Source organism: Chanodichthys erythropterus, chromosome 16 (genome assembly GCF_024489055.1).
Source record: "Chanodichthys erythropterus isolate Z2021 chromosome 16, ASM2448905v1, whole genome shotgun sequence".
Classification (NCBI taxonomy): Eukaryota; Metazoa; Chordata; class Actinopteri; order Cypriniformes; family Xenocyprididae; genus Chanodichthys; species Chanodichthys erythropterus.
The window spans coordinates 4,794,090-4,938,268 of NC_090236.1; the positions used below are offsets into that span (position 1 = coordinate 4,794,090).

Genomic DNA, 144,179 nt, shown 5'->3' on the forward strand with positions numbered 1-144,179 from the left:
ATCTCTTGAAAAGAAAAAACTTAATGTCCTCTTGCTTCCAGAGAATGTTCCAGTATCAGAGGTATTGATATCTGAACAGATTGTTCCTTTGTTTTTTTCTCTGTGCTTTCTGTTTAACAGAGTATTATAAAATAAAAACTCACATTGAGCATATTTGTGTATATACATTATTACAGCTTTTGTATATTGACATTATCATTATTGCTTTCCGTGATGATGTTATTGTATATATGTAGTTAACACCTGGTTGAACTAGAGTGCATTTGGTGATTTGAATATGATGCAGGTTTGTGCTGAAATACTGTGTGAAAGTAGCAGAAATGTTGAAGTAAATTCATCCCCGTTTTTGTTTTGTCTTTCCCTCTGCACAATTTCCTCAAGGTCCAGAGCAGACACCGGGATAAAATATACATTGAGACAAGTTCAAAATGTCAAAAGTTAAACACAGGGCTCTCAAGTTTTGGAGACAGCCCCCCCCCCCCCCCCCAAAAAAAAAAAATAAAATAAATAAATACATAAAAAAAAAAAAAAAACTTTTGCCACCTTCTCTGGGCTAGCATCCTGTAACCTGGCCTCAGGGTGAATGAGATGATGCTTATTAGTTGCTTTTTACCTGACACCATTGAAAGACAGATGCAATGATTAATGCATCCACAGTGTTTCCCACAGGATTTTGTGAGACTGTAGTGAGTGGACATCGGTTCCTTTAGGGGGGGACACACTTTTTAGGGGGAAAATTTTGTACATTTTAAATTTAAATGCATGAATCTAGTGCATTCTAAGAGCAAAACTAAGTTTTTTTGTTCTCTTGTAAACAATTTTGTGCTCTAAAAGTAATTTATTTATTGCTGATGGTTGGGCACATTAGTCATGTAGGCCTACACAACATATAGTAGGCTAAATGAGAGTTCATAAGTGGTCAAACATGTAGAGTACACATTTAAACCATTAAAAATATGTAGCAAAAGAGGTTACCTTTGTTGAATTAATTTATTAGTGGGAGCCTGTGACTGTATTTGTGGAACTGGTCACTCTTTGATTTGTTAACCAATCCAGGAGAACTTGGGTAAAGTTGGTTTTATATTCGCACATTCGGACTTCTGATAAATTCAGACTTTCCAATAAATGTGCAATAAATTAATGTTTGCGAATTTTAAGCAGCAACATGATATTGACAACCAACGATTGTCAACTTACAACATTTTTCACAGTCAATCGAAATAGGCAAGTATTGTTTTAATGGCATATTTACTTGTGAATGTCCACTGAATGTCCAATATAGTGTGATTAACAAGGCTATTGAATACGGATGTCCGAATGTGCGAATATAAAACCAACTTTACTGAAGTTCCAGAATGCACTAAACACACATTATAGATAAAAATAAAAAATGGATAAAAATATATAATCATAAGCTGACCAATAAATAAATAAGTAAACTATAATTCAGCAGCAAAAAGTATTCTAGCCTAATTCTTGGAAGAAAAAAAAAGCTATGGAATGGCTTCAGATGACTTTGAATATAGTGCACGAAAACTTAATTGGTGCTAGTCTACTTATTTTGCTCTATGACTCCCACTTTTGCCATATAAACGAGCGCAATTATCAGACGGTAATTTAAATATCGGTCATATCCGTATTCATATTTTGAGACTGTGGCGGGACCAATTAGAATGTGGCGGGCCGCCACAGTCTAGTCAGTGTATGGGAAACACTGATCCATGGCCAGGATATAAAATGTGACATGATTTTAAAAGTGACCTATAACATCGACGATGCAATACACTTTAATTTATTTAGTGCTAATAAAATTATTAAAACTATTTGGAGAGAGAGATGTTTAATGTAACAAAATGTCAGTCATCGTGTCATCGTGTGATAGCAAAATATAACTAGGCCTAGACTACTTGTTCTGAGCAGGTGTCAATGAACAGGCTTGTAAAACTGTTGTCTAAGTTCACACTCATGAAAAACTGAAGCTGATTCTGATCTGATTATCTAACAGCAGTCAAATTGTCATTGTTTGTGTCAAACAAGTTGTGAATTTGTTGTAACATTACAACAGGAGATCATGACTTACTCTGTGCTCAAAGTGATGCTCAGAGCTCCAGTGGTTTCCTCTGTGGGTGAACGAGGATGATGGTGAACAATTCCAGGATATGCTTTTTTTCATTGGTTGTTGCGTTAAATCTTACACAGATACAATAGTGCTATTTTCTGATTGGCTATTGTGTAGCCTCTTTCTTTTTTTTTTGATTGGCTGATAAGTGGCAGGTTCGAGACGTGCTTGATTCCTGCCCGATTCCATCAGAGAGAGCGGCGCGGCCAGATACATTTTGGGCGCTGCGGCATATTAAATATATGATAAATAGTTTTTCTGCATGAGAAATACAATGTGTGGCGGGAGTGCGTGACAAAAGACCGAAATGAGTGACTGTCACGCTCAATGCGTGACACTTGAGAGCCCTGTAAACATTCTTTGACCTTGAGCACTGTGTTTTTAGAATGCCGTTTCCTACGCGAGACACTGTAAAGATGCAAGCACAATGGTCAAACACATCCGTCTAGGACATTTACATAGAAAAGCAGTGGAAATGTAGATCAGTGGAATGGAAAAACACATTCTGTGATCATTGATACAGCCAGCAGAAGAACATTTAGATTGTTTATCATGTAGCTGAGTCATTCATGTGTTTCCACTAGCTACTCTAACAAGGAGATAAACATGGCAGATTATGTACAGCTCACTCGAGAGCGATATCACGCACAAACACAGGCGTGTGAACTCCGGACGGCATACTCCAGATGCCGATGGCTGAACCTGAGAACACGACTAAGAAAATATAAGTGACTGGACAAGACAACGACTGTGACAAACCAAGACAATGAGCGCGCAACAAGGGACAGGACAGCGTGCTACATAAAGAGAAACAACTAATGAGACACAACAGGTGAACACTTACCGAAACGAGTGGGAGGGGCCAGTGCACACGCGAGGGACCGCCACCAACAGGTAAGTAAATAAACATACACACACACGCACCATCAATCACCCAGGAGTCGTGACAGTACCCCTCCCCCCAGGACCGGCACCAGACGGGCTCGAAGAAGACTCACCCTGTCGCGACGGAAGTCCTCGATCAGACCAGGGTCCAGTATATCCCGGGCCGGAACCCAGCACCTCTCCTCCGGACCGTAACCCTCCCAGTCCACTAGATACTGAAAACCTCTGCCCCTGCGACGAGAATCTAGTAATCTCCTAACTGTATAGGCAGGAGCACCATCCACTAGACGAGGAGCGGGGGGGTGAGCGAGCGAGAGACAGCGAAATTATTAGGGGCAAAAATCACAGGTTTAACCCTGGATACATGAAAAACAGGGTGAACCCGACCAAGAGTAAGAGGTAACTTAAGCTTTACCGTTACCGGACTGATGACCTTAGATATACTGTATGGCCCAATGAAACGAGGAGCCAGCTTACGAGAAGGCTCACGGAGAGGCAAATCCTTGGTGGAAAGCCATACCTTTTGTCCACACACATAATGGGGTGGAGGTCGCCGGTGACGGTCAGCCGCAGCTTTGGTTCGTCTGGAGTTCTGTAATAAATGTGATTTAGCTCTCCGCCAAGTGCGTCTGCACCTGCGCACGAAAGCTAAAGCAGACGGAACCACTGCATCGTGCTCCTGTGATGGGAAAAGGGGAGGTTGATAACCGATAGATAATTCAAACGGGGACAAATTAGTAGACGCGACGGGGAGAGAATTATGAGAATACTCGACCCACGGAAGCTGTTGGCACCAAGAGTTCGGATATTGTGACAACAGACAGCGAAGCATTCGACCAAGATCCTGATTAGCCCGTTTGCATTGCCCATTGGTCTGAGACCAGGGGCGGGAGGGCACGGGCAAAGATTTAAGCAGACCAGCGGGAGGTTGATTGGAAGCTTTGTTACGAGCACAGACTGAACAGGCTAATACAAACTGTCTGACGTCCGCAGCCATGGAAGGCCACCAGAAACGTTGACGGATGGCAGCCAACGTTCTCCGAATTCCCGGATGGCCGACAAACCTGAATTCATTACCCCACCGGATGACATCGGAACGTAAACACTCAGGAACCCATAGACCACCCGCCGGACACCCCTCCGGAACCTCCCCCTCTCGGCTGGCCTCTCTCACCCGCTGCTAGATTCCCCATACGAGGGCACCGACCACTCTCCCCTCCGGGAGAATGGTTTCGGTCCGCTCAGAGTCAGAACCTTCGAACAGACGGGAGAGAGCGTCAGGTTTAGTGTTTTAAGAACCTGGCCGGTACGAGAGGGTGAAGTTAAAACGGTCGAAGAAAAGTGCCCAGCGAGCCTGTCTAGATGTTAACCTTCTGGCTGAACGGACATATTCCAAATTCTAATGATCCGTCCAGACCAGAAAGGCCTCCGAGGTTCCCTCCAACCAGTGACGCCACTCACCCAACGCGAGTCTAACCGCCAGCAGCTCCCGATTACCTATGTCATAATTTCGTTCAGCTGGGTTTAACCGGTGAGAGAAAAAAGCGCACGGATGCACTTTCCCGTCAATGGAAGATCGCTGAGATAAAACTGCGCCAACCCCGACATCAGATGCGTCCACTTCCACTATGAATTGCATACCCGGATTAGGAATAGAAAGAACAGGCGCAGAGATGAAACGGGACTTTAATTCATCAAAGGCTACCTGAGCTTCATTATTCCAACGGAAACACACTTTAGAAGAAGTGAGAGCGGTAACAGGTTTAGCGATCTGACCAAAGTTCCTGATGAAACGCCGGTAAAAGTTGGCAAAACCCAGAAATCGCTGAAGCTCCTTACGAGTGTCGGGTACTGGCCATTCGGCGACCGCTTTAACTTTAGCGGGATCGGGACGAATTTCTCCCTCGGCTATGACGAAACCCAGAAACGAAACTGACTCCTTGTGGAACTCGCACTTCTCCGCCTTAACAAAGAGCTGATTCTCTAAAAGCTGTTGTAAAACCTGGCGAACATGCTGGGTGTGTATCTGCATAGAGGGAGAGAAGATGAGAATGTCATCGAGATACACAAAGACAAACTTGTTAATCATGTCCCCCAGCACTTTGTTGACCATGGTTTGGAAGACAGCTGGTGCGTTACAAAGGCCGAACGGTGAAACGCAGTATTCCCAGTGCCCTGAAGGTGTATTAAAAGCTGTCTTCCACTCATCGCCCTCTTTGATGCGTACCAAGTGATAAGCGTTACGCAGATCCAACTTGGTGAACACGTGCGCTTCCTGTAATAACTCGAACGCTGACGACATTAATGGCAAGGGGTACTTATTCTTAACAGTAATGTCATTCAGCCCTCTATAGTCAATGCACGGACGAAGGGACCTGTCTTTCTTTTTGACAAAGAAAAATCCAGCACCAGCTGGAGACGAGGAGCGGCGAATGAGACCGGCATTTAAAGCTTCATTGATATATTTATCCATAGCCTCTCTTTCTGGATTAGAAAGGGAAAATATACGACCCTTAGGCGGAGAAGTACCTGAGAGAAGTTTGATTTCACAATCATACGACCGGTGAGGAGGTAGGGAAGTAGCCCGAGCCTTACTGAACACCTGATACAGATCGGAGTACTCCGCCGGAACCCCCGAGAGATCAGCCGCCGGAACCTGAGAAGAACAAACAACAGGAGAAGGAGCAGGACCAAGACATGAAACATGACACGAAGACTTCCAAGACAACACAACACCGTTCTGCCAATCAACGTGAGGATTATGTTTGGTCAACCAGTCATGCCCTAAAATGACTGGCGATTGTGAATCTTCTAATAAATAAAATTCAATCTCCTCACGATGATTGCCAGAGACAAACAAACTCACAGGGGGTGTGCAATGAGTGATAACAGCCATATGCTGACCCTTTAAGGTCCAAGCGGAGAGAGAGGAAGATAAAGGGATAAAAGGAACATCCCACGATGAGGCCAAAGCGGCATCTAGAAAGCTTGCCTCTGCACCAGAGTCCAGCAACGCCTGTGAATGAAAAGATGTCATTTTATAGTTCAAAATTACAGGTAGTGTAGTGCAGCTTACGGGAGATTTTAATGACCACACGCCCACCGAAACTCCCGAAGTCATCGGCGGGCAGTACCTTTTACTGGACACGCAGCAGCGATGTGCCCCGCCTTACTGCAATACAGGCATAATCCAGAAGACAGACGACGCTGCTTCTCAGTGGCGGTAAGTCGAAGCTTGCCCAGTTGCATGGGTTCCTCCGTTTGGAGTGGTGATGACGTGATGGATTCTTCCGTCTCAGAGACGGCGAGATGACGAAACGATCGGCGGAGGTCTCGTTGACGGTGTCAGGTCGATCGCCGTCTCGAGAGAAGTGGGAGGGTCCCGTGCAGCAACTTCGTCCTGTATAGCAGGATTGAGACCCTCGAGAAACTGAGCCCGAAGTGCCGCGTCATTCCAGCCGCTTGAAATGGCTAGAGTCTTCAACGCGATGGCGTAGTCTGTGACGGAAGAGGTTCGTTGCTGCAGCCTAACCAGCTCTGCGGTTGCCATGTCCCCGCGAAGTGATCGATCAAACAGGCTCAGCATCTCTGCCTCGAGAGCCTCAAACGACATCGTGCACGGAGCTTTAGCCCCCCATGCAGCCATTCCCCACTGTCTCGCCCTTCCGGTGAGTAGTGTCAAAACGTATGCCACCCTAGTTGTTGAAGCGGCGAAACGCCGAGGCTGAAGAGCGAAAATAAGGGAACACTGCTGCAGAAAGTCCCGACAGGTGTTAGGGTCGCCATCGAAAGTCGGAGGTGTCGCCGCGCGTGGCTCGCGGTCTGCGGATGCAGTCTCAGAGGAAGCGGGAGAGAAATGCTCACCGAGCGGAGAAACAACCTGGTCCATCCGGGTACTGAGCTCCGTAAATTGTTCCGACAGGAGACGAAAGTCTCTGGCAGCTGCATTCAACATTGACGAATGCTGTTCAATTGCCGCTCCCTTCTGATGATGTGCGGCCTGCACAGAATCCGAACCCTCCGAACTCACTGACTCCATCTCTAGCACGCTCATTCTGTCAGAAGAAGTCTCGGAGTCAAATGCAAGTTCACAATGTTTATTTAGAAGAGATAGAGAGAGGGTCAGGCAAAGCACAACAGTCACAGTTCTGAAGAGAGTCCACCCGCGGCGTCCAGCGATGTAATCCACTCTGGTCGGTGACCGGAGAGAAATCCTCTCACGATAGATGACTGAAGATATAATCCACAAAGAAAAGCGAGAGCTCACCGGAACCCGGGGGAAACTGGATCTCGCCTAAAGACAAAGCGCACCAGCTTTACAGGGAAAACAGGGCAGGGTCACTCGAGAGCGATATCACGCACAAACACAGGTGTGTGAACTCCGGACAAAGACAATACTCCAGATGCCGACGACTGAACCTGAGAACACGACTAAGAAAATATAAGTGACTGGACAAGACAACGACTGTGACAAACCAAGACAATGAGCGCGCAACGAGGGACAGGACAGCGTGCTACATAAAGAGAAACAACTAATGAGACACAACAGGTGAACACTTACCAAAACGAGTGGGAGGGGCCAGTGCACACGCGAGGGACCGCCACCAACAGGTAAGTAAATAAACATACACACACACGCACCATCAATCACCCAGGAGTCGTGACACCTAGCTGTGAGACAACATAATTAAAATGGGATGCCCTCATTGGTCTAACATCATGTAGGTGGGCGGGGCATGCATCAAACAGGAAGTTGACCGTGAAATGCATGAACTGAGGAAAATTACATAAGCTTTTGGTAGTTTTAATAATAAGGTCCTAAAATTGTCATAGCTACTATATTGTTCAAACTTTTGATAGAAACATGAATATGATGCACTACTGCTACAAAATCAGTTGTTTTTATTTTGTCCCATCCACCCAAACACAATTTGGGTGGATGGGACAGTATAATTTTGGGTGATTGGGACAGTCCTTAAATGCTTTGCTAATTAAGAAAATTATTAGCCTTGCAATAGAGAACCATTGTATATGCTCTAAATGCTCTAAATCAGTGTTCCCAACCATGTGCAAGCCCTAATCAACCACTAAAATATTCATAAACAAGCTAGATTTTAGTAAAAGTAAAACAACCAAATTCTGAAAATATAAACATTATTAAACTCTTTTTATTTATTTTATTTTTTTTTTTTACTGATTGCAGTAATAATTTTACTGTTACAGTAATAAAAGGTTTGTGCAGGTTAAATGTGTTTGTCAAACAGTTAATTGGTGATGGGCTCACCCAACATCTCATCTAAATGTTGCCAAAAAAAAAAAGAAAAGGTTTTGGATCGGTTTACTTATTTTAAAAAAGAAAAAAAAACTGCAGTTTTGCTGGTTTCCACTATTCTTTTCCACCCCTTAAATTTAAAATGTTGTGGATTTAAAATATCTTTCTGGCTAAACAAATCCAGGCATAATCATGATGTCACATATGGGCTGAGAAACTGTAAAATCAAATGCATTGAAGGTGTTATTTTTACATTGAAAAATGACCACCAGTTTGCAGGTTAATTGTGTAACTTCCTGTTAAATAAATTTACAGGCCTCACATTCTCACTTGATATCCTACTCAACTTGATTGAACTCAAATATCATCGCCGTTAAGCTGGTTATAGATTTACATTTTTCACTGCTGTTTTCAGCTGACCTGTTTTTTGTTGTTGTTGTTGTTGTTGTTTTGTTGGTTTGTTTGTTTGTTTGTTTCAGAGGAAACCAAACCGACTTTTATTTATAGATTTACCAATGACCCTTCAAAACATGGATGGATGAAAATAAGAACGAAAATCCGTAAGACACGAGATACTCTTTTCTGTGCCTTCTCCTTTACTTTTTCTACCCTCTTTCTGTCTTTCAGCTCATCAAAACGGAGAAATATCATTTATGTTTATCAATTAAAAAATGTCAAAAGCCAAATGTCAGCAGTCAAAAAAAGCAGGACAAACCCAAAACCAGTCTGCTTGTAATTTCCTATTTTTTGGTCAAAATAACATTTTCTAGTTCACTGCCATAATCATTATATTGAAACTTCTTTACATTTATTTATCAGTTCAGTTACACATTTGATTGGATGCTCATGTGAAATTCTGCCTTCTGTTTGTACTAGTGTTAATTTTGTTAACGAAATCTATGACAAGAAATGTTCATCAACAAGTTTTTCCCCCTAAGATGAGATGATGACAGATGATAAGGCCATTAACTGATAACAATAACTGTGACTATATCAATATGCAATATTGTTGACAAAAAAGACCAGACTAAAATGTTGTTAAAAGAACAAAAACTTTACAAAAACTTTTTTAATTAAAAAATAAAGAAATTCCAATCTCGTCTGATCTCGGAAGCTAAGCAGGGTCGGGTATTGGTTAGTACTTGGATGGGAGACCGCCTGGGAATACCAGGTGCTGTAAAGTGTGTGCAGAGCCAATACTTAAAAAAAGTTATTATACTTATTACTTACACTTATTAAAAAAAGAGGAGCCAATACATTTCATACTTCTGTACAAGACAGTACGACACGCATGCACTGAATGTCTCTGAAGTAAACTAACCCTGGAACAGAACCTGCTCCGGAGCAGGTTAGGTTCAGAGAATAAGTTGCTATGGCTATACATACCCTTAAAGATACCTCCATTTTTGGAACCAAATTTGAGGTTATCTGCTCGCTCCCACCCCTAAACATACCCAGGTATTCACAAAACCTGCTTTCTGGAATACCCCCCTGGACGTAGTCTTTGACAAAAACATGATTTTCTCAGCTTTTTGTTCAAAATGTTGTTGTTTTTTATGAAACTTACCCACAAGATAGCACATTATTATTATTATTATTATTATTATTATTATTATTATTATTATTATTATTATTATTATTATTATTATTATTATTTTAGGTAGAGGCTCTGTTCTTTATTTTGATATATTGCATGTTCAGATATTCATACAACAGAATATTCTGGGTGCCATAAAAGTTTTACACAACTGTAAGACAATACATATAAATTTATGTCATTTATTAAAAATATGATAATATTCCATAGAGGAAAGCATATACTTCTGTCAAATCTTAAAATATGTCAGTGCCATTGTTTTGTTTCAAGATTCACATCAGTAATGTTAGTGTACATTTAAAAAAGCTACTTGAATATCCTAATTGAACCAATCCTGGGTTAGGTTAAGCTCTGTCTGTAAAACCAGGCCAATATCTCACATAAGTGAGAGGCATTTAACTCTTTTCCTTGACAGAATTTTCCAGCAATCTATTATACAGAAGGGGGCAACATTACACATCTTCTAAAAGAGTACACAGACGAAGAAGCAGAAACAAGCTGTAGACGCATTGCTTAGATAACGTGATCATCAAATATTAAACAACATGTAAAACAAAACTGCCTAACGTTACTGAATTAAATGTCATCCCAGGAAGTATTATAGGACTGTGCAAGCTTTGGGAGTGTTGATGGAAGTGATCTACTCCATCTATGTTTTGAACATTGTTCTGAATCCAATCCGGATTTTTTTTGAGGCTACCCACATTCAATTGTTGATTAAAAAAAAAAAAAAAAAATGAAGCTGGAATATTTTTTAAATAGAGGCTGTGTTCATTGAAATATTGACAGCAATGACAGCCCCCTATAGCCCTCTTAAATGTCCTCATCAAGCTTGTTATGCTGTAACTTCAGTTCAGCTGACCTGTGTGTGTGTCTTGAACATTCTTCTTTTCAGAAAATATCATGCTGTCATCAGATTCAGACGATGAGCCCACTGACCTTTCAGAACTTGTGTGGAAGCCAAAAGCAAAAGACTACATGAGCTCAAAGTCAGAGGGTAAGTTTAAGAGGGTATGGATTATTTACCTTACACAACTGTAAGACAATAAACATAAATTTATGTCATTTATTAAAAATGTCAATATGATATTAATATTCCAGAGGAAAGCATGTGCTTCTGTTTCACAAAGAAATAATATATATATCATAATAATATACATAATAATACATATCATACCATAATATACATACCATAACATTATAGATAGAAATATCATATCATAACAGAGTAAATTATTGCAGACTTTTCCTTTTTGGGTGACCTGTCCCTTTAAGCTCATGTCAAACTTTCTGCAAAAATCCATAATTAATTGTCTTCATACTGCTTTATAATTCATCATTAGTCCATCTGACATGAACTCTAATTCTTTTCAAGCATGGCAAGTCAGAATGAGGTCATCTGAGGACCCCTTGTATGTAAGTAAAAAGGGATTTTCTGTCGTGAGTTTGACGCTTTAATACACTGAGGTCATGGGGCATCTTCGTGTTTTGTGTGTATCTGTGTCTTTTGAAACTATCACAAATGTGAGCATATCAATACTGGAATTTTATTTGGACAGTACTGAATTTACTATAATTTAACGAATAACTATAAAAATCTGCAATTTTTTAATCAACACAAATTCTTTTGTCTTCTGTGGAAAAAAGTATCCTCCTACTTGTATTTCTCCCTTTGACATTTCATAAAGTCTCTTAAATCTGATTGGAGGCATTCTTTTTTTGCCCATTCTTTCATACAGAAAATTTTTTTTAACAGTGTGATATTGGAGAGTTTCTTACATTACATTCCTGTATATGACACTCCCACTGCATTTCAGTTGGATTGAGATGTGGACTTTTTCATTGGAGCCATTCCTTTTTTTTTTTTTTTTTTTAATGCATGCATTCACACATTTTTTTTTTTTTTTGCATGCATTTCATGTAGACTTCATCCTTAATTGTTAATTTTGTTAAATGGTGCTCCCAAATCTTTTAGTCACATCAATTATTAAATTATTCAATTATAATGCATTCAATCTGTTCAAAAATGTCAGTGTATAATCTATAAATGGAAATTAACTTAATATAAATATTTAATTTATAATATTTTTGCAATAATTATGATGCAATATTTTGTTATTTTCTGTTTATTCAGTGTGATGAGCTTTTATATTTTTTCATTTGATCAAATGGTTTTCCTGTAGAATCCCCTGAATTTGGTTATGGAAACTCAAGACTCATCAACAGTTAGAGGGACTCCACGCAGATATTTTGGGATGACAGGTATGCCCATATGTCAATTTAAAAATTAGAACTCTGCCAAAAATAGTAAAACAAAAATAGTACTATTGGAACACTAGTTGAAGAGCACTGAACACCCAAAGGCTTTGTTCACATTCGTGACTGTTGTGTATTGGGAGAGATTATGCTTCATTATGTCTTCAGGTAGTGGTATAATTTGGATCATGAGTTGTCAGTTTATACAGTGACACTGAACCCTTATAGCATATAGAGCTTGTTGATCTACGTTATTGACAGTAATCTTTAGAGTTTACAGAATATCACTAAAACACAAGATTATATAGTTTATAGTTTTTTTGTTTATTTTTAATAATGATATTTTAATAATTACACAATATTTTTGAAAAACAGTAGGTTTAATGCAATAGTAAGTTGTTTTGTTACTGTATATGCTCTAACTTTGGCATGTCAGTTAATCAACAGGTTTTACTTTAGAATTTCAGGAGAATGTACATGGATATAAGCTGTCAATCATACAGAAGTATGAGAGTGAGTGGAACGTCCTGTCTGGTGAAAAAGAGTCATTGTCTGCCCTGTATACTGAACCACTGATCATTCAGAAAAATGAAAATGGCAGCTTTAGGAACATCAGTGTGGATGGGCTCTTTCAGCTATGTGGTTCAATGACTGTTATTCTCCAAGGCGACTCTAGCAGTGGCAAATCCTTCATAGCACAGAAGATCATGTTGGACTGGGCATCTGAACAGTTTACTTCTAGACATTTATTTGTAGTTTTCTATCTGAGGTGTGAAGAGCTGATGTGTATTTCTGAGGAGATTAACTTAACTGAGCTCTTGAGTTACAACTGCAGTTTAACATCAGATCAGATCACACAGATGTTACTGTATTTACCAGAGAATGTGCTTTTCATCATTGATGGATTTGATGAGCTGAAACTCACACAGGACATTTATGAAATGTCAGCACACACTCATCCACTTCAAAAAGCCCCACCTGAAGTCATTCTTTGTGGCCTAATTAGGGGATACCTCATCCCTGAGTCCAACCTGTTGGTCACCACCAGAACTAAGAACACTGTGAACAAGCTGCTGAAAGGTCGACAGAGATTCACTAAGATCATGTTCACTGAGATCATGGGCTTTTCTGTGAGTCAGGTAGAGAAGTACTTCCAGAAGTACTTCAGGAAAGAGTATGACTGTGTGAGAGCAAATGAAATCCTCTTCACTGCCTGTTCCATTCCTGTTATCTGCTGGATCATCAGTGAGATGTTCAGAGTTGGTGCAGATGTAACAAGAGTACTGGAAACCACCACCTCCATCTATGTTGATTTTGTGTCCAATCTACTGGAGCATCACTGCCAGGGTTTGAATCAGTCCGTCCCGACCCTGCTGAGGAGTCTGGGTCAGCTGGCAGAGAGAGGGATGCTGGAGCAGCAAGTCTTGTTTGATGAGAAAAGTGTTAATGAAACAGTTTCAGAGCCTTCTGGCAGTCAATTCTACCAGAAAGACTCAGGAGGCAAAATGACGTAACACTGATATTTATTACCGAACGGTAAGCAGAATATATAGAAAGTTTATGATCTTTGGCGTAGGCCCCGTCTGTAGCTCACGATACTGAGGGTTGCAGACGTTGCGTATCCTGCCTGAAGCTGAAGGCAGGGGCGTAGCCAACCCCCGAGGAGTATGGACAGGGACCATCCTGGTGGTGGTGGGGAGGATGGAGGTGAAAGTTTCCGTCAGCATCTGCGAACTCAGACAAGCGTAAGTGCTGATCTTTTATACTCCAAGTGTTAGATAATGATTGGTTAGATCTGAATTGATAAGTGACGTAACATTTGAGTCTTCCCAGCAGAACTTGCGCTAGAGCTTCATTTCTACCAGAAAGACTCAGGAGGCAAAATGACGTAACACTGATATTTATTACCGAACGGTAAGCAGAATATATAGAAAGTTTATGATCTTTGGCGTAGGCCCCGTCCGTAGCTCACGATACTGAGGGTTGCAGACGTTGCGTATCCTGCCTGAAGCTGAAGGCAGGGGCGTAGCCAACCCCCAAAAATGGTGGTGAGACGTGACTGCCGGGACGGAGCCCACTTCCCCTCAAAACTGTGAGGGGGAATGAATACCCACCCGAGAAGAATCTTGCAGTTCCTGAAACAGAGAAAAACATATTAAAACGTAAAAGGAAGAGAGCGACAAGGAAAACAAGCAACACGGAGAGGAGGCCGCAGTCGGCCACGCAGCCACGATAGGCTACACAGAGACAAGGCCGCGATCGGCCACACGGCCACGATGGGCCACACAGAGACAAGGCCGCGATCGGCCACACAGCCACGATAGGCCACACAGAGACAAGGCCGCGATCGGCCACACAGCCACGATAGGCCACACAGAGACAAGGCCGCGATCGGCCACGCGCCACGATAGGCACATAGAGACAAGGCCGCGATCGGCCGCACAGCCACGATAGGCCACACAGAGACGAGGCCGCGATCGGCCACACAGCCACGATAGGCCACACAGAGACAAGGCCGTGATCGGCCACGCAGCCACGATAGGCCACACGGAGACAAGGCCACGATCGGCCGCACAGCCACGATAGGCCACACAGAGACGAGGCCGCGATCGGCCACACAGCCACGATAGGCCACACAGAGACAAGGCCGTGATCGGCCACGCAGCCACGATAGGCCACACGGAGACAAGGCCACGATCGGCCACGCAGAGACAAGGCCGCAATGGGCCACACAGCCACAATAGGCCACACAGAGACGAGGCCGCGATCGGCCACACAGAGACAAAGCCGCAATGGGTCACACGGCCACGATAGGCCACACAGAGATGAGGCCGCACGAGCCCCCAAAAATTGAACAGCTATAGAAGCTGGAAATGATTAAATGAAATACGAAAACACCACCACCAGTATTTGCATGATTTTACCTTAAACTTGACTTGAGAGAGCTTGTTGAGCTTCGAGGATGGTTTTAGAATCTGGTCTAATATAGGATTCGAATGCAGAGGAGGACCATCTGCCCAGGAGCTTGATGGCTGAAGATGAAACTCCTCGTTGGGCTGCTGTGGTGGCAGCCCCGATCCTAAAAGAGTGACCAGTATATAGCGAGGGGGAAAGGCTGCAGCTTTCTATGGTGGTAGCTAAATGAGTCCTGAACCAAGCTTTAGTGAGGGGTGTTCCATCAGGTAAGAGGAAAAGGGGAAAATGATCGAGAGTTTTAGGCCGGACTTTGAGATATTTGATCATGGAATTGAAAGGACAGAAGCTGTTATTAAGTTTAGAAAAGGTTAGAGTGACACCAGATCCTTGAGAATCATTCTTAGAATGCTTCAGAAAAAGAGTAAAGAAATTGGGTGAAAAACCTAAATCAGAAAAAGACAGACCAAGGGCAGGATTGAAATGTTTAGAATCTGAAGTAAATTCCCCTGGGCGCATGAAACCGTAGAAGGCTGATAGAAACACTGCTTCCAGCAAAATGTTAATATAAGGGGAAAAGAGACCATTGCGGATGGAAAGAATTAATCTTTGTAAAATAGACAAAGTAATTGGAAGGCGGTGATCTGGAGGTTTGCTGGACGAGTTAGCCATCCCTTTGAGTAATAAGCGAATGGATGGCACGGAGAAAAGACTTGGGTAATTAGGATTAAAATATCTTGCATAAAATTGAATGCCTGCGAGCGACCTACGGATGGAAGAAATTTTAAGTTTGCGATTTTCAAAATTGTGAACTAGAAAAGCACAGACGGTCGATATTAGAATGGGAAATAAAGAAATCTGAAGGGAAAAACAAAACATAAGAAATGAAGACCATGCTGAAGTATAAGCTTTAAGTGTGGAAGGAGCCACGCCTTTGGAGATATAGTGACTAGCCGATTTGAGCAATTGGTCTAATTTAATATGATCCTTGCTAGTGGAGGGCATGGTGTTGGATCCTGATTGGCTGAAGGGCAGAGCCGTCTGAAAGCCTGGAAACGAAAGCGAGAAAGAGAGTCAGCAATGATATTACGGTGACCAGGAATGTGCGCGGCCAAAATAATAAAATTATGAACGACGGATTGCCAAATTAAACGTCTTAGAACTGGCATGATCAACAGAGAGGAAGATCTACCTTTGTTGATGATAGCGACCGTGGCTTCGTTATCGCAAAACATCATAATACGTTTGCGAGACCACTCGGAGCCCCAGAGAACACTGGCTACCGCCAAAGGGTAGATTTCATGAAGAGCGGAAGAGACGGAACCTGATTCAGGCTTGGGAAATGCTTTTGGCCATTCCTCGGCAAACCATTGCCCTTTAAAAAACCCCCCGAAACCGATAGAGGGGGCAGCGTCAGTGAACAATTGCAAATCTATGGATGATTCAGGAACATCATTATAGAAAAAGGAAATACCGTTCCAATGATTTATTAAGCGAGACCAAAAGCTGAGATCAGACAAACACCCTTCGTCTACCTGAATTGGGTCGCTTAATTTTGGCACGGAGTGCGCGAGAGTTAACAGCCGAGAAATAAATGTCCTGCCTTGAGGAATAATACTCATAGCGAAATTTAAGTGACCGAGCAGAGAAAGCATGTCGCGCTTAGATACGGAAGGTAACGAAGAAAAAGTTTCCAGAAACTCCCTACCCAGCTAACACACGACGTAACAGTTACGTAATGTATTCGTACTTTTTGGTAATGTCATGACTTACTAACTGACAACGTAACTACGACGTCGCATGCCAGTAATTTCATTACCTTCAGATTACCATCTCACAACGTCGTCAGTACGTTCTCCTAACGTTATAAGATTACCCAGAACGTTCCAGATACGTCCTCTATTCGTGATATATTGGTAATTCCATGACTTACTGGCAACGTAGCAGCAACGTCATGTGCTCGTAATTTCATTACCATCATTTACACATTCTTTATATGTTATTATTACCAGAATTTGCAATATAAAACGTGTAATTAAATGTCAGACACAAGACTGAAATGTCCCCTTAAGAAAAAAAAATGTTTCTTTTCACCAAATCAGAGTATGGATGACTGTTTTTTATATATAGTGACGTGACATACAGCGCGCGCCTCCACAAATGTAGTGCGCGCGTGCCCACAGTGTTAATAAGAGTGTAAAGTTAATTTTTCTGAGAGAAGAATTTATTTTTCCGAGGTGACAACGAATAAATGGCTTTTATAAAAATGTATAAAGTTAACTTTGGAAAGACGCAAAACCTTTTTTTATTATGTTTACGTTAGTGCAGGTGGCCGTTAGAGTTGCCATGGCAACCGGGAAAACATTCAAGCTGCTGGAGAGGACAGCGTCGACGTTTCTCCGTGTTTCTCGTCAGTTTTATAGCAATAAAGTTCAACAACTGCGTCAGATTGGTTAAGTAACATTACCCACAGTCTACTTTAAGTACTTTTGTTAATATTTTTACCTCTGTGATTTCCTTGATCGTCTGAAATATATGTTAGCAAAATGTTACGTTAGCATAGCATATGTTTTTAATGATACTGAGAGCAAAACGTCTTGAATGCTTTTATTTTATGTTTCGTTGTAGGCTATATGTTTTTATTTATAGTTTGAGTGTATTTCATTATTTTTATTTGGAGTTTTGTTCATGTTCTGTGTGTTTTTCAAAATAAATGAATTGAATTCATTTCGAGTCTGCATTCATCGTTCACAGCTGTTGGAATAGCCTTTACATTAGTTTGGGCAAATGAGGACATAAATTAGGTTAAACTACTGCATGTCCGCCCATAGAAAAATAAATAAATATAAGAATTACCAACTGATGACCAACACAACTATTGATACACAACGTTGCCACGACGTCGCAGTTACTAACTGGCAACGTCACAAAGTTACGTTGTGGCGACGTATAGGCACCTTTCACTTTTCCGGTTGCCACGACGTAACTAGTTACGTCGCCACGACGAAAGTTTGGTCACCAAATTACGTTGCAGTTACGTAACAGTCACGTATTTTGGTTAGCTGGGTAATTCGTAAAAGCTTCTCGTTTGGAAGAGAGGCTTGCATGGTGACAGTATCGAGTAAGATGCCGAGAAATTCTAGCGAAGTTGAGGGGCCCATGGTTTTTTCCTCTGAAAGGGGAACGCCGATATCACTAAAAACTTGCTTAAGCGTGTCGAGAATTGAAGATTGGGAAGAAGGAAAATCGATCAGCAGAAAATCGTCGAGCAAATGTAAAACGAATGGAAGTTTACAGGCGTTTAGCAGGATCCAACACAGGGCTTCAGAAAGAGAATTAAAAATATGGGGACTACTTCTACACCCGAACGTGAGCCTCACTGCAAAGTAAAATTTTGATTCCCATCTAACGCCGAATAATGGCCAGACGGAGGGGTGAATGGGCATAGTCTTGAAAGCATCAGTAATGTCGGCTTTAGCCAGCCAAGCGCCTTGACCGGCTATCTTGATTAAATGAATGGCATGGTCGACTGAAGCATAATGCAGAGAAAACGGAGCTAAAGGGATTAGTTCGTTAACACTTGCGGTATGAATAGAATGAGGAGAAGACATGTCGAAGATGAGACGTTTTTTACCAGAATATTTACGAGTAGCAACGCCGATAGAATTGATCCGAAAAGGAGAAAAGGGAGGAGAAGCAAAAGGGCCAATAACGTAACCTTTATTTACTTCCTTCTCTAACAGAGCTGAAACCACAACAGGCTCTGATAAAGCGGATCGAAGGTTTTTTGTCACAAAAGAAGATGTAAGATGGGAAAGGATGCCCACCCGAAACCCTTGAGACAGACCGGTGATTAAGTAATCAACGAAAGTTGGATCGGGGTGAGAAGAGAGGTAGCTAGAGAGGACTGGAATATTAATAGGTGTTGATGGGTGTCTGTTCAGAATTTTTTCTGAATTTGGGTCTTCCCTCGGGTTGCTGGCCTGTACCGGTGAGGGCAGACTGATTTCGGGTGTGGATCCTTGCAAAAGCTACAAATATGAGCAAATTTACATTGAGAAAAGGAACACACAGACTCATTGAAATTATTACATAGGCTAATGCCGTTAAACTCCACAATAGGGCGACCTTTACGGTCGAGAGGAGCGCTTACGTTTTCAGCACTATGGACAGCGGCCGGGTCTTTAGTAGCGAATGCTTTAGGGCAGAATGAAGCCGAGTGTCCGTGAGCGCTACATATAGTGCATGTTAAGATCTTTTGACCGCCAAAATGACGGACGAGCAGTTCGGTGTCGGTAACTGACCAGTTCAGTTTTGTGTTGTACAGGCAAATGTAAGAAGCGGATTTGGCAGAAAAAGATTTGTGATATTCGTAAAATAGAGTTCCTCCATATCTTTGATTAAAATCCGCCATCATGGTTAGGTAAAGATCGAGCTCTTCCCTTCGATCTGGGAACACTTGGCACAGAATGTCTCGGTAGATGCTGAAAGCAACGAATTCGCCAAATGAGAGATTTCGTTGTAATCTGGGATCGGACGTTTTGAGAAAGACTGCCACGTCACCACAGTCAACCATTTGTCTGTCAGCTGCAGGTGAAGGAAGCAATAAGGTTGCCAGGTTTATGTTCTTACCTTGGATGATGTTAGCTCTTATTTGGGGTGACACCGTTACTGCAGCAGGTGAAACAAAACTCCTACCAAACTCTTGAGCTGGAACAGCCGTGGAGAGACTGAAGTTTGGCGTAGCGGGCACGGCCGAAGCATGTTGGAATGGCGTCTGGATCGTAAGAGAAGCTGGCAAGGCAGAAGAGGTCGAAGGCACACACGATGAAAAGTTTAATCCGGCAGGTGGAGGAAAATCCGTTGGAGTTGCTAGAGCGCTTGGAAAAGAATTTGCTGAAAGGTTAGAGGACGCAAAGGAATTTTCAAATTTCGAAACCTTTGATTCTAAGCCTTTAACGGTGTCAGAAAGGCTTTGAACAACCTGAATGAGCTGCGAATTAATATCCACAGGTCCGGAAACGGTCGGAGGAGATGTTATCCGTGCAGACTGCGAGGATCTTTTGGCTGAATGTGGAGAAGACGACTTGGCGGCCCTCTTCTTTCCGACTTGTTTGGTGTGGCCTGACGGCGCTGAAGTTGAAGCAGCGGTGTCGGCCGTGATAGGTGGACTGCCTAGGGTATTTTGGGCCATGAGAAGCAAGTCTTCTCTGGATAATCCTTGGCTGACCGGGATTCCGACAGCCTCGAGAGTGTTGATTATTTTGTCCGAGGGCCACTGAACCCATGAGGTGTCGCGGCACTGAATGCGCGTACTACGACGCAGGGGAAGAGGAGATGGTGGAACGAAATCCTCCTCGGAATCTGAATAATCGCACACGGTATATCTGTTAGAAGACATAGCAAATTGGTTTGCGACTGACGCTCCGTTAACTGAAAGTTTCCGTCAGCATCTGCGAACTCAGACAAGCGTAAGTGCTGATCTTTTATACTCCAAGTGTTAGATAATGATTGGTTAGATCTGAATTGATAAGTGACGTAACATTTGAGTCTTCCCAGCAGAACTTGCGCTAGAGCTTCATTTCCTGTGCAATTTCCTCTCTAAGAGTAGAATTCACCAGAAGATGATGTTCAGATTCATGCATCTCAGTTTTCAGGAGTTCTTCACTGCTCTGCACTATGTCCTTCTGGATGAAGAAGAGTCCCAGAGGAAAGTGAGAGAGCTGCTTCAAACTGTAGAGAGAGGATGGGCTTTGTCCTGTTGGTCTGATAGAGACTTTTCAATAACAGATGTAGAAATAAGACATTCAAAGCTTCTGCAGCCTGTGATTCTGTTCCTCTGTGGTCTCTGTAAGAAAGAATGGATCCCCTCATTCTTCAAAAAGCACAACTTGGCCATCTCTAGCAACACAGAATCCCAGCTTAAGGAATGGCTCAATCAGTGTTCACAGAGATATCAAAATGAACACATGTTGTTCATTCTCCATTGTCTCTATGAACTCCATGACAAGAGCTTTGCTGAGAAAGTCTTGGAAGGTTTGAATTTCATAGATCTGTGTAATATTGCCCTGAAAAGGACAGACTGTTGGGTTTTGAAGTACTGTTTACAGTGCTGTGAACACATCAGAAACCTGAATCTCTGTGTAACATCTGAATATCTGGAGATCCTTCAACCTGAACTGTACCGCTGTAAAGTGCTGTGGTGAGTGAAATTTAGACTTTGTATCTTTTGTGACACATCAACACATAACATTATACATTATTACACTTGGCAACTGTACATTTTGGTTACACTTTATTTTATGGTGACGTAGTTACTTTATTTTTACTTAAATATAAGTACTGAGTACATGTAGCCTACTTACTATAGAGTTACGTTAGGGTTTGGTTTAGGGTTAATTACTTGTAATTATGCATAATTTACTGATATTACTATAGTAAGGACATGTAGTAAAATATAAGGGGCCATTCACACAGAACGCGTTTTCCCATTCCAATGCGCTACTTTTCCATTCTTTTTCTATGTAAACTCGTGCTAGATGGACGTGGAAAACTGTTACGCTCGAGTCTTGCGTCTTTTGCAGAGTCTCGCTCATGACATGGCATTCTACAAACGCGGCGCTCACGTTAAAATCAGTTCAACTTTTAAAAAATGCATATCAAGACTTACGTTTTTTTACCCATTCCACTGCCCGCGTCTATTATTTTTCAAAGCAAAAACGCATTCTGTGTGAACAAGCCATAACTATGTCACCTTAAAATAAAGTTTACCTAAATTTTATCTGTTTCAATACTTATGCATTGTCACACAAGCAAGAGTGCAGAAGCCCTAAACGTGTAGTCAAAAATATTCTAAAATGTAAAAAAAGAGCTTCAGGCAAAATTTCACATCTCTGTTTAAAACTGCTCCTATACTTTAGTCTGAAACACTGAAAACACACAAAAGCCCAGAATTGACTGTTTGTATAATGATAATAAAATCTGATAGGCTGTATTGTGTTTTTTTTACTTTCAAAGGTTGATGATGGATCAAATTTCAGATGATGTTGATGGTTTGATCTCAGCTTCTGGTAAAGGAAAGATTCTGAAAAAACTCAAGTAAAGCATAATTAATTTTAGAATAAAATTGTCGGCTACTCATTGCCATATTTATTTATTCAGTATACTTAATAAATTGTTTGTAATATCTAATAATGAAATGCACTCATTAAATACTATAACTATTTTAATTGCCAGTTTAAAGCAGCCTGAAAATCGTGGAAGTGGATTTTACACTGTGTCAGTAAGAGATGAAGACATCACGTATGAAACTCTTATCACTTGTCACATACAAAATTGCAGTCTCATCCTAACACCTGATGCTTATTATAAACCTATACTGATGTTTATGTCTGTGAATGCTTCAGGTTGTCTTTCAGCAGATTACTGATCACATCATTAACTTTAACCTGCCCGAGCTCAGTCGTTTCCACCATCAACTGGGTGAAATTACACGAAGAGACACTGCTGTACAGATATCGACATATGTGAGTGGAAGATTCATTCTTTATTTTTTTCAGATATACCCCCTTAAGAATTGCCAGAATTTGACATCAAAAATATCATTAAAGTATTAGTACATCAGAAATTATTATTTATTCACCCTTGTGTTGTTCTAAACCAATAAAATGTGTTTGCAGTGAAATAAGGGTGAGTAAATGATAAAAGAATTAAATGTTTTTAGTAAACTATCTTTTTAAGGATTTTACATCATGATCAGTGGGTAGATTTATTAGGTGTTTATTAAAGAAAAATCAGTTAATTTATTTTTTTATTCTTATAAAATCAAAGCATGTATATCTTTACACATGTCACATTTACTACTTCATGTGGATTTTGTGTTGTTTAGGGATCCTGAGGGATTGTTTACATTCCTGCAATCACTGTATGGTTTGAAGAAAGTCTCTCTGCAGGATTTAGATCAGACTGACAGCACATTGACCGCTGAAATCCTGTCCCTCATTCAGGCCTGTCCCAGCCTGACTGAACTCATGTAACTACCGCAATATCTGAGCATTTATAGGTTTTGTGTTGTTTATTTCTATAGTGAAAATACAAAAACAACAACAACAACAACAACAACAAAATCTTATAAAATATCTTAATAGTTTATCAAAATTAACTTTAGGTTTTACCAGCAATTGAGCACAGTAAACCAGAAGTGCTTATAGTTTTAGAATGAATGTAGTTAATTATAAAATCTTTTTCAGGATAAATTTCAAAATTAAACTCAACTTGGAGTCCCTGAAGGAACCATTGAAGCAGATTGGTTGGACTCTGACTGTGTAAGAGTTATTTATTAGACATTTCATTTAGACATTAGACATTTTCTTTCTTTTCTGTAGACATAGAGAAAATAATCATTTTTCATTTATCATGAGTGTTGAATGTTATTCTCATTAGCTGGAGAAATTCAGTGTTGATCGAGCCAGATGGGAAGAAATTCACAGTGGAGAAGAAAATAAAGAGTGAGAGCAGAAGTAAGCAAATAGTTTATTTATTTATTTATTTTTTAAATAATAATAATAATCATCAAGACTCCTGCCATAGAGCTGGATCTTTGCCTTCATTACGTACCTTATTATAAATCATATTCCTGATAAAAATCTACAGAATTGACAACAGCCAGAAACATCTGATAGTAAAGTGTTCAATGTTGTATACATTACAAAACCCACAGATGATGACAGATGTTTTCTTTTGTAGATTTTATTTGATTCTGACTGTTCTTGCAGTTTTGTATATTTCTGACAAATGCTAGATGTTTTTTTTTTCTTAATGGTTCTTCATGGTGTTCAAATGTTTGAATTGTTTTTTGTCTGACAGAAGGAGAGAGTTCAGATTCTGTCTCTTGCTCATCATTTAAAGCTGAATCATCTTCAGCACAATCAGTGAGTAGCAGCGGTCATGAAGAGGATTCTTAGTTTTTCTCAAAAACAATTCTAATTTTTTGTTCTGTGATATTTCTGTGTGATTAATTACGGTGAATCTGGAGATGGTTTTGAAGCTATAAAACATTTCACTAAAAACAGTGGTAGAGTATTGCATCTAATGAAAATATTTTGTATTGAGGTTTCTGTGTAAGATCAATTATTAAAATCCTATTATTCAAAATGTTTACAAAAACTTAAAATGTAATCTTTTAAACAACAAAATTTTGGAGGATAAATTAATCTCTTTATTCTTTTCTTTACTTCAGTCCTCAGGAAATGCAGAAGTGTTCACACCTGATCTACTTCAGACAGGAGATGAAGACAAACATGAACAGAACACATACAGGTATTGAACACTTTGTTTTATTTTTGAACATTGTTAGAATATAAACATTATATTCTATCTGTCATTAGATACAATACTCTACTGTTATGATTTAATACAGTGTAAATTAATATTATGTCCTCCAGGTTTGTGTGTCCACATGCTGGTCAGTTTCAGTGCAGTGTGACCAACATTGTGTTTGTGATGGAGGGTGAAGGAGAAGTGCTGTATAACATTGTCTCATGGGATCCTCGTCTGTTAGATGGTTTGGGTCAGATACAGCCTGCAGGACCCTTGTACAACATTGACTGTTCAGCAGGTTCAGTCTCACAACTGCACTTTCCACACTGTGAAATATTCTTTGGTATGTTTATTTCTACATCCTAAATATTAATATGTTTCACAGTTGTTGTCTTGAACAACTGTATAGAATTTATGGAACAGTGACTGACAATTTACACATCAGTTACTTGAAACGGTAATCTATTGAGGATACAGTCAAAAATTTATTCAGACACCTTACACATTTTATTCATTAATTCAGTTTATTCACTATAGTTTTAAAAAAATGGTAATAAAATATGACAAAATCTCAAGGTTAAACTGTCAGAAAAATGTATCTTAATTATGTCAGATAACACTTGAGCAAAACATGTCTGTATAATTTAAACTTGTCTGAATAAGGTCAAAGTATCTGAATAATTTTTGGTTTTTATCAATTTTACCTGTAGTCGACTGTATGAGGAATTTTTGGATATAATATGTCACAGTTTACTTTATTTTGTATGGAAGCCCGTTTCCGCCACAAAAAAAAAAAAAAAAAAAAAAAAACCTCCACAAAAAATAAATAAATAAATAACACAAAAAAAAAAGATGAATTGCGACTTTTTATCTCAGAATTCTGACTTTTTAACTCGCAATTGCGTGTTTATATCTCACAATTGCAAGTTATAAAGTCAGAATTCTGAGATATAAAGTCGCAATTGCGTGTTATAAAGTCAGAATTGTGAGATATAAAGTCGCAATTGCGAGTTATAAAGTCAGAATTGCGAGATATAAAGTCAGAATTCTGAGATATAAAGTTGCAATTGCGAGTTATGAAGTCAGAATTCTGAGATATAAAGTCACAATTGCGTGATATAAAGTCGGAATTGCGAGATATAAAGTCACAATTGCGAGTTATAAAGTCAGAATTCTGAGATATAAAGTCGCAATTGCGTGATATAAAGTCAGAATTCTGAGATATAAAGTCGCAATTGCGTGATATAAAGTCAGAATTGCGAGATATAAAGTCGCAATTGCGTGATATAAAGTCAGAATTGCGAGATGTAAAGTCGCAATTGCGAGTTATAAAGTCAGAATTCTGAGATATAAACTCGCAATTGCGAGTTATAAAGTCAGAATTGCGAGATATAAAGTCGCAATTGCGAGTTATAAAGTCAGAATTCTGAGTTATAAAGTCAGAATTGCGAAATATAAAGTCGCAATTGCTTGATATAAAGTCAGAATTCTGGGATATAAACTCGCAATTGCGTGATAAAAAGTCAGAATTCTGGGATATAAAGTCGCAATTGTGTGATATAAAGTCAGAATTCTGAGATATAAAGTCGCAATTGCGTAATATAAAGTCAGAATTGCAAGATGTAAAGTCGCAATTGCGAGTTATAAACTCAGAATTCTGAGATATAAAGTCGCAATTGCGAGTTATAAAGTCAGAATTGCGAGATATAAAGTCGCAATTGCGAGTTATAAAGTCAGAATTCTGAGATATAAAGTCGCAATTGCGAGTTATAAAATCAGAATTCTGAGATATAAAGTCGCAATTGCGAGTTATAAGTCAGAATTGCGAGATATAAAGTCGCAATTGCGAGTTATAAAGTCAGAATTCTGAGATATAAAGTCAGAATTCTGAGATATAAAGTCGCAATTGCGAGTTATAAAGTCAGAATTGCGAGATATAAAGTCGCAATTGCGAGTTATAAAGTCAGAATTCTGAGATATAAAGTCACAATTGCGTGATATAAAGTCAGAATTGCGAGATGTAAAGTCGCAATTGCGAGTTATAAAGTCAGAATTCTGAGATATAAAGTCGCAATTGCGAGTTATAAAGTCAGAATTGCGAGAAATAAAGTTGAAATTGCGAGTTATAAAGTCAGAATTCTGAGATATAAAGTCACAATTGCGAGTTATAAAGTCAGAATTGCGAGATATAAAGTCGCAATTGCATGATATAAAGTCAGAATTGCGAGATATAAAGTCAGAATTCTGAGATATAAAGTCGCAATTGCGAGTTATAAAGTCAGAGTTCTGAGATATAAAGTCACAATTGCGTGATATTAAAGTCAGAATTCTGAGATATAAAGTCGCAATTGCGTGATATAAAGTCAGAATTCTGAGATATAAAGTCGCAATTGCGAGTTATAAAGTCAGAATTCTGAGATATAAAGTCGCAATTGCTTGATATAAAGTCAGAATTCTGAGATATAAAGTCGCAATTGCGAGTTATAAAGTCAGAATTCTGAGATATAAAGTCACAATTGCGTGATATTAAAGTCAGAATTCTGAGATATAAAGTCGCAATTGCGTGATATAAAGTCAGAATTCTGAGATATAAAGTCGCAATTGCGAGTTATAAAGTCAGAATTCTGAGATATAAAGTCGCAATTGCGTGATATAAAGTCAGAATTCTGAGATATAAAGTCGCAATTGCGTGATATAAAGTCAGAATTGCGAGATATAAAGTCGCAATTGCGAGTTATAAAGTCAGAATTCTTAGATATAAAGTCGCAATTGCGAGTTATAAAGTCAGAATTCTGATATATAAAGTCGCAATTACGTGATAAAAAGTCAGAATTCTGACTTTCTTTCTCGCAATTAACTGATGGTCAGTATCTCTGTCTATAACAGTGCATCCAACGATAGCCGTGCTGCAGTGAAGTCTGAAGCTGTTGGTGTATAAAATGTGCCACTTCAGCTTTGTCTGATTTATTGCGCCTCTGCTACAGCTGATTCTTCTTCTTATTATGATTATTATTATTATATTGTTATTATTGTGCAAAATTCATTAGTGTATCCATTCTGTTAAAAACAACTTTTATTGTCCAAATACCTCGACTGTAATTTGCAGAATCGCATGATTCTACCCTTGAGTTGCAAAGTTAATGAAACATGATAGGTATTGGTTGTTTTAGTATTAAGCCCACTAGATGGCAGTAAAAGCTGTTTTTTTCTCCTTGAAATGATGTGTACAAGGTTACCATGGAAACATTCTATATACATATTCCTGCATAATGCATATGTCCGTAGACTAATCTTTATGTGTCTCCTCCAGTAAAATCAATATTTCTTTATTGGTAAATCGGCGCTAAAAATAATCCTTTATGATGTCCTCTATTTTATGTATAATAATAACAAAGCAGTAATCATGATGGTCAGTCGCAATGAAAGGAAACGCAAGCAAAGTAATATATCTATATATATATATAGTAAAGTTTATATCTCAGAATTCTGACTGTATATCACGCAATTGCGACTTTATATCTCAGAATTCCGACTTTATATCACGCAATTGCAAGTTTGTATCTCAGAATTCTGACTTTATATCACGCAATTGCGACTTTATATCTCAGAATTCTGACTTTATATCACGCAATTGCGACTTTATATCTCAGAATTCGGACTTTTTATCACGCAATTGCAAGTTTGTATCTCAGAATTCTGACTTTATATCACGCAATTGCGACTTTATATCTCAGAATTCGGACTTTTTATCACGCAATTGCAAGTTTATATCTCAGAATTCTGACTTTATATCAAGCAATTGCGACTTTATATCTCAGAATTCTGACTTTATAACTCGCAATTGCGACTTTATATCTCAGAATCGTACTCTGTTACTAACGTAACCTCGGTTCCCTGAGATACGGAACGAGTACTGCGTATGGGGAAAGGTCTCCCTTTTTCCCCGCTGCTGAAGCCTTTTTCAATAACGCAGTGTAACTGCACCGTCATTGGTTCACTCATAGACAAGTTGTTGAACCAATGACGGCGCGGCATAGCTGCGCGGCCTATGGCGACAAAGCGCGCGAATATTCCCGCCGAAATGGGCGGGGTTAAGGGCTATATAAGCAGGCGTTTCGCCATAGGATTTCAGTGTCATTCGACTGAAGCGACGACCCTGAGCCGCAGCCTCGTGGCACGGCAAGTATCGCAGTACTAGTTCCGTATCTCAGGGAACCGAGGTTACGTTAGTAACCGAGTACGTTCCCTTTCGATACTTCACTCGTACTGCGTATGGGGAACGAATTCAACCACGCCGTGCCACGGCTGGGAACGATATAGCTTGAAGTTTGGACACCTGAGAGGGGGCCAAAAAGACAAGCGAGAGGGCAAGCCCTTACCGAACCCTTGCGTTACACTTAGAGGAAATTTATTTCCATGATAGCGTGAGGCGGAGCTCATCTGAGGCCGCTAATCACACTGAAAGGACTCGAGCCTGTAAGGTCGGGACATCGAGATGGTAAAACCTGACAAAGGTGGACGGCGAAGACCAGCCGGCCGCCACACAGATGTCTTGGATGGAAACTCCGTTGGACCAAGCCCATGAGGAGGCCATCCCTCTAGTGGAGTGGGCTCTGACTCCTATGGGGCATTTGGCTCCCAGTGAGGAGTAGCACAGCGTAATAGCGTCCACTATCCAACGAGAAATGCGCTGTTTTGAGACCGGAGATCCTTTGGTGCGGCCTCCAAAACAGACAAAGAGCTGATCTGACTGTCTGAAAGACTGCGATCGCTCTATGTAGGTCCTCAATGCCCTGACAGGGCAGAGTAACTCCAGCCCTTGCTCTTCCGTCGAAGGGGGCAGAGCAGAGAGCGAGATGACCTGAGCTCTAAACGGCGTTGAGAGCACCTTAGGGACGTAGCCATGCCTGGGTTTCAGAACGACCTTAGAGTCTCCAGGCCCGAATTCGAGGCATGCAGGGCTCACAGAGAGGGCCTGCAAATCGCCAACACGCTTAACCGAGGCCAGTGCTAACAGCAAGGCGGTTTTTAGCGTCAATGGCCTGAGGTCGACTGAGCCCATTGGTTCAAATGGGGCTCCTTTTAAGGCCCTGAGGACCAAAGACAGGTCCCAGGAGGGAACGGTGAGGGGGCGAGGAGGATTCAATCGCCTAGCGCCCCTCAGGAAACGGATGACAAGTCCGTTTCCTCCCACTGATTGGCCAGCAATAGGAGCATGGAACGCTGCAATGGCTGCTACGTAAACCTTGAGCGTGGAAGGGGTGCGGCCCATTTCCAAGCGTTCTTGGAGGAAAGACAGTATAGAAGATACGTCACTCTCCATTGGGTCTATGTTGCGTGACGAACACCAGTCAGCAAAGACCGACCATTTCTGGTCGTAGAGGCGTCTCGTGGACGGCGCTCTAGCCTGAGAAATGGTATTTAGGACGTCCCTGGGGAGGTTAGTAGGCTCCCATCGAGGGACCAGAGGTGCAGAGCCCAGAGCTCCGGCTGTGGGTGCCAGATTGCCCTGTTCGCCTGAGAGAGGAGGTCCCGTCTCAGGGGGATCGGCCACGGGGCTCTCAGAGAGAGCTTGAACAGCTCCGAGGACCAAATCTGGTTCCTCCAGAGCGGGGCCACTAGAAGGACTCTGTGTTGGTCTTCTCTGATGCGCCTGATGACCTGAGGGATCAGGGCGATCGGAGGAAAAGCGTAAAGGAGCGTGCTGGGCCATGAATGGGCCAGAGCGTCGACCTCCTTCGAGAAAAATGTTGGACAATGAGAGTTGTCTTCTGAGGCGAAGAGGTCTATCTTTGCCTTCCCGAAGAGCTCCCAAATCCTGAGGACAACCTGGGGATGGAGCGTCCACTCGTCGGAGGGGACGTTGCTCCATGACAGCATATCTGCACCCAGATTGTTCCTGCCAGGAACATGAGTCGCTCTGAGCGACTGAAGCCTCGGAAGAGCCCATTCCAGTAGACGTTTCGCCAGAGCGCATAAGCGGCTGGACAAGAGACCACCCTGGTGGTTTAAATATGACACCACTGTCATACTGTCCGATTGGACTAGAACGTGACGCCCTGTCAAATGAGCCTGAAAGAACTGAAGGGCCTTCATCACTGCTAGCATCTCTAGACAGTTGATGTGCAGAAGGCTTTCCTCTTGGCTCCATGAGCCGAAGGCCGGTCTGCCGTCGCACACAGCGCCCCAACCCGAGTTGGAGGCGTCTGTTGCTAGCACCGTCCTTCGTGAGACCGCCTGTAAGGGCACTCCGCGCTTGAACCCTACAGGGTTCGTCCAAGGTTTCAGGGCTAGAAGACAGGCCTGATTGACCTTGAGGCGAAGGCGGCCGTGCCGCCAAGCGCTGGGAGGAACCCGGAACTTCAACCAGTACTGAAGAGGCCGTATCCGAAGAAGGCCGAGCTGTAGTACCGGAGAGGCGGAAGCCATTAGCCCTAGCAGCCTCTGAAAAAACTTCAGAGGGAGGCAGGCTCTGTTCTTGACTGAGGCTGTGAGCTGCTGAATCGTCAGAGCTGGCGAGACTACTGCCGTCATATGGACTGAGTCGAAAACTGCTCCCAGAAACGATATTCGTTGAGTGGGGCACAGCAAGCTCTTGGTTGCGTTGACCCTGAGACCCAGGCATTGTAAATGGCTGAGGAGCACGGATCTGTGGTGTTCCAGCTCGACTCGCGAACGGGCTAGAATGAGCCAGTCGTCGAGATAATTCAGGACTCGGATTCCCGCCTGTCTGAGAGGGGAAAGTGCCGCGTCCATGCACTTGGTGAAAGTGCGAGGAGCCAGAGACAGCCCGAAGGGCAGGACCGTATATTGGTATGCCACTCCCTCGTATGCGAATCTCAAGAATCGTCTGTGACGAGGGGCTATCTGGATGTGAAAATACGCATCCTTCAGGTCCAGCGAGCAGAACCAGTCCTCGGGGCAGATGTGCGCGAGGATCTGTTTCAGTGTCAGCATTTTGAACTTCCGTCTCATGAGGGAATGATTCAAAAGTCTAAGATCCAGGATGGGTCTGAGACCACCATCTTTCTTGGGGACCAGAAAATAGCGGCTGTAGAAGCCTGACTCGCTTTCCGCAGGGGGAACTATTTCCACAGCTCCTTTTCTTAGCAACGTCATGACTTCGGCTCGGAGGACATGGGCGTCGTCCGGATTGACCAAAGTTTGAAGCACCCCGCCGAAGCGAGGGGGCCGGCGTGCAAACTGGAGCGAGTAACCCTGAGTTACGATCCCCATGACCCAATCTGACACATCGGGGATGGCCTGCCAAGCCTCGGCCCGAGTGGCAAGGGGTTGAATGATATCGTGTGACAGACCGCCGCTGAGGGGGTTGTACACCGAGAGTAGCGGAAGAGGAAATTTGCTCTCTTTTAGATGATATAAAAATTTGTTCGCCGTGAAAACGCTGGCGTTGCTCCTTAGGTGGCGCTGACTGCGGTGCTGCAGGTGGAGCGGGCTTGTGCTGCTGAGCCGACGCAGTCCTGGGGCGGCTGGAAGCAGAGCTGGAGCGCTTGGGCAGGAAATGTCTCATGGCCTGAGACGATTTCTGTGCCGCTGTGAAGCGTTCAGTGAAGCCATCCACTGCAGGGCCGAAGAGACCAGAGGGAGAGACCGGGGCGTCTAAGAAGGCCGTCTTGTCATTGTCCTTGATCTCCGTCAAGTTAAGCCACAGGTGGCGCTCCAACACTACCAGGCTGGCCATGGAACGGCCGATGGCCTGAGCCGTAGCCTTCGTGGCTCGCAGGGCAAGGTCAGTAGCGCTGCGAAGGTCCTTGAAAGCCGGCGCGTCAATCCCAGACTCGTCCAGAGAGCGGAGGAGTTTGGCCTGGAAGACTTGGAATATGGCCATGGAGTGTAGCGCAGAAGCGGCCTGTCCTGCCGAAGTGTAAGCTCGACCAGCTAAGGTGGAAGTAGTCCGGCAGGGCTTGGAAGGGAGTGACCTCTTAGCTTTCCATCCCACAGCCGCGGGAGGGCAGAGGTGAGCAGCCACTGCTTCGTCAAGGGGTGGCAGGTGCTCGTATCCCTTTTTTCCTCGGCGCCGTCGACGGCAGTGAGGGGGGAGCGGTGCGTGGTATGAAGGCGGGCGGAGTACGGAGCGCGCCACGACTTCGTCAGCTCCTCGTGGACCTCGGGAAAAAAGGGCGCTGCTCGCTGGCGAGGGGCTTGGCGGCGGCCAGGCAGGAACCACTCGTCAAGGCGAATGCGCGACGGCTCCTCAGGTGGGGCCCAGTCGAGGTCCAGCTCTTCTACGGCTCTGGATAGGATGCGGAAGAGCTCGGCATCCATGCCCTGGCCATGTTCAATGGGCTCCAAGGGAGGCGGGGGGGGCGGGATCGTCCGATTCGCCAGCCCACACTTCTGCTTCGGAAGCCGCAAGAGACATGGAGTCGTCCTGCTCGTCGTCTGTTCCACCGAATGAGACGAGGTCACTCGCTTCCGCAGAGGGACGCTGCTCAGGCCGAGAGAACAGGACGGGAGAGGGTTCCCTCGGAGGAGAGGGCGAGGCACGCGGGAGCTGGGCCGGCGTGAGCTCGCCTATCTCCTGGCGCTGGGTCGCTCTGCCCCGCTGTCTCTTCCTAGCCGGCTCGCGGGAGGAAGGAGACGGGAGGGCGCGAGCGGCGAGATCACCCTCTGTGAAGAAGGCGACCCGCGAGCGCAGGGAACTGAGACTCATGCACTCGCAGTGCGGGCATGAGTCCCCAGCGAGCGCGCCGTCTGCATGGGGCTTGCCCAGGCAAGCGACGCACTCGCTGTGACCATCACCGTCGTGCAGGGGGGCCCTGCACGTGCCACACGAGTGGCGGGGCATCTGAGAAGACGCCGTTGCCGTGAAAACGGCACTTGGGTGGCTCTTTTAGAGCGGCGAGGGCCGCGGAAGCTCTAGAAGCGGTGAAAACCGCTGAAATACGCTCTTTTAGAGCGGCGTTAAGCCGCGGTGAAGCTCTCAAGACGGCGCGCCGGATGGCGGCAGGGGACACACAGGAAGCGGCCGGGAGCGGGAAGCGGGAGGCGGAGAGGGCGCCGGTGCTGTCCTCAGTCCGGCGAGTCCAGGCGAGTCCGCTGCGGGAGCCTCTTCAGACGGCGGCGAGAGCAGTCAGGAAGGCGGCGAGCTTCTCGGCTTCAGGCGGAGATCAGCGAGGAGATGATGAGGTCGTCGCTGAAGGAGAAAACACTGAAATCCTATGGCGAAACGGCTGCTTATATAGCCCTTAACCCCACCCATTTCGGCGGGAATATTCGCGCGCTTTGTCGCCATAGGCAGCGCAGCTATGCTGCGCCGTCATTGGTCCAACAACTTGTCTATGAGTGAACCAATGACGGTGCAGTTACACTGCGTTATTGAAAAAGGCTTCAGCAGCGGGGAAAAAGGGAGACCTTTCCCCATACGCAGTACGAGTGAAGTATCGAAAGGGAATCGGACTTTTTATCACGCAATTGCGACTTTATATCTCAGAATTCTGACTTTATATCACGCAATTGCGACTTTATATCTCAGAATTCTGACTTTATATCACGCAATTGCGACTTTATATCTCAGAATTCTGACTTTATATCACGCAATTGCGAGTTTATATCTCAGAATTCTGACTTTTTATCACGCAATTGCGAGTTTATATCTCAGAATTCTGACTTTTTATCATGCAATTGCGAGTTTATATCTCAGAATTGTGACTTTTTATCACGCAATTGCGAGTTTATGTCTCAGAATTCTGACTTATAAACACGCAATTGCGAGTTTATATCTCAGAATTCTGACTTTATATCACGCAATTGCGTGATAAAAACTTTATATCACGCAATTGCGACTTTATATCTCAGAATTCTGACTTTATATCATGCAATTGTGACTTTATATCTCAGAATTCTGACTTTTTATCACGCAATTGCGACTTTATATCTCAGAATTCTGACTTTATATCATGCAATTGCGACTTTATATCCCAGAATTCTGACTTTTTATCACGCAATTGCGACTTTATATCCCAGAATTCTGACTTTATATCTCGCAATTGCGAGTTTATATCCCAGAATTCTGACTTTTTATCACGCAATTGCGAGTTTATATCCCAGAATTCTGACTTTTTATCACGCAATTGGGAGTTTATATCCCAGAATTCTGACTTTTTATCACGCAATTGCGACTTTATATCTCAGAATTCTGACTTTATATCACGCAATTGCGACTTTATATCCCAGAATTCTGACTTTTTATCACGCAATTGCGAGTTTATATCCCAGAATTCTGACTTTTTATCACGCAATTCTGAGATAAAAAGTCGCAATTAATCTTTTTTTTTTTTTAGTGGCTTTTTTTTTTTTTTTTTTTTTTTAAGTGGCGGAAACGGGCTTCCATAATTTTGCTATCCTCACTTACATAAATGAACTAAAGTTTGGTTTGGTTTCTGGATGTATGTAAATATTTAGCAAGGAGTGAGATGAGAGATCTTAATGATTACATAAAAAGCACTTCATGTAAAATGTTGGTCACTGTATAATTAGAAAAACGCAACCTTTATTTTACCAAATAATACAATTCTTAAATGTATTTTGCAGAGGAAAATAAGGACGGTTTGGCTGTGGCACATTTCACTGGTGGTAATGTAGAAATAATACAGCCACTCAAAGTGACAGAAACTCATGTGATCATTGACATCAGAGAACTCAGCAATTTTGTCATTGTCTGGATAATAAGTAAACTTGGCATCCCCATTAGAGGCCAGGTTTTGCTCTTCCTTCGAACGCTATCTCTTGAAAAGAAAAAACTTAATGTCCTCTTGCTTCCAGAGAATGTTCCAGTATCAGAGGTATTGATATCTGAACAGATTGTTCCTTTGTTTTTTTCTCTGTGCTTTCTGTTTAACAGAGTATTATAAAATAAAAACTCACATTGAGCATATTTGTGTATATACATGATTACGGCTTTTGTATATTGACATTATCATTATTGCTTTCCGTGATGATGTTATTGTATATATGTAGTTGAACTAGAGTGCATTTGGTGATTTGAATATGATGCAGGTTTGTGCTGAAATACTGTGTGAAAATAGCAGAAATGTTGAAGTAAATTAACCTGTTTTTGTTTTGTCTCTCCCTCTGCACAATTTCCTCAAGGTCCAGAGCAGACACCGGGATAAAATATACATTGAGACAAGTTCAAAATGTCACCTGATTCCTTACCAACAATACAGCTTGTGTTGTGAGCCAGAGGAATGTGAAGTGCAGCCAATGGTAACAATATTATTTATTGAATAACATTTGAATTTCAACTGAATTTCTGCATGTTATATTTGGATGTATAACATATATATATTATTCTATTAATATTCTATTATATGAATTAGGGAAAGGTGTGTATATAGTGCTGCAACTGGTCACCACAGTTTTTGTTAATTATGTTAATTATAAATATCAGAATAAACATATAGACCATATAGTTCAGATAGTTCATGACTCTACCTCTAGATTATTAAAGTTCAGCAACTTGGTCCATTAATATTAAATGTATGTAAAATGACAGACAGACACCTGTTAACAATTTCATTTTAAGGCCTTTAAATGTAGCTCATCCAATCAGAATTCAGAGTCAGAACTAACCACCTCATAATGTTATCTTTATGTTGGTGTTCTTGTTTTCAGACTGAGATGTTTGAGTGTAATTTTTGCCCAAACTATCATCCCACATTTGAAGTGTTTCTGGATATCAACATTGAGGATGTCAGACTGGGTATTTTAGACAAAACTGAAGGTGGGAAGGAAGTGTGGAACAGACGGCGAATCTTTCTTACAGGTAGTCTTGAAATTCTGTTGTTAAAAGCTTGTGTAGGTGTAAGTGATTTGAGAAAGTTTAGGAGAGATTTTAAGTGTATCTATAAACACTCCTCTGTGAGAAATGTCATGTATATCCCCTTGGTTACAGTGTTGCAAAGTTTATTTTTTAAAATAGCTACGCAAGCTAAAAACTATAAAAGGTATTTTCTGCCAATTTTAAATAAATCACTTAAATGATAAAAATTAAAACTAGTTCACCCAAAAATTAAAATTCAGTCATCGTTTATTCACCCTCATGTCATTCCAAACACATAAAACTTTTGTTCATCTTTGAAACACAAATTAAGATATTTTAAATGAAAAGATTTATGTCCCTCAATAGACAGCTATGTAACTACCACAAAACGTCAAAGTGGTACTAGTAACCTTTCACCCCAAAATGAAAATTCTGTCATTAAATACTCACCTTCATAAGCAGAAGCTGAACTGAACCTGAATAATGCACAAGACAAGAACAAACCTTTTCCAGAAACTCAAACATAAGGTTCATTCTCATGTGGCGCAGCACCTTTGAGCACCCAGAAGAGGTTTGTTCATCATAAAAAGCGATTCTCCTCAGAAACACATTACATATTTATGTCTGTAATTGTTTCACACATATTGTACACTCGTCTGAAGACTAACTCAAATCATCTTTTGTTTCAATCAGAAACTGTTTTTGTGAACACACATGGAGGTAAACTCATTCAGAGAGTTTCATCAGTGATGGCGATCGCTGACAGTTTGAAGAGCAAAAACATGATCACTAGTGAAATATGGGGAAAGATTAAAGCTGCGGAACCAAAACAGCAGAAAATGAGAGACTTGTTGGAAGCTCTTGACTCTGGAGGAGATTCTGTAAAAGCAGAATTCTACAGACTGCTGAAGGAAAATGAACCTCATCTAGTAGATGAACTGGAGTCTGGACCCAGTAGACCGTCACCACAGTAATGCTGAGATTGAGATTGAGGCATAAAGAGCAGCTCCACCGTTATTATACTGTACATGTTTATATATGTACATGTTGTAATATTCTGTTTTTCAAATTTTATACTCTATATATACTCTATATCCAGTTATATTGGATTGTAATTCCCCTCTCCCCCCTTTTTGGTCCTCACTGTATTAAAGCGTGTTGATTGTGTCGATGTATTACGCTCGTTTTACTCTGTGTACGGCTACATTTTTGGGGGGTGTGTATGATGCTGTTACTGTATGACAATGAGTTACTATTAAATGTTTTTATTTTATGTTACTGTGGAAAAATAACCACATAAAGTAAAAAAAAACATTGCATAAAAGTTGCTGTGGGAAAACACATGGGTCATATTTTTTATTTTACATTTTTAAAAGATGAAAAAAACATAAATGAAAAATAGAGTTAATATTAAACAATATGAAGTACAGGTCTTTTTTTAACAGGAGCATGAACAAATGAATTTTTCAAGTCACACTGAAACATGCTCTCATATTCACACATTATAAACACAGTATTGCACATTCATTCCATCTCTGATATGTGAATTTGATCATTGTCAAATTCATCTTCTCTTCATACATAAAGCTGCCCAAAAGTTTCAAAATCATCAAGAGACCTAACATGGTTAATGAAAACCCATTTCATAACTGCACCTCCTGTAAACCAATTCACTGGAAAATTTGCTTTATTTTTGACAAAACCAATTAGAGTTGCTAATTTGTTGAACAAAACTGTATTGATCATTGCATATTTTGAACATTCAAAATAGTTTAATATAGACCAAGGGTCAAGTCCTGTAAATTTCATTAGAGTAAGCCTAAATCAAGCCAGATTTAAACTCGACAGCAGAAACATATTCTGCGCAAACGGAGCTTTTCTGAAGAGCAAAAGTTGCCAAGGTTTTTGAGCTCATATAATAAAAGCCCAACTTTATTTAGCGTAAAAGAGATTTTACAGAAACTTACAATTTTTAGACTAAATTGCTTCAATTTTGATATTTTTTAAACTTATGATCTGATTCAAAATCCCTTTCAAGAATTTAGACAAATGTACAAATCATGAACATAAAAAAAGTTTTTTAAACAATTTTCTCCTTTACATTGCTTACCAAAAAACCATTCAATCTCTGACCCCTTTCTTAGAAAAATACTATAAAAGCGCTTTCAAATGCAATTTAGTTCAGATACAAATATGGAAAAGCACTCTACTCTACTTTGAAAGTGTGAAGGACAAACACATGGACACTTCAGAGAAAGAGATTCATCACATTCAGTTGTTTCCTTCACATCACATGAGCAAACACACTCTCTCTCACACACACACACAGAAACACAAAGCGTCAAATACTCGTGAGGTTTTCTTGGAAGGAGGCAGAGCGTGTGTTCAGAGAAGAGTCTGTAAGCTCACTTTGACACTCTGTGAGTAGCATCCATTTGTTTAAAAAATCCTAAAATGTTACATAAACTCCAGCTTTCAGAGTTAAAAGCACTGGTGGCGTTTACCCAGATACTCACATCTCCGTCCTATCAGAAGAGTTCAAACTGGCAGCGGACAGCTATTCCTACGAGGAGCTCGGGCAGTGTGAGCAGTGGTGAGCGGGTTATTTCACAAGCGATTGTCGACACCTGCAGTATTCTTCAACTGATTGACTTGTTCTGCGATATCACATTGTAGATTATACAATCAGTGTGAGCCCACCCACAATTCCCATCATTTAAAACACATCATATTTTATTAGGTTGAGTAATGGGACAGGTCCAGTGTAAACTCCAGTGCATAGAGATCAGGCTTTCACTGGGCATTACACCCAGTAGTCGATGGCTTCTGGTGCCCTCCAGCCTTTTATTGGCCATTCTTTAAAAAAAAAAAAAAACAGCCACTACTGACTCACTTGGAGAAAACGTCCAATAACTGCTTTGCAGTGTCTCATTTTGGTGTGGGCATTAGTAGAGATTCTAGAGGACTGTATTTGCCACATAAACTCCTCTTGTTCAAAGAAAAATTTGGAAAGAAGAGGGAAAGATGATACGACCAATGGCACTGGCTTGCTTTCTCTCCTCTCATCGCTGTGACCTTTTGTGTTTTCCTCTTCTGCTGCAGTCATTTAGTATTTTGGCACTTTTTTTTCTTTCAGTCATGTTGTTGTAAAGGTAGAAAATGCAGTTTGTGTGTGTGTTTGCATATAGTTGTGTTGGACTGTAAGAAAGTGTAATAATGAGCATGTGTACCATATATTTGCGTCACGGAAGTGCTTTTTTGTGAGGAAAAGTGTGTTGGTCTCACACATGAGTCTGCATTCTCTGCGTGTGTCTCTGAGAGTATTCTGTGGGCGGGGTCGAATATGGAAATTGGGCGGAGCTGGGGTATTTTCCTACATTAGCGTCTTGACTTGTCCCCACCCCTTGTCCCGTGGGATACATTTCATAGGCTGGTCCTGCCTCTAAAGGCGGAGCAAAGCCTAACCTGTATTGAGGTGTCGTTGAGTAAGCATAGCTGTCAAAAGCCAGCGGATTGGTTGATTCCAGTAGGCCACGGTCTCCAGAATAGTCTGTGGTCTTGGAGACAGGGTTGGGCGGGGCTTGGATTTGTGACGCCCTGGCAATGGTGTTAAAATGGGCGTATGTGTTGTGAGCCATTCGGGAAGCGGGCCGGGGCTCGTAACGTCCTGTAGGAGCGGGGTGAATGTTGGCCACTGGGCCGCCGGCTGATGCTGAAACTGAAGCAGGATTCGGTGGCCGGAATTCCTGGTACAGCAGGGAGCGGGTAGAGGCGCGGACCTCGTCATGTGTCGTAGCTCGAACATTGTAGTAGCCATTGGTGGGGTCCTGAAATGACAAACATGTGATGCACTAGTTAGGGTATGTGTCAAGTTTATATACACTGTATAGGTGTGTGGAAACCTCTGTGTATAGACACTAGCGTTCAAAAGTTTGGGGATTTTTAAATGTTTTTTAAAGAAGTCTCTTCTGCTCACCAAGGCTGCAATTATTTGATCAAAATACAGTAAAAACAGTAATACTGTGATATATTATTACCATTTAAAATAACTGTTTTCTATTTGAATATATTTTCAAAAGTAATTTATTCCTGTGATGGCAAAGCTGCATTTTCAGCATCATTACTCCAGTGTCACATGATCATTCTAACATGCTGATTTGGTGCTTAAGAAACATTTCTTTTTTCTTTATGTTGAAAACACTTATGCTGCTTAATATTTTTTGTGAAACCCATGATAAATTCTTCTTTAGGGTGCCTAAAGTTACAGTAGGCAATTTTTGAGAAAAAAGTGGATCAGACTCGAGCACCAAAACACACTTGTAGCTAATCAGCAGTAAGGGGCCTATACACTCAAGTAGTGCCTGTGTTGCATAGTGTGTTTGTGAATTTGGGGGCGGAGCTATAAAGATATGTGATCATTTTGGGTAGGGACGTGTTTGTTTTTGGTGATTTCAAATATCAACATCATTTCTCAGAAATTGCTTACTGCACCTTTAAACAGTGAAATGCTTGATAGCACCACAGTGTTTAGAGGCAATTAGCTTACTTCACGTTGTCTTTACATAATTAACTGGCACAATAAATAGTAAACTAGAATTGCACACTTTACCTTTAAGTGTATCATTCATGTCTATATGCACCTGCTCTGTTTCTCACCTTGGGCTCATACTCCTCCACCTTGGCTTCCAGCGTGTCGCTCTGGAGGTCTTGCTTCAGGTCCATGTCATCTTTGAAGGGCTGGGTGGAGGGAGAGAGGGAGACAGAGGGAAGAAACTAAACCATCAAACGACAAAACACACACACGGAGAGAGGGAGGAAGAGAAGGAGAGAGAGAGGGAGGAAAACAGGATATCAGCTTTATCAGAATTGGTGAAGAACAGATGTTCTTTAGTTTGTGGTGGCAAGAAAGTCTTTCTCCATCAGTCATTCTTTTTATTTATCTCTTTTACAGTTGTGGATCAAATTAAGCAGAAATGGCCCAGCAATCCTAAACTCCTACAGTTCAAAAGTTTGAGTTCAGTAAGATATATATATATTTTATTATTCAGCAAGAATGCATTAAATTAATCAATTTATTATAAAACAACTTGTTACAAAAGGTTTATATTTCAAATCAATTTTGTTCTTTTGAACTTTCTATTCATCAAATAATACATCAGTTTAACCACAAAAAAAAAATATTAAGCAGCACAACTGTTTTCAACATTGATAATAATAGTAAATGTTTGGATATTTGAATGATTTCTGAAGGATCATGTGACACTGAAGACTGAAGTAATGATGCTGACAATTTAGCCATCACAAGAATAAATAAAATTTTAAAATATATTCAAATGGAAAACAGTTATTTTATTTTAGTTATTATTATAATACAATGGTGCTCAGAATTATTGGCTCCCTTGGTAAATATGATCAAAGATGACTGTAAAAATAAATCTGCATTGTTTATCCTTTTGATCTTTAATTCATAAAATTAGCAAAAATCTAACCTTTCATTGAAGGAAAAGAATTGAAAGTGGGGGGAAAATCACATTATGAAATAACTGTTTTTCTCCAAAACACGTTGGCCACAATTATTGGCACTCATAGAATTTTTTATGAATAAAATATCTCTGAAGTATATTCCCATTCATATTTAAATTTTTTTTTAGCACACCAGGGTGATCATAAACATGAAATTGTCCAGTCACGACTTCCTGTTCCACAGGAGTATAAACATGAGGAAACACAAATTCCCTTAATCATTCATCATAATGAGTAAAACCAAAGAATATAGTTCTGATGGCTGTAAGAAAATAGCTAAAGCATTGAAAATCCCCATTTCCACTATCATGGCAATAATTAAGAAGTTCCAATCAACTAAAGATGTTACAAATCTGCCTGGAAGAGGGCGTGTCTCTAAATTGGTCTAATGCACAGTGAGGAGGAAAGTTTGAGTGGCCAAAGACTCTTCAAGGATCACAGCTAGAGAATTGCAGGGATTAGTTGAGTCTTGACTCTCAGAATCTCAGAAAAAAAATTATTAAACAGCACCTACATCCCCACAAGTTGTTTGGGAGGTTTTCAAGAAAAATCCTCTGCTCTCATCCAGAAACAATCTCCAGTATATTCAGTTGTCAGACAAGACTGGACTTCAAACGGAACCGGCTTCTGTGGTCAGATAAAACTAAAAAAATAGTTTTTTGGCAGCAAACCCAACAGATGGGTTTGGTGCACACATGGATAAAAAGTACCCCATGCTCACTGTTAAATATACTGCTGGATCTTTAATGTTGTGGGCCTATTTTTCTGCTGGAGGTCCTGGACATCTAGTTCAGATATATGATATCAAGGATTCTACCAAATATCAACAGATAAATCAAAACCTGACCGCTTCTGCTAGAAATCCAATAATGGGCCGGGGTTGGATCTTCCATCAGGACAATGATCCAAAAGGTCTCGGTTACGTAAGATCTACGTAAAATCTAGCGAACGTGTTAGGTGTCGCCCAGCCTGCAGCTCTACAGATATCTGCTAGCAAGGCGCCATGAGCCAGCGCCCAGAAAGAGGGCATTCCTCTGGTGGAGTGGGCTCTCAACCCAAGCGGGCAAGGCACACCCTGGGATTCGTACGCCAGGGCGATGGCATCCACCATCCAGTGGGCCATTCTCTGCTTGGAGACAGCCTTTCCCTTCTGCTGGCCTCTGTAACAGATGAAGAGCTGATCTGAGGTCCTGAAGCTTTGCATTCTGTCTACGTACACAAGCAGAGCGTGGACGGGACAGAGCAAAGCTAGGGCTGGGTTCTGCCTCCTCCGAAGGCAGCGCTTGCAGGTTCACTACCTGATCTCTGAAGGGAGTGGTAGGAACCTTGAGCACGTATCCGAGTCACAGGGCCCGAATTCTAGGCACGATTCGTCGACCGAAAATGTGTGCAGATCCACTACCCTCTTAAGCGAAGCCAATGCAACCAGGAGGACAGTTTTAAGAGACAGTACTTTTAACTCGACTGATTGCAGAGGTTCGAAGGGATGACCCCAGAGAGATGTAAGAACCATGGTCAGATCCCAAGAGGGTATAGAGGGAGGGCGAGGAGGATTCAGTCTCCTCACCCCCTCAGGAACCTGATGATCAGATCGTGCTTCCCCAGGGACTTGCCATCAACTGCATGGTGATGTGCGGCGATAGCGGTAGCATACACCTTGAGGGTGGAGGGAGACAGCCTTTGCTCCAAGCCCTCTTGCAGGAAGGAAAGCACAGATCTGACCGAGCATGATCGGGGGTCCTCTCGGCGAGAGGAGCACCATTCAACGAATAGGTTCCACTTTAACGCATAGAGGCTCCTCGTGGAAGGAGCTCTAGCGGAAGTGATGGTGTCTACGACCGCTTGCGGGAGATCACTCAGAACCTCTGCATCCCGTCCAGGGACCACACGTGGAGGTTCCATAGGTCGGGACGCGGGTGCCACAGGGTGCCCCATCTCTGAGTCAGGAGGTCCTTCCTCAGAGGAATTGGCCAAGGAGTGGCTGTCATGAGGAGCATCAGGTCCGAAAACCAGGTCCGAGTTGGCCAATACGGGGCCACTAACAAGACCTGCTCCTCGTCCTCCCTGACCTTGCACAGGAGCTGTGTGAGAAGGCTCACTGGGGGAAACGCATATTTGCGTAGACCCCGGGTCCAGCTGTGTGCCAGGGCATCCGTGCAGAGCATGCCGCCTGTCAGGGAATAAAACCACTGGCACTGGGCAGTTTCTGGGGAGGCAAACAGATCTATCTGGGCCTCGCTGAAGTGCTGCCAGATCAGCTGGACCGTCTGGGAATGGAGCCGCCACTCGCCTGCAAGTAGAGGCTGCCGTGAGAGCTCGTTGGCTGCATGGTTGAGCACACCTGGGACATGAATGCAACGAAGCAACCTCAGATGCATCTGACTCCATAGCAAGAGATGGCGGGCGAGTTGCGACATGTGACGGGAGCGTAGACCACCCTGATGGTTGATGTACGCAACGGCCGCAGTGCTGTCTGAGCGGACCAGTACATGCTTGTCTTACAGAAGCTCCTTGAAGCGGCCCAGTGCAAGACGTACTGCTAGCAACTCCAGGCAATTGATATGCCAATGCAGTTGAGGCCCCGTCCAAAGACCCGAAACTGCATGCCCGTTGAACGTGGCCCCCCATCCGATGGCAGAGACATCTGTGGAGACCACAGCGTGCCTGGAAACTTGTTTGAGGGGCACTCCGGCCCGCAGAAATGAAGGGTCTGACCACCGGATGAGGGTGCGACGGCAGCTTGGTGTCACAGGGACATGGAGCTTGCCGCGCTGCCACGCCCATCTCGGGACCCGGCCGCGGAGCCAGTGTTGAAGCGGCCTCATATGAAGCAATACGAGCGGCGTGACCGCGGCTGCAGATGCCATATGCCCCAGGAGCCTCTGAAAGTCTTTCAGTGGGGCCGCTGTCCTGCGTTTGAGCGAAGTCAGGCAGTTCAACACTGACTGGATGTGCTCCTTGGTGAGGTGCGCAGTCTGGGCGACCGAGTCTAGTTCAAGACTGAGATAAGAGATCCTCTGCCCGGGGGCGAGTTGACCCGAACACCCAACCGGCTGAGGTGAGCTAGAACCATGTCCCTGTGTTCGCACAACTGCTCTCGTGAGCTGGCCAGGATCAACCAGTCGTCTAGGTAGTTGAGGATGCAAACGCCCTGTTCCTTGAGGGGAACAATTGCCACCTCCGCATCCTTTGTGAAGACGCGGGGCGCCAGGGCCAGCCAGAAGGGTAGGACTTTGTACTGATATGCTCGACCCTCGAAACCATAGGAAGGGTCTGTGGCGAGGCAGAATCGAGACATGAAAGTACGCGTCCTTCAGGTCAATCGCTACAAACCAATCCTGGGGACGGACGCATTCGAAAATGTGCTTCTGCGTGAGCATCTTGAACGGCAACTTGTGAAGGTACCGGTTCAAGACGCGCAGATCCATGATCGGCCGTAGCCCACCGCCCTTTTTTGGTACAATGAAGTAGGGGCTGTAAACCTCGACTTCATATCGGCTGGAGGGACCGGCTCGATTGCATCCTTCGCCTGGAGGACAGCAATCTCCGCCCGGAGAACAGGTGCATTATCCAGTGACACCTGAGTGAAGTGGACACCCCTAAAACCGGGGGATGCCGGGCGAACTGAATCGCATAGCGTTTCAGCGGGACGGGCTGGGGAGCGCTATCCACGCTTCCAGACACCGAGTCAGCGGGACCAAAGGCACCACAGACGCACCGGGGGTGAGGCAGCGAGGCAGAGTACGGGGACCCGACTTCGACGGCATGGGAGCGGCCCGGAGTGTGGTCAGACTCTGTGAGGCGGACAGTGCGCATGGGAGACGGCGCACAGGGCGCGGCCTGCACCATTACACTGCCAACTGCTGGCAAAGTGAGAGGGGGCTGCGAGCGGCAAGGCGGGGCCTCGCACGCTGCCCTCTTGTGACTTGGAGGTTGGGGAAACTGCTCTTTTTGTGAGGAAGTGGGTAGACTGACAGACATATTCACAAATTCCCCCTGGCCCTCCTCTGGGGGTGGGAGAGATGGTGGAAAACTCTCCAGAAGAGCAGGATCCTTCCCCTCCAGGTCGCCCGTCTCAGGACCATGACTTCCTCGATGGCTTACCACCTGGCTTGGTTGAGACGGGCTGGGCACCACGTCCACGACCGGCACTCTGCTGTTTGGCTGCTGCTTTGCCAACTTAGCAGAGGCGGAGGATGACACGGGCGGGTGCCCTCGGAACCGCCATTCCGACCAGAGCTGGAAAAAACGTCTGTGAAGCTCTTTTAGAAGGGGAAAGTCAGCTCTCTCGTGCTGATGCACACAGGGAGTGACGCGATGTGTTCGGGTACACCACTCCCCGAACACACGGGGAGGAACCGGCCCAAATCGCAACAAAGACTGCGTTTTAAATGGGAAATTTGTTGCTGTTAAAACAGCAGTTGAGAGCTTTAAGCTCAGGCTCCCCGGGAAGCTTGCGACCTCGCTGTTGTGCCTTCACACCAACACAAAACAGACGCTAAATCCTCTTCTGAGGCTGTTTTGGTTTCACTTTTCTTCTGAAAAGAAGTCTGAAGCAGGACACCAAACGTTTGGCCCCGAAGCGAAAGACTTTTTTTTCCTATTTATATACACCTGACGGGGGTGGTGCACATTGTGCAAATATCGCACGTCAATTCCATTAGCTTGTTTTAGTTCACTCGAAGCTGATAGGGCTCTCTGGCAATATCCCAATTCGTCGGTCACTATTGACGTACGTCGAACGTGACCGACTGAAAGGGAACAAACATCAAAACCAACACAAAAATGTGTCACTGAGCACAAAATGAAGCTTCTGCCATGGCCATCCCAGTCACCTGGCCTGAACCCTAAAGAAAATGAGTGGAGTGAACTGAAAAGAAGAAGCACCAATATGGAGCTGGAATCTGAAGGATCTGGAGAGATTCTGCATGAAGGAATGGTCTCTGATCTCTTGTCAGGTGTTCTCCAAACTCATCAGGCATTATAGAAGAAGAGTCAGAGCTGTTATCTTGGCAAAAGGAGGTTGCAAAAACTATTAAATAAAAGGGTGCCAATAATTGTGGCCAACGTGTTTTGGATATAAACATTTATTTCATAATGTGACTTTCCCCCCACTTTCAATTCTTTTCCTTCAATGAAAGGTTTGATTTTTGCTAATTTTATGAATTAAAGATCAAAAGGATAAACAATGCAGATTTATTTTTTACAGTCATCTTTGATCATATTTACCAAGGGTGCCAATTTTTTTACTGTATCAAATAAATGCAGTCTTGGTGAGCATAAGAGACTTCTTTAAAACACATTAACAAAAATACTACCAATCCCAAACTTTTAATGAACATGAAGCAGGATTTTAGGCCAATGAGATTTAACTGTGGGCGGGGTTAACCATACAAATGCCAACCAAAATGTCTTGTCATGCTTCTCTATAGCTGGTTAGAATAAAACTTAACGATGCCATGTTTGCATCGATGTGAAGTAACCAAACTCTGTCGCCCACAACTTTTTTTTTTAGAAAAAAAAAAAGATTTAGAAGTCTGTATTTGATTATATTTTATAGCAAAAAAATAGTATGTCAGACTTAGTTTAAATGGTGTTAAATCACACAGCCTGACAGTCTAGTTTATGCTATAGATACTCACAGAATACATAGCCTTTACCATTCGCGTGGCTGTGGAAGCGCTGGCTGCCTCTTCCTCAAGACTGTGAGTCTCCTTGTTGACTGTTTCCACCTTAATGTCTGGCTTGAGCGTCACTCCACGACGACCTGGAAACATAATAGATCACTGACACAATGCCTTGCATTATGTTTCATCAATGAAATGACTTAATGCTTCCATTAAATCACAGTAGTTAATAGGCATTGGTCTGAAAGCAAGTTTATGATCTCAGTCATTTTATTGTTACCTCATCCTAAACCTACAACCTTAGTGTTAGCAGGCTGTTCTATAAAAGGTAGGGCACATAAATCATTATCATAATCATTAAAATAGATTTTAGTATTTGATATGAATTGTGTCTGGATGTTTGACTTTTAGGTCAAACATAAATTAAAAGAAGTTTATAAACTATTTTCATAAATATAAATGCATATGAATATAAATACTTCCCAATTCAAATATCTCACTTTTAATATCTCAGGGAAGTATGTGCATTATTTCCTTGTCATGACCATAATTTATAATGAAAAAAAGCACACACACAAAAAAAAAATGAATGGTCCTAAAAATATACTTATTTTTGAAAATAATAAATAAATATACGTTTATATTATTATATGGTTTAAAAATATAATTTCCTAGACACGTTCTTGACAGGCCTTTTTCTTCTGTTCTCTAGCCACATGGGGGCACCAAACTACAATCAAGCATCATCTACTAATTTGACTTCCAGAGCTTTGCCTTTAATGCACATGAAGATATATTTTCTTGGAATCTGAACCCCAGTGATAAATTGGACAAATTCATCACCAATAAATGAACATGAAACACAGATGCACACACACAGAGCCACACACATATACACAGTGTACTCACTGCCTTTGCGTTGTCGATACAGATAGAATATCAGAGCAAACAGGAGGAGCAGAAGCAAAATGGAAGATCCAACAGATCCACCTGCTATCACACCTACAGGCACTATATCTGAGAGAGAGAGACAGGTATAAAACATACAGACACTTTACCTGAGAGAGAGAGAGAGAGACAGGTATTAAACACAGACACTAATATAACCTACAGGTACTATGTCTAAGACAAAGACACAGATATAATATCTATTGCCACAGAGGGACAGGGATTGTACCAACATATTCTATACAAATGAGACAGACAGACATAATACCTACAGACACTATGTCTGAGGGAGAACAAAAGATGCTGAGACAGAAAGACAGGCATAATATCTACAGATGCTACATCTAAAAGAAAAGATACAGGTATTATATCTATAGGCACTAGAAAGAAAGACACCAACAGACATAATGTCTGAGAGAAAGACGCCTACTTTATGGATTCTATATCTGAGAGAAAGACACCTGCAGACACTATGAGATAGACAGGTATTATATATCTACAGGTGTTATAATGTATAGCTGCGAGAAAGACACCTACAGACACTACATCAGAGAGAGAGACAGGTATTACATCTAGAGATGTTATATATCTGTAAGAAAGACACCTATAGACACTATATCTGCGAGAGGCAGGTATGAGAGAGACAGGTATTATGTCTGTAGGCCTTATATATCTGAAAGAAAGACAAAGAGACACTTTATCTGAGAGAGAGACAGGTACATTTCTAGAGGCCTTATACTGTATATCTGTTAGAAAGACACCTACAGACATTATATCTGAAAGAGAGACAGATATTATATCTAGAGCTCTTATATATCTGAGAGAAAGATACCTACAGACACTGTATCTGAGAGAACAATAGGTAATATATATATAGGCCTTATACAGTATATGGCCAGTATTCTATATATACAGTATATATACACAGTATATATATACAGTATTCTACAGAATTGGTGCAAACTGCTGTCCCACAACCATAAAACATTTTAAAAGCATTTAAATATTTAAATGTTAGACATTTACTAAGATCCTTCTATTATCTATTTAAAATATTGGTAAGCTTTATATAATATATATATATATATATATATATATATATATATATATATATATATATATATATATATATATATATATATATATATATATATATATAATCATCATTTATTTACTTTCAACTGGGAGGGGGCTGTCCCGAACCCTAACCCCAAAATTTCAACTTGTGAAAATATTGAAATAATTTTTGTAACTTTTCAAGTGTCCAACATATTCTTGTCACTACCGAAACAGTGTATGTTTTTGTCCATAGGCTGAGACTGATTTTAACCACACCCCTACATTTTTGATCTGGAAATATTCCTGTCTCTCTCTCTCATAGCTACATGGTGATAGGTCACATCAATTTTGAGGTAAATGTGTTCAAAAGTCTGAAAATCTGTGCTTAACTTCAAGGAATGTCACTACCAAATACCTTTTTTCTACAATTAAGCAAACGTTTTTGGGAGTTATTCTATAAAATTTAGTTTTTATGTGTGTACAACTGTTCAGAACTGTGCTAGCTAACCATGTGCTGATTAGCATCTTTGAGCTAGGCTTAAAAGTATCTAAAATTGTCACTACTGACATTGTTTTGGTAGTGACAAAAGGGAACACATAATCCTTTATTTGGGGGAAATACAATTTTAATACAGTTGTGGAAATCATTAGTATTTAAGTTTGTTTTAGTAGTGTTTTAGTACGTAAGTTCTGTAATGTGATGTGGTCACTACCAAAACATTACCGTCATTGCCGAAAATGTGCAGTCACGACCAAAACATGGGATGTTTCATCAAAAATAAAGTATACTGAATTATCAACTAAGATGTTATTATAGTGTTTGGTTCAGTGTATATTCAAACTAATGAATCCTTAACTTTGAAATCAGCATAATTAACTTTATGCCTTTTACAAAGAAAAATAGGATTCAAAATACAACAAATCTCATAAATTACACTTGAAATATTGTTAAAATTGTAATTGTTATTTATATACCTGTGAATTTGTTTTTAATAAAATAGCAAAAAAATATACTTACAATGTATTTGTAAACAAAATCTCAATAGGTCAATATAACCCTTCTTATTAAATTATTTATTATTGTGTTTCAGTTGTGACAAATTTAAGGAGAGGAAAAATATTCTAAAAATACAATATGAGAATTAACTGCACAATTACTAGAAATACATTTAAAATACTGTTTTCAACTCTGACTTTGAACCAATTCTGTAGAATAGCCCATATCTGAGAGAAAGACACCTACAGACACTATATCTTTAGACAGGTTTATATCTATAGGCCTTATAAATCTGAGAGAAAGATATCTACAGTGACTTTATCTGACAGAGAAAGGTATTATTATGTATTTGAGAGAAAAACACCTACAGATGCTATATCTGAGAAAGAGACAGGTATTATATCTACACTACAGGCCTTATATAACTAAAAAAAAAGACACCTATGGTGAAAGAAAGCCCCCTAAAGAGAGACAGGTATTATACCAACAGACACTATATCTGACAAAGAGGGAGAATGAGACACATCATTAGACTTTATTCTGCATCTGCCAATGTTTTTTTCTGACCTGTCTCCTCCAGGGTGATGATCATAGTTCCTGGTCCAAAGGCGTTCCATGCCGTGCAGTTGTAAGTGGACTGGAAATCTGACTCCATGACATTATTGATAGTGAGCGTGGACAGAACGGCGCCCCCTTGTGATGCAGGTCTGCTCTGCTCAACTGTGTACCTCTCCAAAAGCGTTCCTCTCTCTTTTTCCCACACATTCTCCTTCCAGGCCCAAACCTGCAGAAAAAAACATTCATGCATTCACACACATATACACATTAGTAAACAGCGACATGGGAACGTCATACATTTTTGAAAATACATAAAAAACATACATACACAGGCAGGGATTCAGATCTTTTAGGATTTTGCTCTGAATTGTGAGAGAGCAGATAGTTCATACAAAATGAACAACACTCCATCAAATATTCACAGCGCTAATGTCCCTCTCAAACTGACAACAGAGGGAGCGGGAGCGGGGGGCGCAACAGGAAGGACGAGAGGATGAGGAACAAAAGCATATGGCCTGCTCTCCTTTCCTCTCCACCTTTTTTTCTCATTCATTCCATTATTCATTATTTCATAAGTACCGTCTTCACATTAAGGCCAGTCCTGGTGTGCCATGTCTCATTATCCAGAGAGGGTTCAGAGAGAGAGCGAGCGGTAGATGACTTCAGAATGAATCTGTCACTAAACTTATGCACAGTAGCACTATTATAGGCACATATATTTTTAATTTCATTGTTATCCACTTTAATAATTTGCTTAAATATTATCCTAATCAATTATTCTAGTTTGTTATATTTGTGGACTATTGTTTCATTTTATTTCTTTTATTATTACTTTTATATACACCATGCTTTCTGTTTTATTTGTTAATACTACTTGTTTAATGCACTATTCTTATATAACTTTTATTTTACTTATTTGGCACAGCGGTATTTTTTGTGCCAATGAAAGGAAAGAGAAAGGAAAAAGAGTGACTAGAAAGATGGATGAAGGAGAATGAAAAAGAGGAGGGTGACTAGAGGACAGGTGGAAGAGAGAAAGCGGGAGAGAGAGAGAGAGGAAAGAGGAAAAGAGGCAGAGCGTTGAGTAAAGTGCTGAGATTGTTAAAAGCTCACTCATTTGTCTGTCATGTCGCGTCGTCTGCCAGTGATAATCGACACTGAAAGGTACAGGACTTTGTTCTGCGCTGTCACTCTTTTTCTCCCCCCTCCCCGTCAGCCCACCTCATCTTTCATGTCTCATTTGATATCTTCTTGACCTCTATTTTTCACGCTTCCTTTGGCATTGCTCTATCACTCTTTCAGTATTCAATCAAGCATAGTGTAAAGATGATAAAAGAAGGACGAATAAAACAAGTACAGTAAGAGACACATTAAGAGAATACATTCTAGGGGCAGTATATGTACTTAAAGCTGCTTTATGTCATTTCTCGTGCCAAGGAACAGCATTGAAAGCCCAGAAAAATTACCCAGAATTTCCTACACCTAAAAAAAGGAAGAATTAGCTTCACATCAAAAGGACAAACTTTAAAACATATGAAGAGTTTGGTTCCAAAACACGATAAAACGGCATTTTCAAAAAAATTTAGTTTCCGCCAAAATCTGGTCGATATTGAAAAGTCATTTATTAGTTTTGCGCAAAATGCGATATCCGTCGTGTTATTCTGTCATGTTTTCTCCCTTTCTTTCCAGAACACGACAAATGTCAGTCTCCTTTCTCTGCAGAACATACATATCCGTATCATACATATCTACAGAAAACATATATATCCACTCAACCAATCACAGCGCACCATTCCACGCACTGTAAACATTGAAGCCGTTTTTAAAAAGCCGTTTTTAATACCAATGTAGGCTACTCGCCAAATGTGTTTATTTAACTGTGCGGTGGCGCCAGATACTCTTTAATCTGTAAATAATTTATAATATTAACAAGATGACCTGTTGAATTAATTTTGGGAGCGACGGCTGAATGTATTTTTAGTAAAATGCCTGTATATAAAATAATTATTGGCAAAGTTTAGACTCTGTCATATATGTGAATCAACTTACTTTGTTGTGTATTTTCAATTTGAAAAATAACGTTTATATTGATGGATTAATTGCATTTTGAAAAAAAAAATGTCATGGATTTATTGCATTTTGGGAAAAAAATAATACGTTTTTATAATAAACTTTTTAAAATCAAAATGTAGATTTGAATTTTTAATTCAAATCAAAAGATGCTATGTGAAAGTTTGAAACTGAAAATAGTGGTTTTAATCTTGCCACTTTCTTGGTAAAGAAAACACCTTTATACTCAAATTCATCAAAATTTAGAGTTATTGTGTTTTGGAACCAAACTCTTCATGTCTATACTGAAAAATTCTTTACTTTATTTCACATTCATTTTTGCACACTATCTGAGGGATGCATGAAATGTATTGTCTGCTGTTAATCACAGCAAGCCACATGTGCTGTCTTTAATAACCTGCAATAAAAGCTGCATGTATGTATAGAGTGGAATTTCAACTCACGATTTTGTCCGGCGGAGGGGTGCTGGCTATGTAGCACTTAATTTCCCCCTTCTCTCCTCTTACGGCGTACTGGATTGGCTCACTTGAGATGATTGGAGGACCTGGACATATAACCAATGACATTATAACAGAGCCATATCATACTTTTCATATTTTAGCAGCCTTGCGCAGACATTCAAAAAGATTGAAGGTTTATGTTATCTAGAATAAACAAAGTCCATAGGAATCTTGAGCTATGTGAGAAGATGACTTTTCAACTGTGGAAATATTTTTGAATTGCAGGTTCAAAATGTGTATATTTGCAGTGACGTATTTTTGTGTAGTTAAATGTTTGTTACTGACCATTGACTGTGAGCGTGACCTCTGTCTCGCCGACGCCGATTCTGGGGACGATGGCTTTACACACATACTGTCCTGCGTCTGCCTGACTCACAGACTTCAGAAATAACTGATTACTATTACTGAGAACCTAAACAACAAAGAGAGGTAGAAAGAAAGATAGACAATGTTACAAATGGTCTATACAGCATTTTTGTTTTTTGTGCAGACAGTGTATTAGCTCATTTTGTTTTGTTTTGTGAGTGCACTCTGTAGTAGTGTTGTCACGATACTGTAATGTCTAACTTATCTTGAAAAATATCGATATTCTATACCATTTTCAATACCACGGGGAAAACTGCCATTTATACCGCCATACAGATCATTAGTTATTATCTCATAATGTTTTGATCATTTGGGTAATTTTATTGTAATAGCTTAACAGGGAGGCTTTATTTGAACCGTTGAACTATATTTACAAAAAAAGAGAATTACACAGTCAGTTATAAATAAGCACAAATAAATGCAATAGAATACAATACAATAGAGTTTTACGAATCTTTTGTTTTGAATCAGTGGTTCGGATCGCTTAAACGAAGCCTCGTTTACTGAAATCATGTGACTTTGGCACTCTGAAGCACTGAATTTGAAATAAAAGATTCGTAAAGATATGAAGCAGTGTTTTGATCACTAGGTATAGTTGAAAAGTCATTATTTAGTTTTTTTTTTGGTGCACAAAAAGTATTCTCGTCACTTTATAATATAAAGGTAGAACCACTGTACTCACATGAACTGTTTTAAATATGTTTTTAGAATCTTTATGGATCTTGAGAGGTTCAGTGGCATTGCTGGCAATAGAGGCCTCACTGAGCCATTGGATTTCATCAAAAATATCTTAAAGGAACACTCCACTTTTTTTGAAAATAGGCTCATTTTCCAACTCCAAAAGTGGGACCGCCGGAGATCGGCTGAATGGATTCGAAAACGGTAAAACTCAACTGTTTAACTCTAGGGGAGTTGGAAAATTAGCCTATTTTCAAAAAAAGTGGAGTGTTCCTTTAATTTGTGTCCCAAAGATGAACGGAGGTCTTACAGAATGACATGAGGATGAGTAATAAATTACATTATTTTCATGCTTACAATTAAAGTTACAAAAGTAATTCAGTCAAGAGCAGTGAGAGATTTTCTCTTTGTCTTTTGTTCTTCAATTAACATGATGGAAAGCAGCAGGTTTATGAGGCTGCTGTCACTTTAAGAGCTTATACACGGATCCAATATACTGTTACACATCATGCATTTTCTCTCAACTGTTTACGTTCCAAAACTCACTGTATTTACCTGAATACTCAGTAAGACAGGCATTTTTGCAAAATTTTGTACGTATTTGTTTAAGCGCAATAAGCCATGAAAAAGAAGTCAATTTGATACTCGCGAGCTGTTTGATAGGTGGATTGATGAGAGCGTACCACTTATATAGATCAGTGGCAACCACGCTTTTGGTGTGAGTGCGAAATACAAGCACTATTCAGTCGGAGCGAATGCGACATGTGAGTGAGAGGAGGTGGGTGTGTGTCAATTTTTCGTCAGAGAGAAAAGAGAGTGAGAATGCACAACTGGTATTGCTATATCGATACTGCAGAAAAGGAGTATTTGAACCGTTTTAGATATTTTAGTATCGATACATACTGAAATATGTAGGATCCATTACCTAGTGTGCACTTACCATACTGGAGCCCTTCTTGGTCCATGTGAGGGTGAGTGGAGGATTTCCTGACCATTTGCAGTTGAGTGTGACATCAGAGTCGACATCCACTGTTACAGGCCTCGGCTCCACCACCAAAATCGGACCAACTACCAGAGAGAAAATAAAGTAATTAACTACAACAATACGAAGATGATTTAAAAAAAAACTCATAAAAACAGACATTACAAAAAAAATACAATAAATATATAACAAACTAAAATCAAAATTAAACTGAAAAACAAAAACATAAAATAAAAGTTAATACATTTTTCTTAAATTTAATAACCAGAATAATTGCAATCTGCCCTTTAAGAAACAGTGAGGAAATGGTGTTGTCTAGATAAGGAAATGCCAAGTCAGAGCACACTGAAAAATACTAAACTGTGCCTTTACTTTTTGTTTTAAATTATATTAAATTATATTTAAATTTGGGACTGAAATAAAAAAACATAATTTGCACTGCGTAGCACTGGCAAACACATATGGTCTAACATACACCCATAAAAGAACATGTATGGTAGATCATTGAACTGACCGACTGAGATACTCACAGTGAACGTCCACCAATATACTGACGTTAGTGCTGCCCACTGCATTAAAGACCAGGCAGGACACGGGCTCAGTGAAGAACGAGTGATCTGCTGTCGTCTCAAACACACTTTCTCTCGCTCCGTCCAGAATCACGCCCCCTTTAGCCCACCTACAACACACCAGGGTTATTGTAATGAACTAAAACTAAATTTAAAACATTTTTATTATTTGAAATAAAATAAATATTTAAAAAAATTATGAAATATTTTCTTTCAGCTAGTTGCCAACACTTCTTAATTTCATATAAATTTAGACATATACTTCAGCTGAATATATAAGCTTTCCATTGATGCATGGTTTGTTAGGATATGACAATATTTGGCCGAGATAAAACTATTTAAAAATCTGGAATCTCAGAGTGCAAAAAAAAATTGAATATTGAGAAAATTATGTCTTTAATGTTGTCCCAATGAAGACCTTAGCAATGCATATCAACTCACAAAAATACATTTTTGATATATTCACGGTAGGAAATTTACAAAATATCTTCACGGAACATGATCTTTACTTAATATCCTAATGATTTTTGGCATAAAAGAAAAATCGATAATTTTGACCTGTACAATGTATTATTGGACTATTGCTACAAATATTATACCCATGTGACTTATGACTGGTTTTGTGGTTCAGGGTCACATATTTAAGACAAGAAGAGCACATTAATGAGATCAGCATATCCACCCACACTACACACACTAACCTATAGCCCATAATGGGAGGGTTGGCAGTGGCCTGGCAGGTAAAGGTAACTCGCTCTCCTTCTAGAACCGACCGAGGCTCTATGGACAGAATGACTGTAGGAGGATCTGGAGAGAGAGCGAGAGGTCGTCAGGGTTCTTTTTGTGGATATACAATATGTTAGTACAATAAAATAAATGTATGCAAGCACAAACACTTACGGTGGATGTTGAGAGTGATAGTGGCTCTCTTCCCGAGAGGGGCGGCCAGATTTGAGGCCACACAGGTGAAATTTCGTCCTGTGTCTGTGTCCACTGGTTGGATCTCCAGAAAACTCTTTGTGGTCACCCTTTTCCTGTCAGCTAACACCTCCTGATAGACAGATATATAGATATTAAGAATGACTGATTGATATGACTGTATGTTCTCACATGAATGTGATCATTGTGTCACATTTGCTTGTGTCTTCACTCACAGTGCTGGTATGGGCTCCCTCCACTATGATCCCATCTTTGTACCATTCTATCGTTGACAGTGGCTTTGCTCCTCGAGACACACAGGTGAGGTTATATGAGCTTCCTGCCGTCAACAGGATCTCTGGAGAGCCCTCGATAACAGGACCTTCAGGGGGAACTACACAGACACACAGATAATACACTGAAAGTGACTTACACACAGTGCACACAGATAACATTTATAAATACTGATGTATATGATATTCCAATTGGATAAAAGATTTTTTTCTACACAATGTTTTATAAACTGCGGTCCAAAAGTTTGGGGTCAATAAGAATTAAAAAAAAAGAAATGAATACTTTTATTCAACAAGGATGCATTAAATTGATCAAAAGTGTAAATGTAAATAACGATAATCACGATTTCCACAAAACTATTAAGCAGCACAACTATTTGATAAGAAATGTTTTTTTTGAGCAACATCAGCATATTATAATATAATTTTTAATAATAATCAGCATAAGAAAGTTCCTTCAAAAACAGTTTAAAAATCTTGCCGATGCCATGTGTGGAATGTTTATTACTGCATTGTTTCACTTGAGTATGCAGTAATCTGACTAAAGTGATTTGATTTTTCAATAATGTCTGTGTAATGGCAATGTACACCTATTGTATATCACGGCAGAAAAGCTTCACATAAATAAAAGAGACAGAGAGAGGGAATGTAGATAATTAAATTGCTTCAAGGCAGTAGAGCAGCATCTCTGGAGTTGCTATTAGTGTCCCTACAAAACAAGTTAAATAAAGAAAACAGAATGTATTCTTTAGAAAGAGACTTCCTGTGTACCGCTGGCTTGGACTGGAATACTAGTGTATATGGCACTGTACATACTGTATACTGCATACTTTTTAAAATAAAAAATTACATATATGGGTCATTGACGAATAAGGTTTTTAAAAGTATAAAAAAAAACATAATGGAGATATAATTAATTTTGAAGTTTTATTAAGTGTTAACAATGAGATTATGTAGTTTTTATAATCAATTAACACTGCTTTTGTCATTTTTACAAAAAAAGTCATTCAGTTCAACAAAAATTTCAGTTTTACCGAATTACACTTTTGGTTACCAAATGACGATATTTTCAAAAAAAATTCTAACAGGCTGTATCAAAAGGGCAATCAAACATTTTCTATTTAGTACAACTTTTTAAAAAAAATATTACAACATTTTCCATGTTTTATAGTGGTTGTACTGAATGATCTGATGTTTCGGGACATGTGTATGAGCAAGTGAAAACATTAATTTTTCAAATAGTTAAGAGAGAGTTAGTTACTTTGCCTTATGACCATGAGGTCCTTTGCAGGTGTCTGAATGATGTCACATCTTGTCACATGATACTGACAACATTACTAGATCTAAAATGGTCCTTTTATATTGGTTACTCAAAATTACATCAATGAAATTCATTTTTCCGGACATTCTTTCTCATAACAAAGCCACGACTTCTACATCTAATTTTAATACCATTTTGCACTATGTTGATATATGATGTTATAAAATCATACCAGAATAAAAATGACATACATTTATTACTTTTTAAGACATTTTAATCACAAATGAAATTGCTGTATTGGCCTTTGGACGGTTAAACCGAATGACCTTTTGAAACTTCAAAACCTTTAAATACCTTTATATGTAGCAAAAAATAATAAAAACCTTTTGGACTCAATAAAACAGTTCTAGCTGTACTACCTTACATACTTTAGATGTCATATCTTTGGTTTTTATTATTATTAAGGCTTTTGGACAAAAAAATGACCCGTCACGTCATTGACCCATATGTAAAAATAAATAAATAAAACAGTAGTAGAGTAAACAGTATTACAAAATTGTCACATGACCTCATTAAAATTCAGCAGAAAAAAAAAATTACTTTGACTTTTGTATCCACATGTGTATAAAAGTGCATTTTGACCAAATAATGATTGACAAAAGTGTTTTAGGTTCATTCATCACACTGAAAATGGAAAGTCATGTTGAGTGCATGCATTGTGGGATACAATATTCCACACAGTGCGCTATAATTGTACAGCATACTGAAATTCACAGGAATTTCAAGCAAAAAAGTGCATATTTTTCATGTGTACTCACTCAGAACAGTGAGTTTAGCTCTTCTGGACCTCAGAGCGGCTTCAGTGGCCTGACACTCGTACAGCGAGTCATCGGTCAAGTCTGCTGACGTGATCTCCAGATTATACTGCCCGACATCCAGGATACGCAAAACACGGTACCGCGGCCATGCTGAAACACACACACCATTACACTTTAACACAATAAACTGCCATATACTTGTTTCATGCATTTATCATTTTAGATGCAGATAAGACTGTGCTGCAAATATCCCAGCTTAGCTTGTATATACATTCAAATTCATATTTATTTTGTCTTGAAAGCATGAATGTCCCTTTTTCATGTATATCATGTCATAATTAACATACATCTCAAACGACTATACATATTCTTTGTAAATGTATTAAAAGCTCCAGTGTTCTTTGAATTTTACAACACAAACCATGTTTTATACAGCCAGTTTAGCCAATCAGTGTGATTATGTGTTGGCTTGTAGGACATGTGTTTGTCACCAGAGGGCAGCACTCCAACACATTGGCATTCTGACTGCACACTCTCTCTGGCACACACATTATGACATCATCGATCTGGATACCAGGAGGACAAAAGTATTGGCAACGATTACATCATCCTTTAGCTCAACCAATCAGCAAGCAGGCACTTAACCTGTGCGCGTGTTTGCACATCTATATGTGTATGTGTCTGTGATTACAGTGCGGACAAAAGATCAACGTGTCCAAAAAAAGGGAAAGAGCAAGCGAGACAGAGGACAAAGAAACAAAATGGCAATGTCTGGACAATAAAAGGAACAAATTATGTCTCTTGCTTTTATGTAATACTTGTGCTGTCCTGTATGTTGCATATATGTTGATGCTCATGGGTTAGAAGCATGTCCATTCAAAGGGGTACATGCCTTGACAATGTCAAGTGGATTTTAAATGCAATTTCCCAAAAATTATTTATATATTTGACGATAAGGTTGCACGCAATTCGTGTAGGTAAAAGGGTGGTTGTCTAAAACACTGCAGCTGAAATGTGACGGCTTGTCAGGGGAGGTACAGCCTACCCAAAATTTTGAAGTGTAAAATGGGAGAAGAATGATTTAAAGTAAATAAAATTCTCAGTTATTAATTTCATTTCATGTCTGAGAAGGTCAGTTTTTCTTGTTTGTAATTTCACCATTGTAACACCATAAAATATCACTGTAGTCGGAACAACCGCTGCTCTTTCCTGAATCTGCCGTTCGGGAAACTGTGCTAAGGCGAGTCTGAGGGGATAGAGAAGGGGAGGGGGAGACAAATCCATTCCCAGAGACTTTTTTCATCTGTTGGTAGAAAACATTAGCCAATCAACATCGAGTATTTGACTTTCATCAACCAATCATCGCAGAGATGCAAATTACGTGATATAAGTTTGAACCGTTCCTGCTGATAATCTAGTGACTATACCTTAATTATGGACAGTAGATATATTAAATATTTGATAGCCAACAAATTTACCAAGTTACAATTTGAGAGCAGGAGCTACAAATTAAAAATGAAGGAAGACCCCATGCCGAAGTTGGACATACGGGTATCAGCTTCACTAAACAACCAAAAGTGCTCTTTTAACATGGACATTTAAAAGGACAGAAGGATGAATTTTTTTGTAATATTTTCTTTTTTTACATTTTGGGCCCTATAATACACCCGGCGCAATGCGACGCAAGGCGCAGCGCAAGTGTGTTTGCTAGTTTGCGTCCGGCGGCGTTCGCGTTTTCCCGTTCAGCGCCACGTCCTTAAATTAGTAAATGCATTTGCGCCAGTTATTGTGCCCATGGGCGTGCTGGTCTAAAAAAGAGGTGTGTTCAGGCGCATTGCCGGCGCATTGCTATTTTAAGGAGCTGAAAATAGACTATTTTTTTTGTTAGAGCGCGTTGGTAGAAACTGCACCTCTGGGCGCGTCCACAGTGCGCATTGACTTTGCTTATTACACACATGGATGTGCATCACACAAACATGCCAAATATTAAAAACAAAAGAATTACAGTGTAAAAGAATATTATTGTGTAGGCTTCATAAATATAAAAATGTAATGATGAATAGTCATTGCGTGTATTAGAATTAGGCTACCTATTTTCAATTCAGCCTATTACTACTTATAATGATTAATGAAATTGGCTAATTAATTGAACAGTCGTGCCAATACACACACATATATATTAACTGACTCATCACGCTATTTGAAAGCCTGCATTTGCAAGCCCGTTTTAACTTCACGCACGAGCAGATCGGTTTCTTCGCTTGAAAAGCGTTCAGCTTTTCCGCCAACAAATTCCGGCATGTAAATAGCAATCCGCCATGGCGCGAGCGCATCTCGCTCTTAAAGGGAATGGGAGATGCCACTCTGATTGGTTTATTGAACGTTACGCCCATTACTCATTAAGAGAATAGGGACAACCCATTTCAAAAGCAGTAAAACAATGAAATAAAAAAAATCCTTTTTTATTTTCTTTTTTTCCCCACTTCAGTTTCATCTTATCTCACCTAAAGCCCATACTGCCACTTGTCCCCCCTCAAAAAAGGTGCATGACACCCTTGGTTAGTGTGATCTGGTGTGTGTGTGTGTGAGTGTGTTCTCACCCCTCAGATCTTCTCCGATGCCAAGAGCAAGCCCGTCTTTTGTCCACTGTACAATGCCGGTGTAGTTAAACACCACACAGGACAGAACCACTCTCTCCCCGACCACCACAGACTGATCCGCCGGCTCCTGAGAAAACCGCGGGCCGCTGAACACTGATGGACAAAGAGAGACAGAAATTAGTTTCTATGTTACTGATCATTTATTTATATATACACTGCCCTCCAAAAGTTTGGAAACGCCCTAGAAAAGTGGGGTTTTGGAACATATTGGCATGAATCCTTTTTAATTTGTGATAATTTTGCACTGATAAGGGACAACACAAACTACAAAAACATATTTTATTACATAAACAGTTTATACATAGAAGAAAACTTAAATTTTCAATTCATCAAAATATCCAGCATTAGCAGCTGTCTGACCTAAACTGGGTTCTAATTGGTTCATTGTATTCTAAACTTAATTGGCAATCAATTGTTGAAGCTATTAAGGTGTGCTGACCCAAAAATCTTTGACAAACCTGGGCCAAGTTTAAACCAGTAACTAGCCATCACAACTGGCAAAGGGGCATGTCTGATTTTGACATGTATATATTGCCATTATCATGTAATCAAAATGAAAATTATTAATGCTGGTATTCAATTATAATGTCAAGTTACTTTAATGTATTTGAACCAAAAAATGATAAGGATTTATGCTGATATCGTCCAAAACCACACTTTGCCAGGGGTGTTTCCAAACTTTTGGAGGGCAGTGTATATATATATATTTATATTATATTTATATAGATTTATATATACACTATATTGAAATATTTACATTTACAATTATGCATTTGGCATGCATAAAATATACTACCATTCAAACAGTATATATTGTGAAATATTTTTTAAAATATCTGTTATCTATTGTAATATATTGTTAAATGTAATTTATTCCTGTGATGGCAGAGCTGAATTTTCAGCATCATTCCTCCAGTCTTCAGTGTCACATGATCCTTCAGAAATCATTCTAAAATGCTGATTTGGTGCTCAAGAAACATTAACTATCAATGTTGAAAATAGTTGTGTGACTTAATAGTTTTGTGAAAACCTGGATACATTTATTTCAGGATTCTTCGGTGAATAGAAAGTTCAAAAGAACAATATTTATTTAAAATAGAAATCTTTACTGTCTCTATAAAAAAGTGACTTTTGAAAGCTGTACATTAAAGTGATACATGACAGTTTAAAACTATTTCTTGCAGGGGCATTTCCCCTTGCATTTTAAACATCAGGGACATTTTTGCCCTAAGCCCTGCTTAATTTCTGACCCTGATATATTCTTCCCTAATGAAAATCTTTTTGTAATAATTCAAAGTGTAGATTGAATTAAGAAAAAACATATGCTACACAGACTCTTATAAACACATCTCAAAAATGTTTCACCATTACATCATCGCAAAGAGATATTTCTGAAAAATTCCATCACTCTCTCTCTCTTCCTGCTTCTTCTTTCTCCTCAGGCGCACGCCACTCCTCCAGGATTATTGGTAACAGTCCAATTTGCTAATTAAGGCAAACCTCGTTAATAAAGGGAGGGGGGAAAGAAAGGGTGCACCTCCAGAGGATTACATTTACAGCCGTAAAACAAAACTCTTCATCACCCGTAAAGGAATAGGTCACACCAAAATGAAAATCGTTTACTCATCCTGATGTTGCTCCAAACCTGTATGACTGACTTTCCTCTGTGGAACACAACAGGACTAATAATGAAGAAAGCAGTGGCTGCTCCTTTTTTATTGAGTTGAAATATAAGGGAACTGAGGCTGTCAAGCTGACTTTGGTGAAAGAAAGTCATGCGGAAAGTCAAGGACTCTGGACGTCGAGTTTCTGTCATAAAGCCAGCCTTCCCTCTTTGCAACTGTCTGTGCATTGTGATTGGACTGCAGGAGACATGACGTCATGTCTTTGCGGCACAGCTGCTTATGACAGCGCTTAATGACACTGGCCTGTGTATCTGAATCCTGAAAGCAGCTTCACTGGGTTAACTAGTCATTAGCGATGCAAAAGTGCCCTCAGAACAAAGACACAACATCTGATGTCTGATTCATAGACCGATTCGTCCATGTGTGTGCGCGCTTGTGTGTATCTTTGAAAACTCTGAAGTATTTCCAGATGCTAGAGTCTAAGAAAAACATCCCTGAAGTGGTGCTGCCAAATTTTAAGCATTTACAAAAGCAGAGCCAAATGCAAAACGTCATGGAGAGAGAGGGAGATAAACAGAGAATGACAATAATGTACCCTGTAGCACACTCACAGACACAGAAACAGCCTTTTAATTATGTGCCGAGAGAGGTAAGCAAGAATACATGACTTTTAGTCAAATGGTCTCAGACGGAACATTCTTCTGTCCACATCTTTCCTCGGGGCAAGTCTTGCTCTAATTTTACAGACAAATAAAAACTGTATTTTGTGTGGGTGTGTGTTGTGTGATGTCCATGAGCATTTGTGTGCGAGTACTAAAATGTCTAAGTCTGACTCTGGTACTACAACATTTACATCACTCTTAATCTGAGTTACCATTATTGAATCTACTTTGACTTTGATTCAAGCTTCGGAATCGATTCCAAAACTGGATTCCAGGCTGATTTTCTTCATTTTTTAAGCAGGGTAAGTGAGATCTTATAAACAGTGCAGTATAAATAACACTGTTAAGTATAAGTATAAATTACCTTTCCTACGTTTTTATTTTTTTTTTTTTAATAAATAAAAATAAATATTCATTGTAGCCTAACTATGCACATGACATATCTTCGAGAAGCCTGAGTGGTCACTGCCAGCTGAGGTGGAAGTTTTTGCGGACAGTTTAAAATGGATAATAAACTGTCTTAAACTCTTTCATTACCTTTAAAGGGTTAGTTCACCCAAAAATGAAAATTCTGTCATTAATTACTAACCCTCATGTCGTTCCACAATCGTAAGGCCTTCATTCATCTTTGGAACACAAATTAAGATATTTTTGATCAATTCCGATGGCTCAGTGAGGCTCAGCAAGACAATTAACACTTTCAGATGCCCAGAAAGCTACTAAAGGCATATTTATAACAGTTCATATGACTACAGTGGTTCAACCTTAATGTTATGAAGCAACGAGAATAATTTTTGTGCGCCAAAAAAACAAAATAACGAGTTTATTCAACAATATCTAGTGATGGGTGATCTCAAAACACTGCTTCATGAAGCTTACAGGTGTGGAACAACATGAGGGTGAGTAATTAATGGCAGAATTTTCATTTTTTAGCTAACTAACCCTTTAATGGTGCTCTTGCGTTACCTCTTCTTTCATAGACACGAGTTGCTTTCGGTCAAGCACAGTCATGCAATTATGATTGCTTAGCTAGCTAGTGCTGTTGTGTTGTTGTGGTCATAAAGGGATAGTTCACCAAAAAAAAAAAAAATTTCTGTCATTAATTACTCACCCTCATGTTGTTTCAAACCCTCAAGAATTTCGTTCATCTTCAGAACACAAATGAAGATCTTTATTAGAAAATCTGAGAGCTTTCTGTCCCTCCATTGACAGCTTCGCAACTACCATTTTGACGCTTAAAAAGTACAATAAAGTGATCGTAAAACTAATCCATGTGAATTGAGTGGTTTAGTCCAAGTTTTCTGAAGAGACTCAATTGCTTTATATAGGGTGACCAAATGTCCTCTTTTTCCCAGACATGTCCTCTTGTTGAACTTAAAAAATGCATCTGATTTCTAAATCACCCAAAATGTCCAGGATTCAGCTTTTGCTTTCTACAGTGGCTATTCCTTCTCACACGCAAATTTAGAATATCGCATAAAACATTTGTGAATAAAGCAGCGTTTTCATCCAGTGAGCCGAACAATACAAAATTGTCACTTCCTGATAAACTGGCTCTAAATATCACTAAGAAAAATGGAAATTGCTGCAGTAGAAGCCACTGTATATAATAATTTTCATATATAATAAATTATGTGAGCGCACAGATGAAACACAATAAATGCTGTCATGTTATTTTGCATTCAGATGCTTGGTGTTTGTGAACGCAATCGTGTTAGCCACTTCTGGGAGGGATTTGTACAGAACCACTGTAACGATAGGCTTTGCTCAGGCATTACAGAATGACCAAAACAGAATTTCAGATGCTGTACAATGAGATCGGTCGGCTGGTTGGTCCAGTTATGCCATCCCATCACAAAGTCACATATGTGTTTTTTGATGCGCATCATGGAATTTATTCAGTGTTTCCATCTAAGTTTATGCGCATGTTTTCGCGTCGCATAAAATTTATCTGACTTAGTTGAGCATGCATTTTAATGTGCATTTTTAGAATTTATGCACATCTTGGTGTTTCCATCTAGCGTTTTTATGCAATATCCCAAAATGCGCATACAATACATTGAGGGAAACATAATAGGGGCTGCTTTGTACACAATACAACTTTAAATTATGTTTTATTAAAACAAAGTTTTAATAAAAAGCACATTCAAATGATCTACCCAATCAGCATAAAAGAAAGCCCATAAATACATAGCCGACTCACCTATCTTGCTCAACAGTTTTTTCTGCATCCCTCCACCACCCTGTTTCCTCACACTTGCCTTGTTACTATCCTAACCAAAGTTACGGGGGAGTACTCTGGGTTCGGGCGACATTCCGAGCTCGGAGCCCTCCTCCAGACAGCACTTGGACAGTGAACTTGTAAAACGCATGTCTTGCAAAGACTTTCATGCCTACTTGATTGGTAATCAAGGACTGCTGAGAAATATTTGATCTTCAGGAAAGTATACAAGAGAATACAAGGTAGACTGAAATTATTTTTTACTGAAAGAGATTTTTTTTTTTTTGTGGCAACTGATTGTTTATTTTATTTTAACCTATGGCCATAAAAAGAAAGTGTCATGTAAAAGGTGTTAAAAGCTATTTTTTTTCTTTTATTTGTTTGTTATTATTCTATTATTAAGGGCCAAAAGGTGAATGGAAAGGATGTGTTACTTTATGTAGCATGGATGTGAATGCATTTGTCAAGTATTTAGGCACCCCATTCACTCTTTCATTTCATTTCTCTGTGTCGCTAATTGCTTTTTTAGAGTAGTAAATATGCTAACCTCTCCGCACACATCTCTCTCACAACTCTCACTGTTTGGCTTTCTCCTTATGTACCTGTTTTACAGTATGTGTGTACCTGTTCATGTGTAGGCATAGTTCATTTCCGGATGTTATGTTTATTTTTTTTATATATCTCTTTAGGAAACATATGAATAAAGGTCTCCATCCCACTTGTTCCTGAGGGAAACGTAAGTGGAACAAAGGAGAAACACAAACAGATACAATTTCAATTTTTGTTTTTCACAGTAGGCCTACTTTCAATCCTTTTCCCCTTCTGATTTCATCCCACTCTTCAAATATCCTAATCTTTCACCTTACTGCTCCTCATTTGCACAATACTTTCTTTTCTTGTACTTTTGCATTTATTTTGATTACTCCTCCACCACCTTCTCCTTTGTCTCCTTCATTCACTCTGTCCATTCATATGTTTTTGCTTCTAAATCCCAGACTACATTTTTCTATCATCCCTTCATCTCTGTTTTTCCACCATATGCATCATTCTTTGTTCTTACTCTCTTTGAAGAGGGAGAATAATTTTAATGTAGGCGTACTTAAAATAGTTCTACACACCCCGATCAACAATTTGAATGATTTGTTCAAAACGCAGATTCATTCAGGAACGAAAGAGACTTGTTCTGAATTTGGAACCACATACAAGCATACCAATTCTGCCATAGAAAGATATGGTAAACATAGTAGGAGTAGTATACTAGTATGGTTACGAATTCAGCGTTGGTGAATATCTGTCCTGCCCTGCACTCTCCAACAGCTAATATTGCACACAACCCACTGCGCATTGGACAAGGATTCAATTAATTACAAACACAAATAAAAAGTGTAAAAAATAAATAAATAAAACTTCAAACATGGTGGATGTGTGAGTCCAATGGTTAAGTAGAGAAGTTTAGATAAAGGAGTTTGAGTGATTAATAATCAATATCTAACCTGATGAAAATATATTTATTTCATGTTATCCACATTATATTTATCTGTAACGGCATTGTGAACTTTTATGAAGATATGTTTTGTCATTAACTTTTTCAAATGCATCATGCAAAAACATGAGACTTCTCCACATTAAAGACCAATGACTGCGATACAGTAAGAATTTAAATTAAATTGAATGTGAAGGATTTTAACTTAGACAAGATGATTGACAGGGCAGTTTAAACGGTGACAGGATGCATGCAAACAAGCAACAAAGCGGTCCGTTAAAGACGCAATTATGACGAAGCAGTACTGTACGTCCCAAAGCTTGCCTAATACTGAAAAGAAAAAACATTGCTATTCTATTCTTCACTCAAAAGTATGTACTTTTTCTTCACAAAAACAGTACATACTTTTTGAGCATAAGTAGGCGAATTAAGATGCAGCTACTCTTCATGAGGGATTCATTGAATTATTTACAAACCTGATTCCAAAAAAGTTGGGACACTGTACAAATTGTGAATAAAAACAAAATACAATGATGTGGAAGTTTCAAATTTCAATATTTTATTCAGAATACAACATAGATGACATATCAAATGTTTAAACTGAGAAAATGTATAATTTTAAGGGAAAAATAAGTTGATTTGAAATTTCATGGCATCAACACATCTCAAAAAAGTTGGGACAAGGCCATGTTTACCACTGTGTGGCATCCCCTCTTCTTTTTATAACAGTCTGCAAACGTCTGGGGACTGAGGAGACAAGTTGCTCAAGTTTAGGAATAGGAATGTTGTCCCATTCTTGTCTAATACGGGCTTCTAGTTGCTCAACTGTCTTAGGTCTTCTTTGTCGCATCTTCCTCTTTATGATGCACCAAATGTTTTCTATGGGTGAAAGATCTGGACTGCAGGCTGGCCATTTCAGTAGCCAGATCCTTCTTCTATGCAGCCATGATTTTGTAATTGATGCAGTATGTGGTCTGGCATTGTCATGTTAGAAAATGCAAGGTCTTCCCTGAAAGAGACAACGTCTGGATGGGAGCATATGTTGTTCTAGAACTTGGATATACCTTTCAGCATTGATGGTGCCTTTCCAGATGTGTAAGCTGCCCATGCCACACGCACTCATGCAACCCCATACCATCAGAGATGTAGGCTTCTGAACTGAGCGCTGATAACAACTTGGGTTGTCCTTGTCCTCTTTAGTCCGGATGACATTGCGTCCCAGTTTTCCAAAAAGAACTTCAAATTTTGATTCGTCTGACCACAGAACAGTCACAGTCCATTTTAAATGAGCCTTGGCCTAGAGAAAACGCCTGCACTTCTGGATCATGTTTAGATATGGCTTCTTTTTTGACCTATAGAATTTAAGCCGGCAACAGCGAATGGCACGGTGGATTGTGTTCACCGACAATGTTTTCTGGAAGTATTCCTGAGACCATGTTGTGATTTCCATTACAGTAGCATTCCTGTATGTGATGCAGTGCCGTCTAAGGGCCCGAAGATCACGGGCATGCAGTATGGTTTTCCGGCCTTGACCCTTACGCACAGAGATTGTTCCAGATTCTCTGAATCTTTGGATGATATTATGCACTGTAGATGATGATAACTTCAAACTCTTTGCAATTTTTCTCTGAGAAACTCCTTTTTGATATTGCTCCACTATTTTTCGCCGCATCATTGGGGGAATTGGTGATCCTCTGCCCATCTTGACTTCTGAGAGACACTGCACTCTGAGAGGCTCTTTTTATACCCAATCATGTTGCCAATTGACCTAATAAGTTGCAAATTGGTCCTCCAGCTGTTCCTTATATGTACATTTAACTTTTCCGGCCTCTTATTGCTACCTGTCCCAACTTTTTTGGAATGTGTAGCTCTCATGAAATCCAAAATACATGCCAATATTTGGCATGACATTTCAAAATGTCTCACTTTCAACATTTGATATGTTATCTATATTCTATTGTGAATAAAATATTAATAAACATAAAGTTTATGAGATTTGTAAATTATTGCATTCCTTTTTTATTCACAATTTGTACAGTGTCCCAACTTTTTTGGAATCGGGTTTGTAGTCATTTTTGCATTGCACATCACTACTTTTCCATTATTTTTCTATGTAAACATGCTATATTGATGTGTTTGACTTTTCAGCGTCTTGCACATGACAGGTTTCTCAAAACGCAGAGCTAAAGTAAAAAAGGGCATCTTTAGATCCGAGTAGGCAAAAAACAGTAGCCTATGTGATAATAGTATGTCGAAATTCATAGTACTCATAAAAGCGTAGGCAAAAAAGTACCCGCATGACTTGCTACTTTTGGCGATTCTGAAGTGTGCATAAGATGGACACTTTACTATCCCATGGGGCCACAGGAGAGGATATGTGTATGGCAGCATACATATATATATATATATATATATATATATATATATACACACACATACACATACATTAGTGTCTGTTTCTATGAGCTGCATTTGAGGCATGCACTCCCACGGGACTACCGCAGCACCTGATGCAACAGAGTGCGGTGCAGGACAAGATTTAATGGGCCAGTGCGGGTGCGGGCTGTAAGACACTCATGTGTGGGGGTCGCGGGAGAATAAAATGAGTTGCGGGACTCAAAATAGAAATGTCTAAAAATGAAATATCCAAAAACAAATAAATTATTCATCTGTTGCACAAAAGCAAAAAGAACAATAACAACAACAACAAAAAAATTGATTTACAGATGCAAGCATAGGCATCTAAAGCATGTCTAAAGCTGGGCAAGGCTTAGCCTTCCCCTGCCTGCTGATGCTTGTGATTACTTTTAGAGGGAAAAGCTGCCCATAACTGCTTGTCTAGGATCAGTTTTCTCTAAACAGTTTTTGACAAAACAGATTTGGCAAAGGTTTCTATTTACAACTCACGTTGCAGCGTTTGGCAATGTAGCCAATCCCATTCTGATGATTTCTTGAATGCAATGGCCAATAAGATGTGTTTTAGTTAGAATTCACTCACCACTCAAAACCCCACAGTTTTTGATCAGTTCAGCATGCTCGTGAATCCTCTCATTATAACAAAGTGTAGATATTATTAGATATTAAGAGATTCATTCTGCAGTCAGCTTCATTGATTAATCTAATCTAAAGTTAAACTTAATTTAAATTTAGATTAATATGAATTTAAAGGTGCCATCGAACATTTTTTTACAAGATGTAATACAAGTCTAAGGTGTCCCCTGAATGTGTCTGTGAAGTTGCAGCTCAAAATACCCCATAGATTTTTTTTTTATTAATTTTTTTAACTGCCTATTTTGAGGCATAATTAGAAATGCACCGATTTATGCTGCGGCCCCTTTAAATCGCACACTCTCCGCCCCCTCCCAAGCTCTCAACTTTATCACTGCATAAACAAAGTTCACACAGCTAATATAACCTTCAAAATGGATCTTTACAAATTGTTCGTCATGCAGCATGTCTAATCGTGTTAGTATTTATTTGGATGTTTACATTTGATTCTGAATGAGTTTGAGGCTGTGCTCCGTGGCTAACGGCTAATGCTATACTGTTGGAGAGATTTTTAAAGAATGAAGTTGTGTTTATGAATTATACAGACTGCAAGTGTTTAAAAATGAAAATAGCGATGGCTCTTGTCTCTGTGAATACAGTAAGAAACGATGGTAACTTTAACCACATTTAAAAAGTCTGATGATTCAGCTGTGCACAGATCCAGACGTTAATACTGGCTGTGTAATGCCTCAATCATGGGCTGGCATATGCAAATATTGGGGGTGTACATATTAATGAGGCTGACTGTTACGTAACAGTTGGTGTTATGTTGAGATTTGCCTGTTCTTCGGAGGTCTTTTAAACAAATGAGATTCATATAAGAAGGAGGAAACAATGGAGTTTGAGACTCACTGTATGTCATTTCCATGTACTGAACTCTTGTTATTCAACTATGTTATTCAATTTTCAATTCGATGGGACCTTTAAATGAGTGACAGCTTTTTAGTGATTATAAAGGTGTTTGTGTGCTTTCTGTCATGCCAAATCATGCATGCAGTAGCTTATTGCTTTTCTGTTAAAATTTACAGTGGTTTGTGAATGTAGATGCTTTAATAACAAATAATTTATTGGGAGCTTTTATGCTAGGATGAGTAGGATGTTGCTTGAAACTATTTTATGGAAATTAATTTCATGGACGTACTGAAAAATGGAAAAAAATGGAAACATGAAAATTGCGGGTGGGAGAATGCAACATTTTGCAGGAGCGGGCGGGAGAGGGACAGAATCCCCCACCCGCATGTAGGCTGCATTTTTTATCTTACAGAATGTAGTAAATATAAAAAAATAGAGATATGCAATCATGTATGTATGACAAGCTGTATACTGTACTGAACTATTCACCAAAAACAACCACCCCCAGTACACACACACACCACAAAATGTTTTTCTGTAAACAGCGGCATGTTGTGTACAGGGGTAACATGCTTCGGGACATTCTGCAAAACCACTCAAATGTCACTCAGTGTACTACGGGGCCTCAGGGGGACCTGGTGACCCTCGACATTAGCAGTGGCACAGAAACAGGACAGCGTAAAAGATTTGCCAAACGGCCTTCATTTCATTAATATTTCATTTCACACATCCCTCCCGTCTCAGGAATCCCAAGTAAATTGATGCTCAGAGGAGCGGATGAGAGAGAGATTTAACCCCAGAGAAATGCTGCTGAAACATCTACATCTCCTCTCAGATATGTGTGTGTACATACCACTAATGAAGCCAGCCATTTAAAAACTAAAATTATGATGAAATTATGCTGTTACTCCACTTTGAGGTGTTGCAGTGCAGAAGAGTGATGGGGAGGAGTATAATGAGTGCTGAGAAGCAAGAGAGAAGTAAGAGAGTGTGCTGCGACTACAGCGTAGGGCAGGGCGAAATATCGAATGCGCGCGATATTGCGTGGCTTATCAGTGAACTACGGTTCTGTCTATTAAATGCCGCTCCATTTGAAAGCAGGTGATGGTGATTTAGCGGTAATCAGGGAACCGGCTTTACTGACGAAATGCGCGTGACAAAAGCATTCGATATAACGCCCAGCCCTACTACAGCGGTTATAATATGTTTGTTTAGTTTCTTGAGTCCTCGACCCAATGGCCTCTTTGTGTCAACAGGCTGTTAGAAAGGTCAAAGGTCATCTCTGTAGGGTGCAGGACGCATGAGGGCACCCCATCTATCATATTTTCTTTTCTTTCTTTTCCTTTCCTGTATGGTTCCTCTGCTCCTATTTTCCGCAGGCATCTTTCTTTCTGGTATGTGAACTTTCTTCCTTTATTTATCTCTCCTCTAATTTTCCAACTCATCCCAACTGTCTGTTTCCTTTTTCCATTTGATCACCTCACTCACACACACACTTTCTCTTTCTCGGCACTGAAAGAATGTAAAGCATTTCCTTTACCTTCTCTCTCTCTCTTCTTTCCTTCTCTTGCTCAGTTTCCATCTCACTTCATGCCTCTCAACTCTTTCTCCTCCCCTCTTTTTTCTGTTTTGGTCTCTTAATTAGAAATTTGAAAAAATGTTTGCTTTTAGCATCAGCCACCTCTGTGCAACAAAAACACAGAAAATGAATAATTTATGCACTGTACTGTCATGTCATTTCTCATTTAGACTGTGTTTGACTTATTCATTTTTTTTTTTTTTCTGCCTAACATTCTCTGTTTTTTTTCAAGATGAAAGGGAATCTTTGCTGTGTCACCTTAAGGTTTGATGGTGAAAATGTTACAGGACTGAAACACAACCCTGAGGATTTCATTAGAACTTGAAGCTAAATATAGATTTAAAATTTTTTACCTTCCACAGTTCAGCATAGAAAAAATTCTAAATAATTGAATTTCCTTAAAAAGAAAGAAGTTATTTTAGACATAAGTGCAAAACCATTTGTACGGAGCCCCTAAAGGGGCATGGTGGTGGAAAAAATATGTGATAAAAAAATAAACATCACAAATGCAAATCTTATGGGTGCTTGTGAAGGCATGTCTCAACCAAGCATGCCACACGAGTCCTGAGCGAGCCAAAGCGTCTTGATCGCCCACCAGGTGTTTGGATGCAGTATAGGTCATAAACCTCGCCCTCTCCATGTAATGTAATAGGGCGTGAGACAAACTAAATTTCACTAATATATTTCTTTCAAAAGATGGTTTCTGTCATTTTAGGTAGTTTTCATCAAGCTGATGTTAGTTAAATTGTTCGTTCTTTAAATAAGTTTGTTTTTAGTTAGTTATTTGATGCTATAAAAATGCAGGTTTTGACATCGTGATTTACAGCTGTGATTGACAGCGTCTTTGAGCGAAGTAGTCACTGAAGCACCAACGCGTCGTCCATCTTTTTTTACAGTCTATGGCAATGTTCCCTCTAAGCTGCGTGTGTGCGCGGCCGCGCAGAAAAAATAATTGCCGCGCAGAGAACAGACATGAAAATCATGTGTGGGTAAATCCATTTGATTGTATTAGTTTAAATGAGAAATAATTGAAGTGCTCTGGACAACCGCTATAGAGTTATTGTTGCTATAGAGTTAGAACCAGTGAATGCGGTTTACAGGTTTAATAGAAAGAGAACGATTGAGCGCGTGTGAGCTGGCTGGCCCTGAGCCAAATCAGTCACGGTAAGAATACTGTAATGTTTGCGGACTAAATACCTCAATACGAGAGGCAACGCGAAACAAAAAAAAAAGTGAAATAAAACGTCATGTTTTCATGAAAAGTGGCGGAAATAATGGATGATGGGCACAGAATGCTAACAAAACTCTGAGACATTTACAATCACACACCCACCACAGGTGTAGCTTGCAAACTCAAAATACATCAGTGATATACCTCAGTTTAAATAGATTTGTGTGTGTGGTGGTGGTGTGGGTTTCAGGGATGTTTAGATAACTATAAAAGAGTTAACATGTTCACTTTTCTTAAAAATATTTATCTATCAGATCTGTTTTAAATGCTTCAGTTTGTTTTTACTTTATAATATATTAAAACAAATGGAAGCATTTAAACTGATATATGTATATCAGTTTAAATACTTAATATTATATTTTATTATATTATAATGTAAGGATAGTAAAAAAAATGATCTCACAAGGGGATTGTTTAGGGCTCCTTGCCACGAAAAATCTTGAAACCTCCTGGTATATAAAATCTGCGAAATTCATAAGCAATAAACATGTAATTTTGATGGTTCAACACTGTCTGTTGCTAAAAATTGACTGTACAAAAACACATTATGGTTGTTCCAAACCATCATTGTAACTGCTCATATTATATTATTATAAAGAATTGAACTGTCCTGCAGGAGGACAGAAATTATTTATTAATTTTTTAATAGAATTTCTTGGTAAAGACTGGTACCGTTTATATAGCAATGTGAAAAAATCTCAAGTAACCTAAAATGTGCTTAATTTAGTGACTGAACTGCTTGTTTTCAAACTTATTATATAATATATCACTAAGTTACATCAAGGGTCAAATAAAATAGAAACGGCACATTAAAGTTAAATGTTACAGTTGCATGATAAAACCATTTTTTTGTGTGTGTTTACGTTGATTGTACAGGTCTGATATAAAGTATGTTTTTGCTCAGGTGGCCAAAATGTGTGCTCAACAGAGAAAAGTTTTGCTCAGTGAGAATAAAAATTAGAGTTAACATTGGTGTATGGTCTCAACAGGTAAAACTAGGCTACTTTAAATAAAAGGTCCAATACTTCTGTATCCAAAGCCGAATTTCTTCTCCCATGTAACGTGTCAGGCATAGTCCCACAGCAGCTAAACACTCTCTGGATCCTCCTTCTACAGTAGCCACTCCAATCTCACACTATTGGTTAAACTGGAAAGAGATTGATGGATATGAGCTGACTGCTCTCAACACTCACAGAAAAATTATTGGGTTGTTTCAACCCATGTGTACATCAAATATGGACAAACCCACCATTGGGTTTAAAATGTGTATGTAAAAGTTTAAACCAACAGTTGGGTTTGTCCTTATTTAGCCCAAACATGGGTTGAAACAACCCAGCATTTTTTAGAGTGTAATGTTGATGGTGTTGATAGCAGTCAACGAACAGAAAAACAAGTTAAGAGAATAGATTTTAACATAAAAAAATCGGTCCCACTTTATATTTGGTGTCTTTATCTACTATGTACTTACATTTAAATTAATCAATTAATTTCAGTAATTTCATTTATAATTATACTGTTGACCCTTCCCTTACACTTTAACCCACCCTTAAACCTACACATACCGCCAAACCTGTCCCTAATCTTACCCATATCCCACCCATAAATGGTTTTGCAATATAGCATGAACACAATAAGTACATTGTACCTTTATATACATATATATATATATATATATATATATATATATATATATATATATATATATAAAGGTACAATGTACTTATTATATATATATATATATATATATATATATATATATATATATATATATATATATATATATATATATATATATATATATATATATATATGTATATATATATTTACAGTATACATAATAGTTAATAGTTAAGGCCACCTAATATAAAGAGGGACCAAAAAATCTTATATTTCGGTCAATAATCAATGTAAAATGTTTAATCATAATTCTATAGCGATTCAGTGCTTTAAAATATATAAACATTAAAGGAACGCTCCACTTTTTTTTGAAAATAGGCTCATTTTCCAAATCCCCTAGAGTTAAACTGTTGAGTTTTACCGTTTTTGAATCCATTCAGCCGGTCTCCGGGTCTGGCGGTATATCAATATCATGACCTTAATGTTGTTTAACTGAATGCACATTGCGCATTAAAGTTGCGTTCGTTACTATAGCAACAGTAAACAACTGTTTAAGTAACTGACCATATAACCACTCAGAACACCTTAGCAACAAGATAGCAACACCCTGGCAACCACCTACAATACCCTAGCACCATGGTGGCCGATCCAGTACAGGCAATGACCACTAATGTTTTCTTAAGAATATTTAAAAATCTAGTTTTATGTATTTTTGGACACAGTCCTAGTCAAGATTTTTCCCCTCCTCCTACAAATTGACATTCAAATGGACATATTCGAATGACAAAGAAAGCAGCTGCAGACACTAGGCAGTGTGACATATTCGACATATTCGCCAGCACACCAGCGAAAAACTAGAACATGCAGAGGGTCGTCTCCCGAAAATCCAGCACGCCCTCCTCTCTCTCTCCATACATCCAGTTATCTCTTACACTGTTTCCATCCATTCTCCCACATTCTTCCCTCTACCGCTTCCATCCAAATCCTAAAGTTCTGTCGCCATAGCAACAACTGTCGTCTGCAAAAATTACCCCCAAAAATGCTCTCTTTATATGCGTGCTGGTTGCTGCCCACCCTCTGCAGACTGTCTCCAGTGATGGTGTTCAGGGAGAATCAGCGATATTGAGAATCAGCAAATGAATTCAAAGAGACAGACAGATGAACAGACAAACGATAAGCAATTAAAAGTATGGCAACACACAGACAGATGAGTGCATCCACTTAGAATCAAGCAGAAAATACAAAGAGATTCTGAATGCAAAGAAAGAATGAACAGGTATGATGATGGGGAGAGCCATCGCCATAGTAACAGAGAAACGAGTGAGCGCGAAAGCGGGGTAAGGAGGTAGACAGACGGGGGGGGGGGGGGTGGAAGCATGCTGTCACCATGGCAACTAAGAGGAGGGTATCCTGAGAGAGACAGACAGGCTAAAAACACAAAAGACACATTAAGGAAGAGGGAAATCACATCTCTCGTTATCTTCTCTCTCTTTCTCTCGTTCCCTTCCTCTCGGTTCTCCAGTGCACCCACTCATTCAAGCAGAGCTGCTTCCATTTGCAAATCTAATGTGTATGTGTGCGCATAAAAAAGAGCAGTGATTGAGTGCATGTGCATGTGTGTGTGCACTGCATGTGAACGTGTGGAACTGCAGAGGGACAGAACGTGTGTATCTAAAAAAAAGGAATACAAATTAGATAAAATCAAATATCTTACCTAGTGAAAAAATACCAAAATACTGTATATTTGAAATACATTTATTTTAAGTATACTACAAATAAATTTACATGTTTAATTTATGTATTTAATATAAATACCCTGCAATTGTACTTTTGGTATACTATGTTTAAAATCTGCCAAATTGGAACAACTAATTTTGTACTTAAAGGGTTAGTTCACCCAAAATCATTAATTACTCACCCTTTTAGTCAGACTTTTGTTTATCTTCGGAAAACAAATGAAGATATTTTAAAGGGGTGGTTAAATGCGATTTCACTTTTTAACAGTATCTGCAAAGTTACAGCGCTGAAAGTTCAATGCAAACGGAGATATTGTCTTTTAAAGATAAATGCCTACAAATACAACCGGTTTTGGACAACAACGGGTTGGTGACATCATAAACCCTGCAAAACACACCCCCGGGAACACACAACAAAGTGGGCGAGGCCGATATGTGGGCGAGGCACAGAATAATGAAAGTGTAAGAGTTGTGTACACCGTACACGAGCGGCGCGATGCAATGCGTCAAAAGATAATATAACCCATTATAATCTGTGATATTTTTTTACACTGGATGCGGCGCTGAAGACAGCTTACAGAATCAACATGAGTTCAATGCTGAATGGCTATTACTGAATGCACAAAGGCTATAACTGAAAAGATGGAGCAGTTCCCACTTTAAAAGCAGAAGCTGCTGTTTATTGGCTTCAAACTGTAAGTACATTTTATTTTTTGTACATGTGCTATTTTTGGTTGCATCAAGGACATATACAAAGAGCAACTCGTTTTTGCTTCGCTAGTCAGTTAGCTAAATTCTACAAACACCAACAAACTTCTATGTTCATAAACAAACAGTTGTTCATTCTATAAATTAAAAGCTACCTTTACAAAAATGCGACTACTCAGTCATGTATTTGGCTACAGTAAAGCTTTAATCGGGATAAAACTGAATATTGAAAGTTAGCAAACAGCAGTGACAGAATATCTAATTAATTTGACACAAATACAAAATGAAATACCATTCATAAACGTCCTTTAAAAGCTGCGACTGCGATTGGCCCTCTTCATCTGGGTCTAATTCGGGCTCAATTTGATACAGCAATATAGAAGCTATTATTTACATTTTGACTGAAGCAACGGATGGTAAGGGGCGTGGCGTTTCCAGACGCTTCAGCGAATCACAATACACTGGGCCAGCTACCAGCCTGCTAACCAATCTGAGTAGATTGCGTAATTTGGAGGGAGTGGCTTCATAGAAGCAGGAAGTCAAACGAGCCGTTCATATGACAGTGGAAACAGAGGTGTAGAATAAAGGTAAAATATATGAAAAATACAGCGTTTTCAAAAAAAATGAAACATTAAGACATGTTAAACTGTGCCCCAAGAATACAATAAAGCCTAGAAAAAAAAACACTTAACCATCCCTTTAATGAAAATCTGAACAATTTTCTCCATTGACAGTCCATGCAACTACCATTTTGATGCTTCAAAAAGTTCATAAAGAGCTCATAAAAATAATCTATATGAATTGAATGGTTTAGTCCAAATTTTCTGAAGAGACACGATCACTTTATATGATGAACAGATTTAATTTAAGCTTTTATTCACATATAAACATTCATCAACTCACACATCCGTTGTGGTAAACGGAAGCTCAAGCATGGTTGCTTGATGTGCAAGAACCAATGGGATTCATTCTCGTGTGTTATGCAGGACGTTTGATCTTCCTCAAGAACCAATGGGGTTCATTCTTGTGTGTTACCCAGCACATTTGAGCTTCTGCAAGAACCAATGGGGTTCATTCTCGTGTGTTACGTAGCACGTTTGAGCTTCTGCAAGAACCAATGGGGTTCATTCTTGTGTATTACGTAGCACATTTGATCTTCCGCAAGAACCAATGAGGTTCATTTTCATGTGTTACGTAGCACGTTTGAGCTTCCTCAAGAACCAATGGGGTTCATTCTTGTGTGTTACATAGCACGTTTGATCTTCCTCAAGAACCAATGGGGTTCATTCTTGTGTGTTATGTAGCACGTTTGATCTTCCTCAAGAACCAATGGGGTTCATTCTTGTGTGTAACATAGCACGTTTGATCTTCCTCAAGAACCAATGGGGTTCATTCTTGTGTGTTACGTAGCACGTTTGATCTTCCTCAAGAACCAATGGGGTTCATTCTTGTGTGTAACGTAGCACGTTTGATCTTCCTCAAGAACCAATGAGGTTCATTTTCATGTGTTACGTAGCACGTTTGAGCTTCCTCAAGAACCAATGGGGTTCATTCTTGTGTGTTACGTAGCACGTTTGATCTTCCTCAAGAACCAATGGGGTTCATTCTTGTGTGTTACGTAGCACGTTTGATCTTCCGCAAGAACCAATAGGGTTCATTCTCGTGTGTTACGTAGCACGTTTGATCTTCCTCAAGAACCAATGGGGTTCATTCTTGTGTGTTACGTAGCACGTTTGATCTTCCGCAAGAACCAATGGGGTTCATTCTTGTGTGTTACGTAGCACGTTTGATCTTCCTCAAGAACCAATGGGGTTCATTCTTGTGTGTTACGTAGCACGTTTGATCTTCCTCAAGAACCAATGGGGTTCATTCTTGTGTGTTACGTAGCACGTTTGATCTTCCTCAAGAACCAATGGGGTTCATTCTTGTGTGTTACGTAGCACGTTTGATCTTCCTCAAGAACCAATGGGGTTCATTCTTGTGTGTTACGTAGCACGTTTGATCTTCCGCAAGAACCAATGGGGTTCATTCTCGTGTGTTACGTAGCACGTTTGATCTTCCGCAAGAACCAATGAGGTTCATTTTCGTGTGTTATGTAGCACGTTTCAGCTTGCGCAAGAACCAATGGGGTTCATTCTTGTGTGTTACGTAGCACGTTTGATCTTCCGCAAGAACCAATGGGGTTCATTCTCGTGTGTTACGTAGCACGTTTGATCTTCCGCAAGAACCAATGAGGTTCATTCTCGTGTGTTACGTAGCACGTTTGAGCTTGCGCAAGAACCAATGGGGTTCATTCTTGTGTGTTACGCAGCACGTTTGATCTTCCGCAAGAACCAATGGGGTTCATTCTTGTGTGTTACGTAGCACGTTTGAGCTTGCGCAAGAACCAATGGGGTTCATTCTTGTGTGTTGCGTAGCATGTTTGATCTTCCGCAAGAACCAATGAGGTTCATTTTCGTGTGTTACGTAGCACGTTTGATCTTCTGCAAGAACCAATGAGGTTCATTTTCGTGTGTTACGTAGCACGTTTCAGCTTGCGCAAGAACCAATGGGGTTCATTCTTGTGTGTTACGCAGCACGTTTGATCTTCCGCAAGAACCAATGGGGTTCATTCTTGTGTGTTACGTAGCACGTTTGATCTTCCTCAAGAACCAATGAGGTTCATTTTCATGTGTTACGTAGCACGTTTGAGCTTCCTCAAGAACCAATGGGGTTCATTCTTGTGTGTTACGTAGCACGTTTGATCTTCCGCAAGAACCAATGGGGTTCATTCTCGTGTGTTACGTAGCACGTTTGATCTTCCGCAAGAACCAATGGTTTTCATTTTCGTGTGTTACGTAGCACGTTTGAGCTTGCGCAAGAACCAATGGGGTTCATTCTTGTGTGTTACGTAGCACGTTTGATCTTCCTCAAGAACCAATGGGGTTCATTCTTGTGTGTTACGTAGCACGTTTGATCTTCCTCAAGAACCAATGGGGTTCATTCTTGTGTGTTACGTAGCACGTTTGATCTTCCGCAAGAACCAATGGGGTTCATTCTCGTGTGTTACGTAGCACGTTTGATCTTCCGCAAGAACCAATGATTTTCATTTTCGTGTGTTACGTAGCACGTTTGAGCTTGCGCAAGAACCAATGGGGTTCATTCTTGTGTGTTACGTAGCACGTTTGATCTTCCGCAAGAACCAATGAGGTTCATTTTCGTGTGTTACGTAGCACGTTTGATCTTCTGCAAGAACCAATGAGGTTCATTTTCGTGTGTTACGTAGCACGTTTGATCTTCTGCAAGAACCAATGAGGTTCATTTTCGTGTGTTACGTAGCACGTTTGATCTTCTGCAAGAACCAATGAGGTTCATTTTCGTGTGTTACGTAGCACGTTTGAGCTTGCGCAAGAACCAATGGGGTTCATTCTTGTGTGTTGCGTAGCACGTTTGATCTTCCGCAAGAACCAATGAGGTTCATTTTCGTGTGTTGCGTAGCACGTTTGATCTTCCGCAAGAACCAATGAGGTTCATTTCCGTGTGTTACGTAGCACGTTTGATCTTCCTCAAGAACCAATGGGGTTCATTCTTGTGTGTTACGCAGCACGTTTGAGCTTCTGCAAGAACCAATGGGGTTCATTCTTGTGTGTTACGTAGCACGTTTGATCTTCCGCAAGAACCAATTAGGTTCATTCTTGTGTGTTACGCAGCACGTTTGAGCTTCTGCAAGAACCAATGGGGTTCATTCTTGTGTGTTACGTAGCACGTTTGATCTTCCGCAAGAACCCATGAGGTTCATTTTCGTGTGTTACGTAGCACGTTTGATCTTCTGCAAGAACCAATGAGGTTCATTTTCGTGTGTTACGCAGCACGTTTGAGCTTCTGCAAGAACCAATGGGGTTCATTCTTGTGTGTTACGCAGCACGTTTGAGCTTCTGCAAGAACCAATGGGGTTCATTCTTGTGTGTTACGCAGCACGTTTGAGCTTCTGCAAGAACCAATGGGGTTCATTCTTGTGTGTTACGTAGCACGTTTGATCTTCTGCAAGAACCAATGGGGTTCATTCTTGTGTGTTACGCAGCACGTTTGATCTTCCGCAAGAACCAATGAAGTTCATTTTCGTGTGTTACGTAGCACGTTTGATCTTCCTCAAGAAGCAATGGGGTTCATTCTCGTGTGTTACGCAGCATGTTTGAGCTTCTGCAAGAACCAATGGGGTTCATTCTTGTGTGTTACATAGCACGTTTGATCTTCCGCAAGAACCAATGAGGTTCATTTTCGTGTGTTACGTAGCACGTTTGATCTTCCTCAAGAAGCAATGGGGTTCATTCTCGTGTGTTAAGCAGCACGTTTGAGCTTGTGCAAGAACCAATGGGGTTCATTCTTGTGTGTTACGCAGCATGTTTGAGCTTCTGCAAGAACCAATGGGGTTCATTCTTGTGTGTTACATAGCACGTTTGATCTTCCGCAAGAACCAATGGGATTCATTCTCATGTGTTACGCAGCACGTTTGATCTTCCGCAAGAACCAATGAGCTTCATTCTCATGTGTAACGCAGCACGTTTGATCTTCCGCATGAACCAATGAGGTTCATTCTCATGTGTTACGCAGCACGTTTGATCTTCCGCATGAACCAATGAGGTTCATTCTCATGTGTTACGCAGCACGTTTGATCTTCAGCAAGAACCAATGAGGTTCATTCTAGTGTTACATAGCATGTTTGATCTGCAAAAACCAATGGGGTTCATTCTTGTGTGTTACGCAACACGTTTGATCTTCCGCAAGAACCAATGGGGTTCATTTTCGTGTGTTACGTAGCACGTTTTATCTTCCGCAAGAACCAGAGAATTATTTTTTTCCCACAATAATTTCACACGTCTAGTACAAAATGTGTTTTTGTTTCATTACTGATGTTACTGTTGTAACATGACCATATGACAGCTTAAAATGTTATCTGATCTAATGAAAAAAATATGTAAGACAAATTAAAATATTTTGGCAATATAAATACAATTATTACATTTTTCATATAAAAAACTTTTGTTTTTTTAATAATTAAAAATTAATTTTGGATCTTAACAATTAATTAATTTTGGAGCACTCACACAAAACACAACTATACAGCATATTTTAAAACAATGTTTCCTTCCCTCCACACACAGCTCTCACATAACGGGACACAAGACAAGCCAGAATGCTTTACATTTTGAAACAATAATTTCTCAACACTGAACATTGACTTTCAGTCTTTATTCGCCTGTTTCTCGTGGATTCTCAGTAGATGTCTTAGGACAGTGTAGTTCAATTGACTTCAAGCACAACTATGCAACACTCTGAAAATATAGTCAGTAGTGTATCTACTTTAAGTTAGAACATCTTGACTCATTAGTGTTCCTTTGTAGAGCAAGGTCATGGGTTTGATTCCCAGGGAAGGCATAAACTGATAAACTTTGAATGTGATATAATTAGCTTTGGATAAAAGAGATAAAAGAGTCTGCCAAACACATGTAAGTTTATTAACAATGCCAGTGAGAAGAAGAACAGAGGAGATGCATGTAGGAGATTGAAGCACCATCAGCAATCACTCCCAAAAACAACTGTTAAGCACAAAATCCTCAGCTTAATTGCCAGACTGTTTTGAGAACAATGTACTGATTTTATAGGTTAAAGTTTGGGCTGTGTAATCCTTCACTGTCATTTGAAGAATTCTGGGAATCTTTCAGCCTAATGCCTATGGATCTGGACCTCTGCCCTAAAGGTTGCAAGTTCAGTTACAAATAGAGATGACCCAAACACCGAGACACGATTACAGTGATTAATCCTGCTCTATCTATTCTGCCTCTGAGCTACAAACTTATCACTGAGCTGCTGTGGGAGGAACTGTCCCTGCAATACATTTTCTGCAAATCACTTTAGAAGACTAACTAACCAATAACATATGAAAAAAAATTGCTATCCAATGCCAAAGCTCCCACTGACATCTCAAACCATTATGATATAATGAATAATATAATTTTATTACACAATTAGAAGACAACTCTTTTAAATTTTAAATATTTAAACAAATATTAAACAGATTCAAGAAAACCTTTGTATTCCTGAGAACTCATTCAGCTGAGATTGAGTCATTTTTGGTTAAAAATGATCTAAAATCCATTTCTGAGCAAGTACATAACCAGCCATCTCCTTACCTTAGCCCAATTCACAACAGTAAACTTGTAATAATGTTTTCTAATAAGAGAGGTACTGGTGGGTTTTTCGTGGGAAATTCGAGCATGCAGCCATTCATCTTTGCGTCATTACATCACATCTGTTTACATAAAGAAGGAGTTCCAGCTAGTAGGCTATATGGCTGCAAGTGGCGGATCATTTTCACACAGCAGCTGCAATAATTAAACTTATCATTTTATGGTGGATTGTAATTCAGAAAGATCCAAATGACAATCATCAGTGACAACTGGAGATTCACCCATAGTCAAAAGCAAAAGACTTCAGACTGCAGAGTGGCTACAGAGATTGAAATCTACAGGTAACGCTAATACACACTAAATACACAAAGTCATGCAATGCTGAAGTTGTTAACATTAACAATTTGAGAACAAAGTATAACAATGCACAACCCACATAAAGATGATAATTCTGCAAATAACTGCAATTGCAGGTTTCAAACAGAGATGGCGACAAAGAGGCAAAACTTACGGACTACAGCTTTAAAGAATTTATGCATCAATCATTATATGAAAGGTTATATACAAAGGTTATTTTTCAGATTCTGGAATGCAAGTGTTGCATGTAAAGATAAATTAGCAGCTAGTCAATTTGAAAGAAAAAAAGATAACAGTATAAAACTGAATTAGTGAAAATAAAGAATGATGCTACTGCTAAAACTTTTTGAGCTTGTCTACTTTCTACCACTTTCAGAGGTAGTCAAAAACGCATTCGGCTGGATTTCCTTTGTAGTGGGAAACACTCATGTGGTCAAATGCGTTCAAACAGCCGCAAAACACTGTCTACTCTCTACTGACCTAATGCGTATACATTATGGGAAGCATGCTAGCCAGACGGGATTTTAACTTTGTGGGCTGAAGACCCAAGTTTAATTTGAAGACGAAAAACGTACCAAGCACAATGTTCTCTCACCATTCTCTCCATGTTTTTCCATTGTCTCTGGGCATCATAATTTCCATATGGTACCCATAATGATAGTGACAATGTAAAAAGCACAGCTTTTTGTGTTTCACAAAGGCCTACATTTGGCCTCAACATGGTTCCACGAGGAGAGATTGTAAACTTCAGCATTATCATACATTTAAAAAAACAATGAGCAGAACTAGAACAAAGGAAGCACATATATATTGGCTTGCTATGTCACGCAGTATTGTTGTTTGTTTTTTAGGGGAACTGAACTGGCTCCATTTAAACATGTCAATGCCAAATGTCAAATGCATGAAACCATGTCAAAGATCACCTTAGGGCGAGGAGTAAACACACTGGAAGGAAAACCCAAAAAAATTAAATAAATAAATAAAAAAGTGCTTCATAAACACTCGCCTGCTGTGAAATTCGTAAGTAAATATTAGTTTTACCTGATCAACAAAATATCTTTCATATATTTTTTCGCTGATTGCTTTATGTCTGATAATTGAATCTTTCTATAATGTTAATGCATGTGCATGTGAAGTGTGCACATTTATAGCGCTTCTGTATTAGCTACTACTTCATTCATTTTTGGTGAGAATTGCTGTTTCTGCAATATCCAATGTACATTCATTCTCCGTTTGTCATGTTTTACTACGGTCCACAGTCTTGTGCATGAAAGGTGCTTTGTGTTCCAAGCAGCTACCTGATTGGGCAATGGTGACGAGGGTTAGTTTCTGATTGGCTGAGGTATTTTGTTCTGTCCATTTAGCTCTTGTCCCTCCCTGAGATCGTTCTCACCTCATTTGCTCTCTTTTTTTCTCTTCCTCTCCCTCCCAACCTATAACATCTCATATATTTCTGTAAGTTTCTGCCATTCCCTTTGTGAGTTGCTATGGTTACCAGGTCTCTCGCACTCCCCCAGTTCACCCCTTCTCCCTCCCTCTCTGCCTCTGCTTCCAGGGTTGCTATAGCAACAGATTTATTTAAAAAAGAGACGGAGCAAAAAAAAAATTCCCCCTTCGTGCCTCCCGCTCTTCCTCAGTGATAACTGCAGTGCTCTCACACATACATTCACATACACAACAAAGCATCACTAATGATTCATCAATATATTACATAGAGCACACCACAGACAAAAGAATACAATGAATATTCATAGAAACCAATGAATATTGATTCTATCTCTCTCAGATCTAGCGCAAACATTGTTTCCATTCTCATTCAGTTAAGTTCATGCACATCTATTATATCAATTAAGGCCAATTAGCTGTTAGAGGCTATGCACTGTTGGGACTCTGGATCATGAAGGCACACACTGAGAGCACATGCTCTCAAAATCAAACTCATAGTTACAGAATCTTTCGCTTTTATTACTGTAATTTTTTATATAAGGGAAACTGGGGCAAATTTTAGGGCAATTTGGTTTGAAAGTCTCATAAAAACTAAAAAAAAAACACGCTTACACTTAGTGAAGCATGTTGTCACAATGGGAACCTACTATTTATTTACACACACATATATATATATATATATATATATATATATATATATATATATATATATATATATATATATATATATATATATATATATATATTTGTATTTAAAATATACTTAATGGTTTTTCAGCAGTATTGTAAACTAGAGTTGGGCGATATACTGGTAGACACGATTAACCAACTGGTAGAAATTTGGGAGTATCGTCTCTATTGCGGTTACTCTCATGTGATGTTGCTGTGCTGCGCCGTCTCAAAAGCTTATTATTTGCATGTGTTTTTAAGCTTTGCGGTTTAAAAACAACTGATTTTAAATTGTTGAAAGCTCATTTCGGTATATGAAAGACATGCACATATGAAGCTGCTGTTCATAGAGTGCATGAGTACTGAACTGAGTTCTTTTTGCCTAACTGGGCTTGAACAGTTTCTGTAAATGCACATATTTATGTGTCAAAATGCCCGTCATTGCAAGTATCCTCAAAAACACAGTCATTTATGTCATAAGTGAATGTAAACATTTGAAAAAAAAATATATATATACTTGCTGCCATCTGTGTTATTAATGTTAATCAAATAACAAGAGAGAAAAATTCTCTGACTAAATCACTTTTGTAACTTTAATAAGAATAAATGTTGGCCTATATGCAGTGTTTTTCCTACATTTGATTATTTATTTATTTTTCAACAATGTTTCTTCTAGTGCTTGAAGTTTTCAGGTAGATATTTCATTTATTTTATGAATTTGTTTTCCTTTATGCTTGTGATTAGTTTCTTTGTTCTTATTTTATCACTGTTTACTTGTCTTCAGTAAGCATAAGAGTTGTTTTTTTTCAACTTAATAGGCTATTAGTTTTTTGTTATACTGAAATTGGTGACAACAATTATGAAATTTCAATGATATAAAAAATTTTATATCATAAAAACCTTATTTAAAACAAAAATAAATGACTCATATCGTAATATAAGATTTTGGTCATATTGCCAACCCCTAATGTAAACCATTAAACAATTATGGATAAATAAAATCATAAATCATATTCAAAATCATATTCACGAATCTGTACAAATAGAATATCGAAATGTATCAATATACACATTATTTTGTCCTATCGAAATTCTTATTTTAGTATTATCACAATATTATATAGTATTTATTATATTGTATTTAATATATTATTTTATTTTTTAAATATTTTTAATTAATTTTTATTTTAGTATTTTCTTATTTTATTTAAATTTTAGTTAAAGTTTTAGTAATTTTGTTTTGTGTTTTTGTAATTTTTATTAGCTACTGTTTTTAAATATGTCCATATAGTTGTTATTATTTTTTATTTCAGTTTTAATTTTTTTTTTTTTTTTGGTACATCAAGTAAAATTAAAATGAGAAAAAAAACTAAGTTTAATTTTTTATATATATATATTATTTTATTTCATTTTAACAAAAAAATTTTTTTTTAATGGTTCTAGTTTAGGTTAACTTTAATAACTAATAATCCACTGACAACTCCAATTGAAATTGTAAAACGGCAACAGACCAGCTTTAGGTGTTTGACACAAAACCTTATAGTTACTTGTGGCAACTTGCCCCGGTCTTTTATATATATATAATTCTTTGACGCTATCATTGTGTATCACATAATACCGTTACTAGATGTTCACATGGCTACAGTTTAAAAATAGATGTACAAATGTGTGCCTTGGAGTATGTATGCATGTACACCTGTATTCACAGTCTCCTCCTGTATCCACAAAGTCTGATTCTTGTCCAAACGTGCACGTATGTCTTCACACCTGTGCCCCAGTTATTCATCTAACAAAATTACTGCTGCCTACCGGTAACCCACTGGAGAGATCTCCAGCCCAGACAGATCTGGGACTGATATTTCTTCTACACAAGCATTGGGCTTCTCATTTAAATGAGAAGTTTCCTGATGATCATCTCTGCATTGAAATTAACGACTGTATGGTCTTGTATTAACACATGCGTGTGTATACCAAATCCATGCACAAATGACTATATATAAACAACTATTGCAAGTGTGTCATGCAACATGGTGCACTAATAATAATATACTATGCAAAGCAATCAGCTCTTTATAAATAGAAATCCAGGCATTTGGAGCCGACATTCCATCACTGTAGTTGTTATAAGAAAACACAGCTAATGCTACTTGGTCTACCTGCCAACTAAATGTAATGCTCATTGCTCACTAGGTTTGCAAGTAATTAAACAGACTTGCATAGCTAAAAATATCAACTGCAATGCATCAGTGTTTCTCTTACTGTCTCACATTGGTGTAAGTGCCATCCAAAATAAATGTTCATCTATGGCTTTATTACAAAGTGCAGGGAAACATTCCTAGACACAGTTAGACTGGAATGCCACTGGTGCATGAATGAAGCAAATGTACATGTAAAGTTATAACAGAAATAACAAGTAGCCAATCTGACTAGCTAACTTTACACCACTTCTAAATGTTAATTAACCTTTTTCATATTTTTTGTAAATGTACATGAGTCACATCAAACATATTTGTCTCACCACACATTGCACAATGCATACAAGAGCAATGTAACATCGGTCCTGCTGTTTCCACCTGATATTAGATGTGTTTTTGCTGATCCGATCACAAGTCTTTAATAAGCATACAGTTTTGGAGGAATGTTAATATTAAAAGATATAGTGTTCTATACATGATCACTCCTCACTTATTTTTTATTATTTAATTATGTTTTTATTCATTTTTTAAAATTAAAGTTACAAACATACAAACATGCAGCAGAGTACAATAGTATCTGCCCACTTTTTCAGTGGAGTTGGTTCCGCTAGTAATTTTTCCATTCATTTCTCCCAGCCAGGGATTTCAAAAAAGTATTTGTTAAAGCGTTATAAGCCCTGAACCAAGTCAACCAGCTACAAGGTGAAATACAACATTACAAATTTTGATTTTAAGCATATATTTTAAGTTGATATTGTTTTATATATATATATATATATATATATATATATATATATATATATATATATATATATATATATTAAGTTGAAGTTCTAAGAGCGGAAACCAACTTGTTTACATCATTTGCAGTGCTTTATGGGAGTGGGTGGAGCTAAAGAGATATTTTGGCGCATTTTGCTTGTTTTGACTCTGATTGATGGAATTTTCTGCACAGCATCATGGTAGATTTTTACCACAAATTCCACTGTTAAACATGATTATTTTAAAGCTAAGTTGAAATAATGCGGGTTGATGGCTTGTAGCTCACAGTAAGGCTGTCTTTAAAGGGTTAGTTCAACCAAAAATGAAAATAATGTAATTTATCACACTCATGTCTTTCTACACCCTTAAGACCTTTGTTCATCTTCAGAACACAGATTAAGATATTTTTGATGAAATCCGATGGCTCAGTGAGGCCTCTACTGCCAGAAAGTTAATTTACACTTTCAGTGCCCAGAAAAGTATTAAAGATCTTTTATTTATTTTCTATTTAAAACAGTTCATGTGACTACAGTGGTTCTACCTTAATATTATAAAGCGACGAGAACACTTTTTGTGTGCCAAAAAAATTAAAATAATGACTTTTCAACAATATCTAGTGATGGCCGATTTCAAAACACTGCCTCGAAGCTTTACAAATCTTTTGTTTCGAATCAGTGGTTCGGAGTGCCAAAGTCACGTGATTTCAGCAGTTTGGCAGTTTTTTTTTTTTGTTATTGTTATTGTTAAAAATCATTTTTCCTATGGAGAAAAGTTTTACGGTTTTTACCGAAGAAAAGTTTTTCGCAATATATATATATATATATATCGTAACAGCAAATTACACAGCACTCAACTATAAACAGTCCATCAAACTCATTTTGCTCACAGAATAGCCAAATTTAGTTACAACTCTGGGCAGGGCCAGATTTACCTCATATTGAGATTTACCCCCCAACACACACACACACACACACCCACACTAAAAAAGTTTAACCTGAAGGAAACGATACTGCCTTTTGTCTTTCTTTATCTTGAACACCTCTGAATCACTGTCATGATCAGGCCTTTTAACTCTTTACTTCTTATCTTACTCTCTGTATGATGGCGTTTAGTAACAGAAGTCTATCAGCTATAATTGTGATAATCAAATATGCAAACCTCTCATTTTCCACAAACACATACATGGGTGCACAATACAGCAGCAGTTAATGTACATTTCAAAAACTATAATGCTTTTTGGATCATCTGTAAATGGATGCTGGTGTGGAAGAACTGAAGGGAGTTAATTCACCCCAGATGAACAGGAATTTTTATCTTGGAATCCAAACAGTTGCTTCGGGAAAAAAAAAAAAAACAAACAAAAAAAAAAAAACTAAAGCTAAATTATTATAATTAATTTATATAAATCATGAATGGGCCCAAATAAACTTCTGCCTTAACTGAATTAAATTCAAAGGGACAGTTTAGGTAAATGGATTCACAAATGACTTATTTGTACAAATTTATTCTGCTCTTTTTTTTCTTGAATGCTTTGACATTAAGGCAAACTGGAAAGAACATCAAAAACAACAAATAATGCCAAAGATCTAAAAAGGTCAGCATTTTTCTTCAGTACAGTGTGGTCACATGATCACAGTACGTTTACACAAGGGCTCTTGAGATCACACCAGGAATGTTAAACGATAATACTGCAGACTAATTAAAAAATAACATCATTTTCTCTTCTGTCCTCCCGCCGTCTTTTCTTTCCCTCCCTTTGCATTCCTTCCCCTGCCAGATTGAGTCGGGCCTGTCTCCTTATCTCTCCATCACGCTATCCCTCCATCACAACATGTCTGTGTCACTTGGTGCTCTCACTCGAAATCAATCCATCATTCTCTCTCTCTTTCTCTTCTCTGAATCCCTCCATCAGAGAAAGTTGCTGACACTTCCTGCAAACAGGTCTCACCTCCCTCAATCTCTTTCTTTCATCACCTCTCTGTCTCTCTCTATACCACCATCTTCACATGAAAATCAGCTAACAAGTATCAGATCTGAGAGAACACACTCTCTGATCTTCACCTACACACCTACAGATATTTGCAGACACACCGGTTGAAAGGAGAAGCACAGAACGGCTGTGTTATTATCTCTAATGTTCTGTTGAGGTTGAATTTACTGTCTTTACATTTGGGGCTATGGGACCCCATGATCTGTGTCTAATAGCAGTTTCCCTTCAAATGATACATGTTTTTCTATTCTTCTGATAATAAGAAAATAGAAGGGCACATGATGACTTAAAGTTGATAAAAAATTGGCATCTCCATCAACTGCAATAAATAATGAAATACATAAAAAGCACAGTGTTACTCAACAAACAGCACTGAATTAATGCTATAAACAAATTTTAAACTGTATAACAAAATAAAATACATTTTAAATAAATAATAATAATGGTAAAACTTTAAAATAAGGTTCCATTTGTTAACATTAACTTCATTAGTGAACGTGAACTAACAATGAAAAATACTTCTGAAGCATTTATTAAACATTATATCTGGTAATATTATTTAATGGACCTCAGCTAACCTGAACTAACAATGAAAATTTGTATTTTTATTACCCTTAACAAAGATGTAACAAATGTATTGCTCATTGATAGTTAACTAACATGAACTAATGGGACCTTACTGTAAAGTGTTACCTAAATAACTAGCTAATAATTTCATATAATTTAATTTTAGGCTATTATTACTTTTTAAATAAAACCCAAACAAAAGTGTTATTGAAGGGAATTCTGGGAATGCTCCTTTCTCCATAAACTATAAAGCTATTCATACTTTTTTACTAATAACATATATTATAAATATCATTTCAACAATATTTTACTGTAGAAGCACACTAAATACTAATACTTTAAATAAATTATAAGGTATTTAATAGTAATTTTTACTTCTAATAACGTTTTTTTTAAATATTTTACTGTTAAAATTACATACATTAGGCCTATATCTAACATGTAACGCTTACATATTTAGATTTGTTTTCACTATGTATAAAGTAACTTAGTTAACACACACACACACACACACACACACACACACATATATATATATATATATATATATATATATATATATATATATATATATATATATATATATATATATAACGTTATATATATATATAGCCTTTAAACAAAAACTGCAGCAACATGTTTTTTTTTTTCCCCCATTCATTCTTGGCGGCAAAGCGAAGCCCACCTTTCATTCACATTGACTTTACTTCACAGTCACTGCTACACTTTACACTACAGTCACGTTCGTCCGCGGACCTCATCTATAGCCACTGAAATTCACGCACACGACGTGGTTTCTTCCCAGTCAAATACCGCCGTCAACTGTGATGTGTCCCACGGTTTTCTACTGCACAGTCACGCGCACGCGAGCAAGATGAGAGGCACGAGACCCTGAACTACATAGCGCGAGACGCACGGCAGCGGATCGGGAGTATACGAATATAATCCTGCAAGCAGCCATTAATAACAGTCATAAAAATGAAAATATACTAAGTCTATAAAAAAAAAATTCTCTAAAAAACCCACAATTTTTCTAATTCAAAATGACAGGCTAATCTTTTAAGGTCACCAGTTGGGTGATACTGTTTAAAATCCGCTATTTAAAAACCATGACACGAGACCATACAACAAAGCGCTATTTAACCTATAGCGTTACCATAGTAACAAAGTTAAAACACCTTCGGCTGTCCGCGAGCGTGTGACAGAGCAAGAGAGATAGACACATTGAATTGAATTGCACAGAGTCATTTGGTTCCTTGTGAAGGCATCTCCTGTCTTACCTCTGTGAACACTGATGGCCAAAGTTAAAATCCAGAGGCAAGTCATGCTGAAGCCCATCTGCGCCTCTGTCACTCAGAAAGCACACCATCAATTCATCTTCTTCACAGTGGACTCTGAAATCCCGCGAACCGTTGCTGACAATGTCGCTCGCGCGCAGACGGTCTGCGTTCATTCAGCGCGTGTTTCTTTTCTCCTCAGCAGAGATGTGTGGATGAGCGCGCTGGAAAATCTCTTTCTTTCAGCAAATCTCAGTTTTTGATTGTTGAGGAGAGACGCAGCGCTCTGAGATCACCGGAGGACTCGCTCGGTACTGCTCTCTCTCTCTCTCTCTCTCTCTCTCTCTCTCTCTCTCTCTCACACACACAGACGCGTTTGTCGTCCTTACACGCTGCTCAATGTCACAGCTCGGCAGATCATATAAAACCATGCGGACAAAAAATGTCATATTTTTCACCTTTTAAAATCTGCCAGTTGTTCAATCAGACGACCAAGATTATTCGGTTAGGAGCAGTTAGAGTCAGGATGAGACTGGAACAATCCCTGTTATCCTATATATATATATATATATATATATATATATATATATATATATATATATATATATACAGTATAGACCGGGGTTAGTTGTCACAAGGGTAAGTTGTCACAAGCCAAGGGCTACAGTCGTCCATTTGCTAAAGAACTTGTTTGCTCTAGCGTACAGATTTCAAACACATGGTTCACAAAATTCATAAATTCTGATATTTTGTGTGAACTCTTCTCCAAATAAAATGACAAATGCCATACTATTTTTTTAAAAAAGCAATTGGGAAAACAATGGAAAAATCAAACAAAAGCCACCATATTATGAGAGTAGATTTTACTAAAACGGTGGATTGCGCTCTCAACATAAATATATTTTTCAGAGCTAGGTTGGGGCAAGTTGTCACATGTGTTTTAGCCTGTGTTATGGCCACACCTAGCCTGTTATTTTTAATCACATTTGCTATTTTTGATGTTTTGTGAATTGTTTTTAATAATTGTTCTACTGTTAGTTTTCATTTTAAACACAGACAGCGTGTGTGTATTATTTGTATTAAAAGAGTTAGTTCACCCAAAAATGAAAATGATGTAATTTATTACTCACTCTCATGTCATTCCAGACCCGTAAGACCTTTGTTAATCTTCAGAACGCAAATTAAGATATTTTTGTTGAAATCCGATGGCTCCGTGAGGCCAGCATAGGGAACAATGACACTTCCTCTCTCAAGATCCATTAATGTACTAAAAACATATTTAAATCATGTGAGTACAGTGGTTCAATATTAATATTATAAAGCGACGAGAATATTTTTGGTATGCCAAAAAAAAAAAAAAAAGACTTATATGGCCGACTTCAAAACACTGTTTCATGAAGCTTCGGAGTGTTATGAATCAGCGTGTCGAATCAGCGGTTCGGAGCGCCAAAGTCACATGATTTCAGCAGTTTGGCAGTTTGACACGCGATCTGAATCATGATTCGATACACTGATTCATTTATGATCCGATGCTTCCTGAAGCAGTGTTTTGAAATCGGCCATCACTATATAAGGTTTTTTTTTTTTGGCGCACCAAAAATATTCTCGTCGCTTTATAATATTAATATTGAACCACTGTACTCACATGAACTGATTTAAATATGTTTTTAATGCATTAATGAATCTTGAGAGGTAATGTCATTGCTCCCTATGGAGGCCTCACCGAGCCATCGGCCATCGGATTTCAACAAAAATATCTTAATTTGTGTTCCGAAGATTAACGAAGGAATTACGGGTGTGAAACGATATGAGAGTGAGTAATAAATTACATTATTTTCATTTTTGGGTGAACTAACCCTTTAAAGTGTGTAAATTTTATCGGTGAGGTTGCGAATTGTAATATAGAGAAGCTACAGTGGCCAACACAGGACAAAGATGTCATCATCTGAGACAGCAGAGAATAGCCAGCCAATCAAACGCACTCTGTAGAACAGTTTGTCCGTTTAGGGCTACTGTAGAAACATGCTGGCGTGAAATGGTGACTTAACATGTAAGGGGACCGGCGGTGTATGGAGATAAAAATGCCTCATTCTAAGGTAATAAAAACATAACGGTTCTTTTTGTAAGGAATTTATACACCACTGAAAACACAGTTATGTATGGGTACAAGGGGGCCCAAGGCGTGGCGGGGCAAAAGGCACCATTGATTTTATTTTCCTCTAAACCACTAGATGGCACAAAAACTTTCCGCAGCACTTTCCTAAACATCCGTTTTTCAAAATGTATGGGCAAATTTGTCTGATCCTTAACACGATCGCGGGCAGCAACGCACAGTTGATTCTGAGTTTGATCTAATATTTGATGTTTTTAAAAATGTTGTTGATTTAAGTAGGAAATCCATTAAATTAATATTTGTATTTTCAGACAAAGGTCTTCTTAATGATTTTCAGTTTTGTTCAAGGTAATTCAAGCAACAGTTTTTCAATAATGGAAGAATATGTAAATGTATGTTATTTGGGGTAAAAAGCGCCCCTGCTGTTGGGGCAAAAGGCACAATAATTAAAATGGTAATGAATAGCTGGTTAACTTTTCCATTTCTTGACATGGCATGATTAGATTCACATAGCAAATATCATATATCAAATTGGGTATCCATCTTAGAGCTAATACCCATATTTATAATGAAAGTCATATTTTAAAATATATTAATCATATCATAATAAAATCTCATTTATTGTAACTACTGTAAATCTATATTAAATAGGCTATTATGGGATCTCCTCCAATGCTTTCAGAATCTTTACTTTTTAAAATAATTTTGTTTCTCTATTTCTGTATTTTTTAAATCATTTTTTTTATTTTATATATAAAAATATATATCACATAGGCCTATTTTAATGACAGTATATTTACTGAACAAAAATTAATTATTTTATTTATCGAAATAAACAGAAAATAGTACAAACTTTGCTAAAGTTATTCTTTTGAACAAGTATTAACTTAGTCATTATTAAAAATATATTATTTTAGCTAAAGTATTTGTATAAATACTGTGCGCCTTTTACCCCATGTGTGGGGAAAAAGGCCCCCCTTCACCACCTCATACATTTATAAGATTTTTAAACAAAATTAACAACTTTATTTTTTTTTTTTTCACACAAAATATGTTGCTCCATCAATGTCTTATACAAACATATATATTTTTCCAGCAATCATATTCTTTGAGAGTAGCGAAAACGTTTTTTTGGGGTTTTTTTTAGAGCCAAGACTTTTAAATATATACCATTTATATGCTGATACAAAAATTGACTTGAAATTGAAATAATATAACCTACGATAAGTTACAAATTGTTCCTTTACGGATACTGCCCCAATGACAAACTGCTGTACCCATAAAAGTACAGCTGCACATTTTCACTTTTCATGTAAATAATAGTAAATAACAATAAAATCATTCTTGAGTGTTAAAATACATTTCAATAATAACAATAATAACCACTGAAATTATAGGTTAACCCAAATGTATATTTATTTTGAAGTTAACAAGGGATCTCTTTTTGTAACAAAAAGCAAATACTGTCTAAACAGACCATCAAAACAAACGGAACCCACAATGATGATGATCTCAGAGTCCCATTCAGATGACATCATCGGCCATAATACAAATCAACATACATGACAGAATAGCTCCACATGATATGAATATTTATTCAAAAGGAAGACTTATCATTCAAAACAAAAAAAATAATAATCTAACAGAATGTACTGTAATAATACTTATAGTGTTTCCATCATCTGTTTGGTGGGCCAGTGTGAAAATCTTCCACGCACATAAACACAGACACGCGCAATAAACGTGTGCCGCTGTCTGTGCTCGCTTGAGTGTGTAGACTGTTCAAGGCAACACTAATCACATGAAATCATAAAAAAATGGCATACTCTCAAACAAAACAAAAGTCATGGAAACTACATGTTCACCTACACCTTCAAGTCTAAGACATTTAGTCGTCATGAAAATGATTAAAAAAAATGGAACATAAAATTACAAACAACAATATGCACATCTACAGCAGAATAAAAGTAAACAACATAATTTAAAATTAAGCACTGAGCTGACTGATAACTAACTGGAAGTTCTACTGCTTGTACAGGACAGAGAGAAAGAGAGAGAGATGAAGATGTGTGGGGGAACGAAATGCATTATCGCCATCTTGCGGCGGTCGATTGTAACTGCTTATCTCAGAAACTCATTGTCTGCAGTCATTAATGAGGTATGTGAGGGAATTAGAAAGCGGAGGACGGGCTGTAATTGGTCAGTTGCCACTTCATTGTGACCTACATATGCGTTAAATGAATGACCCTGTCATCCCACGTTAACAAAAAACATGCCTAAACTTCAGAATTTCCACCTATGTGGCAGATTTAATGCAAGATTCCCTGTTTGCTGGAGCCAAATTTCATTGTATTATTGAAACGTGCATTTTCTATAAAGCTCCATTAAAACGATCTGTAATGTGAGAAGTGCTATACAAATAAGGTTGAATTGAAAATTAAACAGAAGTATGTTTTATTCTGAATTGTGATGTTTTTTTTTTTTCTCAGGTTTTTCTACGCCTGCCTCTTGGTCCCAGTTTCTCAAGTTTAGAGAGAAAATCGTGTTCTCAACCTAAATATTACTTTATTTTCGACCATTTGCCATGAAATGTTGGGAAGATTCCAGGGGAATGGAACTGAAAAATGCTCAATTCTCGAGTCACAGCTCCGACCTTCTCCTCTATGTAAAAAGCTATTGAAAAGTAAGGCCTAACTGACACAGAAATGACAACTGGCCTTTTTCTGTAATCAAAACTGTTACCAGATCAGCACCGATTGGGGAAAAATTAGTTGGATACACAGTGAAGCAGAACTCATTTACAAATTTAAGCACAATACATTTAAAAGTAAAGTGTGTAATTTATGCACCGCTGAACTGAATCAGACTGCATGCCATTGGTTGAGCCAAAGTTATATGTCGGCGTTCGGGATGCTCAAACAAACAGAGCAAAGTTTTGATAGCGTCACAGGGAATCAACCTACGGTTGGCTTACTCGTAGTCTACTCACATTCACATTGGATAGGATAGAGAATTTAACATGCTAAAAATTACACACATCACCTTTAATTAGCCAGCTTTTAATTAAACAATTAATCGTTTTTTTATTATTAAACAGAATTGCCTCAGTTTATTGCATGATGCGACCGACTAAACCCCCAAACTCCCTTCAAAAGTCACCATAGCTGGTGGTTGACAATCAAGGAATAATACTGGAAATAATCTAGCTCTGTGACTGTAAAAAGAGGGGAAGACAAAGGCCAGAACAGATGGAGGAAAAAAAAGTTGTGGATCGGAAGAGAGTGGGAGTGTGATCATTCAGAGAGAAAGAGAGAAAGAAAGAGAGCAGTAGTTTTTGTTACCCTGCTTTTTCTGAAGAACAGAGGAGATTCATTCCTGAAGGTGGCGTGAGTGAGCTAATCACTGGGCCTGATACAATGACACATCAGTGCATAATCAATGTAATGCATTTAGGACCTCATAATAAAAATAATAATAATAATAATCTTCCCAGGTTGATGAAATGACACTAGACTGTTGCACCAACAGTAAACACCAGAAATCAAACTTGAAGAGAACATAATTCATACAAATATTACTGAAGTTTTCATAACACCATGTTTTTTTTTCTATAGTCCAGATTTTTTTTTTTATCAACTCTGCATTTCCACGCATGTAAGAAAACCAGGCAGGCTCAGAGAGTATATACTGCAATATCAGACGGTGAGGTTAGAGAGAGAGAGATAAAGAGAGAGAGATGGAGGATATATTTACAGCACACTGGGTAAAAATGATGCTATATAATCATATATATATGTATTTATAAATTTATATCAGGGGTCCCACACAATGATTGCAGGGGCTGCTGTTTTTGCCTGGTTATTCTGCCTATGTGTGTGTGTGTGTGCTTGATGTAGCATAACATTAGGGTTATGAATATGAGTGTGTCTGTTAGTGATATTGCAGGGTTGCATGGTTTGATTCAATTTCGTCTTCAGTTTAAGACCTTTTCGTTTGATGTGTTTTTGCATGCGTGCCAGTTATGAGTCTGTGTCTTTCAATGGTTTTGGGAGCAGACCGTGTGTCCTGAAAGTTCATGCATGCACATGTCACTGTGCAACATATCTGGACCGTTTGAAAGGAATCATGGGAGACGAGGGAAGTGTGGTCACTGTCATATTGCCTTTGTGTATCTCTTTTTATTGTTTATGTCTCATTATTTGTGTTTGCTCATGTGTCGTATTGTGATAATGAAGAAAGAGTGTGTGTGTGCGTGTGTGTATGTGTGTGAAAATGAGCCCACGCGCCAGTGCATAACTCTCACTTCCCTGTCCTGTGTGTCGAAGCTTATTTGAGGTCCTTCAGTTCCAACAGGTCAACACTTTTTGTTTTGTTTTGTTTTTTTCCTCACATATTTCCTCTCTCTTCTGCCATCGCTGTTTTCCCCATCAGGCTGAGTGAACTGAAGCGTGTGAAGGAAGAGGGTACGGAGGGATGGATCTCTAGATGAAGTACTCTTTCTTGTCATCCACCCCAGAGTGGCCCCCCTCAGCGTTAATGATGGCCGTGTCTGCATCTGGAGCGTCGTCAGAACCTTTCGCCTCATGAGTCAGGTACGTACCTGAGAGAGAGAGAGAGAGAGAGAGGCAGAAACTGTAACTGTTTTCTTTGTTTTTGCAATTCTTATTTTATTTAATTTTTAAATATTACATTATTTCATTATATAGTATTATATATTATAATTTTTGTCAGTTTTTATTATGTATATTGATGGTTTTAAAGGGTTATTTCACACAAAAATTTAAATTCTGTCTTTAATTACTCACCCTCATGTCGTTCCACACCTTTAAGACCTTCGTTCATCTTCAGAACACAAATTAATATATTATTGCTAAAATCCATTGGCTCAGTGAGGCCTCCATTGCCAGCAAGATAATTAACACTTTCAGATGCCCAGAAAGCTACTAAAGACATATTTAAAACAGTCCATGTGACTACAGTGGTTCAACCTTAATATTATAAAGCGATGACAATACTTTTTTGTGTGCCAAAAACAAAAAAATGACTTTTAATTAATATCTAGTGGGCAACTTTAAACACAGCTTTGAAGCTTTACAAATCTTTTGTTTTGAGTCAGTGATTCAGATCGCATATCAAACTGCCCAAGTTATGTGAACTATTGAAATTTTGAAACACTTATGACGTAACGAAGCCTTGTTTACGAATATCACATGACTTTGGCGCTCCGAACCACTAATTCGAAGCAAAAGATTCGTAAAGCTTCGAAGCAGCGTTTTGAAATCTCATAACATTAAGGTTGAACCACTGTAGACACATGAACTGTTTTAAATATGTCTTTAGTAGCTTTCTGGGCATCTGAAAGTGTTAATTGCCTTGCTGGCAATGCAGGCCTCATCAAAGGCTCATCAGGCTTTTCATCAAAAATATCTTAATTTTTGTTCCGAAGATGAACGAAGGTCTTACGGGTGTGGAACGGCATGTGGGTGAGTGATTAGTTACAGAATTTTCATTTTTGGGTGAACGAACCCTTTAAGTTAGTTGAATATGTATAAACGCTACTGTTGAAAGGTTTGTGGCTTAGTAAGAATGCTTTTTTAAAAGAAATAAATAGAATTTGTAATGTTACAAAAAATTCTATTTCGATAAATTCTGTTCTTTTGAACTTTCTATTCATCAAAGAGCCTTTTATCACAGTTTCCACACAAATATTAAGCCACAAACAACAATCAACATTGATAATTAATCAGCAATAAAAAAAAATCAGTATTTAAAATGATTTCTGAAGGATCATGTGACACTGAAGACTGGAGTGATGATGGTGAAAAGTCAGTTTTGCCATCAAAAGATTAAATTACATTTAATAATATATTAAGAAAACAAAGATATTTTGAATTTTAATAATATTTCATAATATTATAGTTTTTATTGTATTTTTGTAGTCTTGGGGAGCATTAAAAATGTTACAAAAGCTTTGTATTTCAGATAAATGCTGTTCTTTTGAACTTTCTATTCATCAAGGAATCCTGAAAAAAAAAGTACACAACTGTTTTCAACAGTGAAAATAATCAATGTTTCTTGAGCAGCAAATCAGCATATTAGAATGATTTCTGAAGGATCATGTGATACTGAAGACTGGAGTAATGATGCTGAAAATTCAGCTTTGCATCACAGGAATAAATTACTTTTGTCAAATATATTTAAATAGTACACAGTTATTTTAAATTGTAATAATATTTCACAATATTACTGTTTTTACTGTATTTTTAATTAAATAAATGTAGCCTTGGTGAGCAGATGAAACTTCTTTTAAAAACATTAAAAATCTTAGTGGTTCCAAACTTTTGGACTTTACTGTATATATATTTTTTTATTTTACTTATTTTTTATATATTATTTTATTAAAAATTATTTTAGTATAGCCTACAGTAAGAAAGGAAGAAATTTTGAAAAAATGAGATTGACACGTAGCATTTACACATCAAGATCTAATATTTTGATGTTATATTAGTGGCCAAAAGAGATGTGTGGCCTAAGAAAAAAATGACATCTACATGTTTTATTTGATCGAATATTACGAAGAATTTGTTTAAGATTTTGTAAGCATATTGCGTAGTTGTGCTTGGAGTCAATTGTTTTATTTGTGATAATGCAATGAAAATTGCCAAATTGCAGATATAATTTTTAGTCAGGCTGTCATATAAAGAAATTATGAACACATGCACAAACAAGAAAGAACCAACAAAATATTAATAACTGATTATGTTGTAGTCAATGTATGCTTTTCCTGTGAGCCTTTATTTTTTCAATGCATGTTTTGTACATAGAAATAAAACCTGTAGCTGTATAGGTAGTTTGCCTTTTTTGACAAATAATTTTGTCAGATAATGTTTTCTTCTTCCCTAATATTTTAATATTTTTTAAATATATTTATAATATACTTAAAAAGTATGTTTATCAAACTTGTAGGGTCATTAAAAACAAATATTTCCTCTGGACATAATTTTTGGCCACTACTGTACATACCTGATTTTTTTTTTTTTCATCTGTCTCATCTGTTTACATCCACTTAATGCATAACCGAAATTCTTTACATTAATACCTCACCAAAGTGTACATATGATCTTTCAATGCACAGCTGCATTTAATCCTTGTTCAGCATTTTTTTCCTGGCTCTGAAAACAGGCTGTTTTTCCCAGATGTATAGTTTCTGACAGCTTTTCTAGAGATGTACGTTGTTAAGTCATGGATAGATACAGAGGAAAAGCGGCAGCTCGGCTGTGATGATCGGTTTACAGTGTCCCTCTGTGCACACACACTCACACAGTCTGTCAGTCTTTGTCACTTGCTTCTTGCACTCTGCAAAATAGCTTTTTTTAAGATATAAGATGGGACAGAATTGTTCTTGCTCTTTTGAAAAAAAAAAGAAAAAAGAAACCAATGTAGGCTGCTATGCAGACATCAAACTTTCAGAACTTTTTCCCCAGTCCAACTAAACTATAACAATGGTGAGTCACAGTTTTGATGTCAGAGCTACCGGAACTAGAGTTAAGCTGCGTTCACACTACACTACACGCAGCGACACAATCTCATTCATTTCAATAGAGAGCGATTTCCAGTGAAACAAGTGACAGAATATAGGCATGTCCAGCACCTTGACAAAGTTGATATATGTTTAACTTTATGCAAATAAAGAGCTACTTTTGTTAGAGCGACAACCAATAGGAGTGAGGTCAGTGGAGCTCACATAATCCGTCACTACATCCTGTAGTGGAGAGTGTCGACGGCAAGATCGAGAAGTTACTTTAGCGGTCAGCAATTTTTGATATATCTCTGTGTACATACAGTGGTAAATTACGGTGCTCCAAGCTTGAATGGTCTCGTGAACTCAGATTTTTACCCTCTTAAATGTTTGTTTTTAGTGGCAAGAAAACTGATTCGTTGTCTACAACATGCAATAACATCCGTGAATGTCATTCATAAACATTACTAGCCAACCAGTAGTGGGAATGCTCACTAGCGACCTCACTGCCAGCCACTGGCGACATGCAGCAACAAAGTGTGAATGCAGCATTAGGGTGTAACGTAAAAAGTAATGTCACAATCAATTACATTTGAGTATTTTTTTTTAATTAAACTTAATGCATTCAACTTTGCTGTTACAATGAAAATCAGCACCTGTCTTTTTTGTTGGCTGGGAACAAGAATAAACATAAATGGTGACATTTTGTCAACAATGTAACATTTTAACATGCAATACTTTTATTCCTGTGAATGTAATTCCCATGTTAATACATTTATGCCACATGTAAAAGTTAGAGATGTACTCACACAATTTTCAATGCAAAAGTACCTACAACAATGTGTTACTTACCATTAAAAGGAATGATGCAACATAAAGTTACATTTTATTAGTTGTAACACAATAATGTAAATGTTACTTTAAAAGTAACATTCCTCAACACTATATAAGCACATTAACATACTTCCAGCTACACAGTTAGACATAGTAAAGGTCATTAAAATAAAGGTCAAATACAATTCTAAAGGTCAGAGAGAGAAAAAATGGTTATGTATTTACTGCAAGAAACCTAAAACTTCAAGTAACTTTTTTTGTTCAAAACTAACAACATTTAAATAAGGTTAATACATCATCAATCCTACTTCCAAAATGTGTTTTTGTCTACCCTGATTATATTTTAGACCTGACAGGATGGTTTTCGCAGGAAATTGCGTACATACATCACTTGCTCTTGTGTGTCTCGTCATATACGAAAATAGAGAAAAGTTGCTCTTGCTACTTTGATGCATGTCTGGTGGTGTGAGTGGCATAGGTTAGTTCTCACAACAAGCGAGAAAAAGGTTGACATGGAGCACGCTAAATCTCAAACCTCTGGGGAATCACCCGTTTTAAAAAAAAAACGCAGAAAAGAATGTGACAGAGCTTGTAATAAAACAAGAATCAACATTGGCTTGGCTTTTTGGAGATGGCGAATACTGAGGGATATGAAATGTAAAAGCGACGCAGAGATGGTGTTTACTCAGATGAGTAAGGTATTTTATTGAAAAGATGAACTGCCACATGTAGTTCTGTAAGAGTTCATAGTAAAGCATTATCTATTGTGAAATGTCATATTCATCCGCAAGGTCACGCAGAGTCGAAACACAACCAAAACATGTTCTTCGGCAAAATGCATGCAGTTTTCTTTTAACCGTTTGAGGGCCAAAAGTTACATAGTGTAGCTTCAAGGAAAAAAAAAAAAGTGAAGTATCACAATTTCTTGTGCTCAGTGTAAATGAGTACACCCCCTTTGAAAAGTAACATTTTAAATGATATTTCAATGAACACAAAAACAATTTCCAAAATCTTTAACTTATAACTTTAACTTATAACATGAAAGTAAGGTTAATAATATAACTTAGATTACACATTTTTCAGTTCTCAAATTAGGGTGATGCAAAAATGAGTACACCCCACAACAAAAACTACTACATCTAGTACTTTGTATGGCCTCCATGATTTTTAATTGACAGCACCAAGTTTTCTAGGCATAGAATGAACAAGTTGGCGACATTTTGCAACATCTATATTTTTCCATTCTTCAAGAATGACCTCTTTTAGAGACTGGATGCTGGATGGAGAGTGATCCTCAACTTGTCTCTTCAGAATTCCCCATAGGTGTTCAACTGGGTTCAGATCAGGAGCCACTGAATCACTTTCAACCTGTTCTTGATGTGTGTTTAGGATCATTGTCATGTTGGAAAAGTGCACGACGACCAAGGGCACAGAGTGATGGTAGCATCTTCTCTTTCAGTATAGAGCAGTACATCTGTGAATTCATGATGCCATCAATGAAACGCAGCTCCCGACACCAGCAGCACTCATGCAGCCCCACATGAGGACACTGACACCACCATGTTTCACTGTAGGCACCATGCATTTTTCTTTGTATTCTTCACCTTTGCGACGCCAGTTTTGAAGCCATTTGTTTCAAAAACATTTATCTTGGTCTCATCACTCCAGAGTATAGAGTCCCAGTAGTCTTCATCTCTGTCAGCATGGGCCCTGGCAAACTCTAGGTGGGGTTTTTTGTGCCTGGGATTTAGGAAAGTCTTCTTTCATGGACCCATGCATGCCATTACTCTGCAGTGTACGCCGTATTGTGTCACGGGAAATAGTCACCAAAGTTTGGCTTTCTACTTCTTTAGATAACTGCAGTGAACTTGCATGCTGATTTTCTTCAACCCTTCTCATCAGAAGATGCTCCTGTCGAGGTGTTAACTTCCGTGGACGACCTGGACGTCTCTGTGAGATGGTTGCAGTTCCATCTTTTTAAAATTTTTGTACCACTTTTTCTACATTATTCTGACTGATAAGTAAAGCTTTGCTGATCTTCTTGTAGCCTTCACCTTTCTGGTGTAAAGAAATGATTTTCTTTCTCAGGTCTTGTGACATTTCTCTTCCATGTGGTGCCATTGCTGACAGCATGAAATGGGAAGGGGTTTTAACACACTTTTATAGTCAACTGTCTGCTGGACACCTGTGTAATGAATAATTAGACTCACCTGTGGTTGAATTCTTGTTAAATTAGACATTTGTAGTCTAAGGCTGCATCCGAAAACCTAGGTAGCTGTCTTGCTGCCTCGCTATCTTATAAGAGAATGACTTGTACGGCAGCGTTTGTGCATGAAGGTACCTCACGAAATTGATTTCGGACAGACTTCTGATGCAGTGTTACAGTTTAATGATCTACAACAATATAGCGCGTGCTTTGGTGAGAACTAAACAAATATTTAATTACTACAGTAGTAATTTCTCGATAGAAATGATATCAAAATTGAAATATGTTGATCAAAATCGTACATTAATACACAAACTGAGCAGCAAACGCAACTTTCGGACGCCATCTTTATTTTTCTAGCTCAACTGTCACAGAATGGAAAGCATTGTGGGATATCAAAGGCAGCTAAGGATACATCTATAAATCAGATGAAGGTATCTCATGAGACAGGAAGTGAAGCTAACATTGGATTCGGACGTGCCTTGATGTCTGTGTACTCAGTTTTGCAACACCCTAATTTGAGTAAAACTGAATTTTGTTTTCTAATTTATATAATTAACCTTACTTTCATGTTATAAGTTAAACAGATTATATAAAACTTAGTCTTGTCAACATTTTGGAAATTGTTTTTGTGTTCATTGAGATATTGTTTAAAATGCAAAAGTTGTAAAAAATACTTTTCAAAGGGGGTGAACTTATTTAATTACTGTTAGATATTGATATTGAATTGATATTGAGCAATTGATATGCATTTATTATACCAAGGAAATGCAACCAAGTATATGCCCATACTTTGTTCTCTTATTCTGTGTTCATGCACTCAGATGCTATTTATTCATTTTCATAAAATAAAAAAAAAACATCTAGGAGCACCGTTTCAGTGAGACACATGGTTCATTTACAAGTATAATATCCCAGTCAACAATGAGATCTTGGGTGAAGTGCCTAGATGCTTAAATTCAAGACAAAATCATTATTTTTCTTTTTTTAAAAAAGCTGCTGATGTGGCAGGATGCTGCCAGGCCCTCTGTCAAGAACTTGACCACAGTCCCTGAAGGTTATAATCCCTTCAGACACTCCAGGTGTGTGTGTGTGTGTGTGTGCACGATCTCTTTGTGTCTGATTAGATCTGTGCATGTGTGTGAAAGAGAGCAAGGGATTTCTTTGTCTGATTGGGGTGGTGTGAGAGTGTGCAGTACCTTTGTGTCTGATGAGGTATCTGCCGAGGACGATGAGGAGACAAAGCATGATGAAGACAATGACAGCAACCACTCCACCAATCACAGCATGGTCTACTCCTGAAGAGGTGGACATCGCTGTGGGGTCTGAGAAACGAACAGAGACAGGTAGATAGTCAATGCCGTGCAGAGAGGACATTCAGAATGACAACATATGTCTTAACAATACAGACCAGGCGAAATCACAGAAGAATTTGTGAGAGACTCAAAAGACTGAAAAACATACAATACTCATTTGTCCCTACCTCGTCTTTACAAACACAGCAGAGGTCATGCATGTACGGTAACGTTGGGATCTTCACAATTTGATTTTGATTCAGGAAGCCACAATGCCTACAAAACGGTCCTCTAAGCAATGGCATAAAGCTGCACATATTTTGAAATATAACAAAAGACCTAGTGATTCACTTTGTCCTTTTTTTGAGTTATATAGAGGCTGTTCAATGGATGGAAATGTGGAATAGGAATTTTAAAAATTATGTTCTTAGAATACTTCAATTTAAATGCAACAAAACGACTTGAATTACTGGTGGAAATTTGTGCTAAAACTATTCAGGTTGATGCAAATTTTCATCTGGTTTTGAGAAAAGTTTGCATACTTGAAAGAAAGTGAAGCCTGATTATTCACAACAACCCTAGTGACAAAAATACAACTCCTCTGATAATACTGCACATGAAATTATATTACTATAAATTTTTTTCCAACTGCAGATTCTCTTGAGAAAGAGTCACAGTGCATCTGTGATTCTTTTGATCAGCTCTAATGCACAATAACGTTTATCTTAAGTAACAATTTCAAGCGATTTCTCCTCTTTAATAGAGTCCTTGACATTTACTAGCAATCTGAACTAAAATTTCTCACACGAGCTGACATTCATTGACAGATTTTCCCCATTCAAATACACAGAAATGAAGCACAAGTCCAATTTCCTGTTATTTCACATTAGACACTACCTTTCAAAAGTTTGGTGAGCAAAAGACTTTAAAGAAGTCTCACCAATATTGCATTTATTTGATCAAAAAAAGAGTATTACAATTTAAAGCTGCAGTCCGTAACTTTTTTGGGTTAAAAATGATCCAAAATCTATTTTTGAGCAAGTACATAACCAGCCAGTGTTCAAAACTATCTCATTATCTTAGCTTGATTCACAAAGGTAAGCTTGTAATAATGTTTTATAATAAGAGCAACATGGTGGATTTCTGCAGGAAACTCAAGCATGCAGCAATTTGTCTGTGCGTCGTTACATTACGTCCGTAAACAGAAAGGAAGGAGTCCAGGCTAATCGGTTTTATCATGTGAGGACGCAGCTGGTAGCGGATCATTTATAGCCTTTTCTCACAGCAGCTGAAATAATTAAACTTATCATTTTGATGGCAGATTCTAATCCAGAAAGATTTAAATGACAATCATCAGTGACAACTGGAGATTCACCTGTAGTCAAAAAGCAAAAGACTCTGGTCTGTGGAGTGGCTACAGAAATTGAAATCTACAGGTAACTCTGATCAAAGACTATAGAATAACACAAGATGTGTCACTCGTATTGTTTTGAATGGGAGAAAGTGTAACGTGCAATATGGCGGAATAAGTCCCGCCTTCTAAAGCCAAGAGCCAATCGCCGACTTGTAAAGTCATCGCGTCACTTCAGCAGCAGTTAGAATCACCGGTTTCTATAGAAACAGTCAGACGCGCGCCTCCGAACAGACGCGCATTTAGGTCTGTGCATGCGCATTAAGGTCTGCGCATGCGCATTAGCTTGATCCAGCCTGAAAAAAATACAGTTTTTTGTCATGATTCGAGCATTTAGAAACGAAATTTATGAGTCGGATGTTGTTAGATTTCATTGGTGATTTCAAATATGAAATTTAATCGTAAGGTTGACGAACAGTTTTGGAGAATCTGATGTTTCCCCATTCAAAGAGATTGGAGCTGCATGATGCCCAGGATGCCCGAGAGGCGTTTCAAAGATGGCCGCAGAGTGAAATGACTTGTCTTAAAGGGACTTTGCTCTAATACACACTAAATGCACAGTCACGCAATGCTGATGTTGTTAACATTTACAATTTGAGAGCAAAGTATAACAGTAATAATAATTTGCACGGTTTGACGTGATCCGAGCTAAGCGATTGTTAGATTTAATCATCATTGGCAGCGTGATTTATTGTAGGCCTAATGCTTTTTTCCTCAGTTGGTCAGAACAAAAGTGGCAGAAATGTTACTTGTTCAGATGAAATTTTTATTGTGAAAATTCTTATACTGGTCATACTTTCAAGACGTAAAATCTGTGATTCTGAAATACAGTATCCACACCGGAGCGGTGACTGACAGCAAACATTAGATTCATCCGCGCTGACGAGCTGTGCCGAGGCACAACGCACGTACAGATAACTGTTCCGCATATGACTGCAATTGCAGGTTTCAAACAAGAGATGGCGACAAAGAGGAAAAAATCGCTTTAAAATAACTGCTTTCTATTTTAATATATTTTAAAATATAAAATGTATTCCTGTGATGGCAAAGCTGAATTTTCAGCTTCAGAAATCATTCTGATCAGCTGATTTGCTGCTCAATTAATTATAATCAATGTTGAAACAAGTGTGCTGTTTCACATTTTTATGGAATCCGTGATTTTCAGGATTCATTCATGAATAAAAAGTTCAAAAGAACAGAATTTATTTGAAATGGAAATCTTAATGATAACATTATAAATGTCTTTGATGTTACTTTTGATCAATTTAATGCGCCCTTGCTGAATAATTTTAATTTCTGTAAAAAAAAAAAAATTCTGACCCCAAACTTTAAAATGGTAATGTATGAAAAAAATGTGCAATATAATGTGTAGAGAATTTGTAATGGGCTGGCAAGTTACTACAGTGTCATTTTCCATCTACCGTGAAGCCCCAAGAGCCACTGACCTCTCTGTTTGAAAGGAAACACATGAATAATCAAAAGCAAGATTTCAGCAAAGAGTCTATCATAAGCTTCAGTGACTTTGCCTGGACTCAGAGAGCGTGAACGACATCCATCACTCCACCCACTGCACGATCTCTGTCTCCATCTCAAACAATACTCCATCAAAACAAGACAAGTTAACAGTCACCCTGACGCTTGCACGCTTTAGGAAAAGAAGAAAAAAAATGAGGGCGATAGATGAGAGCACAGAGGATGAAGGAGGACGAACTGAGTGAGTGCTGAGTGACACAACAAGATGCCCTGAGAGCGACAGAGAGAGAAAAAAAGAAACAGATGAGGGAGAGAGAAAGAGATAATAGGAAAAAAAAACACTGAAAGAGTACAGGAAAGGAGAAAAGAGATAATGTCTTTTACAGGGATCATGGACTTAAATAGGCGTTTATTTCTTACTAGAAACTGACTTTGGCAAGAATCTTGCATTCTTCGCCTTTTTTTGCAATGCATTAGTTCATTAGTTTAGACAGTAAAATGTCAATGTTAATAAAAACTGGTTAACACTTTATTTCGATGGTCCACTTAATGGTCCACTTAAAACAATCTGCTAATTATAAGTAACTTTGCAACTACATGACAACAAACTCTCATTATAGTATTAGTAGACTGTCTGCTTAATATCTTCTAACACTTTAATTTGACATTCTACTGACTATATAAGTACTTTGCAACAACATTTTTCAGTATGCGGTGCCTCCTCATCCCAAGTCATTACACAAAATGCTGGGTTAAAAACAACCCAAGTTGGGTTGAAAATGGACAAACCCAGCGATTGGGTTAAATGTTTGCCCAACCTGCTGGGTAGTTTTATTTAAACCAACTATTGTTTAAAAATTGCTATATGGCTAGCTTAAAATGAACCCAAAATAGTTGGTAAATTAAAAACCAGATGCAATTAGAGACAACAATAATAGACAAAAGGTGAATGTTTATTAATAAGCTTTAATATTTTATTAATATAAATTTAATAGTTTATTAATATAATTTTATGAATAAGCAATTTAATAAATGTTTATTGTTTAATAATTATTCATTGAACATTAATAAATGTTCATTTTTAACATACTTTGGGTTCATTTTAATTAAGCAATACAGTAATTTTTAAACAATAGTTGAGTTAAATAAAACTACCCAGCAGGTTGGGCAAACATTTAACCCTACCGCTGGGTTAAAACAACCCAATTGCTGGGTTTGTCCATTTTCAACCCAACTTGGGTTGTTTTTAACCCAGCATTTTTTAGAGTGTAGCTAGCTATAATCTTGACATGAACGTTTTTGCTCACCAGCCACTGTAGCTAGTGGAAGTTACTAGCCACTCAGCATTTTTACTGGCCACAATTTTGACATCAATAGGGAAAATACCATGCTGTTACTTTAAAACCTGACACATGTATCCATTATACATTAAACATGTGTTTTCTTTCTCAACTGTTTATGTTCACTTAAAACATAACTGTGTTATCAGTCACTACTCACCAAGACTGGCATTTTGACATTATTTTGCGTGTATTTGACTGTTTAAGCTCAATATGCAGCAAAAAGAACTCAATTTAGTACTCAGAAGTGGCTTTATGTGTGCACACTTTGGGTGTGAGCACAAAATCTGCAGAAATTAGTAAAATTATGCGCAATACGCGCAATCCCACGCCAAAATTCAAGCCATGTAAAACCAACAATATTCATCCAGAACAAATGAAATGAGTGAGTACAGCTGGTATTGTGTATCTATTCTTCTGAAAAATGAGTATCGAAGCATTTCAGATATTTCAGTATCAATATTTACTGAAAAGTCAGTATTTTTAACAACACTCACATTTAGTCTGGAAAAAAGGTCGATTTTGATCACATGTATCTTGTAAAAAAAAAAAAAAAAACTTCTACAGATCGGGGCTTACAGAAAATTTTGAGCTTCCCACTCGTATTTACGACATTTTGGTGGCATTCGTGTGCATTCAGCTTGCAAGTACGATCTTCCCGACATGACTTGAATGCACCATTAAACCTCTTATAAATTGCTCATTTTTTGTGGCAAACTCCAAATATAGCTTTCTCTAAACTGTTATGGCAAACACGTTGAAGATTAGCAGCAAGGCAATCTATTTATTATGTGATAAACAGTTTGATTTGACACAAAAATAGTTTATTCGGGGCATTAAGTCATCTCCTTTGATATCCATACAAATAGATCAGCCTCTGGCCTCCTGTTGGGTTCCCACGGTGTTGCACATTTTTGAATAGAGATTGTAGTCCCCCCTGGAGGAGGGTCTCTGCGTGATGCACTGATGTTGATGATGCAAATGTACTACGGTTTAAATTAGCACAAAGTGGGGCAGATTCGAACTTGCAGCGTGCAAAGTGACATAAATCGGCATTTCTTATCAGTCAGGGTCTGAAAATGTCCAGATTGATGACATGGGAAGATGCATGCAGGTTCAACTGATTCACTGCTGATGCTTTGAATTAGTTTTGCTTCTTCCACCAGACTACAGATGGCTGGACCTAGCAAAAACTGAGTTCGCATCAATCATAAATCTCATTCGTTCTTCAAAAGCGAGATGGATTTCAAATTGGTTGAAAATGCAGTTTTTAGCGTGAGCCTAATTCAGTTCTAAGCTTTCAATGAACCAACAAATTTGCACTGATATTAATAGTTTTCCATGTAATATCAAATGTTTTGCCTTCATGAACAACGTTCCTGCACCATTAACTATGTTCATAATGATAGAGCAATTCAACAGAGAGTTGTAGCAAAAAAAAAAAATCCATCATAAATTGAGACAAACAGGCTGATGAAAGCGAGATAGAGGAGTAAAAGAGAGACAGAGATTCATTCAAATATCCACAAAAGAAAGACAGGGCAATACTGAAAGAAAAAAGGAGGAAAAGAAAGAAAAAGAGAGAAAGTTAGAGAGAGAGAGAGGTGACAATACCTGCAGCGTTCACTCCGGCTTCTTCTCAAGAGGATGAAGGGATGAATGGATGGGTGGATGGATGAGTGGATGGATGGATGGATGGATGGATGAGGACCACATGAGTGGAAGCACGAGATGTGAAGCAAGAGAAGGAACAAAGAGAAACGATCAAAAAAATGTGCGCGAGCGTGCGTGCGTGTGAGTCTGTGTGTGCTCACTGAACACTACCAAAAAATAAGTATCTCGGAAGAGTATTAAAGAGGATTTCACATAGCGAAATAATGAAATAACTGAAGCGAATGTTTGCTGGAGGGAAGGTGTGGTGTCAGATTGTGTTTCTGGATAATCAGAGGCTTTGCCGTGAGATGTGCCTGGTTAAATCCTGCATTACAGTCAAAGCCGACAGCAGATGCTACTCAACGTGCTTCTGTGATACTGCACAGGAGATCTCAATATACATCTCTATCTTTTTCACACACACAAACACAACCTACATTATTATGAAGTGACACATTCAAGCTGTTCCACCCACACACCTAGGAAGGGGCATTTTGGTCATTTTGTCTACACAAGTATATGAAAGATGAATCAAGTGAGTACTCAAGTGTTTTGGGGGAGGGAGGGTGTACACATCTGTGCTTTTTTTTTTTTTTTTTTTTTTATAAAATTGTTAGTCTACATTACAGGCTTTAGAAGGAACAGTTCACCTAATAATGGAAATTCTGTCATTATTTCCTCACCTTCAGGTTCTAAACCTGTACGACTTTTTTCTATGGAGCAATAAAACACACATGGAGAATATCCTGTATGTAAATGAGAGCTGGGGATGTCAAGCTTTTGAAAAACACAGAAAAAGTGATACAAAATGTTTGTGCCTACTACTAGTTACCTACTAATAATATTCCCATTACAACCAGAGTCAATGAACATAACTTAAGAACCGAATCAGTCCAAATCATGAATAAATCATTTAGAAATGTTTGGTAAACTAAATCAAATGATTCATTAAATAATTAAACTCAAAAGAATGATTCATTCACAAATGGAACTGAAAAAAGGCTCCATTGTATTTTCAATAAATAATGATTAATGGTTTTATGACATACTTTTTATGCTACTTTCATTGTGTTTTTTTCATTAATGAAGCTTGACATGCAGAGTTCTCATTCACATTTATTATATTCACCAAAACATTAGCATTTTCTGTTCCATGAAAGAAATAAGTCATATTGGTTTAAATCAATATGAGGGTAAGTAAATGAAAAAAAGTTTCATTTTTGGGTGAACTACCCCTTTAATTGGACACACTCAAAATGAGGTCATTAAGTGATAACCATTTTATATACAATGTTAGCAGAAAAAAAAGTTTGGGGTCGGTAAGATTTTTTTAATGTTTTTTTAAAGAAGTCTCTGCTCACTAAGGCTGCATTTATTTGATCAAAAATACAGTAAATACAGTAATATTGTGAAATAGAATTACAATTCAAAACAACTGTTTTCTATTTGAATATATTTTAAAAACAGAATTTATTCCTGTGATGCAAGGCTGAATTTTCAGCATCATTACTCCAGTCTTCAGTGTCACATGATCCTTCAGAAATCATTCTAATATGATGATTTGGTGCTCAAGAAACATTTCTTACTATTATCAAGCTGAAAACAGTTGTGCTGCTTAAAGGGTTAGTTCACCCAAAAATGAAAATTCAGTCATTTATTACTCACCCTCATGTCGTTCCACACCCGTAAGACCTTCGTTCATCTTCAGAACACAAATTAAGATATTTTTTATAAAATCCGTTGGCTCAGTGAGGCCTTCATTCCCAGCAGCACATTAATTTAGTGTTTTTTTTAATAAATGCCCAGAATGGTACTAAAGACATATTTAAAACAGTTCATGTGTCTACAGTGGTTCAATCTTATTGTTATGAAGTGACGAGAATACTTTTGTGTACCAAAAAAACAAAATAACGACTTTATTCAACAATATCTAGTGATGGGCGATTTCAAAACACTAATTAATGAAGCTTTGAAGCGTTCCGAATTTTTTGTTTTCGAATCAGTGGTTCGGAGAGTGGTTCGGATCTTAAACTGCCAAAGTTAGATTTTTTTAATTTCAGTACAGGAGGCTTCGTTGTCTTATAAGTGTATTGAAATTTCAATGGTTCACGTGACTTTAGCAGTGCACGAACCACTGATTTGAAACAAAAGATTTGTAAAGCATCGAAGCTTCATAAAGCAGTGTTTTTTGTTTTGTTTTTTTGGCACACAAAAAGCATTCTCGTCACTTCATAACATTAAGGTTGAACCACTGTAGTCACATGAATTAATTAAATATGTCTTTTTTTAGTTCCTTTCTGGGGATTTGAAGGACTTGCTGGGAATGGAGGCCTCACTGAGCCATTGGATTTGATCAAAAATATCTTAATTTGTTTTCCGAAGATGAACGAAGGTCTTATGGGTGTGGAACGACATGAGGGTGAGTAATTAATGACAAAATTAAAATCTTTCGGTGAACTAACTCGGTGTTACTAACTAACCTGCGATCCATTTTTTTCAGGATTGTTTTAATAAATAGAAAATGTAAACCTCTTCACTGTCACTTTTGATCAATTTATTACAGACTTTGTTATTTACTGACCCCAAACATTTGAACAATAGTGTTTTAATTATAGTAATTATTTTAAAAACAGTAATTATTTTAATTATATTAAATATTATTATTATATTAGATATATGGGAAAAATAGCCCATTTTATCTCATCTGTGTATACATTTTGATTGGTGTAAAATGTTTTGAAGTTTAAAAGTCAAGGCCTTTATTGTGTTGTCATGATCGATCATTGCTGTCTCTTCTCAGAGCGTTCAGGTAATCATGCTCATCCATATCCCTTCCCACACACACACACACACACACACACACACAGAGAAACCGGTAAATGATCAGTGACACTGCAGTGGAATGTTAATAAATGGTTAGGTTTGTGTGTGTGCACAATGGATTACCTGTAAAGGTGTACACTCCATTCAGCCGAGGAACAGATGATGGAGTGGCAGGGGGGGAGGACGGGGGTGAGGGAGGTGAGGAAGGGGTACGAGCAGGAACGGAGGAAGATGGAAGAGTGAGATCTGGGAAGAGAGCATTGGAAAGAGAGGTGGTGGGAACTTCAGGAGAAGGAGGGAGAGTGGGAGGAGCAGAAGTAGAAGGAAGGAGAGTCGAGGAGATGGAAAGAGTGGATGTGGGGATGGTAGTGGAAGACGACGAAGAGGAAGGAGGAGGAAGAGTTTCGCCTTCAGTAGAGGGTGAAAGGGAGGTTTGAGGAGGAGATGTGGGAGAAACAGAGGAGGAAGGGAAAGTAAAGGTGGGGATAAGGAGGTCTGAATCTCCCTGGTCTTGGAAGAAGAAGGAAAAAAAGAAGAAAAACATGACAACAGAAAATGATGGATGGAGAAAGGGATGATGAATGAGAGGAAAAATGGAGGAAATAAAGAGCATCATGAAAAAAGAGAAACAAAAGAAAGGAAAGTAAAATTCAGAAAAAAGAGACGTGAACGTAAACATAAAACAGCAGAAGAAATAAATGATGACGAAAACACCTCTTCATTCCAGTCCCCCCTCCTTGTTGTTCGCCTCTCTCGTTAATTACCTTGGACCAGGAGAGTGTGCGATACATCCCCGACACCGATCCCGTTATCAGCCTGGCACTCATAAACACCATTATCCGACTTGTTGAGTGATTCGAAGCGCAGGAACGCACCATCCTCCTTCGCCAGCGGGGGGAGCCCTCCTTCTTTCCTCTGCCACACAAATGTAGTCGGTCTGAGATAGAGAGGGTAAGAGAGAGAGAGATTACATTACAAATCAGACCACATATACAGCGTTTTGAAATTTCACATCAAAAGAAAAGCAGAAAGAGTCGTTTAATTGAGCAGATTGAAGGGTTTTGCAATTTGGCGCACTATCAAACGAGCTGAGGAGCACAGAGGGATGCACTGGAGAGAGTCCCAAATACAGCGAAGCTCAGTCACATGTCAAGTGAAATGAACCAGGCTCGAGTTAATCAGAAGGGAAAGAAAACCATGTAGCCAAACCACCAGTGTTGTGACCCACCCATTTGACACAAACAGAAAAGTCAACGGCCAGCTATCGTTTAGCTCAATCAGGATTAAAAGTGAATTTCTGGGTGGACTGCTACAAGCGTAGTGGGATTTGGGACAGGGCCAATGTTTGTGTTCAAACAAGTTTCCTGAATACTCGCCCTGTTTTCCATTGGTTAACCAAACAGATAGCCCCGCCCCAAAGTCCCACCATTTGTTGAGCCAGTGTTGCTGTGTTGTGCTGGTCTGGTATTCAAATGAAGAGAGAAATGTTTTGATTGGGCCACACAGCCACAATGTTCACATTTCCTGTGGAAGTCAACCTACTGCTGGGATAAAAGAAAGTATTTTAGCATCAAAAAATTACACGCTTCACCTCTAAAATCCCCTCATATGCCAAACTAACTGTGGCTTTTTTTTCTCTGAGTCCAAATCAGCGTGTCTGTGTGTGTTACAGGGATTTAGAGAATTACGGTGAGGACACAGGCGAATCATTATTTGAGTGCATGACTAAATCAAATAATATAATTTTTATTGATGTTGATAGAATGGTGTTGTTATGACTAAACTGATATTTTAGTCTACTCTTTCTCTAGCTCTGTCATGAGATATGTTACAATACAGTAAGGCAGCAAAACAAGCAAGAGATGTTGTATGAGAGGTAGCGGTTTCACACTGAAACTGGATAATATATGATATGACACATACACGTGAGTTTGAGGGCAAAAAGATTTTTTAAATGCATTAATTTGTTCTGAAATACATTGAAAACAGTGATATTGTGAAATTCTTTAGCATTTAAAATAACTGTTTTCTATTTTGATACATTTAAAATGTAAATTAGTCTTCTGCTGGCAAAGCTACGGAGCCCTGGACATGACATCCAGGAAAAAAAGGCTAAATCGTGCGCACAATTTACTGTTTCGTTCCCTCGATTAACTAAAACGTGCACACGATTTACTATTTCGTTCCCTCGATTTATAAATCATGCACATGATTTATAAATCGAGGGAATGAAATAGTAAATCGTGCGCACAATTTAATTTTTTTTTCTTGCATGTCATGTACAGGGCTCCGTACAAAGCTGAATTTTTAGCATCATTACTCCATACTTCGGTGTCACATGATCCTTCAAATCATTCTAATATGCTGATTTGGTGCTTAAGAAACATTTCTTATTATTAGTATTGAAAACAGTTGCGCTGCTTAATATATTTTTGTAGAAACCATGATACTTTTTTTTCAGAATTCACTGATCAATAGAAAGTTAAAAAAACAGCATTTATTTGAAATTGAAATTCTTTGTAACATTGTAAATGTCTTAACTGTCACTTTTGATCAATATAATTCATCCTTGCTGAATAAAAGCATTAGGGCTAGATTTACTAAACAGGGCAAATTAGCGTGAGAGCACTGTGTGCGATCTACTGACGACATGCAAATGAAAGAACACAGACACAGCTGGATCATTTCCATAATGACCAATGCAATCTACTTCGAGCAGCGCAAATTAGTGTCTGTTAAGACATGCTTTTTTGGGCCAGTAAATAATGGCACAAATACCAGTACATTGAAAGGGAAATTCCTGCATATGCAATAAGGTCAGCTGCAAAAATAACCCTGTCCACGCCTTTTCAGTGCTAAAAAAGCATGTCTTTAGTAAATCCTGACAGTAGTTTTTTAATGCCAAAAGAAGGTTTGTGCTGAAGCAAGCTGTTTGTAAATCTGACCCTTAATTTCTTTTAAAAAATCCCAAATGTTTTTGTAGTATATATATATATATATATATATATATATATATATATATATATATATATATATATATATATATATATATATATACACACACAGTATATATACTATATTGCCAAAAGTTTTGGGACGTCTGCCTTTACGTGCACATGAACTTTAATGACATCCCATTCTTAATCCGTAGGGTTTAATATGGAGTTGGCCCATCCTTCGCAGCTATAACAGTCTCAACTATTCTGGGAAGACTTTCCACAAGGTTCAGGAGTTTGTTTATGGAAATTTTTGACCACTCTTCTAGAAGCGCATTTGTGAGGTCAGGCACTGATATTGGCGAGAAGGCCTGGCTCACAGTCTCTGCTCTAATTCATCCCAAAGGTGTTCTATCGGGTTGAAGTCAGGACTCAAATTCCTCCACACCAAACTCACTCATCCATGTCTTTATGGACATTGCTTTGTGCACTGGTGCGCAGTCATGTTGGAACAGGAAGGGGCCATCCCCAAACTGTTCCCACAAAGTTAGGAGCATGAAATTGTCCAAAATGTCTTGGTATGCTGAAGCATTAAGAGTTCCTTTCACTGGAACTAAGGGGCCAAGCCCAACCCCTGAAAAACAACCCCCACACCATAATCCCCCCACCACCAAACTTTACACTTGGCACAATGCAGTCAAGCAAGCACTGTTCTCCTGGCAACTGCCAAACCCAGACTCATCCATAGGATTGCCAGACAGAGTAGCGTGATTCTTAATTTCAGAGAACACGTCTCCATGAGCTGACCCTGCTCTGTGATTTTACATGGTCTACCACTTTGTGGCTGAGTTGCTGTTGTTCCCAACTGTTTCCACTTTGTTATGATACCACTAACAGTTGACCGTGGAATATATATAGTAGTGAGGAAATTTCAAGAATAGACTTATTGCACAGGTGGCAACCTATCACGGTACGACGCTTGAATTCACTGAGCTCCTGAGAGCAACCCATTCTTTCACAAATGTTTGTAGAAGCAGTCTGCATGTCTACGTGCTTGATTTTATACATCTGTGGCCAAGGAAGTGATTGGAACACTTGAATTCAATGATTTGGAGGGGTGTCCTAATACGTTTGGCAATATAGTGTGTATTACATATATATACATATATATACATATATATATCATGACAACTCTCGGAAGATTGTTAGCATGGTAATGGATATGACAATGTTAATATATTTGGTCTTGGCGGAATAGATCGGCTATGCTGCTGCTGAATTGCTGCTGCTGTAGATTATTGCTGTTGTTGAAGATTATTGCTGCTGCAGAGCAAGTACAGGAACTTGCTACTGCCAAAACATATGCCGGTATACTGCTGCGAGTAAGACATAGTGCTGCTGCACAAATAGCATATATCAATAACCCATAGCAGATCTATACAGGTGGAGCTGGGGAAGGTGGAGAGGAACTCTGAAGCACGCAAACTGCGATAGTAAATGGAACCAGCCATTTAAATGTGTGAGCAACAAGCTCATTGGCTGCAGAAGTGACATGGACCAATCAGCTTGTGCCAAGTAGTTAATGCTGTAATTATCATCAGCTTGCGTTAAGGACCCATCAGCCTGTGCCATCTAGAGTTTCATGACTGAACTATCTATATATTTTTGCATGAGTGGTCCTGGTAATGTTGTGTTGTGGGGATCAAATGTCCCAACAAAGATAATAATACCAGTAATTTTTGACCTTGTGGGGACATTTTTTGGTCTCCATGAGGAAAAGGGCTTATAAATCATGCAGAATGATGTTTTTTGAAAATGTAAAAATGCAGAATGTTTTCTGTGAAGGGTAGGTTTAGGGTTACACAATAAAATATATAGTTTGTACAGTATAAAAATCATTTTGTCCCTGTGTGTTGTGTTTTGTCCCCATAAAACATGTACATCCATTGTGTGTGTGTGTGTGTGTGTGTGTGCGTGTGCTCATTTTTGTGATTTATGAGGACACAAATTTGTGTAATGACATGAGTATTACACTGGTATTATGATGTATACATGAAATACAAGGACATTTCATGAGTCATATTTAAAATAGCTTTAAAACATACTAAACAATGGTTTATTAAAAATGTAAAAATGCAGACAGTTTCCTGTGATGGGAAGATTTAGGGATAGGGTAGTGTAGGGGGATAGAATGTATATCTTGTACAGTATAAAAACCATTACGCCTATGAAATGTCCTCACTTTGATAGCAAAACAAACCTGTGTGTGTGTGCGTGTGTGCATCTGTGCAGCAAAAAGATCAAAAGATCATTATGGACCCTGTAGATGTCACCTCTGATACTACAAGTATCTTCTTCAGATACAACCCCCTATTTGTGCTCCCATTCCAGTAAGGAAGAGATAGAGACTAAAATCAAATGAGAAAATGCGACAGAAAGACACTCTGGGATGTCTAAAAGGGGTTGAATAGCTCTCAGTGTGGTACTAATGGATGTCAGGAGCCATAATGAGCTGTAATGCGATCCTGCACCAGTAGAGGGTGATATTCAATTACATTAACTTCAATTTCCAGGGAGAAATATTTGTGATATAACCAGGCTTAAGTAGCTAAAAATGTAATAAATATATCTGAGGTAATAATGTTCTGTCCTTTAGCTACCGAACGAGAGTTGTTGAACTCACTGAGATCATAGAGGGTCTGTGTTTAAGACAACCCTATGTAAGGATGTCTCTGATCCCTCTCTCTGTATCTCATGTAACATCAAGGCAAATATCTCTGTAATACTGTCAAACAGAACTCTGTGTGTTTGTGTGTGTGTGTGCGTAAAAGAGAGAAAGGAGATCAATAGGCTGACCATTTTTAGCTTCATACATAAAACATGAATGTCAAGGATGGAAATGAGAGAGAGAGTGCGTGTGTGTGTGTGTGTGTGTGTGTGTCTTACTCTGGATTTCCGTTCCCCACACACTGCAGGTAAAACTTCTCTCCTTCTCTGGGCAGGTCACTCTCAGGCTGAATTGACACGCTGGGAGAAACTGAGAAAAAACACAAACACACATTTTTGTTTATCTATATTTTGCAGTGCTTTTCTCTTCATGTTAATCTATTAGGTGAGCAAATTCTTATGTCATATTATGGCTAATATTATAATCACAGAATCTATGAGGTAAATTCAGTTTTATAAACAGAATAAAAAAAATTCGAATTATTGATATTTATTGATATAAATTTATATATATTTCGAAATATAAATTATTATATTATGATGTATATTTTTTAATAATCCAGTGAATTAAATACTTTAGAAATGCAAGGCACTTTTATTTTTGTCCTTTTATTTAGAACTTAATGCACGCAAACGAAAAGAGCAGATTATTCAGACATCAACACCAAAACAGCTGTTTCAGATTTTTTTAGCACTTGTGTTAAAACCATAAAAAAAAAAAAAACAACAACAACAACAACAACAACAACAAAAAACAGTGATATATTATAACATTCCTGCTGAGGCTCAAACAAATAGTTGGTGCCAGCAATGCCAAGGTCATGGGTTTGATTTGCAGGGAATGCATGAACTGATCAAATGTATTTCTGTGAATACAATGTCAATGTCAGCAATGAGGAAACATGATTTGAAGTTTAAAGCCATTGTAAACACAAATCAAAACACAAATGCTCCAAGCTCTCTACGCTGAAAGCACCTGTCTGATAGGGTTGGGTACCATTCACATTTTAATCAGTACCTGAAATTCGGTTCCGGTACCCAACGGTACCTTTTTTCGGTACTTCACTCTGTATAACAACAAAAAGTGTTATTTCAGTGAAAAAATAAGTCCAAACCTCTCAATTTCACATTTTTTTTTTTATTTATTTAGTAATTTTACAAACTAGACAAAATAAACTGTATGTGTGCGCAGAGATCGCATTACAGCAGAGAATTCAAATGTGACAAAGACTGTTTCACACACAGTTCTTCACCTCTGCAGTTCAGTGTTGCATTTGGACACATGTGCCATGAGTGTGTTTTCTCAGCACAATAACACAAAACTGGTGTTGTTTAATTTTTTTCCCCACGATGCTGTCAGAGCTGGAGTTTGACTAACAGCACATGGAAAATTAGACTGGGTAAACCCAGCCTGATCTGCTGGCGATTTGATTTCGCCCAGCAACTCCGTACATTCATTTCTACTGCTTACCCTTTTGCGGCAACCAATCACAGACTGGCTTATCCACCTTGCTCGCTATTGGCGGGTATAACATGATGACGATAGAGAAGCGACGGCAAGCACGACCGTCAGTCCAATTGCTTTTAACCTCTCGACGATGCTGAACGACTTCTTTAGTTTAGCAAACAAATCGCTCGAGTGGGTGTAAATACCACTCACTTTTATGTTGTTTTTTTTTTTGCACAACCTGCAAAAATCGCTCGATGCCATTGCTGCTTCTGCAAACCGCTGATCAATGCTACAAACCAACACAAAATAAACCTGTCTGGAATTTTTGCGTCGCTCTGCAAAGTACGTCGACCGGATCGTTGATCTGATTGGTTGAAGGACTATCCAATTGCGTGAATAATGCTCGTTGATCATGCCTCTTGTGCAGTAGAAAAGTATAGACCAATGTTCAATTTTAAATTGAACAATGGTCTGGTGATAGCCAGACGAATGAAAAATATGACAACATGCGGAACGCGCATGAGAGCAGTTTCTGCACAGAACACCACGATGAGATTAACAACGCTCACAACTCGGATCATAGATCATATACGGACTTTAGTAAGAGCGTCTCAAGTTTTTTATGGACATATTGCAAACAGCGTTGCCTCAGTCTGCATCTAGTTTTGTGAACTGTAACCACACCTCACATAACGGTTAGCAATCGGCATGCGTGTTGTGTTTAAACAAGTTGCAGGGGTGACGTCACATGGTCTCTCTCTCTTTCTCTAACGTACCTCTCGCACACAGGTACCAAATTTGGCACTGATTGATTTAATTTTAATCCATACTCAGTAATACCGACGTAATTCGGTCGGTGCCCTTAAAAGTACAGAGTTCGGTACCCAACCCTACTGATACTGAATGTCATCTGTGGTATAAACTTTATAGCAGAACATCTGCTGGTTGACATTTCTAAAATCACACAGTAGTATAGCGTCATACCGTTCAGCTCTACACAACAGCAGTGTGAAATACGCTTTCTGGCTTTTGTACGTGTGTCTTACACAAGACGCTGAGTGGCTGTTCTGTCTTCTTGTCTCCATTGGCGATGGAGGGGTGATCCACCGCACAGGCGATCAGAGCGTTGTTATCATTCCTTGTGACAGTGAGGGTGAGCTCACTGGTTACTGTGTAGGTTGGTTCGTCAAGGTTGGACTCCACAACATCAGGACGCCCTACACACACATGAACACAAAATAAACACTGTAATTACTGAACAGCAACCACTTGGGTTCAAAGTGGATTTATGACCTGATTGTGAGTGTGTTTGTGCTTGTTTGTACCCGGTAGCTCCTCTTCATCACGGTACCAGTGTAGTTTAGCAGGAGGTTTGCTGCCTGAACTCGTGCAGGTGAGAGTAACCTTGCCACCCTCCTGAACAGCATCTTCAAAACCTGTTATCACCGGCTTACCTGGAACACCTGTAAGAGAGAAACAGAGATGTAAAATGAAAAACATAACATGTTCAGGTGGAAGGAAAAGGAAATAAGGGGCTACATTCTAGCTACATAAGGGGCTAAATTCTGGCTAGATAAAATGTAAATAAAATGAAAACAGTTCTTTTTCCTAAGTACCGGCTCACTATCAACAACAACTAACTACTTGTTATTAGGCCTGCATGGAATTTGCACCAAATGGAATCTGCTCTGTAGATTTCTACAGAATTCAAATGTCCATCATTCACACCCCCTTCCACTGCATGTTCTTTTATATAAAAACTTGGCAAATTTTATAATGTTCTTAGCTGCCAAAAAGAGTACAGTATTCTCAGCTCTGTTTAACACATTTTACCATATTGAAATCAATTATGCAGATCCCCCCCCCCCCCAGGTGTGCAGGTTCCGTGTGGGCCTGGTTACATCAAACATGCTTACCAGGAGTGGCTGGTGCTTTTCAAAAGAGGTGAAGCACAGATGTCAGTTATCAATCACAACATATATATCTGGATATTTAATGATTTGGGTTTGCAACTTGGCTCACAAAATCAGTTGCTAGCAAATATCAAACATCTACTACTCGTGTGTCTACACAGTGTGACCTTTCAATCTGAATTGAACATGAATAAAAAATTGATCAAGCCTTCAACATTATGGGTAAAAAAATATTGAGTTGTCTTATGGGCTACATGCAAAAAAACAGTGTATTCTGATTTATGAACAAATGACTCTTATTTTCATGAATCTTTCAAAAAGACTCAAGACTCATGATTTATCGGTTTTAATCATGCTGACAAATCTTTTACTATATGAACTCACTGAACCTGCCAGTTACTGCAGTTATTGAATTGACATCTGACACACTTACTGACCTCTAAATTACCACTACTGATGTATGTCTCAAGATAGACAGACAAACAGACAGACAGACAGACAGACAGACAGATAGATAGATAGATAGATAGATAGATAGATAGATAGATAGATAGATAGATAGATAGATAGATAGATAGATAGATAGATAGATAGATAGATAGATAGATAGATAGATAGATAGATAGATAGATAGATAGATAGATAGATAGATAGATAGATAGATAGATAGATAGATAGATAGATAGATAGATAGATAGATAGATAGATAGATAGATGGGTCTGTGTTTGAATGACAGCGATGTTTTAATTTTCTAATGGTGTCAGTTGCGTCACCATTTAAATGATTGGCCATTTGTGGCTAAGATCACTTTGAGAGCTCTCAGAATCATCTAATAGCAAAGCCATGCTTTCAGATGGGACAAAAATAAATTAATTCAAAGGCCATTGGCCATTAAACAAACAGATATTTTTTCACACTAAAGACACCCATGATAGTCTCAGACTTTCAGTGAAATACAAGAAGAATTCTACTGATTCATACAACCCTGACTGAAAGTGCACACACACACACACACACATACATACCAAGTACAGTAACTGTAGCTCGTGCGGTCCGTACAGGCATGGTGAAAATGGAACAGGTGTACTCTCCATCATCTGACAGCTGAACGTCCGCGATGGTGATTATCAGCTCTGTAGCCGTGGACTTTACCAACTGGATACGGTTATCTCTCAGTGCTGAAAAAGACAGAGCAGATAAGAGCAACATACACTTCATAGGTGCCATATACTAGAATTTTTAGCATTTTATTCATACGCTGATAACGTTAGTCAAGGTGTCTGGCACCAAAACCAATGCGATTTAGATTTATGTGATTGCTTTCTACCATCTCCCAACTCTTCCGTTTTCTCCTTTATCAGACTTGAACTTGTTACATTTTTTTCAACAATCTTATATGTACAATCCTGAGCCACACTACATTCATATGAGTTAGAAGTTCATTTATAAAAATATTTTTTAGTATATGTCTTAGTCTGAAAGGTTAGATCAGATTTCGAAAACGAAATTTTCATTTTTTTGTTCATTATTCAGAATGAGATATGTATGTCAGTATCATACTGCGTGTGCAATATTGTCTGATCTGAATACACTCATTTTCGCTTACTCTTTCCTCATCTAGCGAACCATGAGACATTCACTATGTAGTGAATAGTGAACGAGTCAGCAGTTTTGGACACAGTATACTGTATGCATGAATGCATAAAATGCCTCTGTTCTTATACAGATCTTGTGAGTTCAGCACCACAGCGAGATGACAGACATGCGTACAGGCAAAGTTTCCAGTTTTCTGTGCTCTCTTTCTACTGACAGCTACTCTCAGTTGTTATATGAGAAAGTCTCTTGGCATCATGCTGATGCTGACATTATTACTATAGCAACCCATGTAGATACACTGGATATTGACTACACAGATTTCACCGAGCAAAATGACAGTGCAGACAGTCAGTCCTCAGATTAGATTGTGTGCAACCAAGCCTAGGAAACAAACAAGTTGTACATTTAGGAATTCTATATTGCTCTGTTCTGATTGGCTAGTTGTTCATCAGAGTAAGCCAAGTGGCTGAATATTGAATAAATATTTATATGTGTCATGTTGTGATGTCAGAATCATGATTTTGAATGTCTTTTTGGACTTGAACATTTTTAAAAGTTAAAGTATTCCTACAGAGTACATAAAACAATTTTATTTCAAAGAGAAAAATCCTAATTTGCAGTTAACCCTTGTGTTGTGTTGAAAACCCTCTAACACCTTTTGTGCTATATTATCAGCAAATACTGGATTCAATCTTTTTGCTAAATAGTTTTCTCTCAATTAGGACAGGTTTTTAATCAAAATACCCCACAGATCATTTACTATAGCTTGTCAAATTTGCCCCTATTTGAGTGTGCAAATGAGCTGCTGCTGTCTGTCACTTTCCAGAAGAGGGCGGAGCTTTAACGGCTCGCACTTCGGTTGCTCAACAACAACAAAGCTGGAGAATCTCACGTAGCCAAAATGATTATTGTCAATAACGGTGTTCAGCCTTACATTGTTCAAACCAGAGTCAGACACTGATGGAGAGACTCAGGAAGAAGATCTTTTGTGCAAATCCACTGTTGAATTGACCCTCGTTTGTGAAGCAGTCAGGCGTAAAATGACAACATGGTAACAACACTCTACTACAACAACTCTTCCTCTTCTCTAAAGCAGCCCAACATGGCCTTGCCCCCCTTTGTTGCGTGTTCTCGGGGCGCAGAGTTTATGTAAATTTTAGGGTTAGTGAAGAAGCTCTTCCCAAAACGTATTTCTTTCAATTAGGACAGGTTTTGTATTTATTTTTGAAACTGATTGATCGTAGGCCTCATTGATCTGAGGATAAGGTTCATCTCTGTGAAAAAGTAAAGCCTGTAATACTCAAAATTGTTTGTGTACGTGTGTGTGTGTGTGTGTGTGTGTGTGTGTGTGCGTTTTTGTGATTTATGAGGACACAAATTTGTATAATGACATGGGTAAACATGAAATATGAGGACAATTCATGAGTCTTCATATGTAAAATAGCTTTAAAAACATACTAAACAATGTTTTATTAAAAATGTAAAAATGCAGAATGTTTCCTGTGATGGTTAGGTTTAGGGACAGGGTAGTGTAGGGGAATAGAATGTACAGTTTGTACAGTATAAAAACCATTATGCCTATGGAATGTCCTCACTTTGATAGCAAAACAAACCTGTGTGTGTGTGTGTGTGTGTGTGTGTGTGTGTGTGTGTGTGTGTGTGTGTGTGTGTGTGTGTGTGTGTGTGTGTGTGTGTGTGTGTGTGTGTGCGTGGTAGTGCGAGTTTGCAATTGTATCCACGTACACACAGGTCCGAGGCCTTTATCTTTGCAAGCACACATAAATATTTGAACATGATGAACATGCTCCTGAACACTAAGGGCCCTATAATACACCCGGCGCAATGCGACGCAAGGCGCAGCGCAAGTGTGTTTGCTAGTTTGCATCCGACGGCGTTCGCGTTTTCCCGTTCAGCGCCACGTCCTTAAATTAGTAAATGCACTAGCGCCAGTTATTGTGCCCATGGGCGTGCTGGTCTAAAAAAGAGGTGTGTTCAGGCGCATTGCCGGCGCATTGCTATTTTAAGGAGCTGAAAACAGACTGCGCCATAGACCAACTCAAACCTGGTCTAAAGTCTAAAGTCAATGGCGCAATATTTTTTTGTTAGAGCGCGTTGGTAGAAACTGCGCCTCTGGGCGCGTCCACAGTGCGCATTGACTTTGCTTATTACACACAGGGATGCACATCACACAAACATGCCAAATATTAAAAACAAAAGGATTACAGTGTAAAAGAATATTATTGTGTAGGCTACGTAAATATAAAAATGTAACTTTGTTTAACTTCTAACTAAACGTTTAACTTCGCGAACGAGCAGATCGGTTTCTTCGCGGTTTCGTCGCCAACAAATTCCGCCATGTAAATAGCAATCCGCCATGGCACGAGCGCATCTCGCTTTTAAAGGGAATGGGAGATGACACTCTGATTGGTTTATTGAACATTACGCCCATTACTCATTAAGAGAATAGGGACAACCCATTTCAAAAATGCGCCCCGGCGCACGGACCGTTTTTCCGTTGTTAAAATAGCAAAAGTGGATTTGGACACGCCCTGAGTGCACCTGCGCCGTGCGCTTTACACTTTGCGTTTAGATCGTTAAAATAGGGCCGTAAATGTTTGTCTTATTTTCAATCTCCCCCATTCATTTTCAATGGGTGGTCATTTTTTAACAATATAAGCTCAGATCAGTGAGGCCTACGATCAATAAGATCCAAAAAGAAATACAAGAAATACCTGTGCTAATTGAAAGTAAACAAGTTGACAAAAAGATTGAATTCAATATTTGGTGATAATATAGAGTAATGAGAAATTTATAAGCAATTTTTTGTAGGCCAGCCATTTTTGACAGGGAACACCACAAGTGTAACAATGTGGGAGGAAAAAATGACAAAAATTCTCAAAAGATTTTGGGGAACTAGTTATACCTAAGGTGTGTAAGTTTTAATCCAATGTGATAAGATTAACTAGCATTTTCAGGAAAAAGAAAATCCTCTCTAGGTCAAAATGACCCAAACACAACATAAGGGTTAAAAATAAAATAAAAAGTAAAGTAAGATTTAAAGTAATCTTTATGCTAATGCAATCCTACAAGTTCACTTTTAACAAATGAACACTTTTAAATATAAAAAGTTCTCTTGTGGGAAAATGGAGCAAAAATATTGATGACTCATCTTAGACTACACAGATCAAGCTTTCTGTAGGATGAGAAAGTTGGTCTGATCAAACAGGCTGGCAATGATCGAGAAAACCTGTTTGAGAAGTTATTATTTTTGCTAATGGTGCAGAAATTACACACTTCACCTTTGAACAAAAGGAGAACCTGCGTCTAACGCAGATTTACAGTAAACGCGTGTGTGCGCGCTTCATGGTTTATCAGTAAGTGAAGGGCACTTAATTTGTCTTCATCAGCTGACGTTCCTCTGTCCTCCATCCTGCTCTTTCATGCACACACTCCTCCTTTGTCATTCCACCCTTTATCTCTCTTCGCTCATCCACCCATCCATCGTTCCTCCAAACTAATCTGTTCATCTCTTCACACTTGCGCGTATGTCTGTGTCTTCTGTTCTCCTTCTACTGTACTCTCTCTCTTTTCTACAGTGCAATACAATCTTTTTCTTAATCAGTATTTTTGTCTTCCTTTAATCTAAACATCCTTCAGTTAAGATAAATTCAATTGAGAAGCAAAATTGATAATGTTTTTGATATAATGAGATTTGTTTTTCTTACCCAAAATTGTTTTTCTTGTTTTAAGCAAAAACCACACTAAATTTAGTTGGATTTATACTTAGGGTATAAGCAATAGGGTAAGAAAAATAAACTTCATTGGAATTTGGAAACTCTTATTAACTTGCATAATTTTGCTTCAATGTATATTCTAATTTTTATAAAAAATAATTTTAAAAGGTAAATTTATATAGTTTTAGATATTTTTTGTGAAAACGAGATGATTTTAAGTCTACCACTGTGACTGTATTTTTCACTTCTCCCTCCTTTTAACGCTCCCTCCTTCCTTCTCGTTCAATAGACTGTTTTCTATTTCTGCTTTTTCATGGTGCTCTCTTGTCGCCTTCTTTTGTTCTCCTCTTTAATCAGGTCACCCCTCTATTCTCTCTCTGTCTTTCTCTCTCCATCACCTCGCATTTCGTTATCACAGAGCCACCTGTTTGTTTTTGGGGTGATATTAATGTTTTAGGAAGGTGTCTCACGTGTTCTTTTTGTGTTCAGTGTTGGGGGAGTAAGAACTCTGTGGAAATCTCTAAGGAAGAGTCCAACGAAAATCAATTTCCTGTTCAGACCAAAATGGCGAGTAATTGCAATCACAGACCAGAGTCTTAAAAGCGATTGAGTAAAAGAGAGGTCATGAAATATCCGTTTGTTAAAGTCAATGTGAATTGCCGTTTACAACCAGTTTTATCTGTAATTTGACACTTTTAGTGGGAAATAGGATATTCTACTTAATAAATACATAAATTTAAAAATACTCAATGACTAAAAAATGTACAAAGAGATTTAATTTTACTAGTCAGGAATTGACTGGATTGTGAAATGAATACTAAACATATATGCAGCCAGACCGAATGAAAGTTTTCTAGAACAATAAAATTTGAATAAATAAAGTAATGTGAATGAGATCTGAATGTTATGGCAAACAGGAAGATATTCAATATTCAAATAATTTTTATTGCGCCCATTTTCACCCATCTGTTTGCTTCCAAAGACTTAAAATATATAGCCTAAATCATATGGACCACTTTTGTAGTACTTTTTTGTCATCTTTGGTCCCTATTCACTTTTATTATATGGAAAACAGCAGTCAGGACATTGTGCAAAACATTTGCTTTTGTGCTTCACTGAAGAGAGAAAGTCATACAGGTTTGGAAGAACACAAGAATCATTATTTTCCTTATAAAATAGTTGGTGCTCACCTCTCTTCTCTCCAAAGTACAAAGTCTGCTGGGCTGTGTTGGACCACTGGAGGGAGGAGTTATCGTTTTCCTTTACACTGCAGGTCAGGGTCACCACCCCGCCCACTGCTACCGTCTCATCTTGGGTCACTGGCTGGAAGGGGTCTTCATCTGGGCAACAAGACAGAGATATATGAGAAGTTATTAGAGTCAAAAAAGAGAGAAAACCAAGATGGCAGCATAAAATGAGATATAGTTAGAGACCGAGAGAGACAGAAAATGAGAGTGAGACTAAGGTGAAAATTAGATGCTTCGTCCCCATCATCATGATCTTTGAGTGCAGTGCTGTGTATTTCTTGCTAAAAAAAAGAAAAAAGAAAAAAAAAAAGTAAAGAAAATGGCATCGTTAAAGTTGCCTGCACCTCGCGCTGCGGGGATCGCCAGAGAAAAGAAAACTGAAGACTGCGATTTGCATGAAAAGAGATAGGAAGGAATCTGAAAAGGTATGATAATAATTAAAACGTTGACTGAGGACTCCAAGATTCTGAAGTTAAACAACATATCTTAAGAAAAAATATATGTAATTAGCCATGTTTACTGAGGCTCATATCTGATATTTTCTCATATACAGTATGCATATATGCAGGGTTTAAAAAAAATAAATAAAAAAAATAAATATATATATATATATATATATATATATTACATTTCAACATCTAACTTATCCTGCACCATTTATGATATGGGCATGAATGGTACTTCAAAATTTGTGCTAATAGCCAATCTTTGTTATTATAAATTCAGTGATCTAAATTGTGGTTCTTATATTGAAAAGCCCTTAGATTTAAGAAGGGACAAATCTTGGTTATATTTTAGGACCAGAATATCATAGAGATATCCTTTAAGAGGACCAGGAAAACCCTAGCTGCCACCCAAAATACCATAACAGCTGCGTAGTAACACCCTGGCAACCCCCCAGAACATTCTAGTAACTGCACAGCAACCAGTGAGAATATTCTTGCATCACATCATAATAATAAGATTTGTACATGTAGGTACCACTCACATTTCCTGAAAAAAAAAAAAAAAAAATTTGGTTGCTTAGTGTTTGTAGGGATTGGGGTTTGAGGCTAACACATGTAAAGCCCTTCAGGCATCTAACAGATAACTTTACTCAAATGTGTCTGTATGAGTGCGAGTATAAAGGCCAGATCTAATGCCAATGTGAGTCTAGCTGTATGATAATTCCGCCCTGGGCGGCCCATGCTCCACTTTACCCAATAATTACCACTTAGGTTATAATCGATGACCTTTTTAATGCTGACCGCTGCTGGATCAACTCTGGGCGAAGAGCTGTCTGAATGTTTGGCTAATGGCAGCTTGAATGGAGCATTAATGTTTAGTGAATGCTGGGCAAATGCTGGCTTGACGCTGGCCAAGCTATGGACTCAAATAGATTAAACAGGAAGCAAAACTTGGCTGAATGTTGGGCATATGCTGGCTGAATAACGGGGCAAATATTGCTAATTGCAAGGCTAACATTGGCTGAATGCTGGTTTAATCTTGGCCATATTCTAATTTCACACTGGCCTTATGATACTTCTTTGGTCGATCTCAATCTTGGATTGATTCAGGGTAAACGCTGGCTTAATTCTAGCCTGATGTTTCACTAGAGCTGGGATTAACCTACTCAGTTGCAGGCCAAATGCCGATTTTCCATGGGCAAATATGTGGGACAAACGCAGGTGTGCTAGGCGAGTGTGAAGCTGGGCCGAACTCAGCCTGATTAGCCTAAAAGGCTTTAACGAGACACTGCTTTTAAAAATAGAGCTAGAGCAGAAGGGATGAGAAAAGACTAAGTCTCAGCATCTACATCACAGAACATCTGGCTATGTATGTGCGTGAATGTTAAAACCTCATGTGCGTTCAAAACCGACACAGTGGTAGAATTAGAGTTAGCTCTCTAAACCCAATGAACCTATGCCAACAGATAATAGGCTAAAATTAGCCTTTAGCTTTAGCGCACACGGTGCAGGCTACTTATCGGCAACCAATTAGAGCGGTGTTAGCAGTTAATAAGCGATTAGTGGGTCACATACACGCTCTCTGTGCAGTGGACAACTGCTGCAGGGGGCACTTACAGAGACTCTCAAAATGGCATCTGATCCATTTAACTGGTTATGTCAGGACACTGACTCGACTCTAATCACTGAGTGGATGGAGTGAAGTGGAAACAGGGAGAGAGAGAATCTGGGCGAATTCAATTTCAAAGAGAACACCACTATGTCCTACTCACTCCAAAGGGCAGAGCACTTAAACTGTGTACTCTGAAGGGTGCAGGGCGTTACTGTCTCATATGTGCATGATTGGAACACACTACACAAATATATGTCACTGACACTTTAGTTTAGACAACATACACAGTAAAATTCATGGAAAAGTTTACTTCTGCCATTATTTACTCATCCTCATGTTTCAAACCTGCCTGGAACACAAAATAAGACATTTTTGATTAACTTTTCAGCTGCTTTTGTCCAAGTCATTGGTTTTCAAAACAACGTTGGACCCCCACACACTTTCTTAATAGATGGTCAAAAACAAACAAACAAACAAACCAACAGACAAATTATTTTTCCACAAATAAAACATGGGTCATACAAGTACTGATGCAACAAGTGTCAAAGAGTTAACAAAAAATGTCTTTAAAAATGTTTTTAACAACATTTAAATGTATGCATTTAGCAGATGCTTTTATCTAAAGCGACTTACAAAAGAGGAACAAAAGCAATCAGTCAAAGAGCCAATATTTTCGCAATATATATATATTTGCCATGTTTATTAGACAAGTGCATTATGAAGCAAGCTAGAGAAGAGGAGAAATGCAGAGAAGAAATATAAGTGCTTTGTATGGGAAAAAGGCTTATAAATTTCTTTCAATTTATTTAAATCTAGTATTTTGCACATGTTTTTTGATTGGTAGGTTTAGTGGTAGGGGTTGGGTTAGGTGATAGAAAATATCATTAACCTCATGAAAAAATTAATGGAAGTGTATGCAATGTCCTCACTAATATAGTGAAACAAATGTGTGTGTGTGTGTGTGTGTGTGTGTATTGGTTTAAGGATGCGGGTTGGTTAAGTGCTTACGGAAGAGGTGTGTCTATTGCTGCTTCTTGAAAGATACAATGTTCTCAGCAGGTAGGGTGGAGATGATTTCACCAAAGAGGAACAGATAGGGTAAAAAGTGAAGAGTGATAGGGTGAAGAGTTTTTGCCTTGTTGTTGAGAAAATACAAGGTGTCACTCGTTCAGTGACTGTAGCTGGTGGGAGGGAGCATACTTTTTATAGAGGTATGGAGGAGTTTCAGTTGCAGTGGCAGTCCTGAAAACCAGTGTTGAAACCCTAAAGTGGTCCTATTATGTCTTTTTATGATTTCCACAGACAGCAACATAGTGTGGCCCACATCTGGTACATGTGGAATACACGCAGACCTGATGTGGGCCGGATCTGGGCCGACACAATATTGTTGTCTGGGACTTGATTTTGTTTTTGGGGTGTACAAGAATAGGTTTTGTGCTTGATTGTTCAAAAAACGCATTATTTTTCACATATTTTAATTTATTGCAGCACCTCTTTTCCCAGTCTGTCTCAAACTCTCCATTTAGCTCCTGTTTCGATGAAGCCCCTCCTTCTGAAATACGAAATGTGCTCTGATTGGTTAGCCGACCCAGTATGTTGGGATTGGTAACCCGCTTAGAGTGTGTTCCGGAAATGTCACGCCCCTTACCATAACCGCGAGTTTCATCTGCTCAGCTGTAAATATTAACAACGGCATCAATTTTGCTATACCAATTCAAGCCCGATTCAGACCCTGAGAGGGTTTACGTACAAGAGGATGATGCAGAACCTTTGCAAGCATGGATTTTACCGGACATTTCAGAGTAGTAAGTTCATAAGGACTGGTGAACAGTCTGACAAAACCGAGCTTAAAAAGCAAGAGCCCTGTAGCTAAACACTACATTAACTTCGCCTCCCCTTGCAACAGCCACTCTTTGATGACGAGCACCGGCATGAAGGCCTGACAACAATCCAGCAACCTGTCATTCACATGAGATCACAAACAACAACAATCCAATCAATTCCTGATAGAAAAACATGTCCAAATCCATTTTTGTCTCGTTCAAGAAGCCATTGGATATATGTCACATCAGAGAAGAAAATATGATTGCAATTTCCGTTTCATGCCGTTTTTAATGCTCTTGGCATTAGCAAGAAGGGTGTGAATCATTGGGTACAGTGAATTGATTCAATGCATGACTTGTAGGTTTTCAATTAAATTCAAAAACTATTTTGAATTGAACTGATTTGTGAACTGAGAATGATTCATTTTGAATTCATATTGGTTCTATTCGATTAATGATTCTTTTTAAAAAGCGTTTTTGCATTTCGGCTCAAACCATGTTTTTCCTCAATGCAAGTGAACTCATATTTAATGTTGTCTGGGTCGTATTTACAATTACCTTGTTTAATCTTCTACAAAATAAAGTAGAGTTTGCTGGACAAACTGCTTTTGATGTCTACAACAAAAGACATGGAAAGCATTTACTCCTTCCTCTGTGAAGCAGATAAGCCTATTTATTTATGCACGATCATATGGATAGCACATTAAGCATTGTTCCTCCTGCCCTGCGACCCATTTTTGGGTCACGACCCAGCAGATGAGAAGCACTGCCTTAGAGTATTCACACAGATACACACAAACACGCACGGTTGATTTAAAAACACCCAGACAGTGTCATTCTCCATCGCATCTCGCTCTCTCTTTCTCTGCCTTTCTCTAGGTGTCTCTCGCTCACACACACAAAAGTGTGAGGGTGTAGAAAGCACACAGCCTATATTTAAAGCAACATCGTTTACACCCTCCTCACATAGTCGACAGAGAGCAGAGAAGACGGCTGCTGAAAGAGACAAAAGCGAAAGATTACAGATAAACAGATGAATACGGCAAAAGACTGACGAAGAAAGCCAAAAGGAGAGACAGAGAGAAATAAATGAGAGAGAGGGAGGGAGAAGATGAGTGTTTGTATGTGAGAGATAACACAGGTTGAAGTGTAATAAATACAGTCCAAAAACAGACAGTGAAAAATAACCCCTTCATCTCTCCATTTCCCTCTTCCTCCTTTCTCATCTCTCTCCATCTGTGCTTCACTTCTTCTTTCCTTTTCCTCCTCCTTCCATCTGTCTCTTTCTGTCTCTCCATATTTTCCCTCTGGTATTCTCTCACCTCTACACCCTCTCCTCTATCCCTCTGCCTCTGTTAAGGTCTCTCTTATTTCCTGCACTGCATATGTAGATGTCAATTTTTCAGCCTGATTACTGTTTGATTGGCACTAAACTTTCTTTTGGTTCCTCTCTGATGTCCAGCTTTGTATGAATATGTGTGTGCGTGTGTGTGTATACATGTTTTTCCATCACAATGGGGAGTTCAACCTGAATGCACACAGACTCATGGGGACTCGTGTCACCGTGGGGACCTAAATTGAGGTCCCCATGAGGAAACAAGCTTATAAATCATACAGAATGAGTTTTTTTTTTTTTTATTATTATTTAAAAATGCAGAAAGTTTTATGTGATGGTTAGGTTTAGTTTTTGTTAATGTAAGGGAATAGAATATACAGTTTGTACAGTATAAAAACCATTACGTCTATGGATGTAATCTAGGACCTTGAGTCCCCACAAGGATAGTAAACCAGACGTGTGTGTGGAAGCAGCTGGACTAGATGAAGTCCATGTTGCCTTATTAATTAGTCAGACTCCACATATTTATGAAATATGATCAAGATTTGATTTGAACTGCTGGAACGTATTTGCTTAATCATAATCTTGCAGTGTGTGTGGGGTGGGGTGGGGGGGAATCAAATATTGGTTTATGAAGCTTAATGGAGATTGCAAGAACCCATTCAGCTCTGATGAAGATCTATGGATATAACACTACCTCCCCCCTATCCGGTTAATTTCTGGGAATGGGTCATCATACAGTCACAGGGCCCAGAATTCTTAGTGACGGCGCTGTTGATAAATATAATGGACAATAACTTTTTCATTTTCATTGTCAAGATTTTAGATTACATTTTATATGAATGTATGATGAAAAAATGTACATTTTAGATGCATTTCACACTACAAAATCATCAGCATTTTTGTGAAAAATAAACTTTTAAAATACATTATTATTATTTGGTTTATTATCTTACAAGGTTTTCTCAAGGTTTTTCTCTCTGTTTATATATATAGACATTTGATTTAAAACACAAACTCTGTCTTATTCTGCCATTGTAACTGAAGAGCACGAGCCCTCCCGCCTCGCGCTGTTCCTGTCTGAACGGAACGTGTGTATGTTGCTGTTAGGGATGGAACCGTTCGGTTCTCCACCCACGGTTCGGCACGCGCTTGCACCGCGGTTCATCCCAAATCTGATGACACGTTTATAATAGGGTTTGTTGAAAACAACGTGCAAAACAGACAGACGGATTCGGCTAATGTATGTTTCAGTAGATGGATGTGCATTCTCATATTTCCCAATACATTACAACAGTGATGATCAAAAGAACATGGACAAAACAGTCACTGTTAACAAATGTTCAATGATGTACCGAAAGCTCTATTCCCAGTCATTTACACCGTCATCACCCGGGTGTTGACAGCGCGCGAGCGCAGGTGAGACCTGAACATCTCACGTTGCTATCTTTGTTTAAACCAAACTCATTTAAACCATGACAATTTAAACATTCATCCGTAAGATGCGAAAGAGAGCTTGCGCACTCTTTGAGGAGATTTGTGTGCGTGCTCATCCGAAGCGCGTTCATGGAGAGCCGCGTCACAGTGCGCAAATACTCTTGCACAAATTCTCTTTCTAGTCTTGCACCTAAACGGACAAATTCACACAAAAATTATGTCAATATGCCCATCTTAGCGAGTATCCTAACAAACATAGTAGGTTATGTCATAAGAGAAAAACGAGACAGACAACGCATGTGTATCAGTATCAGTGTACTGGATCTTTGAATTATGTCTTAAAGGGACTGCTTTGTGTTTAATGTTAATCAAAAGACAAAAGACGAAGAAATCACTCTTGACTGAACAGCTTTTGTAACTTAAAGATGCCCTAGATTCAAAAATTGAATTTACATTGGCATAGTTGAATAACAAGTTCAGTACATGGAAATGACATACAGTGAATCATCAGACTAGGTAAGCAAGCAAGAACAATAGTGAAAAATGGCAGATGGAGCAATAATAACTGACATGATAATTGATAACATGATATTTTTAGTGATATTTGTAAATTGTCTTTCTAAATGTTTTGTTAGCATGTTGCTAATGTACTGTTGAATGTGGTTAAAGTTACCATCATTTATTACTGTATTCACGGAGACAAGATGAATAAAATGATAGCAAAATGGACACGTTAAACAAGATAAATGGTGTATGCTTAATTTCACGTTAATTGTGCGATTAATCGCGATTAAGGGTGTGCGATTAATCACGATTAAAAACGAAGAATTTCCATGTCACCTACCTGCATACAGTACCGTATTGTTCAAAAGTTTGGGGCCAGTAATTTTTTGTAAAATTAATACCTTTATTCTAAAAGGAAGGACACACTAAACTGACCAAAAGTGACAGTAACAACATTTACACTGATCAGGCATAACATTATGACCACTGACAAGTGAAGTGAACAACTCTGATTATCTCTTCATCACAGCACCTGTTAGTGGGGGGAATATATTAGGCAGCAAGTGAACATTTTGTCCTCAAAGTTGAATGTGTTAGAAGCAGGAAAAATGGGCAAGTGTACGGATTTGAGTGAGTTTGACTGTCTGTTCCCGGTCTGCAGTGGACAGTATCTATCAAAAGTGGTCCAAGGAAGGAACAGTGGTGATCTGGGACAGGGTCATGGGCGGCCAAGGCTCAGTGATGCACATGGTGAGTGGTCCGATCCAATAGACGAGCTACTGTAGCTCAAATTGTTTAAGAAGATAATGCTGGTTCTGAGTATGAGGTGGGTAGAGTATCCAAAAACTGTACTCAAGTAATAGAAATATTTACTCAAAGTAAAAGTGAAAGTAATAATCTTAATAGTTACTTGAGTAAGAGTAAAAAAGTATCCAATGAAAAAACTACTCAAGTAGCTCGTTACTAGTTACATACATACACACACACACATAAACACACACACACACACACACACACACACACACACATATATATATATATATATATAGAGAGAGAGAGAGAGAGAGAGAGAGAAACAATACAATAGCATGTTATTATTTAGAAAGATATTTAAATTATTATCATACTTAGATATCTTTGCAACAAACATAGAAGAGACAAGAATTATTTCTGGCATCTGTAGCCCATATATTATGCATGCCCTTTGGTTTGTATAATAATAACGTATACAGCTACATTTGAAAGAAGAAAGAGAAAAAACTCTTTGCATGTGCTCGCGCTCATAACCGCTGAACATCTGAACACAAACAATGATCAAATACACATGACGGATCTTCTTCTGTCTGTTCTCCAAAATGTAATCAAATGGATAATTCAGCAGGCGCGTGTAAACTGTGTCTACGCAAAGGAATACATTTTCAAGATGAACAGGTTGCCGGCACCGCCTTTGCGCAATAGATAGGCTACCCAAAAATTACTGCGGGACGGCAGGTGTCCATTTCATACTCTCTGAACAATGGTAGCTTATTTAATGTATAAATTAAGATATATGTCCATAAAAAACGGCAAAGAAATGCTACATACTTTGTTATCGTGGCGTAATAATCTGCTTGGTTGTAAAATGTCGGCTATTAGCTGTATGAATTGAAATCGAATGAAATCGATACCTGTGGAATTGTTCACAGACAGCAAACGCAGCTCAACTAATAAAGCTCTTCATCGCTGGCAAAGAATAGGATGCATTTGCAGATTTGCTTTTAATTGACTAGAGGTCCACTGCCACTTCATCCAACACTCCGAGTGAGAATGAGAAACCGCTTCAGACAATTTAGTGCATGCAGGAACTGAATAAATCATTCAAACTGATTCGCCAACCGATTTAGACAGTTTTACCAACTTGTTTGACATACCCTGCGTTCCAATGTCCATACTATCCATCCTAAATAGTATGTGAGATTAAAATAAGTGTGTCCCAAAGCATAGTATGTTGAAAAGAGTATGCCAAAAGTCCCCGGATGGTCTACTATTTCCGGTAGATTTTCGAAGTGTGGATCCGTGCACACTATAGAGGCTAATATTGCCCACAACCCATTGCGCATTGGACGAGGATTCAGTTCAGAACTACAAACACGAGTAAAAAGTGTTAAAAAACTACAAAACATGGTGGATACGCGCGATCGACGCTGAGAGATTTGAGTGACTAATAATCAGTTTAACCTGATAGAAAATATATATTTAATGTTACCCGTGTTATTTTTCATCTGCAAATACCAATGTGGACTTTTATAAAGATCCGAATGGCCATTAACTTTTAAATGCATCATTAGCATTAAAATGAGGACAGTTCTCCACATGAAAGACCCGCGACTGCAGATCAACGTGCTGCATTTCTCTCCGATACGGTAGGAAATTAACTAAATGAAATGTGGAGGATGTAAGATGATTGACAGGCCAGTTTACGGTGACAGGATGCGACAGAGAGAATTGACGCGATTGTATGACGTGTTAGTATGTCCCAAAGCTTGTCTACTCTTTTGTAAGTACTTTTTGTTCACAGAAAGAGTACATACTTTTAGGGCGTAGTACAAGTAGGCGAATTGGAACGCAGCAATAGTCTTTGAACAGAATCGACTCAAAAGAGTGATTCATTTGTGAATGGGGCATCGTTCATGAAAAAAGAGACAGCACGCTTGGTATAAACTACGCATTTCTTAACATGTACAATATTGCATTAAAATAAAGTAACGAGAGGAACGTCGACCAACATAGTGAAGTAAAAGTACAGATTTTTCATTACAAATGTACTCAAGTTAAAGTAAAAGTACCCACATTTAAATCTACTCTAAAAAGTAAAAATTTTCCAAAAAACTACTCAAGTAAATGTAACGATACTACCCACCTCTGAAACACAGTTCATCACAGTTTGTTGCATATGGGGCTGCATAGCCGCAGACCAGTCAGGGTGCCCATGCTGACCCCTGTCCACTGCCGAAAGCGCCAACAGTGGGCACGTGAGCATCAGAAATGGACCACAGAGCAATGGAAGAATGTGGCCTGGTCTGATGAATCACGTTTTCTTTTACATCACATGGATGGCCGGGTGCGTCGCTTACCTAGGGAACACATGGCACCAGGATGCACTATGGAAAGAAGGCAAGCCGGCGGAGGCAGTGTGATGCTTTGGGCAATGTTCTGCTGGGAAACCTTGGATCCTGCCATCCATGTGGATGTTACTTTGACACGTACCACCTACCTAAGCTTTGTTGCAGGCACCCTTTCATGGAAACAGTTTTCCCTGGTGGCTGTGGCCTCTTTCAGCAGGATAATGTGCCCTGCCACAAAGCAAAAATGGTTCAGGAATGGTTTGAGGAGCACAACAATGATTTTAAGGTGTTGACTTGGCCTCCAAATTCCCCAGATCTCAATTGAGCATCTGTGGGATGTGCTGAACAAACAAGTCCGATCCATGGAGGCCCCACCCCGCAATTTACAGGACTTAAAGGATCTGCTGCTAACATCTTGGTGCCAGATACTACAGCAAACCTTCAGGGATCTAGTGGAGTCCATGCCTCGATGGGTCAAGAGCTGTTTTGGCAGAAAAAGGGGGACCAACACAATATTAGGAAGGTGGTCATAATGTTATGCCTGATTGGTGTATGTTACAGCAGGGTTCTATGCTGTTCTTTCTTTTGAACTTTCTATTCATCAAATAATCCTGAAAATAAAGTACCACAGCACAACTGTTTTCCACATTAATAATAATAACAACAAATGTTTCTTGAGCACCAAATCAGCAAATTAGAATGATTTCTGAACGAAAATTGAAGTAAAGGCTGCTGAGAATTCAGCTTTGCCATAACAGGAATAAATTATATTTTAAAATATTTTTAGTTGTAGTTCAAGTAAACACTTGTGTAAAGCGTATGCAGTACATTAGTAGGTCATTCGGAGGGTTTGTCGACATGACCCTTTCCAACCCCCCACTCAATGCCAGCTGTTGCCCTATAACTGCCCCACCCCAACCACTCACACATACACGCACACGCACACACACACACACACACACACGCTTTTCTGCCCGATAACTGCCCCCCTGGGTGTATACGCCCTTTTCCTTATGTCATTCGCTCTTTTTTCATCCTTCTCTCTTCTTTTTCCATTTTCACACAATTTGTGATTCAATTTAAAAAGAAGTTCCATATAAATATGAAATGCAATTTCATGTCAAAACAAACAGTTCTGACAACCACATTTCAAGTGGACAGATTTAATAGTAATGATGTTGGAACTATTGTTACAGTGTCATCATTTTTATACTGAGCACATACACAAACACATACACAGATTGTTCCTTGCTTGCTTGAGGAACACGATGAAATTAAAAGTGCTCATTAAGATACTAGAAATTATCCTAGTAGAAAATATGATCCAATGTAAATATTTACATAAATACTCACTGTTAGAGAACATAAAATTTATTCAAACACTCCACAGCAGACAAAGTCTACAATAAATGACTGCAAAACAAAATTTTTCTAAGATTTATTCTCTTTAATCTCTTTTCTTTCTCTTTCCCGCTCTTTTTC

The 144,179-nt window shown here is 38.7% G+C and overlaps 2 protein-coding genes and 1 pseudogene across 3 annotated transcripts in view; 1 reads left to right on the forward strand and 2 right to left on the reverse strand.

Moving 5' to 3' along the window:
• The first annotated feature begins 10,776 nt into the window (after positions 1-10,776).
• On the forward strand, positions 10,777-37,119 carry LOC137003127 (NACHT, LRR and PYD domains-containing protein 1 homolog; annotated as a pseudogene).
• Positions 37,120-37,570: 451 nt separating this feature from the next.
• On the reverse strand, positions 37,571-94,294 carry kirrel1b (kirre like nephrin family adhesion molecule 1b). Its single transcript, XM_067362954.1, has 15 exons — positions 94,168-94,294; positions 61,913-62,065; positions 59,313-59,462; positions 57,177-57,334; positions 56,923-57,073; positions 56,724-56,829; positions 55,984-56,132; positions 55,412-55,539; positions 53,713-53,839; positions 53,371-53,471; positions 50,867-51,083; positions 48,205-48,312; positions 47,329-47,435; positions 40,802-40,918; positions 37,571-39,972 (listed from the first exon to the last, which is right to left on the reverse strand). Exons 1-15 carry the CDS (start codon positions 94,223-94,225, stop codon positions 39,427-39,429), a joined length of 2,376 nt encoding a protein of 791 aa, XP_067219055.1. The 5' UTR covers positions 94,226-94,294; the 3' UTR covers positions 37,571-39,426.
• Positions 94,295-97,779: 3,485 nt separating this feature from the next.
• cadm3 (cell adhesion molecule 3) overlaps positions 97,780-144,179 on the reverse strand; it is a 78,781-nt gene continuing 32,381 nt past the window's right edge. The window contains exons 3-11 of one of the 2 annotated variants that reach the window (XM_067362829.1): positions 132,379-132,528; positions 126,884-127,036; positions 125,270-125,407; positions 124,991-125,161; positions 122,714-122,804; positions 117,596-117,768; positions 113,970-113,990; positions 108,036-108,161; positions 97,780-100,877 (exon numbers count right to left, since the gene is read on the reverse strand). In XM_067362829.1, coding sequence (XP_067218930.1) covers positions 100,759-100,877; positions 108,036-108,161; positions 113,970-113,990; positions 117,596-117,768; positions 122,714-122,804; positions 124,991-125,161; positions 125,270-125,407; positions 126,884-127,036; positions 132,379-132,528 — 1,142 coding nt within the window. In that variant the 3' untranslated portion in view covers positions 97,780-100,758. The remainder of the gene's footprint in view (positions 100,878-108,035; positions 108,162-113,969; positions 113,991-117,595; positions 117,769-122,713; positions 122,805-124,990; positions 125,162-125,269; positions 125,408-126,883; positions 127,037-132,378; positions 132,529-144,179) is intronic. The other variant, XM_067362830.1, reaches the window with a different exon arrangement.

Excerpts from the sequence above, each read along its gene's own strand:
- kirrel1b (XM_067362954.1), bottom strand. The coding sequence starts at position 94,225 with ATGGGCTTCAGCATGACTTGCCTCTGGATTTTAACTTTGGCCATCAGT. Across the intron at positions 47,436-48,204 it reads GTATCGACAACGCAAAGGCA|GTCGTCGTGGAGTGACGCTC; the intron begins GTGAGTACACTG and ends TTATGTTTCCAG. Across the intron at positions 39,973-40,801 it reads TGGAGGAGTATGAGCCCAAG|GACCCCACCAATGGCTACTA; the intron begins GTGAGAAACAGA and ends TTGTCATTTCAG.